General features: G+C 36.2%; 5 protein-coding genes across 7 annotated transcripts in view; 2 read left to right on the top strand and 3 right to left on the bottom strand.

Moving 5' to 3' along the window:
* Positions 1-25,876, bottom strand: part of LOC114752241 (nuclear pore complex protein NUP214) — a 32,383-nt gene extending 6,507 nt beyond the window's left edge. The window contains exons 1-15 of one of the 2 annotated variants that reach the window (XM_028940966.1): positions 25,825-25,876; positions 24,031-24,351; positions 23,741-23,946; positions 21,601-21,769; positions 19,968-20,114; positions 11,816-11,940; positions 9,628-9,740; positions 6,706-6,845; positions 4,476-4,641; positions 4,178-4,310; positions 3,987-4,094; positions 3,656-3,896; positions 3,246-3,556; positions 2,833-2,985; positions 1,981-2,038 (exon numbers count right to left, since the gene is read on the bottom strand). In XM_028940966.1, the coding sequence (XP_028796799.1) occupies positions 1,981-2,038; positions 2,833-2,985; positions 3,246-3,556; positions 3,656-3,896; positions 3,987-4,094; positions 4,178-4,310; positions 4,476-4,641; positions 6,706-6,845; positions 9,628-9,740; positions 11,816-11,940; positions 19,968-20,114; positions 21,601-21,769; positions 23,741-23,946; positions 24,031-24,247 (2,287 nt within the window). In that variant the 5' untranslated portion in view covers positions 24,248-24,351; positions 25,825-25,876. Of the gene's footprint in view, positions 1-1,980; positions 2,039-2,832; positions 2,986-3,245; positions 3,557-3,655; positions 4,095-4,177; positions 4,311-4,475; positions 4,642-6,705; positions 6,846-9,627; positions 9,741-11,815; positions 11,941-19,967; positions 20,115-21,600; positions 21,770-23,740; positions 23,947-24,030; positions 24,352-25,824 lie in introns of both variants that reach the window. The other variant, XM_028940965.1, reaches the window with a different exon arrangement.
* Positions 25,877-30,705: 4,829 nt separating this feature from the next.
* LOC114752238 (proteasome subunit alpha type-5) lies at positions 30,706-44,975 on the bottom strand. The gene is made up of 10 exons (XM_028940962.1): positions 44,672-44,975; positions 43,346-43,383; positions 43,112-43,193; positions 42,479-42,559; positions 41,479-41,592; positions 41,301-41,402; positions 39,261-39,319; positions 35,700-35,802; positions 31,625-31,690; positions 30,706-31,109 (listed from the first exon to the last, which is right to left on the bottom strand). The coding sequence occupies exons 2-10, from the start codon at positions 43,357-43,359 to the stop codon at positions 31,017-31,019; spliced, it is 714 nt and encodes a 237-aa protein (XP_028796795.1). The 5' UTR covers positions 43,360-43,383; positions 44,672-44,975; the 3' UTR covers positions 30,706-31,016.
* Positions 43,811-110,067, top strand: LOC114752237 (transformation/transcription domain-associated protein). 2 transcript variants are annotated; one of them, XM_028940961.1, is made up of 36 exons: positions 43,811-43,816; positions 56,788-56,840; positions 57,127-57,842; positions 58,277-58,402; positions 58,481-58,566; positions 59,246-59,354; positions 60,210-60,305; positions 79,482-79,544; positions 79,640-79,699; positions 80,479-80,547; positions 81,555-81,636; positions 81,807-81,859; positions 81,967-82,032; positions 82,109-83,341; positions 83,683-84,675; positions 84,770-85,105; positions 85,453-85,708; positions 85,845-86,067; positions 86,205-86,595; positions 87,521-87,670; positions 87,759-87,980; positions 88,119-88,340; positions 91,411-92,058; positions 92,439-92,699; positions 92,780-93,127; positions 102,565-102,977; positions 103,053-103,482; positions 103,822-105,120; positions 105,940-106,200; positions 106,315-106,605; positions 106,680-107,165; positions 107,688-108,119; positions 108,264-108,542; positions 108,731-109,282; positions 109,387-109,596; positions 109,737-109,990. In XM_028940961.1, exons 3-36 carry the CDS (start codon positions 57,147-57,149, stop codon positions 109,854-109,856), a joined length of 11,562 nt encoding a protein of 3,853 aa, XP_028796794.1. In that variant the 5' UTR covers positions 43,811-43,816; positions 56,788-56,840; positions 57,127-57,146; the 3' UTR covers positions 109,857-109,990. The 2 variants fall into 2 exon arrangements, with proteins under 2 accessions (XP_028796794.1, XP_028796793.1); XM_028940960.1 differs by lacking the exon at positions 43,811-43,816 and having other exon boundaries at positions 56,515-56,840; positions 109,737-110,067.
* Positions 110,068-113,360: 3,293 nt separating this feature from the next.
* Positions 113,361-115,381, top strand: LOC114752239 (naringenin,2-oxoglutarate 3-dioxygenase-like). The gene is made up of 3 exons (XM_028940964.1): positions 113,361-113,784; positions 113,926-114,345; positions 114,912-115,381. Exons 1-3 carry the CDS (start codon positions 113,422-113,424, stop codon positions 115,209-115,211), a joined length of 1,083 nt encoding a protein of 360 aa, XP_028796797.1. The 5' UTR covers positions 113,361-113,421; the 3' UTR covers positions 115,212-115,381.
* A 2,227-nt stretch (positions 115,382-117,608) lies between these two features.
* Positions 117,609-123,412, bottom strand: LOC114752243 (ranBP2-type zinc finger protein At1g67325). Its single transcript, XM_028940968.1, has 7 exons — positions 123,046-123,412; positions 121,250-121,587; positions 121,081-121,108; positions 120,743-120,816; positions 120,391-120,563; positions 118,534-118,614; positions 117,609-117,878 (listed from the first exon to the last, which is right to left on the bottom strand). Exons 1-7 carry the CDS (start codon positions 123,209-123,211, stop codon positions 117,830-117,832), a joined length of 909 nt encoding a protein of 302 aa, XP_028796801.1. The 5' UTR covers positions 123,212-123,412; the 3' UTR covers positions 117,609-117,829.
* Between the last annotated feature and the right edge of the window lie 20,767 nt (positions 123,413-144,179).

The raw sequence follows: 144,179 nt of genomic DNA, 5'->3' as shown, positions 1-144,179 counted from the left end.
AGCTACATGGCCTTCATAAGCTTCCAAGTCTGTTAGCTAGATGGTGTGGGAGACATTTTGTGGAACCATTTTAGTGCACTAAGAGGCAATACTATTTGAGCTGACTTTCGTACATGCTGGATTTTACTCACATACCATGAGGAAAAACAAGTTGATTTCACTCAGATGAAGTTAAGGAAGTTCATGTTGAGGTTGAGTCATCGAAGGCTCTGAAATCTCAAGTGGACAAAACTGAATCAGATTCTGAGATCATTGCATTGTGGCTAAGGATGCCATAGTGGCCAACTATGCTGCTGCAAATATAAACCAGAGGAACTAATGAAGTTGGCTGACATATATGGACTACCAGAAGCTAAAAGAGAGGGGCACTGACCTCTGTTTTTTCATGTTCTCAACGGTAGACAAGGCTAACAAAAGCTGCAATGGCAACCAACTCATATGGTTGGTGGATTGGATTCGCAAGCATCTTAGCTGTGATGGAGGTGGACAACAGCAAGGGCAAATCGGTCAATGTATTTAGCAATTGGATGGTCAATTGGTCATGGACATTGTCGGCATCTATAGTGTCCTTGGTTTTGGACCATACATACTTATCTCCAAACATCGAAGTCATTGCAGTGGGATTATGTAGTCTTTTCATTTTTCCTTTGGAAAAGAACAAAAAAGATTTTAGGCTCCATATTTTATAAAATTTGAGACAAGTTTTGTTGTTAATGATTCGTATGTAATATGATTTTCATTTTACCTAGCAATTTTCCTAAATTTAATTGGAGAGGTAACTTAACCAGGCCTCCTTATGGTGCGAAGATGGCCCGAATAATCACCCACCCTGCACAACCTATTAACCAACACCCTGCGCAACCTATTAACCAATGAACGGAGATGTTAAGTACCGAAGAAACGAAGCAATTTTCCTTCAACCTTTATTTAGCAATGTCGGCAACACGCATCTTGGAACTAGTTCAAGCTGCAAATACATGAGCAGAGGTCACTTGTCTCCCTCTTAACACAACCCTTGGAGCTCTGTTTGGTACCCTACACTAATATGTTTGATTTCTCTGGTATGGATTTACCCCTATACGGTCCATGTAAATCTAAGATTAGGGATGGGGGAGTGCTTCTGCCTGTTCATAATGAATATATACAAACAAGAAGAGATTAGAGTATTGGCGGGGCATATGAGGGTGAATAAGCCGAGGCTAACTGAACATTCCAATTTTCCTGGAGCAGAAGCAACAAATTGGACGGGCTTGCTCAAGCTTTTTGGTTTTGTTTTGTTGTGGTATTTTGTTGCCCAATTCCTCAAATTTGTATGCTCATTGTGGTGAGTATCTTATAGTGACTCAAGCTGCGAAAGAAGGGAAGCTTTCCATTGATAAGGACTTCATTGGCATGTCTAATCTATACACTGACATAATGGGAAGGGCAAACAAAGATGGCATGCCCAAAGCATCTAGTCTCTCTAGTATTGATTCAATATGGCTGTTTAGGATTTTCATATTTTTAGGAGAATATACAGGACATGATCAGATTTTTGGGATGAAAACTCTGGACTCCATTTTTCTTTTGGGTCAACTTGAGGACAAGGTGGTTCTTCATGGCCGGGGTAACGTTGGGTATAGGGATAATATTGAGATCAGGAGAGTGAACCATGTGAGCGTGAGTATTTGTGGTATTTTCCATTTGACAGTTAGGAAGAGAGAGAGCTATATAACAGGGGGTCTCATTATTGGAAAGGGCATGGTAAATGTGGTGAGTGAATTGGGAGTTCCTGTGCCTCTAAAATGCATAGGGTACTGAGTGTTTTCTCTGTTTAGCTTTGCCTCCATTAGACCTACACTCTATGGAGGAGTATTTTGTGATTGAATAATACATCTTTCAGAGCTGTGATTCCATCAATCACCTTCAGTATATGAGAAACAATAAGTTTCTTAGATAAAAGATAGAATGCAATAAAGAAACTATCCTATTCAGAAATACCTTGTATGGTCTTATCAAGAAGAGAATGGACCTCCCCAAGTTGTTCAATGACTTGGCACTGCAAAGAGACAAGTCATAATTCAAATCAGTTTTTTCTTATAAAAGAGAGAGGAAAAAAACAACAGAAAGAATGCGTAAATAAACTACACAGATACAACTAGGAAACACTAATGCACTTGGGACGTGTTCCTTAATGATTTACAAAGGAATTGTAATGCTCTTTTCAGCTATCATTCGTTCATGCCAAGAGCTTCATTTTTGCCAGCCCTCTGTTCTAGTATTTCTCACTCCTCTGAGTACGAGAAAAAAATCTATTAAATAAAACAGAAGCCCAGGGACTGTTACACTGCCAAAGTCTCCTCAACCCCAAAAAAAGGGGGGCAGGGGATCAGCAAAATAAAATAGACATCGTCCTAATCATATTGTTCAGAGGATTTTTTAAAACATACATATTCTTATTGTTTCATCTAGCAAGCACTTCATCAACTCAAATCACAGCAGCCAATAGCAGCTGGAAACAAGTACTTATCACTCATTTATTCTAGGGACAGAAAACTTACAGAGGTGAAATCTCAAAATAATACGATAACAAAAATTGCTAATCTTCAAATATACTGTCCAGCATCTCAGCTGCTACTCATTACCATTGCTTTAGAACTGGCTTAATAAGTGGCAAGTAATCAATTAATGTGGTCGCAACGACATCATAAAGGTCTTACTAATCACCAGAATGAATGAACTAAGATGGTTTAAATAACAAGACCATCACTAAAGTTCAATCAGAAATGGTAAAGTCATATACACTAAGCCTTGAAAAATGAAAAGGGAATATAGTGAACAAAGAAAAATTACCATCCATATTTTGCTATTCTCTGACAGAGTGCCCATGCCTTGCTCCAATCGCTCAACTGGACTAACAAGTGACCTGGTGCAAGTATCTGTAAAGCCACCAGCCTCTTCTATTGACCTCAATAGCAGATCCAGCTCTATAGTCATCTCATGAATCTGAGCAGTAGATAGACGGATTAGGCAACATGATAAGTAATTAATTACAGGAAAAATAAATGGCCAATGAATATTCATGAAATCAATGTACTGACCAAGGGGAAAAGAAATACTAGAAGACATAACATTCATACAGGTTAACTAGAATGAGGAGGCAGACTAAGGAATTCAGGATGATACAGTTCTATTGAAGGCATACTCCTTCAAGTTCTACCATATAATGTCTACATGAGAATTATGAATATTTTAAGAAGTAATACATTGCCAAACTGCTTTGACAGGTTCAGTTCAGAAGTCGATATCCCAAGCGTAGAAGCTCTGTGATGCTCTTTGCCACGAAATTTATGAATGGAAGGTTTCTCAACTGCACTATTTTCATTCAATGGAAGTTGTGGGGCACAAAAGGAGAGCATTTCCAAATTTCCTGCTCCTTTTGAAGCTTTTTGTCCCTCATTCTGAACCGATCTACTGGTGTAATTGACAGCATGTAACAAGCTATCTGTATCCAGAACATCAAAAGGCTTGGAACCACGTCTTGGATGATCTTTTACAACGTTAATATTTACATCGCCTGTACAATATATATTTGGATTTTAGAAGCACAGATCTGAAGATTACCCAGTGTTAAAAAATGAAGAAACAACAGCATTTCATTATGTGAAATTTTCACCTGCTGATTGGCGAGAAGAAGATATCTGTGAGTGCCTTGAATTATTTTTGTTAAACAATTCATTAGTCATCTGAGTACTTTCTTGTAAGTTGTTATGACTGGGCAAGACAGAAGGAGTAGGACTTGTCACTCTAAAAGAATCACTGCCACATTCAAGTCCTCTAATTTTTTGGGTTTCAATCCTGCTTCGTTGCTCTAGAGAAGCACTTGATGAAAATTGACCTAGCTTAGTGTTATGCTCCTGTGACATGCATGTATTCTGACCATTAGATTCTTGATTCAGATTTACATTTGGAAGCATTTGCCGCTCATCAGGCTTAAGAGACTGTACGTTTGCCAATGATTTCACTTCTTGGCTCTTCGTGATATCTTCATCAAGTGTTTCTTGACAAGGATCTGCAAATTGCCTGAGTTTTAAATTCCCAGACACCTCTGAAGCCTGCATACAATTTTCATACAAGTTTGATCAACCCCTGGTGGAATGATTCATTTCATATCTAGGAAATTAAGACCCAAATGAACCTGCTCTAATTTTTGTTTCTGCAATCCATGAATAAGAGTAGAACATTCCTCCACAGGAAGCTTTGAAGAGGCATCCTTTTCCTCGTCAGGCACCACAGAAACCACCTCAGCAGAAGCTTCACTCTCTGCAATACTAAAGACAAGGCAAACACAACCTATTGAGTAACCAAAACTACATGGACAAAATAAAGAATCTCGGATCACTGGAACTCCTAATATGCAACTTCTGTTCCCATTCAAAGTAATTAATCATGCGTCCAAGAAAATGGAAGTACATGCGAACAACAAAAGCTGATACCTGGCAACATTGAACATGACAAGCCTTCCATCTAAGGTAAGACATATGAGAACACAACATGGTGTGAGCTCAGTCCTTTCTTCCGTACCAAGTTGAATGCCAACTTTCTGATAGATTGAAACATTATCAATGCATAGCCCCAAGACCAAATTATCATCACCGTTTTCTGGAGGGGGGAAATTGACATGTCAATTTACATTAAAAAAGCCCAAGAAAATATTAACCTTAATCCAAGATATAGCCCTGGAAATAGTCTGAAAGGATCAAGATGCTACATAGTTGACATAAAGTAACACTAGTCTCATGATCAAAACCAGAAGATAATTCCATATTTAATTGAAATGTTAACTTACATTAAAAAAGCCAAAGAAAACATTAATCTTAATCCAAGATATAGCCCTGGAAAGAGTCTGAAAGGATCAGGAGCTACATAGTTGACATAGATTAACACTAGTCTCACGATCAAAACCAGAAGATAATTCTATATTTAATTGAATTAATGAAGTATACAGAACCAAATAAGCTTGCAGCAGAATACCCAAGCTGGCAACGCAAAACAAGAGGAGCAAAATAATGAAGAAATCTAGGAATATAGGAGCTTGAACAAACAACTCCTGCAATCTGGATAATAAGATTGAAAAACAGAAAAATAACAACTGTTACGGGATACGGCCCAAAATTCCACATCTCATGGTCCTCCATTCCTCCTCAAGCTCAAGAGTAACGTTCAGAATTCTCAACTTGCTACTTAGTTCCGCAAATTTTGTTCCTGACAAAGCTTTAGTGAGCAGGTCTATATCTTACATGCTGGTAGGCTTGCAAGCCAAATCAATTAAACTTGAGTCGATCCTGTCTTTTATTAAGTAACAATCTATTTTAACATGCTTGGCTCTATCTTGGCGGATGCGATTCTTACCAATGCCTGTAGTTGCACACTATCAACCCACAACTACATTGTTGGCGATGCACCAAGCTTCATTTCTGTTAACAATCCCTTCATCCATGTTCCTTCACAAATTTTCAAAGCCAAGCTTGATATTTAGATTCTACACTACTTCTAGCTACAACTAGCTGTTTCTTGTTCCAAGTAACAAAATTTCCCCAGACAAATGTACAATACCTCGCTGTATGCCTTCTATCTATAACTGAACCAATCCAATCAGCATGAAGGAACACTTCAACACCTCCTGATCTTTCCTTCTCAAAGAACAATCCCTTGGTGTCATTTAGAGGCATCTGAGAATTCTGATTATTGCTTCCATGGGCTCCTCTTGGGGCTTAATCATAAACGGAATTATTATACTCACTGGGAAGCTAATATCAAGATTTATGAGATAAACATATTAGATTCTTTACTAGCATCTCATATCTTCTGGCTTGTGTTTTGGTCGATTGTTGGCATAGATTAACTCATGAATGTACTTGTGACAAATATTAAGTATGTGTTGTGCAATGTGGTACCCGAATCTATACAGCACTTGTTTTTTGAGTGTACCTGTATGGGGGAAGTTTTGAAATGATGTTGAACTGATTGCAAGTGAGGAAATTTTCTCACAGGTTTAATAGATGGACAACTATGATTTTATTCATTTGGAAGCATAGCTGGCTTTAAAAGATTACTGATGTTTGCTTTCTGCTCAGTGGACTGACAGTAATGCTAGGAGCTTTAGATACGTAAAAAAAATTACCTGATAGTATCTTTCAGCAAATTTGAATGGAGATTCAATAGGAGAGTGCAAGGTTGCTGTCATGGAAAGATTTCTCCTGCTAAGAAAAATTGTTCTCGATTTGTGCAGAATTTTTGTAGAGATGAACGAACTTTGTTTGGTTTAAATGTGCATTTGGTTATGGTCTTTATGGGAGTAGATAGGGACATGAAGCCTCAACTGAAAGTGGCATGACTATGATCTAGTTCTCCTTAAAACTCTTATGTATATGGTTTGGCGATTAGCATGTTTCTTAGAGTTTGCTTTATAATAGTAATAATTTGAAAAAAGAAAAAAAAAAATCTGCTCCAACTTAATGGGGAGTGTCAACAATATCTTATACATAACTGTATATTTTGTAATTAATATAGAAGCATATCTCTAAATATGATTGAAGGAAGGCAATATCAACACCACTTCTAAGCATAGTAGCAAAAGAACTCAAGAAAATTGATTGAGCATATTTAATAATGACTTATGCTGAAGAAAATGCATAGTGCCTTCTCAAATAGGCAATAACATACCTTGAAGCTCAATTCTTGGAACCCAATTGTCACGATCAATATCAACAACCACAGCTTCACTCTTATCATCATCTGCAGACCAACCAAGCAACATAATGTGCTGATCCGTATTTTTCCTGTTAGCATTGATTGCAAGCTGGCTGCAGGTATTGATAAAATTAAAAAAAATTCATTAGTCCAAGATTGCAGAAAGCAAAAATACTTAACTGTGAACCCAATGATGACTGATGAGCAGTGAACACACTTTAAAGGAGGAAGTCAACTTTTATTGATGAAATGAATTAAACCATTTTTTAAAATTTGTAACTATTCAAAAGGCAAAAATTCATGACTAAGAAGAATATTAGGAATAAAGTCACTAATACGGAAAACCATTGATTTGATGAAATTTTGTAGCTATGCGACCATTGGGTAGATTAGTGTAGAAATAACTCGTTCAACAATAGATAAAGAGCATAGGCATAACAAAGATTTATACTTTGATGGTGATTCTGCAACCAATTTGTTGAGTTCTAAATTTGCATATGATTTTAGCACAAGTTCCCAAACAAAGGAATATCATGAGGCACATTTTGAAGTTGGTTCTATTTGTTAACTGTTAATGGCTAATAAAGAGGGTAACCCTTGCAAGAAATACTTTTAAAACAACACAAATGCATACGCTCAATTTTTTTAATCTAATTGAGTGTGAAGTTCCTCAAAAGAGGAAAGTAAGCAAGGGAGTCATGCAATTCTAGACGCAGCAAGTATATCTTCAAGCTCTGAAAAGCACCTAACCACATTTTGGGGTAGCCAACTCTTATCCATCAAAACGTTAAAGTTCTCAGGGATAATTTCTCACACTGTAGATTTACTTGTGCATCCTTAGGTCTTCAATACTAGATAACCTGTTGGTGTTGGAAATAAGCCTTGAAAGATTAAAGTCCCACGTCTAAAAGTGATTAAAATGATTAGAGACATCTAAGATTGTGGCAATTCAAATCAAGTAACTTAAGCTATCTTGGCAAAACGGACAAGACAAAGTACCAGCTCATTTGGGTACTGGATATATAGTGGTGATGGACTAAGCTTCACTTCATTAGGATTCAAACAGGGGGGAAAAAAAATTAATATGGTATTGCAGCAAAAGGTGCCAAACTGCAGTAAGATTTGAGACCACAAAAAGAAAATTTTGCTGGACCTAGGGCTGCAAGCCCATATAAAACAACAACCAAACCTTATCCCATTAGGTGGAGTCAGCTGCATGAATCGCACAATGCCATTGAGCTCTATCAAAGACCCAATCTTTGGATATATTGTTAATTAAAAGTTCTCGCTCAATAACTTCAATAAGTGTTCCTTTTGGTCTTCCTCTGCCCCTTTTTAGAAGGCCCTATATTGTTTGATCAACCATTTTCACCGGCACTTCCAAAGGCCTTCTTTGAACGTGACCAAACCATCTGAAATGATTTTCTATCATTTTCTCTCCAATAGTAGCCACTCCAACTTTTCCGCGTACAAGTTCGTTACAAATCCTATCTTTTCTTATATGACCATACATCCATCTCAACATTCTCATCTCAACTACTCCTACTTTATACTCAAGCTGTCTCTTTAAAGCCCAATATTCACTACCATATAACAGTGTGGTAAAACTTTCTCTTAACCTTATTAGAATAATGCCAAAAAAATGGAAGTTGCGACTTGCAGCCTAAGGCTCAAAGAACACAACCCTAGGCAAATTGAATCGGATTGAGCATATGAAAGCTAGACACTAAAGAAATGATGAGCTAGTCAATGACATTTCCAAATTTAAGGAAAGAACGAGCAATGAAGAATAAGACCCAAGGGCTAAGTAAAGTGATAGCTAGACTCCCAAAAAAAAGTGAGCCAAGACCAATCACATCCGAGAAGTGTTAGAGATAAGCCTTGAAAGAGAGAAATTCACATCTAAAAGTAATAAGAAAAACGAAAGGCAAATAACAACGAGGCAATCTTAATTGCATCACTTAAGATATTTTTTTTTTTTTAATTCCCAATGGAAAATAGCTTAGGCAAGTTTGTTGAAATGGACTAAGCCCAGCCACAAGTTCACTTGGATGCTAAATTAGTAGTCATGACAGTTTGAGTTCCCCTACCCAAACAAAAAAAATCAACATTTATTATGATGATCATATATCCATTGATTTTGACTATCATCTTAAATTCTTAGTCTCCTAATTTTATTATTCGATTTATTATCTCATATAAATGAACTTTATCTTCTCTACAAATGCTACGGGATTCTAAAGGCAAATTTGCTCCCACAGTCGCAAGAAATATTCTTCCATTTCATTCAGATAAAGTAAGCCATTCAAATCATTTTTTATTATCAAAATCTAATAATATCAGAGCTTAATCATGCGCATATAGGACAACAGGCATAGTTTCTTGTTCATCCCAAGCACAACCCAATTGAGGTTCGGGATCAGGCACTGCCCTTGCTCCTTTGTTACCAAGATGGATGACAACATGTGGTAGGATCCAGCACAGATAAAGAGAAACAAAGAAGAAAAGTCTATTAAATTATGAGATCAGAATTTAATTCCAGAAATTAATAAAGGCGGAAGAAAAATCTCCATTAGAATATGGATCCTATCAACAACAATGTGGATCCTTATTTGATTCTTAAAATCTCCCATTAAATAATCTAAATAAACTATTTAAAGAAACTAGATCTCACAAATTCTAACTGAGATATTTATAAATATAATATCTCTATTATTTGTAAAAAAAAACAAAAAGAAATAATAATAGTAAACTGATCCATTAACTCCATCCACAATCCCATGATATCTGGTACCCTATCAACATGTTTATAAGAACTATGTCTAAAACAAGATATATGTATTGAATTTACACATTCAAAACTACCAAAACTTTATGACAAGGAAAATGTCTTACCATTGATTTAGGTAGGCCAGTAACAGGTGTGGTCCACATTTAATGGGCACAATGTCGTCAACTAGTCCTTGATAAATATCATAGAAGGATTGCACAATTAATTGAGAATGAGCCTGCAAGAAGAAATCCAAATTTAGAGTTCTATACCACATCAATTCAAACAGATGGAGCCTTCATTAGGTACACTACACTCCCTTCTTGCATTTCCAAACCATACAGAAAAGCAGGCAAAAAGAGGGGGAAAGCAATGCATAAAATTGACAATATAAAATCAAAAACAAAAGTTAAGTGCACAAATCAACCAGATCTCCATGGACTGTGTTCCAAGAATTTCCCATTAAGTTTTGTTTCATCGAACCTGGTTTGTAATCTGTTGATGAAATGGAGAAGGTGAAATAAGGAGGGAAAGAATCAATATTTTTAAGTTGTGGGCATTTCGTCTTTCCAATTTTATTTTTATTGCATTACATATAAAAAGGAATTTCATTCCAATATTTTCAATGTCATACGAAGCAAATTCATGGTAATTAACATTCCATTGGGACCCATTCCATTCCCTTTCTGTATGTCATTACCCATTCTAAGTACCAAAGAGTCCTTAACCTTGACAACTTTGCAAATCCTTTCCTTGACCCAAACCCAAAGATACCTTATACAGGCTCAAACAGCCTTGAACCCAAGAAGCAAAACCAAATCCCTGAAACAGACCCACATGCAACCTGACACATTAAACCAAAGGCATGTCTTACTGCCATACAGTAAAAGAATATACCAGAGCATAAAAAGGAAAATTCAACCGCTAATAGTGACAGAACAGCAGGGCAAAGCAATGTTACTAAACAGCACAAAAGTGATTGCACGAACCAAGCAAAGTCCGTCAACTTCCCTTAATCCAAGTTCTGAAGACTTGGAAGTTTCTGTGCCCCAAAAAAGTTTTAAGGAGCTGGATGGAACACTATTAATAATTTTGTTGCATATGACGACAGATCTCAACATCTGATATTTGTCCAAAGAAAGATTGACTGCAAGTTGAAACCTATGCAGGAAAGTTCACTGGTTGACAGGCAGAGATATCAAAGACTTGTACGATGGAGATGGTAAATAAGAACCATCATGATCATAGAATATTTTTTTTAAAAACAAAAATCATCTTCAAGGGGCTTATTCTTCGACAAGAATGAACATGTGAGCATTGAAGTGTACTCAAATGCTGACAGGGATATGTTAGTGACTGTAAGAGGGAAATTACAAGCAACTCTAAATTTGGTCGGGCAAATTGCATGGAGGAATATGTAGCAGCACACAGCTGCATGGACTAGTGCTAAACCAGATTTTCATGCTTTAGCACTTCAAATTTGTTGATGAAACTTCTCAAGTAACTTAGTGTTGCTGTACCTACGAAAGTATTTCGTGATAACACGGTGAGTATCAAGATTGTTAAAAATCCTATTCATCCTTATAGGATTAAAAATGCGGAAGATGACCACCATTTAATCAAAGGTTGATTCTAGCCTACATGAGTTATGTTCATACTAGTGCTCAAGAAGAGTGAACTAACAAGCTGAGAATGATTAACATCTACTCCTCAGTCCTGAACTCAAGGAGTGTTGAAAGTTGATCCTTTAAGAGACCTGATTGATGTTTTCACCAACTTTATCAATAACAACAGCAACAAGCCTTAGCACACTACATGAGGTTATTTACACAGATCACATTACACCATTGTATTGTATTATATCAACAACAGGCACTTAATTTAATTTAGTTAATATTTTATTTGTTCAGCTTTTATTTCCTTGTCTTTTAAATAAATTGCATAAGGATTACTTCAACTGAAACTTCCCCAGTATCTAGGAATTGATTGAACTCTGAGTAACAGACTTGTAGTTAACCAATTAAATCAGTGCATATTTGGATGCCTAGTAATGATAATACTAAAAGAGAAAAATCAACAAAGGATGAGGCTAAGGCTGAGTTACGTTACCATGATCTACAGCTAAATACAAATCAAATTTATTTAACCAGAAAGCAAACAATATGAGCGTTTAAGATTAATGCATGTGTCTGATGATCTTGCAAACTTCCTAAGGAATAAACAATAAGTAATCATAAATGACAGTAAAATAAACACAATCTTGGGAAACTCATCATGATTATTAAATAGCGGAAGCACAAATCTTGAAATTACATCAATGATTTCACCAGCTCTACTTTGTATGACTTGAAGCAGATAATTTTCCTCCTTTCCATCTCCAGCAAGTTGAAAGGATCCAATAACAATCGAATCAGGTCGAACCCACTTGATAGAATCGACTGGCACAATTATTATAAAGAAAACCAATAAGTCTGATAAGATCACAAAAGGTGAATAAATGAAGACACCAAAATTCAAGCATAAGACAATACTAGAAGCTTCCAATTAAATGTTCCAGATCTACTAACAAGCTCTCAGCACAGTTAAGATTGATTCCAATAACTTCACCCGTTCATCACAGCTAATTTAGCCTAGTCATCCCATCGAAGGACTACTATGATGATGCAATCAGATTTATAATTAAATACTGACAATATGATGCTAAACTCATGGTGATATTACGCATGTATTCTTCATTACATACGTTGTTTTAGGTTAAACAAATAGCAAAGTAATTATGTGAGGATAGAAGACGATATACCAAAAAGGGGGATGAGGTATCTTCTGAAGAATTAAAAAAAAAAAAAGGCCAAAAAAATTGAAGAGCCTATTTGATTTTTTTTGTTTTTTTAAGGGCCATGGAGAGTCCTGTTAACATGAATTCAAAAACGAATTTTGAAACCAAGAAAACAAATATTTGCTTTAAAAACACTTCAGTAAAAATTATAATAATGCCATTGGTGAAAACTGTTCTCCCACAGTGCCATTGTTTTCTTGTATTTTTGAAAAATAAGAACCCAAAAAACAAAAAAAAAAAGGTTGAGCTTTGCGGCCATTAGATGTATTTAAGGTTCTCACTCATTGTAGGTGCAAATTTCAAAATAGAACATCTAATGGTGAAAAAGTTCAACCTCTAGTGTTGGGCTCTCCATAGCATAAACCTATCAAAAATAGGATACCCCACTTTGCGAGAAAGTGGAATCCATTCAACCAGGGAACAGTATTTATAAGGCAAGGCAACAGGCCTGATGTCCATCTTAAAATCATTAGCAGACATCCATCAAGAAAGCTGATATGCAATTGTAAATAAGACCTCACGGTAGTTAAGTCATCTTATTATGATTAAAAGGGCTAGAGTAATCAAAATTAGGATTAGATATTATTAGATAATAGAAAATATTATAAGATATTAGGATTAGATGGGCCATGAGTAGAATAAAACTGCCAGTAAAGTATCACGTTATGGTGCATGTAGCAAGGATCAAAGAAGAACTAGCAGGGATCAAAGAAGAGCTCGCCAGGCAGCTCATAAAGGAAAAAAAGGTCTGCTGATCAAGAAGGCCTAACAGCACTTCAAAGAAGTGGTGGGCCTTGTTAGACCAACACCCAAGGAGCGTATAACAAAATTGCAAGAGATACAGAATCTCAGTAAGACGGGTAACAGAATCTCATGAGTGACAACAAATCTGTTCAAAGTAGCAGGGTGGGTGTGACGGAAAATGAAAAGAAGCCCCTTGATTCTTTTCAATGCAACTTGAATAGGACAACTCAAACAATTTCATTTGCCTCTATTAATGACTCATAAGTGTTGTCTCATACTTCAAACAGGTGGTTAGAAAACACCAAGGCTGTCGCCCACACACAAGAGGATTGCTTTGCATGAAACATACAAAGAGAAGTGACGGAAACAGAGTCTAGAATTCATGGATTGTCCAGTCTCAACTATTTTGAGCGGTTTGAGTGTGTGGCGTAACATGTCTTCAATCTTGGCACTATAGACACCCATATTCTTGAGTTTTTGGCACAGATTTAGTTCAAAGGGCAGATTTAGTTCAAAGGGAGGTCAATTAAAATGCTTCTTGGCTCTAGTTCAGTACTGTTCTCTGTATCTAGGGAGGGGTTACTGATTGATATGTAATTGTAAAGAAGTCGTTAAATAATTAAGATTATGATTAGATGATATTAGATAACATTAGGATTAGATATTAGGATTTGGATCAAATATTTATCTTATTAAATGGATGTTTAATAGAATCCTAACTTATCAAAGGAGAAGAAATAAGGAAGAATCTTGACCAAGTCTTTTTCAGATTTAATTTCCATTAATTTTGAATATTTCAGAGTTGTTAGCTGAATAATAGGGCTCTTTTAAACGATCTTTGAGTCCACTAGGTCCACTTAGCTTGATTGGATTCTGTTTTGATGTTATCCTGATGAAATAGGGATATTTTGTTATTTCCCTTATTTCCTTATTGTATCTTGCTTATGCTAGCCTCTATTCAAGCTAGTCATATGAGTGAATAAACATTATTTCAGCATATCAGGAGATTCTCCGAGTGGCTACTGTGTGTGAGCAAGTGAGCACTTACTTGTGAGGTCTAGTGGAGACTTTGTCTTAGCTTATTAATTTTCTATCCACCTCAGCTCTTACCATTTGATATCAGAGCCATGGTTGAGACACGTGCCTCCCGTAACACTAATCCAAACGAAGAAAACCCATTTGCTGGGGACTCGTTAGCAGCCATAGCTTTAAGACTCGAAACCTTGGATACTTTGGCTAAGAAGGTTGCAGCGTTAGAACACATGTCCGCTCCGGGTACCTATGGCAGAGGCAGGCAACGCTAGAGGATTCAGATACCTATAGTAGGGGGCGAAGACCTACACACACCAAAGTTGAATTTCCAAAATTCAGTAGAGGCAATCCAAGAGGATGGATCCTCAAGTTTTGAACTGTGCCCAACTATAAGCAAGAGTTCGCTAGGAGGGTAATGCAAGTTTTGAACCAGCCAAATCATTGTCTCCTGGCAATCTTCATCAACAACTTAAAGGATGAGTTGAAATCTGATGTCTGCATTATGAAACCAAGAACAGTATATCATGCTGCAAGTTTAGCCCTGGAATATGAGAAAAAGATATCGTTAGCAAATAGGGCCAAGTCCAATTCTTTCAAGGGCTGAGTCGCACCCCGCAATCCACTTACCAGGGCCAAACATCACGTGAAAAAGCCTGATTATTTCTTCCCAGCCAGCACGCAACGTGTATTAGGGGGCATCTTCTTCATCGACGCAAATCAACGGAGCATCATCATCAACTCTTCTGAAGAACAATTCCTGGGACGTCGTGCGACAACAATAGGGAGACAAGGGGTTGTGCTTTCACTGTGGAGAAAACTTCAAACCGGGGCACTGTTGTCCCTCTTCTTTCGCGTTAATGAAGATAGATGAACAGGGAACCCAGTACCTAAGATACTGGAGGTTGTGGAGGAAAAAAATGAACTAGAGGAAGCCGAGGTATCATTTAATGCAATCTTATGCCTATCCACTGCTGGCATGATAAAGCTCTATGGTTCAATTCTTGATCGAAGCATCTTACTCTTAGTAGACAACAGCTCCACCCACAATTTCATCTCAGAGTCATTAGTGACAAAAGTAAACTTGCCTACCAGCATTGTTCCTACCTTCAACGTCCAGATTGGTGATGGCCGAATGGTTTGTTGTAACCTCATATGTAAGGATATTGAAGTAAGGCTTCCAGGTTTGACATAGAAACAAGACTTTTATCCTTTGTCTTTGGCTGGTTCTGATTTAGCTTTGGGCATTAAATGGCTTGCTTCTCTGAATACTATCCAAGCCAACTGGAATCATATGTTTTTAATTTTTTAGCTTGATGGGAAGAGGTATAAGTTGTAGGCAATATCTCATTCAAACTAGAATGCTGAGCTTCAGTCTATGCTGTTCGATTCTAAACTCAAATTGGGTGCCTACAATGCTGGGTCTCTAAATTTGGACGAGCTCATCGTTGAATTTGATGCTATTTTTGACGAACCGAAGGTGTTACCATCATTCAAGGAGCATCACCATAACATTCCCTTACTGCCCGATTCCCGACCACCAAATTTAAGGCCATATCGTTATCCTTGTTTTCAAAAGAACAAAATTGAAAGAGAGGTAGAAGAACTCTTACATAAAGGGTTTGTTTGGCCTAGCTCAAGTCCCTTTGCCAGTCCGGTTCTACTAGCAAAGAAAAAGAATGACATGTGACGCATGTGCATTGATTACTGAGCCCTTAATAAGATCACTGCCCTTAATAAGATCACTATACCTCACAAATGTCCCATTCCCAACATTGATGAGTTATTGGACGAATTACATGAAGCATCTCATTGTTCCAAAATCGACCTACGCTCTGGATATCATCAAATCAGGGTATTGGAGGCTGACATTCACAAAAGGGCCTTTATAACACATAACGGCCATTATGAATTTGTGGCAATGTCTGTTGGCCTTACCAATGCTCTTGCTACTTTCCAATCTGCTATGAATGATCTCTTCAGGCCATACCGTAGAAAATTTGTGCTCATCTTCTTGGATGACATCCTAGCATATAGTCCATCACCTCAGCAACATGAGCAATACCTCATCATGGTTTTTTAAACCCTGCAGCAACATTCATGTTTCGCCAATTTCAAGAAGTGTGAATTGGGGGCAGTCTCAAGTGTCTTTTCTGGGACACTAGGTTTTAGCTCAAGGGGTTGAAACAGATTATGATAAGATTGACACAATTTGAGAATGGCCAATACCTGCCAATGTTAGAGAGCTCCATGGGTTCTTAGCACTCGCCGACTACTACCAAAGGTCTATTAAGAATTATAGTATGATTGCTCGTCCTCTTACTGAGTTAACTAAGAAGAATGCTTTTGTCTAGTCACCTGCTGCTCAAAGAGCTTTTGAAAAACTCAAATTATCCTTAATGTCTGCACCTGTGCTTAAACTTTTAGATTTTAATTTTGAGTTTACTGTTGAGTGTGATGCCTCTATGGAGGGTGTCAGTGCCATTCTTATGCAAGAACACCACCTTATTGCTTTTTACAGCAAAGGATTCTCATTTTCAAATAGATACCAGTCTACTTATGACCAAGAATTGTTAGCATTAGTGCAGGCTTTGCAAAAATGGCAACATTATCTGCTAGGGCATCACTTTATAGTGAAAACAAATCATCACAGCCTCAAACACCTGCCTGACCAGCGTGTTCTCACTAATAATCAGTAGCACCTCATCCTAAAGCTCCTTCCATTTGATCTCTCAATTATTTACAAAGCTGGGAAGGAGAATGTGGGGGCTGATGCACTTTCACGGATGCCTCAACATGCTGACTTCCTTCACTAAGTGGTACCTATTCCAATGGAATTTTTAGAATTAAAAGAAGCTTTATCAATTGACGCTTCCACCGGTCCCATCATTGCTTCCTTGAAGGAAGATCCTAATACCAAACCAGGTCATACACTGGTAGATGGGAAACTGTTTTTAAATGAGCGTCTTGTGGTTCCTAGGAGTTCATCACTTCACACCAAGTTACTAGAAGAGGCGCATATTACTCCTGCTGGCGGTCATGGAGAATTTTTGAAAACCTTGGAGTGCTTGACAGGTACAATCTATTGGCCCCAAATAAAAACTAATGTTAAAACCTTTATTCAACAATGCTTTACCTGTCAACGAAATAAGTATGAGACTTTATCCCTTGCTGGTCTCTTGCAACCCATTCCTGCACTTGAACAAGTTTGGGAGGATATCTCCATGAACTTCATTGTTAGGTTGCCTAAATCGGGTTCCTATGACGCGATCCTGGTCACAGTGGATCGCCTAAGCAAATACTGTCACTTCATTCCTTCACTGCATCCTTGTATTGCAAAATCCGTTGCTGCTTGTTTTTGTGAAGAGGTTATCCGTTTGCATGGTATGCCTCAGTCAATCATTTCAGACCAAGATCCTCTTTTCCTAAGCAGCCTCTAGCAAGAGTTATTCAAACTGAGCCAAACCCGTTTAAGGATGAGCACCTCTTATAATCCTCAACTGAATGGACAAAATGTAATCATCAACCGTTGCTTGGAAGCTTATCTAAGGTGCTTTCCTCATGAACCACCACGCTCCTATAGTAAATTTCTATGTTGGGCAGAATATTCATTTAATACTAGCTTCCATATCTCTACTAATACTACACCTTTCATAGTAGTATATGGTAGGGATCCACCTACCATTCATCCATTCACCAAAGGGGAAACACATATTGCTGAGCTTGCTGATCAACTTGAGACCTGAGATCATATGTTGCGCCTACTTCGTGCTAGTTTGAAGAAAGCTCAGGACCTAATGGAGTCCTATGCTAATTCACACTATCGAGAGCTTGAGTTTAACATTAGGGATGGAGTTTTCCTTCACATACAACCCTTCAAACAGCATTCTCTTGCTCATATAAAGTATTCCAAGCTTTCCCCACAATTCTTCGAGCCCTGTAAGGTTATTAGAAAAGTGGGACCTGTTGCATATGAACTTGAGCTTCCTGTTACAGGTAGAACCCACCCTGTTTTTCATGTCTCCTTGCTACAACCGGCCCATGGCCAACCCCCAACCAATCCTCCTGCTGAATTACCACTTTCCTATGATTTTGAGCTATTATTAGAAGCTCAAAAAGTACTGGCACATCACTGGAAGGGATGCTATTAGAATTAATAATCCGATGGAAGTCAAGACCTTCAGAAGAATCAAGTTGGTTGGGAGGATTACGACCTTCTTGAGCAGCAATTTCCTATTTTCCACCTTGAGGAAAAGTCAGTTTTCAGAGGGGGGAGTAATGATAGAATCCTAGCTTATCAAAGGAGAAGAAATAGGGAAGAATCTTGACCAAGTCTTTTCAGGTTTAATTTCCATTAATTTGAATATTTCAAAGTTGCTAGCTGAATAATAGGGCTCTTTTAAACGATCTCTGAATTCTGTTTTTGATGTTATCCCAGTAAAGTAGGGATATTTTGTTATTTCCTTGATTTCCTCATTGCATCTTGCTTATAAATATGCTAGCTGCTGGTCAAGCTAGTCATACGAGTGAATAAACATTACTTCAGTATATCCGGAGATTCTCCGAGTGGCTACCGTGAGTGAGCGAGTGAAATACTTACTTGTGAGGTCCAGTGGAGAGTTTATCTTAGCTAATAACTTTCTGTCCACCTCAGTTCTTGCCGGTGTTTGGACTAGTTTATAAGTAATTTTGCGCAGCATGAGGTAAGTATGCAAAGGAGTTGTCTTGTAAAGCCCAAAAGACCTTTTTTAATTGATTATGGGGTAAAACAAACACTACCTAAGATAAGTTAGGTAGTTAAGGATTTGAAACATGGGATTGATGACTAGCCTCATTTATAAGTCATGGGTAATCCTAATCCTACTTATCTTGACTTCCTGAGTTATTTAGTGTACTTTTAGTTTCTCTTCACTCCTTATTCTTCTCTCTTTTCGTTTCTCTTCTACAATTCTCTATCAAATGCCATAAAAATAATCCTCTCCCAAAGAAGATGTGACAGGAGAAACTTGTGATAAAAACTTTCCCTTAAACCCATGTGCAAAGCTCCAAATGAAAGCCATGTAAAGAATTCAATCCCATAAAATATGAAGAAGCCAAAAGCGTCCCCAAAGATGCAGGATGTCCTTGCCAAAGCACGCAAATCAACACATCCCATAAATTTTAGATGTGGCAGGATTTATTGTTTTACGATTATTTTCTGGACTATTTCTATTTTGAATTATTTTAGAAGCCAGCTATGGAATAAGTGGACTGTTAGGAAGGTTCACCAACGTTCACTTCTGTTTTGAGTTTGTTTCAGGTACTATAGGGATTTTCAGATTTCATTATCGGTGTAATTCTTCTCTATAAATATCCTAGCGACTTCCTATGCTAGGCAGGCTTTGAGAAATAATAGAATTCTTCTGACTCAATTGGAGATCCTCATTTTGTTGGCTATTGCAACTGTGTAGGGTGAAAAACTTCCTTTACATATTCTTAATAGATATTGATCCCTTAGTTTCTGACAAGAGCGCACTTATCAGGCTGACTATTAGAGAGTTGTGAGTTAGATCCTTACCTCAGCTTCCTAGCAGATTATTTTTAGACTTCTAACTTTCTAGTACTTGGTTCTCAACAACATGGTCATACTGATACTTCGGTTGTATTTACTGGGGGCAAAAAAATACGGATATTTTATAAAAGTCTGTCAATTATTAAATCCCACATAGGGTTGTCGCATGCACGCATGTGCCGCCACCCATGATATGAACAATAGTGAGATTGAAATTTGTTCTTCAAACATGGCAACAAATGTTTAAAACATCCAATCTTGTGACAGCTACACATTTACATATGGCAGACAAATGAAATGCAAACCTTTTACATGGCAGCTTTCGCCAGAATCACCAGTCCATGATCTGAATGATAATGAGATTGAAATCTGTTCTTCAAAATCGGCTGACAAAATGCTAATAACATTCATTCTGGCAACAGCAACAGATTTGCCTTCTGCACTCCATTCAACTTTTGGAAAGGCAAATAAAGAAATAAAACAAACATCAGAGAAAGCTATAATTAATTATTTTTCTTCAAAACAGAGATAGAACAAAGAAAAAACAAGTTGCAGCAAAGATTAATGACGCACACGGTAAGTGCTATAAATATATGGTTAAGTGATTCCTATACTAGATATCCACTATTAACAACAAGGCTATTTAGAATCCAGGAGAATAGGACTGTGAAATCCTCAAGAACTTATCCATTATACCATGGCATCCTACCAACGAGAGAGGTGAGGGGTAAGCTTGGAAATTTGGGACAGAATCAACCTTAGAGTAGTCTTAGTAAGTAATAAATCCAAATCACATGAGCAAAATCATCAATGAAAGACCTAAACCATCAAGATCTGGTAATATCAAGAACATTCAAGGGACCCCAGATATCATTATGAAAGGACCATAGGTTTTTTTTCTTTCTTTCTTTCCTTTTTTTTTTTTTTAATACTATTAACGGGAAATAAAGAGCATCTGTTTTTAGCAAAACCATAGACATCACAATGAAAAGACTCAACGGCTAAATCTTTGGGCAAAGAAGGGAACATTATTTTGATAACATTAAGAGAAAGATGGCCAAGGCAGTGATGATAGTGCCAACTCTAGTCGTTATTTTGAACTTATATCTTTGGAGTAAAAGAAGGAAGATAACAAACGCTAACATATCCACTATATCTATGAAGGTAGTAAAGCCCATCTCTTTCCTAAATGCCTAATCATCCATCTCATGTTATGTTGCTAAAAAGATAAGACAGAACACTGCAGAGCAAAGAAAACAGGTCATCAAAAAAAAAAAAAAAGGCTCTAATCACACGGGATTGGCCAATCAAATATTTTTTTAAACTAGTGGTTGGGTGTTTTGGCAAGCATGAGGATGAGATAATAGGGTCATACTAGCAATGAAAACCACGAACAAGGTGGCAAAAAGGCAAGAAAGGCAAATGGAAAAACTGATCAAACAACTAAAGGATCACAAGGCTCTAATACCATGACATCATGGTGATATGAAAATATTTTCTAACCATTTATAACGAAGAAATTACACAGTACATACAAATATGTGAGGAAGCAATTCTAGGAGCTATTCTATAAAAAATTTTAAGTGAATGTAAATGCAAATATCTACAATTAATGCAAGGATTATAACCCCATGATCCTGAAGAAGAAATAGTTACAAAGAATATTTCACGATTAATTACAATAATTGCAATATATTTTAACACAATACACTAAAAGCATTGTCCTGCCTCCCCATCAAAACAATGCAAACCAAAAAAGGGTAATTATAGATGCCACTATATAAAGCAAACTGAAAAGTAACCTTCCATGACAATAGATCATCAACAATCAATTGACGCTCAAACCCTTGAAATCAATAAATACGAAATATAAATCATTACTAATACAAGGGGAACACTAGAATTACAAGAGGAGTTTTAAAACTAAAATAAGCATACCTGCATCAACATTGCCCATCACCTCTTTAAGGGGCAAACCAACTTCTCCATAATATAGGTTCCCCACATTTGAAAGAACGGTAAAAGAATTTTCTGATGTTTTTTTCCAACGCATATCTTTAACATAGCTCGGGTCATTGAGCGAACAGGAAAATGACTGCTTTACATCCTGAAAATTGACAAGTTGACAAGGGAAGAAAAACCCACAAAAACCGGTGACCATGTCAAACATATATATAATACTAATTTAAACGACTACTAACCCTGATAATATTGATCATATCTGGGAGAAAGAACTGAAATTTTATTATAGAGATGGATACATCACAAAGATGAAGGATGAGATACAAATGATGCACCAACGCCAAGGCATCTTAGTATTGGTTTAATTTTGGCTTCTTGTTTTATTATAATAACCCACAAGGGAAGCTATGCAAGTCACTAATCACCTAATTCTCAGTCCAAAAGATTCAAGAAGGTTGTGAAACAATTGTGGTACACTCAACATCGAAATATACATGCTATTGGTGAACCTTACAAGTAGAAAGACAGTAGTACTTATGGTTTATGTAAATGACATAGCCTGAACTGGAGACAGCGTTGAAGATAAACCACTTATAAAAATCCTTGGCTAGTGAGTTTGATGTGAAAGACATCAAGAGACTTGGAAATTCTCTTGCGATAAAGGTAGGTAGATCACACAAGGGAATCATTGTACCCTAAAGAAAATATGTTAGACGCATTGAAAGAAACTAGGATGCTAAGCAACACTGGCAGAAACTCAATGGCGGTTACTTTGAAAGAAAACCTGAAGCAAGAAGCTCTAGTATACACCAAAAGACATGACACTTGTAGGAAAGTTAATGCTTCTCTCATACCTTAAACAGTATATTTCCCAACAAGTAAAGGTAAGTCAATTCATGTGCAATCCACGAGAACACATAGAGGGACTACACAAAATATTCAAATACTTGAAAATTACTAGGAAAACGGCTATCTTTTGAGAGGGTAAGAACTGGAAGTATTGGAGTATATACTAACTTCCATTATTGATAGAAGATCTACTACTAGGTATTGTACCTTTCTACAAGGTAATCTAGTGGCTTGGCCAAGTAACAAGCACATTATAGTGGGAGTTGGGAAGGAGTAGTGCTGAAGGTGAATAAAGAACTTAAGCAGTGGAAATAAGTGAAATAATGTGGATACTACAGCTACAAACACCTAAATATTGAGGTTCTTGCTCCTATGGAAGTGTGGCGCGACAACATGGCCATGATAGGCATTGCCAAGAACCCTATGGTCCATAAACCATAATAGAACCAAACATGCGAAAATAGATCATCACTTCATCAGAAAGATAGTGGAGTCAAGCATCATTTGACCTCTACTTCTCAAGTGGCAAACCTACTCACTAATGACTAAAGCACTCTCAGTGACCCAATTTGACAAGCTTAATGATAAATTCAGAATGCTGACCATATACTCCCTAGCTTGAGGGGCAGTGTGGGCAGCACATAAGCCCAAGTCCTGTGCCCATTCACCTGATTATCTGACTTTACCTCTTTTATTTGACTATGTTCAGTCCATGTATTTGACAATTGATTTTATTTGTTCTGATCTGGTCCATGATTATCAGGACTGAGTTGTCTTGGCTTGTAACTCCCATTCCCATCTATTTATAATGGCTGAACAGTATATGGTATAAGAAAAACCAATTTCTGATTCTTTAGATTTTCTTCCAAATTATTGTAGAATAGAATATAAGAACTGTACTGAAAAAATGTAATGATTTTGTTAAAACGGATTCTTATACTTATAAATAGCGTATTTCTTTAGTAAGATTGTGATACATGGAGGTGATTGGGTGAAAACCAAACCAAAATTTTAAACTAATTTTACGATATACGAAGTATGTATGTGAAATGAATTTTTGTCTCAACTTACATGAAAGCACTTTTTAAAGATCATCCTTCTTCTCTGCTATTATTCTGTTTTCTTCAACTGTATATAATACTCAAAACTATGCTCCAGGCAAACAGCAAAATTATACTTGCCAGGCCAAAAATATACCATAAAGCAGCTTAAAAGAGACAAGGACTACCTAACAAAATAGAACGTCTAAATACGGGAGAAGCATTACCTTACTTAGAAGTTTATCAACAGAGAAAAATTGTATAACACCAGAAACAGACGCTGCCACCGTCGAGTTGTCTGTACTAAGAGCTAATATGTGAACCTCCCCAATAGAGACATCAACAAGACTCAGCTGCTGTATTGGAGAACCATTACCCTTCTTAAACTCTTTGGCCGAATCCATGACGTCATTGGTCCTTGCAACAAAGAACCCTAAAAACCCAAGTAGATGTCAGGATGGATTTGAATATCATAAATTTACAGCTCCAATAAAAAATCACAAAAAAACATATCAACCTGACGAATGAGCGACAAAAATGAGGCCAAAGCGTTCAGAGACAGCAAGAGGCGTACAAGGCAGGCTTTCAAGATCAAATTTGAAGTCGCTGGACATCAATGGAACGGCCTCTCCTATCTTCACAAAGTAGTAGTCAGTGGAACCAACGTGCTCTCCTTCGCGATCATCATCTAGGTTGATCCTGATTGGACAAACGGACGGGTTTGAAGAAGCCATGATACAACAAGCCTACCTTAGACCCTAAAATATCCCTTCAGGACTAAGATGTCCTCTATAGTCCATGCAGCGCAGAGAAGTGTTTTGAGCTGGACTTTCTAAACCTGCATCAGAGACGCAGAGCAAAGGCAGTATGTTTGAATATCTCTTATTTGTGGAATAAGGTTTTCAGTTTTTGAACGGTTTTGGGCTTTTCCTTGGGACTTCCCCGTCGATTTTTGTTTTTTTTTGGACCAGTTCCCAGTCGAATTATAATTTCATGATTCCCAACAAATAAAACAGAAAACACAAACTGAACAGCCTCAACAGGATCAAAGAAGGGGAGGGGTATTTTTTTTTTAAGAAGACTAAGAGTGTGTTTGGATAGAAACCAAACCATGGTTTCAGAAGTGCTTTTACGGATTACGAAGTAAATATGTGGAGGAGATTATCTCGTTTTGCAGAAAAGTGCTTCTGAAACCACGGTTTTGGGATACCCAAACAGGCCCTAAGTGCCTGTTTGGAATCACTTATTTTAAGTTTATAAGTAGCTTATAAGCTCTATAAGCTCGATTGACACCATTGGGTCTGTTTGGATCAACCTTTCTGCAATCGAGCTTTTGCCTGAAAAGCTACAATAAGTTATAAGCTAAAATTAACAGCTTATGGCTTATAGCTTTTGAAATGTAGAGAGAGAAGAAATTAAGAAATTTATTACCCTTTTTGGTTCTTATTATAAGCCTCAAATAACTAATTTATAGATAATAAAAAATTAGTTAAAATTAGTTAAAAGTAATGAATAAGTTAGAAATATATTTTTATTTTTAAATATACTCCTAAAAATATACTTTTATTTTTTCATGTTTCACGTTATATTTAAAATATTTTTTATGACTTCTTTATATTAAATTATTTTAATTTTATTGTATTATGTAAAATTATTTTTTTAATCATGTTTTATTATTTATTAAAACTCATATCTATTTTGGTCATTTTACAACTAAATTTACTTTTACTCAATCATAATCCAAACAACCTTTTACCAATCTCACTTTGTAACCTAACTTTTCTGAACTCTAATCCAAACACAATTCAGCTTATTCAATTTAACTTTTATCCAATTTTATTTTTTATAAGTTATTTTTTCAATAAGTTACTTTTCCAATCGCTAACCCCATGCCCATGCTATTTTTTCGATAATCCAATTGTACCCATAGCTGCTTCTTTTCTCCCTCCCCGTGTTCATCATCAACGGCAAGACTCGGAAAGCTATGGGATCATCCGAGAGAGGCTCTTTCGAATGCCCATTGCTTTTGTCGGTGTTGATAGCCCCAAGATCACCGGCGCTGATGTTGAGGACGAAGGTTGCGACATTGTCGTCTTAATGTGTCTTCATCATTATGACTATTACCAGCCACTACATATCAGATTCAGTAATCCAACCAAAAACATAAAGAGATGGAGAGATCTAACACAAATCCAATCAAACAAGCCAAGAATCATAAAATCGATATCTGCAAAACAGGAGTGAGAGAGAAAAAAGACGACACCAGTTCAGAGAGAAAGAGAAGACTGTCGTAGAGGTTGCGACTACTTACGAAAGAGGAGAGTGAGGTAAAGGGGAGTATGAGATGATGAGGAGTTCTGGTTTGGCATCCCTGACGAAGAAGAACAAAGGAGACTGGTTCTGCGAAAAAATGATGCGTGAAGTGGCATTTTGTGAGGCCAAAATACTTTCCTAAAACATAAATTTTTTATTGGATTAATTAGACTAATATTGATAATTTATGATTATTACATATCTAAATTTATATTCCAAGTGTATTTATAAAATATAATTTTAGAAATGTACACACACACATTATATTACATACTTATAAGCAAAATAATTTTTAGATACTATAGTATTATATATATTAGCTATTAATTATGTATTACAATTATAATTACTCAATTTTGATATTTATGAAATTATAATTTTATATATTAAATATTATTTATAATTACATTTTATTAAATCTTTTATTAAATTTTAAAAATAATTTAAATATAATAACTGTAAAATTGTCCATATAAAAATATTGTTCCTCCCTTCTCTTTTTAAACCAAACAAGATAACATTAAAACTCTCCCACCTTCCCCTCCCTTTTCCTTGTTTGAACCAAATATATCCTGTGCAAAACACTTATATCCCTCCATGTAACTTGCAGTAGAGCAAGAAAAATAAATAAATAAGAGAAAAGGGAGGTAGGGCTCTATTTTATTGAAGGGAGTGGGAACCACCAACACGCACAAAATTTAGATTTTATATTTCAATAATAATAGGAGCCACCATCTGCCTACAATATAGTATAATCAATGTAGCTTCGGATACCTAATAATAGATATAAAATAAAAAGGTTTCAGTTCCCAAATTCAAATAAATTAAAGTGTATTTAGTTCCAAACCAACAGAGAAAAACTTGAATAAGAGGAATCGATGAGGGGGGAAAGGTGCTGACCACCTGAAGCTTTTGAGGATAGAGAGCATAAGTGGCAGCAACATCAGGTAGACACTAGAGGGTGAGGACGACGACGGCGAGTGCACTGTGCATTATTAGTATTTTTAATTTCTCAATCTTAGCTAGAGGAGATTAGTAACTTGAGCACGAGCTCCCGATGTAATTACAAAATTTAATACAATATAGGAAAAATGACATAAAAAGAAACCTGAAAATCTCGTATGCCAAAATCGAAAACTAAGCAAATGTAATGACAAATTGGGAAGTGTTGCTTGATGGGGGGATTATAGAAATGTTGATCAATTACAAAAAAGCCCTTGTATGACCCAAATAATAAACATTTACGGTGGAGAGAAGAAAAGTGTGGTGGGAACTGGGGGAAAAATTTGGAAGGGAGCATGAACATGGGAAGCAACTGATGAACGAAGCAAGCGAGGGTAGCATTTAGTGACCATATTCTTCTTCTCTTTCTTTTCTCCATCTCCTTTATGCGCTGGTTCATTTTCTTGTTTCCATTAGATGGGAATGTCATCAAAGTGAGGTTGGTTTTGAGGTGGAGAGGGTGGCGAAGCAGGGAAGTGCTGTGGGTATATAGAGCCTATAGGGAAGGACGGTAATCAGAGAGTGAATACATGAGGAAGCAAAAACACTAAGGGAGAGGGATTTGATGGTGTCACAAATGAGTCAGAGTGATCAATGTTAGAAAAAGGGGCAATATTGAAGGGGGATTCGAATAATAGAGTCGATTGATTCTAAGAAAATGAAGCATGAGTGTGGACAGGAAAGAAATGAGTGTTTTGTTGCAAATTATAAGCATGAATGTGTCAAACCCTAATCTGGTTGTGTAAGCTGATAATGATGGTATTATGTTGGTAAAATTGAAGTGATGAGCTAAATGTTAAGTCATATAATCATTTTTGTTCTGTTATGAGTAGAGGTAATGATGCAAAATGAATTTCAAAGCTGGGTCATCTTATGGGAAATTTGTGACAAATGGTGAAGGTGAAGTGAGATATAATGGAGGTAGCGTGAGGTTAAGAAGCATTAAGGATGGGCTGACACTTGAAGAATTGAGGCTAATGATATGTGAGTGGATTGGTAGTGATGGAAGAAATTATGACATTAAGTACACAGTGCCTTTGATGAGAAGACATTGATTGACTGTCATGACAATGATGAAATGTATAACATTTTTCAATACAATAGGAATAACGGTCATATGTATGCGGCCAAAAAGGATAGGGGGATCCCCAACCAAGGAACAATACAAAAACATAAGCGGAAGTTTGTCTTAATTATTTGTTGTCATTTATGAATTTCATCTTGTCATTCGTGTTAACCACTCTTGTCATTGTGAATGCAGAACAGAGAGATTCATGAGTATGTCACAACAAACAGAACTGGATGCGTCTCCTATTAGTTTGTGTTATGATTATGGCTAGCTCAGTGAAGAAAATGCGGATGAATGTGACAATGATAGAGGAAGTGGGCCCCCTAATGTGGATACATACATCGGAGTTGAAGATATTAATGGTAATGAGATGAGTAGTGTGAAATGGAGGGGACGTTTTACAAGGGTGGGTTAACGTTTTCCAAATGCATATGCATTTTAGGTGTCTGCATACAAGTTTGTACTTGCACACAAATTTGTGTCCAAATATGTGAGGAATAACAAGGAATTCAAGTCGGTGAGGTATAAAGTTGAAGGTTGTCTATAGAAGCTATGTGCAAATCATGTAGGGAAAAGTTGTCATGTGCTATGAGTGACGCCATTTATAAATTAGTATGTTCATTCGGCCCAAGATAGCTTGGAAGTGATGCATAGTGAAAGAGCTAGTTTGAACTCATCAATAATAATTGATGAGATGAGGGATCATATAGACAAGCACACTTCTGTGATAAGGAAGAAGTTGGAACAAGAGTATGAGATTGATCTAACATAAAAAGAGGCTTATAGAGCAAAAGAGAAGTCATTAGAAGACATAGATAGTAGGTCTGAACAATTATACATGCTCATACCATGGATATGCCAAAGGCTAAAAGAAATAGATGAAAAAACTGTGGCTGAATGGACTGCTATTAGGAACCAGTTTGAGCGTGTTTTCATAGCCTACAAATCATACATTGAGGGTTTCTTGGGTGGTGCAAGGTATATTCCGTATGTTGATGGAACTCACTTAAACGGACCATACAAGGAGACAGTATTGTCGGCTTCAGCTTATGATACAGATGACAAGCTGCTACTGTTTGCAATTACAATTGTGAAGGGAGAAACACTAGATAATTGGACGTGATTTTTTTATATGATAAAAAAAGTTATGGGTTCTGTGAAAGTGACGATTGTATCAGATCAACACAATTCTATCATTAGAGGAGTGGCATCAATATTTAGGGGTTAAAGGCATGCCTTCTGTTATAGAGACATTAAGGAGAATTTTTAGTTCAGAAGTGATGAAAATAAATAAGGGGCAAATAAGGATAAATGGCCGATCAAAGGAGGATGCACTACAATTATTGGATAAAATTGCATATGCAAAGACGGATGAGAAATTTGAGGCAGCAATGGATGACATGAGAGCCTTTTCTCTAAGACTATTTGATTGGCTTATCAATCATGGGGATTTAGATATAGCCATTACTATAAATATGGTCATTTTCAATTCCTCCATTGTCATTACCAATATAGTCATTATAGACTGACAGTAAGGTCATTACTATGAATATGGTCATTTTTAGCTCCTTTATAGTCATTTACCAGTATGTTATTGTCATTTCCAGTTCGTTCACATAATTTTTCCAGTCAATCAGACAATTCTCAACTTTGTTATAAAAAACACTAGCATGCCATAGAGACTCGGAATAAACCTTTAATTACCATTCCAGTCATTCACAAACTTCATCATATCATTTCTAAATATTGACTAATCATTGCTTCCCCCACTCACCTAGAAACGTCAACCACAGCACAAAACTTAAATCCTTAAACTTACCTTAGTCAAATGTTGCTAATGCTTGCTAACTGCAATGGTGAATCACCAACCGCCAACCTTCGTCGTTCCACTCAATCAACCAGAGCCGAGGATGTTCGCCCTTCAAATAGAACAGCCTTCCACTTCGAACTCCTCTCCTCTCTTACGCATGCACTATTTCGAGCTCATCAACTCTCCAACTTGCCAGCATTTTTAGGGCAGCAATAAGGATGGTGGAAGCAAGAAACCAAGAAGCACGAGTGGTCAATTCACGTCCCTCTTTCTTTGCTTTCAAACTCTACCGGAAGGGCTTTTTTGTAATTGAGCAACATTTCTATAATCCACCATCAGACAATACTTTCTAATTTGTCATTACATTTGCTTAGCTTCCTATTTTGGCATATGAGATTTTCAGGTTTCTTTTTATGTCATTTTCCCTACAATATACATATTATATGGCAAAATAATTGATAACATAATAATACAGTGTCCTTTATTTTTCCATTTAATAATACGCAATGTTGAATGTTCAGACACACTAATTAATGTTTCACCTAAGTGCTTTACTAATTTTCATAAATATGACAATGTTGACTAATGAGCGTGGAAAATTTGTCTCCATTTTCCGACTTTCTCAAATTAATTTTAAATTTTTGAATAATTTACAATGCTTTGAATAATAAATTTTGGAATAAAACACTATCATACTACTGCCATTCCTTCATACAAGAGCTAACTTGATAATTAAATCCTAAATATAAAATCTCAATCTATTTTATATATTTATTTTTTAAAAAAAAGTAATCTTTACAATTAAAAGTTCTAGCTAACACATGATTAACAAAAATATTTTAAAAAAATAATATTTATTTATTATAAATAACTAACTCAACAAACCTTTTAAATTATAAAATAGAACAAATTATTTAAATTTACTTGCGTTATTTTAAGCTAGATAAAATATTGTGTTAGATTAACGTTTCCCAATATCAGTGTGATAGCCCATAAAGTTGGGTCAAATTCTCCTACGAAGAGACATGAAAGAAGGAAAGATCTAAAAGAGTCAAACGGTCCCATGAGTTGCAACTTCTCCCAAACTCTAAATAGTTTTAAGAGTTTAACTTGATAACATTCTACAAATTCACGAGTATATCATTCCGCAAATTCACGAGCAGCATCAAACAAATTATGCAACTTTAAAACCATAACTCCTCCAAGTCGTATTGCCAGATTATGTGCTTTCCACGCAAGACTGATGAAGATGAAGGCACAATGAAGGAGCAACAAAATTAACGACAGCGAATTTTATGCAGAAGGGCAATCATAGGCGACTTATCACAGCTTCCACTTCCGAGGGAGAATATAGATGGTACCTCGGAGCCACCTTAGCAATGTCAACGTTATTGGGAGTCACCTGGGAAAAAAAAAATGGAAACAAGTTAACCCATTTCCTTTCTCTGAAAAAAAAATCTGCGTACCAAAGTCACTCTTCTATAAGCTAATTACAAAATCAATACATAAATATTGATACACATGACAAAACCCTTCGACAAATTCTGGGATTACATGGAATCATTAGACTACAATTAAAATTAACCCCACAGGAGGGCAACGTTGTATTCCACCTTCATCCCAACCTGATGTACCAGTTCATGAAGACTATTAAAGGGAGAAAGCATCTTGAAATTAAACGTCAACAGTATTCAACATTTATATTTTAGTATAAATTCCACAATATTTGGTTACGGCTTTAAAGATTCCATGACAAAGTTGTAACTGAACGTTCTGCAGCAGATAGGGTCTCAGAACATCCCGGAAGACAGAGAAATGATGGGAGCAGAAAATCATTATAATCATGGTACCAGGAGTCAGGAAAAGGACGAGAAATTACACTATAAATAGAGTACTTAACATTAAATTTACCCTTACCTTCTCTTCCATAACTTGCTTGAGAATGGATAGAGCGATAGTCTCAGCTTCTTGAAGAGTTAGGTCCTGCGAAACAAACAAATGTCATGGACACCCAATTTTCATGCGACATGGATGCTTCGGGAAAGAGAATCTGCCAATTCAGCATACGCAAAGTGATATACAAAGAGGAAGGGATTCTTTATTTCGATATAGAAATAACTAATAACAAATAATTAATTAGAATTAATAATTATTACTTATTTATTAATTAATAAAATAAAGCAAATAAAAAATTGAATAATTTAAAGCTCCACTTGATTTAATTTGGAGTCAAAGGAAAGAAAGCATGGAGCTAAAATATATCGAAACAATTATCTGATTTTAACATTGCACAGGCCACAAAATAGCAAGTAGATTAAGGGGACCAAAGACAAATGAAAGTCGCATGTTTCAAGGTACATAATACTAAGTCATACATATAAAGTATACTTGGTTTAAAAGTAAGTATAGATGAAAGGATAATAATTTGCTATTTTAGTATCCTTTGTGCACTACATTGAAAAGGAATATACTTAACTTCTAAAGAATGAGATGAAATAAAGATAGAGATGTGTCAGAATTTAATCTTTTGGGATACCAGACAAAAATATATAGATCGTTTTACCTGTAGGTTCAATCATAGAAACGCCCTTCAAAACATGGTTATTAGTATCGTGCGATTCATATCTCAAATCGCACAATACGTCACAAATTTAGCACTAGGAGATACAAATCTCCCAATGTATCCCTCTAGCCTCTGAATCACGCACTGAATCATGTGATTCACACCGGATTCTGTATCCCGCAATTCTGGGTGCTGTTGGGTTGCGTGGATCTGACCCGAATATGTGCGTGACCCAACACGATAATCCAGTTTTTTTTTTTTTTGGTTATTTAAAGGGGGGAAACTGCTGCAAATTGAATTACAAGTCTGTGAAACCCTATTTTTTATTCCCATCTGCTCTCTTTTTCACGTTCTTTATCTTGTGCCCCACGGTTGCATTTTTTTTTCCTCTTCTATTGGTCCTTTCTGGCAAAAAGTTATAAAAATTGAAGGCACTGGTCCACTCTATACTGTTGCTGACTTGCTGGTTGACTAGCAGTCCATTCTACTCCTATTTGGTAATTTTTTTCCGCTTCTTTTTTGCTTCTATTGGATGTTATATTTGTGAAGGTAGGAAGAATGAGTCAGAATTAGAATAAGAAAAAAAAAGAAGCTGATATTACATGAAATCACTGTGAAAGTGTTCCTCCCCATAGACTTATGGTTAAATGCAAATACTGTTGACATCAATGTTGGGGTGGGATAACTAGGATGAAACATCATTTGGCTGGAACTAGAGAGAATGTGAGTCCTTGTACAAGTGTTCCTGATGAAGTGAAAATGTTGTTTGTTAAAATGCTAGAAAATAGAGAAAAAAGTAAATATGCTAGTTGTGTTGAAATATTTGAAGAGGCAACTGCTCAAGATGCTAAAGCGAAGGAAGGGACATCAAAAACTACCAAACAGAAAACAATGAATGAGATGGTAAAAGATAGAGAGTTAGCGATTCAAGATATTTGTAAATGCATCTATGGTAATGCTTTATCATTTAATTTGGTGAGAAGCCCACTGTTCATTCAAAGGTTAAAATCTGTTGATGAATATGGCAGGAGTTTGAAACCTCCAAATTATCATGAGGTGAGAGTTTCTCACTTGAAAAAAACAGTTGATAAAATTCAAGAAAGTTTAGCAAAGTCTAAGAAGGAATTGGAGAAATGGGGTTATACCTTGATGTGTGATGGTTGGACCGATGGTAAAGAAAGGTCTCTTACTAATTTTTTTAGTTAATAGTTCTAGTGGAACAGTTTTCCTAAAGTCAGTGGATACAAGTAGTGTGATTAAGGATACTAAACAAATGTTTGAATTACTAGACAATATGGTTGAGGAAATTGGGGAGGATAATATGGTGCAAGTTGTAACAGATGGTGCATCAAATCTCGTGGCAATAGGGAAGATGTTAGAAGAGAAGAGAACAAAATTATTTTGGTCCCTTGTGCAGCACACTGTCTTGATTTAATCTTTGAAGACATTGGGCGACTTTCAGTATTTTATAATACCATCACCAATGCAAAGAAAATAACAACCTTCATTTATAGGCATACATAGGTCCCTAACTTGTATCGAAAGTATTCTAAAGGAAGAGAATTAGCTAGACCGGCAGTGACAAAGTTTGCAACAGCTTATCTTACACTAAGTTGCATATTGAAACAAAAAAATGCTCTTCAAACCACGTTTGCTTCAGATGATTGGATTTCTAGTTCTTTTGCTAGTAAAAGTGAGGGCAAGCAAGTGGTGGACATGGTTTTTGGGGATTCTAGATTTTGGAGTTCCATCAAATATTGCTTAAAGTGTGTGAGTCCACTTGTAAAAGTTTCAAGACTTGTAGATGGTGACTTTAAAGCTGCTATGCCATATATTTATGAAGCAGTGGATAAAGCCAAAGAAGAGATTGCTAACAATTTTGAAAAGAAGGAATCAAGATATAAAAAAATATGGAAGATCATAGATACTCGTTGGAATTTGCAATGACATAGACCCCTCCATGTGGCTGCCTACTTTCTTAATCCTAAGTAAGTTTTATACACTTTAAAGTTTAAATTTAAAATTTAAATATTTATTGTTTATTTGTATGTTAGAACTTAGAAAAACATAACTTTTTTATTATTTTCGTAGGTTGATGAAAAATTTAATGCGGACAAGAAAGTTTATTTTGGTTTATATGAAACTATTGAGAGAATGATTCCGAATAGAAATACAAGATTTTTAGTTGATCAACAACTTGAAGCATTCAAGTCTGCTAAGGGCCTTTTTTGGAAGGAGCATGGCAATAGATACTAGAAACAAAAAGCAACCTGGTATCGTTCTCTAGTCTATAGTCTATACTACTTAGAAGAATTTAATTTTTAATCTTAATAATAAATCTGAATTTTTGAAATTATTTCTCATTATTGTATCTTTTTTTAGCTCTTTGGTGGGAAAGTTATGGAAGAGAGGACAAGAAGTTGCAAAAGATAGCAATGAGGATTTTGATCAAGTGCATACTAAGCGAAGAAATCGTTTAGAACAACAAAGGTTAAATGCACTTGTATTTGTCAAGTACAACCTTCAACTTGAGATGAGACAAAAGATTAGAGAGGAAAAAGGAGAGACATATATCCAATCTGTTTATCAGATATTGAATCTGATGATGAGCGGATCACTGAGAAAGAAAATCCATGCTTGCCAGTGGATGGGTCATAGATGAACATACATGAGAGTTTTGCTCTTGATGAAAGAGCTCCAAGTTAAAAAAGAAAGAGAGGTATAATATTTTAAAGCTAAACTTAAGTTAATTTTAGTTTAAATATATATCATCATGCTTATTAAGTTTTTTTTGCCCCTATAGGTCCAAGAAACTTGAATGCCAAAGCCAATAACAAAGGAAAATCTTTAGTAAGACAAGAGAATGAGAATGAAGATGATGCTGAAGACGTGGAAGAGGATGACGAAGAAGTGGCATTGTTAATAGAGGATGATCATGAATTGAGTGACATTGATCTTGGAGGTGATGAATGATGAATTCAATTTTATGTTCAGTGATTTTAGTCTTTTTAAGCTAGGATTTTGATTTTTGAATTGATTTTGAGGACTATTTGTCTTTAGAATTTCATATGTTGGCTTTTTCATTTTTTTTGGGAGGTCTAAAGCACCTAATATTTACAAACTTTTCATATCCTTTTATACAAAAATTACTTATATATCATCCTTAATAATTATTTATGAATCTTACGATTCACTATTCGTATCTCGCTTTGATAACCATGCTTCAAAACGCAAGTACATATGTTAATACATTTTTACTCCCCTATCACCACTAAGCTAGACCTAGACTAATAAGCATCACGTCACCACATGTATTTATTATTATTTGTTCTACTCCTCTTTGCACTTATCATCTCTCCCGATCACATTTTATTGTTACAAACACTAATAGTATATGAAGAAACAGCCCTACCATCAGAACATTTATACCTTGTTGTATTGTTCTTGCAGAGAACTGTCTGCTCCTTCTGAACCTGAACCAATAGCTTTAGCATTGCATTGCCAAAATGTTCCCGACGGATCAGTATAATATCTGCATATCAGAAGCCAGAGTCAGCTAAAGATCCACAAAATGAAAGACTTCAACGAGGAACTAGTATCAATAAGACCAGCAACAACAAAATAAATAATTTCATTTGCAGCACGTAAAGATATTAGAGTTCCTATTAACGTATATAGCATAGAATCAGATATTTTTCTTAGGATATTATCATTACGATATTATGAGCCTTTAATACTAAGGCTCCCCTACGTTGTATAAATGCAGCCCTTCTAATGGTGTATAAATACAACCCTTGTATCAATTAAGACCAGCAACAACAAAATAAATAATTTTCTTTGGAGCATGTAAAGATATTAGAGTTCCTATTAACGTAAATGGCATTGAATCAGATATTATTCTTAGGATACTATCATTATGATATTATAAGCCATTAATACTGAGGAACCTCTACCTTATACAAATGCAACCCTTCTAATGGTGAATAATGCAAGAAATTCATCCCAGTTTTCCTCTAAACTTAATAGAGGATAAAGGAATGGAGCCTAAAAAATGAAAAATTAAAATAAATAACAAGCAGCATTAATTGTGATGTGCATGTCTATAAGACTTATATAGATTGAGCCTTCATAGAGACCAGGATTATCCTAAGCGAAGAAAAGGAACAACTGTGCAAGAAACTGCTAATACCATCAATTATGAGACGAATGCCTTTTAGTATTTTTCTTCCTCTCAATTCCTAATCTATGGCATTCTAGTAAAAAGATTGCATCAGATTCTAAGAACAAAAGCCTTCCATGAAAGGCCAAAAAGCCCACCCCAAATACTCCTGCAGCAGCAGGCTTCCTTTCTTTTAATTCTGTAAGCCCTTGTAATAATTATTCAACATTTTTCATTTTTATTACTTTTATAAAGTGGGGGATGGGGCACACTAATCATTTTCCATTCCCAAAATCACGTTTTTCAATCAATTCCCTTCTAATCGATGTACCAAATGGGCTGTTGAAAACAAATTTCTTCAAGTCTCCAAGGCTTTACAACATTCCACACAAATATCAGGAGGTAATTCCTCATGAACCCACTCAACTAGCAATAAATGATAACTGATAACTAGATTCTTTACCATATGCCACATAAGGGATTCAACTGATAGGATGCCCACCTATTATTACTGTCAGAAATCGTAGCCCAAAATTCCCTCTTGACCATTGCTAGAATATCTTGTATTCAAGGCCCTAACATCTTGGCACAGATCATAAGCGACTTGACTTTTATTCTGCATTAATTACCTATCAACGTAATCGATTCCTGCCTAATTGTAAGGAAAGCCCAGCATCCTATATGAGCATTGGGTTACCTATCAATAATATACACACGAAGTATTCCAGTCTACCCCTCTCTCTCTCCACGTTCAAACCTATACTATCCAATAATTACCTATAGTTGGAGAAAGAAAGACATAGTAGGATGTACCCTATCGCTTTGAATCGAGGTGAAATATTTTTCTCATAGAATCATCAGTAGTAATGACACATGGGAATTAGGAATAGGGTAGTTTGGGGATGTAGGAATTAAGACTATAAATGGGGGCTTTGATGGGTGTAATGGGTGTTTAGTGAATTAGTATTTTCTTGTCTTTTGGTCTCTTCTCCCTTTCCAATGCTAACAAAGGTATCAAAGCCTAGCCTCTGGCCACAGTCGCCGTTGCCAGAAGGTCCCTCAATGATTTTCAACACCATTATGGCAGTGCCAAACTCTATCCATGAAGGCCTTGACGACTTGGCACGTCGCCTTAAGCTTCACCAAGCCACCTTCACTTCTATCAACAACCATTTGGACCAGAATGCTCTCGCTATCACTGACCTCAAGCACTCTTACAGTAATGCACTTACGGCATCTTATCTATGTGATTTAGGCTCCTCAAGCATATATGGACCCAAACACCTTCGGATTGATACGGGGCGTACAGTCATTGAAGTATGTTGAATGGATGTAGGGTGTGCAATTCCTGAAGATTCAGTGTTGGGGGTCACTTGGGCTCAAATAGAGGATGACTTTGGGCTCCTGGACTAAAGGACTACTGGAGGAGGCTTCGGTTTTGATGCTCATTAATTTTACTTCAAATTTCTTTTCACTTTTATGAGTTTGCAACTATGTTTAAAACAATAATAATAATAATAAGGAAGGAGAAAAGAAGACAGAGAGCTAGAGAAGGAGTTTTAGTTTTAAGTGTTTTTTTTCCCCACTGCTTTTGTACTGATGCTTGAGTGCAAGGATCTTTTCCTTGGGGGGGGGGGGGTTACATTGATACATGGAATTAGGGATAGGGTCAGGGGTAGTTTAGGAATATACGTATTAAGACTATAAAAAGGGGGCTTTGATGGGTGTAATGGGTGTTGAGCGAGTTAGTATTTTCTTGTTTTTAGTCTCTTCTCCCTTTCCAATGCTAACAAGTAATCTAAAGTATTGCTGTATGAAGAAGATAGGCAATGAATCTTTTATGAAATTCATGCGATTCTGAAGTCTTTGCGTGTATATGAAGTTAGATTCTGACTTGTTCCCATAAATAATTCACCTACTGTTATTCTCATTACCCTCAGAGTCTGACTTGTTCCCATAAATGACTCACCGTTATTCTCATTACCCTAATTCTATCATTAACCCTGAAGACCTTTGCTTTCATGATGGATCAGCAAAGCTAAAACAATTGCTACAATGAAATAAAGAAAAAACTGAAAGAACCGACAAGGGCATGAACAAGAGGTAGGAGGGAACAGTTTAAAAAGTACTACCTCGGGTCCTAAATATAAAATCTAGTTTCCAGAGGTAGCACATAAAGAGGAAGGCTGAGAAAGAAGGGAGTAGGAAGAATTTTCGTAAGGTTTTGGTGGAAAGCCAACCTCTTCATAGTTGGCAACCCTGTTCTGTTATTGAAGGAACTAGCCTTGCATCTTTTTGTGCTTGTAGTGTGTATTGTGAACAAATGCGTGTCCTTTTTTTTTTTTTTCTTTTGAGTGAGATTCAAGGAGAGTGATCCTCTTATAGTGGTTATCTACTAGCTTTTTCCAGAAAATATTTCTACATTGATATCGGCACTCAACTGGTTCGCCATACATCATGTAATGCATGCATTCTTGTTGACGGGAGGTTCCAAACAGAAATCTTCCTCTAACCTCCAGCAGACAAATAGATAGAATACACCCTATTGTACCTCGTGAGAGATGTGCCAAACCAAGGGAAAAGGAAAAACAAGGAATAGATAATGGTTAAGAGAACAAAAGCATGCGATTGAAAAACCTTATGGGCGTACAGTTTGTTCTAAGGTGATATACTAATAAATATTCTCCACAAATTCACAAGCCCATGCATTAAACATATATAAATTGCATTCTACTGCCATTAAAATGAGACAAACAATCAGTGACAGCCATAATATTGTAGTACACGTCACAAGTAGCCATTGCACAGTAAAATGAAAAAGGCGTACTCACAAACTAGGTCCATTCTCATCATGGCCTGCAATGAGGAGAGACACTCCAAAGGGTCGTGACTGTCAAGACGAAGAAAAAATATAGATCATACGTTAACATGCATCCTTGGCAGATTTGGAAGGGGAAAAAAAACGTTAAAATACTGGAGCAACCAAATAAAAATAAGGATATTTTCCAATAGAAAGGAAGGCATTAATGGCAACCAGTCTATATTTTAGAAAATTCAAATTAATTACAAGAATTAAGATGAAATAGGATCAGAGCAAGCATAAGAAATGAGGATAGGAGATGTCAAAGAAAGTATGAGAGCTAATAGAACCTTTACTAATGAATCTATCGACATTACCAAACCCTAACTAGTAAAGGATGTATAAAACTCCGGATGCATTTCGAAACACAGGATAATAGGAAATTTTAAAATTCAAGAAGGAAGATCCTAAAAAAAGATAACTCATTCAAATTCTGACTTTAAATTTTAGAATCTTATTTTTTATATTTATCCATAACTCCTAATTTACAAATAATGAATATCGTTTTTTAATCTCTTTTCAACATCTATTGTTCTCTCCAAGATGGAGAGAACTTGATCTCATGTCTTAGGGTAGTTTCAAATAAATTTGACGTAACAAACTCGTTTAGATTTGGCAAAAGGTGCAGTTAAATCTGAATGTAGTATTCTAATGACTTAACTTCAAATTACTATTCAGAATTAGAATGACTTCATTCTCTAAAAACGCATGACATGCATACCCATACATCATCAAAACTTAAGTGATGATATGTTCAAAAAGACTTGTCGAAACTTGAGCGAATGAGATGCCCCAATCCCATATTGAGTAGCATAAGATGCTCAATGAGTTAAGACTTATAGGGTAGACTGTCCCGCCTCAATAGTGAGCTTTTGGGGGAGGCTTCCCCATCCAAATTGAATAAGCAATCGGTGGCAAAGCTGGTGGTTACCAGTACCCCACCACCCTTGGCTGGCAAGGAAGTCAAATGCCATGATGTTAGCTCTCCGAAGATGAGGTGCATCAGGCCCAAATTGAATAGTATCAGAAACTCAATAGGAAACTCATTTGCGTTACTTCTCCAATCTCAATAGCTAGCTTTTGGTAGAAGGTTACCCATCCCAATTAAGTGCCACACACCACCAACTAATTTTGTTTTTTTTAGCAAAAGCCACCACCAATTAATATTTATCAATTTACAGTTCATAACTTATGTATAGTATATTTGGAGGAAGAATTAAAGCCAAGGAAACAAAACTCATCTCACAATAATTTATTAATAACAATTGTTACAAGCACTTCAACTCCCCATGAATTCATCCATTCTAATCATTCTTACCCAAAGTTAATATATTCCAATCCTTTGAGGACATTATTTATGTGACTCTAAGGTGTCATTCCTAATTTTCCATTTATCTTAGATAAATCCTTGAACTTCAGCTATCTAACCCTTGCACAGCATGCATTTGCAGCTTCACTTGTTTACAATCTTTTCCAGAGTAACTTGCATCTCTTGAGTGTACATGACTGAAAATTAAGGGTGTTTTCAGAAACTAATTCAAACATCAAATTTGATCCTCAAAAACAATGCAAAGCACACATTTTCTGCAAGAACATGATGAATAAAAGCAGCTCCAATCTTTAAAAAGTACAAATAATTCTTACCTAATTACCTTCATCTTTACCACATTTTTTTTTACATGGAATCACTAAGCAATCGAACATTCTGTCCCAAAGATACAACATCACAGACATCTAAGGCACAACACTTAACTTTAAGGTTATACTTCAATTACACAAGCAAGAGGCGCATTCTCCATCATCCAACCAATTTATATCTACCAGTTAAGCTCATGAAAACGAATACACAGACCACTGACACTGAATAGGCATAAAAGACACTTATTCCGGAGTATATGCAAGTTACAAAGCCACATAGCAACAACTGCTTATAACATGTGCCCATATTATGCATACCATGTAACATCAAATGGAACGCAGCATATATTGAGAAAGCCAAGTTGTTCTTTACCATTGATTCTTCATCGCCTTCACCAAATCGCAAGGCTAGATCACATAGAGCTTGGGTTGTAGACTCTACAGTCATTGGCTCCCCATAGGAGAACCTATGATTCTGTGAACAATAACATGATACATGTAAATCAAATAATCAGCTAACAATAAAAGAAAACAAGGAACAGCCACAGAACCTGAGTTTCCACTCGTGCATGCTCAACAAGTGTTCGAGCATCAGCAATTAGTCCACTCATTGCACAACCTATGTGCTGATCAATTTCCATAATTTTCTCAACACTGCTTGGCTCCTGCAAGAGAAGTTCAGGCAAAAAAATTGAAGTCAGTCGCACAAATATATTTATACCACAGCCCAAAGAATATGTGGCTTGAATTGAGTGGATATCATTAGAAATTGTTAGTAATGGACCTTGGGCCTAAAACCCTAACCTAGCTTTCAAGTTTTCTACCTAATTAACCTACGTTACTAAGGTGCCGTCAAGCTAGATAGTATTAAATCTGTTAGATATTATTTTGATTTTTTGCATCTGATTGTATCCTAGAATCTCGGCCTATCCCTAGAATGTCGTGATCTCAGTCACTCTTGACTACTCCCATGTATCTATTTACACCGCTGGCCATTCTTAATAAGATGCAACATATTTTTATCACAAAATCACACAGAAACATATAGCAACATTTTGAGATCTTCCCCTCATAAGTTAAGCATAGACAATAATCATATTTCTTAGACCAAACAGAACACCATATAACTGTAGATTAAGTTAGAATATAAAATAGATATTATGTCCATTTCTATTAGAACCTAAAGATAATAACATCTTTCACACGATGAAAAAAAGGTGAAAGAAAACCAAGGTTAGAAATATTAAATGTCAAGGTACAAACACAATTTAGCTACCGCCCAGTATTATTATTAATATCACAACAGAGCCAGAAGTAAAATAATCTCAAAAGAATATATTTTCGTGAAATAAATAATGATGCAAACACAACCAACAGAATGACCCACAAAGTACAATTTTCATCAAGTAAATCTACATCAAATTTCAACACGCAATTTTCTTACATATATACTACTCATCACCTGCTTCAATAACAGAGCTAGCGTCGCATTTCATAAAAATGTTTTTAGCCAGTGACACTACAAAAATGCAATTTGGTAAATAAACACACCAACAGGGGTGAAGTGATACGCTTTTCAACTGCAAGGACAACACCTTCTTTTGTCTTCAACCCAATTGCAGTTGATCCCAGCTGCAGCCAACAAAAGCCAATTATAATTTACAATTGATGCATATTATTACGCCAGCACAGGATCAGAAGAAACAAAACACCGGAAAAAGTCATAAACTGCTCACTCCCAATTAGCTGTAACAGCTCAGAAAATAAGCAAATAACAGATATGGGAAGCATGAAATAAGCCTAGCCTCCCCATGCTCCACTATTGTTAGTAGGGGCTTGGGCAAAATTTAGGTCCTAGGACAATCAGAGTTAATATGTTGATTTAATCCTAGATAGCAGCATATTCTCCTTTTTAAAATTTTGAATTGTTGATTTGATTGTGATTCCCAATTATCATGTAATCAAGGCTGAAACCTGGTACAAGCCTATAAATATTTGTTTCAAGTCAATGAATAAACAATCAGTTTTTGCATCAAATACTTTAATTATTAACCAAAAAGTTCCAAAATATAAATATGATTCATATGAAAAAATGAGAGGGATTGATCACATAGAAATAATATGTCTTAACCATGGGGGAAAAAATAGAACGGAAATGAGAGATCACTGTGAAGATCACCGTACCTTGATGGCCTCAATTGCATATTCAACCTGAAAAAGCCGGCCTTCAGGAGAAAACGTATTGACTCCACGGTCATACTCAGTCCTTTCTCACATCCAAACACAACAAACAAAAGATTCAGATGGTTCCAGAAGAAACTCCATATCAACTTGTAAATACAGGGCTGAAGAAAGCGAGAGAGAGAGAGAGAGAGAGAGAGAGCATATCTTGCGTTAAAGAGAAAAACCGGGATTCACCTTGTTAGAAACATCTTCGTTCTGATTGGATGAGATCACTAAATAACACAGAAAGGGAGGAGAGGAGATTAGGACGAAGATAAGGAATTAAAGCAAGGAGAAAGAACACAAGAAGTCAACAAAACATCATTAGAATTCAGAGAACGTGGATAGAACAGAAAAGGAAAAAAAGAATTTTGGAACGGGGAGGACAAGGGTGAGCAAAAAAGGAAGAGTCACGTGGCAGTGCATTAGCCCGGGGGCTGGTCACAGTAGCCCGAGGTTTGGTCTATTTAGGTGAACAGCCCGAAGGCCGGTCCAGCCCATCAAATAACTTGTTCACAGTGGTGCAGTTGATCTAGTCTAGGTCCAGATTCTGAAATTTTCCTAATTTTTTTTTTATTACCAATCAAAGTCTAAACAATACACACACACACACAAAAGAACTCTAAAGCAACGACCAAAGTCCGTAACCTAACATCAAACATCAAAGTTCATTACACAAAAGCAAATATCAAATGATAATCAATCTCAAAGTATTATAATTTACAACAGTACCAGACTCGTCAAAGTGACAATATACCTCTAATAATATGAACATGAAATAAGAATAGAACAAGAATAATGACAGGGAGTCAGGGACAACAGAAAAAAAATAACACTCCCATCACATTCCAACAACAAATAAGATACAAATCTGAAATTGACAGGGACAATATAATACAAAAAGATTACTCATTTTGATATTCACATATATGTACACATCAGCCACATGCATCAATATATATACATATCAACATTGAAACTGTTCAAACTTTTAAAGTTCTAATACACTCGTAAAAGCTAATTTTGGCACCGTTCATGACTCTAATTACACGATTCAATCCTCAAGTTTTCCGTTATATCTGACTGGTTTATTTGGCAAATGAATATCAGCGAATGGTCATAGTCTTCTCATAAATTCGTGGACTAATACCACATTAAAATCCAACAACTAACAATAAACAACTTACTCCTCATTCTAACTTCATTGCGAGGCTTTTCTCAAACTTCAACGCACTTAACTTTCATCACAACAATTTTTTGGCCTATATTTTCTTAGAAGCATTATTTGTGGGTAACTATGCATAAAAAATATGAATACAAGTGTCCCTCAATCGATTCAGATACTGATATTACAATACAGAAATTATTACGGTTCTATATTAATTAATATGCACTTAGGAATTACCACCCAAAGAGTGGAACATACAATAAGGGGAGAAAAAATGTTATCAGCAGGAAATTTCATCATATTTCAGACACTTCTAAGTGAGAGAGAAGGGGGGCAAAAGCCATATTTATCACCTTATCTGGTACAGTAGGGACGGAAGTGCCGAGCAGCGGCGAGCAACAGTGGCGACAGGCCGAGAACTTGAAGATGAAAGAGAAGGGGAAGCCGAGAACTTGAAGACGAAGGAGATGGAGAAGAAACGTCGAACGCTAGACAAATGGAAGCTCCTCGCTCGGCCTTACGCTGTCATGCAGTAGCAGATTCAAGCAAGAGAGGAAGAAGGAGGAGGAGACGCGATCTCGGGTCCGCCGCTCGCAAGTGGAGAAGGTCGGGAGGGAAGGGAAGGAAAATCGCAGATGGGAAAGAAACGAATTCGGGGGTGATCGCATGGAACCGGCACTGTTTGGATGCACTTGCAAACCATGGCTTGGAAGCCTGATTTGCACAAAATGCTATCCAAACACCCTCTCAAAAACCAAAACCATGGTTTTGGGTCAAAACCATAGTTTTAGAAAAAAAAAAAATTTTGTTTTAAAAAAAAAAGAGAGAGTATAAGAACCTATAGGATATGTATCTTGTTATTTTTTTATAAACATATTTTTTTATAAACATATTTAATCTTATATTTATAATATATATACATATTAATTATTCATTAATTATATTATCTTATGTGTTATTAATTATGTTAATAAAAAATATATTATTAACAATTTTATTCCACTAAATTAAAATATATCATAAAATCTATTTTTTCTGTAATTATCATATTAACTTATTTCTTTTTTTAGTAATTTATATATATAAAAAGTGCTTCTGATAACAACTATCCAAACACTCTCACTTCTCAAAATCACTTTTTCATAAAATCTATTCTTTCCAGAATCTATTCTTCCCAGAATCTATTCTCCAGAATCACTTTTCCAAATCACGGTTTGGTTTCATCCAAACACACCCCAACCATGTTTGGAAAATAGCTTTCGCAAATTTTAAAAAAATATATTTTGAGAATAAATTTTGAAAAAAAAAATTTTAAGAATAGATTTTAAAAAAACTGATTTTAGTAAAATGAGAATATTTTAGATAGTTGTTATTAGAATTTTTTTTATATACAAATTATTAAAAATAACATAAATCAATGGGAAAAAGACAGTAAAATACCCTCAAAATTACTAAATAATAAATTAGGGTAGGTAAATTTCAAAATTCCAATTCAGACCCCAAGTACCATTTTGGAATTTTCAAATCTTGTAAAATGACAACATTGTCCTTACTGTCGGTGACTACTTCAATATAGCTATTCACTACTCTATTTTAACTATTAATAACTTTTGTTTTCAAAGTTTCAATGGATATTTTTATATAGCTATTGGCTACACAAGAGTAGTAAATCGCATTACTGGAGTAGTCAATAGTTTAGCAAGAGTAGTCATCAGAATTTAAAAATAAATGTACTCAATAGCTAAAAAAAAGTAGTCAATACATAAGCAAGAGTAGTCATCAAAATTTAAAAATAAATGTAGTCAATAGCTAAAAAAGAGCAGTCAATACATAAGAAAGAGTAGTCATTGGAGCTCCCCTGACCAGTCACTGGAGTTCCGGTAACGTGTCATCAAAGTTCAAAAATAAATGTAGTCAATAACTAAAAAAGAGTAGTCAATATATAAGAAAAATTAGTCATTGGAACTCCGACAACCAATCACCGGAACTCTGGTAACCGGTCGCTGGAGCTCCGGTGGTTGGTCGCAAGCAGGGTCGTCGGTGTCAGAGCTTCGGCGGCCGGAATTGCTGATGTGGCAGTATTTAAAAAAAAGTAAAGGGCATTTGTGTAATTTTACAACATTTAAAAAATCCAATAGTACCTGGGGTCTAAATTGGGATTTTGAAATTTATCTACCCTTTTTTTTCATTTAGTAATTTTGAAGGTATTTTAGTATCTTTTTCCCTAAATTAATATGATAATTAGATAAAAATATATTTTATTTTATATTTTTGTTTAAAATAATAAATGATATATGAAAAAAATTAATTAATATTACCTTTGATCCTTAGTATGAGACCTAATCGGATATTTATATTGATTTTGAATATAAGACACCAATTTATCTTGTCTCACACATTTATCCATTTTTTTAAAGTAGTCCCGTGCAAATTTGCACATGTTAAATGTTCTATCAAATAGTAGTCTCAATACACATCATTAACAAGTATCTAAGAGAATGCAACACCTATTTATTATAAATAAATAATTTAATTAATTTTTTAATACTGATAAATTAGTTGTTTAGCTCTTATATTAAGGATCGAACCCAAAGCAAGGTTTTATATCTTCAAAAGCAAAAAAAAAATTACTTCATGAAAAACCATGGTTTTATACCCACAACCATGGTTTTCAAATCAAAAGTAATTTCGCAAAAAATTAAGATACTTATTACTCTTATTCAAACCATGGTTTTAAATTTAAAATTGATTTTGAGAAAAAATATGGTGTTTAGATAATTTTTTTCCTCAAAATTATGGTTTAAAGAAATATCTAAACACCCCTGAAATAAATTTCACGGCGTTCAGTGGAAATGGTTTTAAAAATCATTTTAGGGCCCGTTTGGTACCTGGAATTGATTTTGAAGGAAATAGAAATGGATATGGATATTGAAATGGAAATGGATATGGATATGGAAATGGGGCTTAAAAATATGTTTGGTATACACATGGAATTTTCAAAGAAAAATACCAAAATGCCCTCCTCTAAAGACTCATTCTCTCCGACCGAAAAGTTAAATCAACCCAGCTTCACACAAAACTTCATCGCAACCCAGAGACCACAGTCTTCTTCTTCATCGCCATTTCAGATACTAGTCACGAATCTGGAAAAATCAATTGAGAAACAAACCCAACAATACGGGTACAGACATCTATTAGCAAATTTTCAAAGGTCATATGAATCAGATAGATCATCTAAGTCTGCAATTTTATTTACAAAAATTGAATAAAACATTAAGAGGAATCAAACCCAGCAATCAATGCAAAAATAAAAGCATAAATCAACATGAAAAATAAATCTGAAAAATCAAAAGGCAAAAGGGATTTTTTTCCCCTTTTGGCAAGAGTCCTTGCTAGCCAAAAACCACACACGATGGAGGTGACATCGGAGACAAGGATGATGGTGTAATGCGCGACCCATCTAGCAACTTCAAGCTGGGGATTGAAGAAATTAGAATCGAACACCAATATGCACCCATAATCAATTGTAACTCATAGAATTGTGAGGAACCCAAATGGAATCGTGACTTAGATCTGAGAAACCCAGAAGAAATAGTGAACTCACAATCAAGGATGAGCAATCAGAGAAGATCTACAGTTCTCCGTCATTAAGGAGAAGGGTGGGAGGTCGTCATTGCTGTCATCCTCACCATTGCCTCCCTGCTGCCCTCGCCGCCACCTCTACCTTCTTCACCCTTTGGCATTTTCAAAGATCTAAAGAAGTCGAAGACAGACAGAGCGGAAGAAGTCAAAGACGAAGTAGAGTGATCTGGATCTATAGAGGAGATGGTGGGGGCTTCGTCAGTGATGGGGTCTGAAGTTTGAGGGGCATAAGCTTGCTAGCGGTAGGGGGAGGAGATCGCCGGCAGCAGGATCAGAAGCTTGAGGGGGTAGTAGTTCGCGTGAAGCGTGGAGGGGCAAAAATGAATAATGTTACATGGAATTGGAAATCTTCGGGTTTTTTGATGGAAGCCAATTCCAGTAGTTTGGCTTCCATGTGGAGCCCAATTCCATGTGCGCTTAGCGTACCAAACATCCAATATGATGGAATTCATTTCCATTTCCATTTCTAACCCCCTCAATTCCAGCATACCAAACGGGGCATTAGGCATTGTTTGCTTGGAAGGTTTTTGAAGAGAGGAAAGGAAATGGGAAAGGAGGAGAAATTGTGTTTAGTTTAAAAAATGGAGCGAAGGAGAAGGAAAAAATTTTGTCATTTAGTGCTCCCTACCCTTCTTTTGCTCCCCTCTAAAATTGGGATTTTTTTGGAGGGGAAAGAGATATTATATTTTATGTTGACTAAATTACCCATGTTAATTTTTTAATATTTCAAGTTTATCCTTTTTAGTAAGAACTTTTTTTAACTCTTTGCTTTTTTTTACTCTTTTTTTCTTTTCAGCCCCTACTATTCTTCTATTGATTTTTTTTACTCCTCAAAGATTCTTTTTTTTTTCCTGCATATTTTCTTACTCTGATTTCATCATTTCTCACGTTCTCTACCATTAATCTCCCATATCTTTTCCTCTTGTCTGATCCTTCATCTCATTAATCTCAATTTTATTTTTTTCCACAAAACTCTATTTATTATCTAATTAAGTATGTGAGGTTACGCACATCATGTAATTAAGGATGGAATAATTCAAAATTTGGAGCATAAATTTATTTATAATTTATATAATATGCTAAAGATTATAATTTTTTATTGACATTTATTTTGACATATGATTATTTATAATCTATTTGTTATGTCTCAAGGTATCTAGTTTTTTTTTTATTCACAAATTAGAAAATAATAATTATGATATAAATATCATAATAAAATAATAAAGAAATCTAAATAAAGAGGTAAAGACATATTTGTCAACTTATAATTAGCTCTCCTTCCTTCTCCTCCTAAACCAAACAAGACATCTCACCTCCCTTCTCTTTCCCTCCAACCAAACAAAACTTGTACCCTCCCCTCCCCTCCCCTGAACCAAACAAAGCCTTAGGTGAGGGCTGGTTTCGTTCAAGGAAAATTTGGGCTCGGGAAAGGAAAATCCAAATTTTTCATTGGTGGCGTTGGTTTGGTTAGAGTGGGAACGAAACAAAAGATGCAGCCTAAAATTGTAAATAAAAAAAACAAGAGTGGAGGTTGACATAGACGATATTGTTGTGTATGGAGAAGGCTCGAGAGGATGAATATTGTTGTGAAAATATTGAGAGCAGGAGCTAGCTTTGTTGATAGGTTTGTAATTATCCTCTACTCGTATTTTGTTTTTCATTTGCGATCTTTTTCTTTTCTTGCTTTGTCTATTACTTTTGTTATGTGGGAGTTAATAGAAGGAATGAAAACACTTTGAATGAATTTAAACTGGGGTTTTTTTGTGTGAATTAATAAACATGTGTTGAAGATGGAAGGTAATGAACATTTTGCAAATCATGGACTAAGAGTACGAAGATATGTGTCTGGAAGTCATGGTTGGCTGCTCAGCAATGGTTATGGGTGTGAGAAAGCTCTTAATTATAATGATCGTTAGTGTAGCAGCAACTATGAGCGGGTTGTTAGGGAAGTTGCCATGCTTATTTGTGAGCAAGTTGTCATGTTCCTGCACATTTTTGGTGATTGCAAAAGGGTTCCACTATTGTAATAAATATATGTGTATATGTATATAAATCATAACCTATTTAGCTGGTTTAGGTTTGTTCCATTTGTGTCCAATTTCAAGTTGTGAATTTACTCTGTTCATATATGAAAAAACAGAGCAAAACAAAGTTAGTGTTGTGCCTATGTGAATTCAAGTTTTGTATGCAAGGTTACAATGTATGGCAATGAAGTCTGAGTTTTTATGAGGAATCTCGAATTTGTGATCATGGTTATGACTTATGGCAGTGAATTCAGACTTAGTAAAGAATCTGCTTAAAATAATAAACTTTTAAAAATGAAATAACTTCCCAGGAAAGGATTTTTTTTTTTTTAACTTTGAGTACACAAGAAGATAGAAACCAAACTATAGTTTCAGAAGTGATTTTACGGTATACGAATTAAATATGTGGAGGAGGTTATCTCAATTTGCAGAAAAATATTTTTCAAAAGCACTTCTCATGCCATCCAAACACCTAAGTTTGGAATTTTGAGTGAATTTATCTTTTAATTTCTTCTATGATTTTTAACTTACATTTTATATACTATTTTCAAAAAATAACTTGACTTCATGCGAATTTATATTTGTGCATATCAATTCCTAAACAAAATTAGAATGTATAATCTTTGTATAACATTTATATTTTTCTCATGCTGGACTTGAATATTTTGATATCTTCAATACATTTTATTTATTTATTTCTATTAATTTTTATCTATAGTGATTGTTACATTTTTATTGTATATTAATATTTATTTATTTAAATTATAACTTATTGAACTTTTTCATAATATTATTATTATTCTGTAAAGTTAAAAAATATTTTTTATTTATATCATTTTTTATTTAAAAAAACCATTTCTTTATTTGACAATGACATATTTTTTTTATTAAGGGTAATATCATAAAATAGTACTACCTCCGGTCCTTAATATAAGACCCTGTTTGACTTTTATTTTGGTCCTAAATATAAGACATCAATCTACTTTATCTATCATATTTACTCAATTTTTTCCAAATAATCCTTCTAATAATTATAGGTCTAGTTAATATAATTGATTAGTAAGGATATTTTAGGAAAGACAACACTTATTTAGGACAAATAACTAACTTAACTTATTTTTTTAATCTCCTCAAATTAGTCAATTGGCTCTTATAATTAGGACCGGAGGTAGTATAATTTTTGAACCTACTTTCATCTAATCAAACATAAACTTTTCATTGAAACCATTTTCAATTTTAATGTCAATCAAACACTTACTTGGCTAGAAATTTTCCACTATCTTTCTTTTAGTTCTTTTCCATTTATTTCTATTCCAATGAATTCTATGAACCAAATCGGCCCCAAAACATGTGAGGATAGTTTTTTCTCGATTTACCTAAAAATACTTTTTAAAACCGATTCGGAGTATCTCATCTTTCCTTCCCATCTTCTTTCCTCTTTTTCTTTTTCAAACCATTAGATTAACATATTTCAACAGTTTAAATTTTAATTTTCTATAAACTATTTATAAAAAGATTTTCAAAACATTTAATACATTTGAAAGGAATTAGAATTAAATTTTAATATAGTTTGTAATTTATTATTTACTTATTATCATAATTTAATATTTTAATAATAGTTTTACATTAAAATATTGATCTTAGGGGTAAAAAAGGAAGAGGATGGGAGAGGTTCCGAAATTTTTTTGAAACACCCCCCAAAAGTGATTAAGGGCTTGTTAGGTCTTGTTAGGTCTGATTAAAAAGCAGGGAAGGAATGGATATTTAATCAACCCTTGTTTGATTTATCCTTACATATTAGTTTATATTTATATTTATATATTACACAAATTAATATATATTAATCAAAACCTTCAGGGCAAAATTAGACTTTAACCCTATGATTGGTATGAGGAAAATAAAAGGGAAGGAAAGAGAGGAAAAATTTAATAAGCTTAATTTTAAAATTGAAGAAATGGGATTAAAATTTTTAATTAATTTTTATTACTCTTTTATCTTAGAACTTTTCTCTTTTAAATTTTTAAAACCCCACTTTTCTGATTTTTTTTAAATCAAGTTCGTTATTATCTCTCCCATTCCCTCCTCACCATTTTCCTAATACCAAACAAACTATAACTCTACATATATTTTGATTTATTTTTTGTTATTCAATTATATTGTTTTGTTTAATTACCATGCATAACAAATTATCATTTATGAGGTTTACAATTTATCTCTTTACTATAACCCTTAATTCTATTTTTGCTGCTGGCTTTGATTTATTCTAATGATAATATAATACTTTTAAATTTTAAATTATTATATCGGGAAGAAGTTATATTTAGTGAATATAATATATTTAACTTAGAAATCATATTAATGTGAAAATTTTTGAACCAAATAATATTGCATAATTGATTGGATGATATTCTTCCCACAATTAATGTAAATATAGAATGAAAAATAATATTAAAATTCAAATGTTATAAAAAGCTATGTTAAAAATTATGTTTAATTTAAGAGAGTATTAAAAATAAATAACTAAAATTGATTGGGAAGTATAAGAAATATGTAAAGAGAGACAGAAAGACGACATAAACATATAGACAAAAATGTCATATGCTGCATGTGCAAAAGCTACCAGTAGGTTCCAAGAGATTTTTGCAAAAATCAGCTTTTGGCCTATAAATTGACCAAAAGCTTATCCAAACATGTGACAAATTAGTAATGGTGATTGTAAAATAAAATTTAAGAGACTATACAATTGATAGTTATCTATGCAAATTTTAAAACTCCTGATTTAAAAGAAATTACCTGTATATGATTCAAAATTTATAGGATAGTTTGGATGCAATTTAGTTTTTAAAACAGGGTTAATTTTGTTACTGGTCTCTAAAATTGTTTCAAGAACCATAACTAAAATAAAGTTAAAGTTCAAGAACCAAAATCATTAATTTTAAATTTTAAGATTTGTACAAATTTTAAAACTCATGATTCTTTTTTAAATAGATTACTTGCCTATGATCCAAATTTTACATGATAGTTTTGGTGCAATTGAGTTTTTAAAAGGGTTAATATAACGACTGGTCCTTATAGTTTGCCTTCATTTTGTATTTGATCCCTGAAGTTTTCAACGGAGCTTTTGGTTCCTCAAATTTGCTTCGTCCAAAACTGTTAGTCCCTCTAATTTAAAAAGGACTCGGTGCCCGTGTTAACGGTGTTAATGATGCTAATGTGTCTTTAAAACTGTTTAATTCGTTGATGCGACATGCTATGTGGACTTATGACCTGGAAATGTTTTTTTTAAAAAAAAAAACACTTGCTACATGGGTGGGTGACCGAGACCTGAAAATTGTTTTTTTTTTTTTTAAAAAAAGAGGTGAATGTAAAACACACACAGGGCACAAAGGAAAAGGGAACGCTAGTGCACAAGGAGAGATCTCGCTTGAGGTTAAAGGGAAAAAGGAAAAGGGAAACTTGGGCATCGGTGCTAGGCAAAGGGGTAGAAAAGGCAAAGAAGATTTGGGAAATGTATTTTGTTTGTTGCTTGTTTATTTGGGATATGTACGAGTTGTTAGAATTTATGTTTTTCTAATGACGAATGCATTTTCTAAATTTATAATTTCTAGCAAAACTATGGCATAAGAATTTTTTTTGATCAGTTTTCTCTACTATGTATTCAAGAATTGGTCTTCTCAAGCACATATTTGAGAAGCTTCCTACGTTTTGCTAAATTATCTTTCTCTAAACTATTTTTCTTTAATATATATTCGAGAACTTGTCTTTTTGAATACATATTCAAGAAGTGGTCTTTCATCTTCTCGAGTACATATTTGGGCTGCTCCTTATGTTTTGTTCAATTACCTTTTTCTAAACTGCTTTTCTTTGATATATATTCGAGAACTAGTTTTCTCGAATATATATTCAAGAACTGGTAATAATATTCAGCAACACACAGTCAAAACACTTGCTCATAGTCAACGTAGCCAAACTGTCCAATAGGTTGAACATTGCCCTACTTGGAAATACAACGTGACAAAAATTGCGCCTTAAAATACATTTAGGTTGAAATTGCGACAAACGAAAAACCTTAGGGGTTGGAATGCACTTTGACACAATATGAATTTATCAGTTATCAATTTACTAGGAAAATAAGTACTCCCTAGCTGTGAAAATTCTAGATTTATTCCTATTGCAACCAGAGAGCATATGACAACATATTAATGATTAAAAAACATATTCATAAAAACAAGTAACATAAGAACCAACGACTGTAGGACTGCACAAAAAATAGTGATCCAACTTATAAAGGTCAGGATAATCAAAAGGTCCATACAATCACTTCTAATCCCTGTCAAGTTTCCTTATATCCAAGTAACAAAAATGTTACTAAAGTATTACGTCCAAAATATTTTCACTAAAGTATTGCATCTAAAATATTTTCACTAAAATATTATGTCTTAGCTCAAGGCTGATTACTTCCTGAAGGAGTAACATGAATAGACTCTTGTGTGCAAGGAGGTTGACACATAGTTGTTGGATTTCGTTTGATTTGCATCTTGGGACAATGTGTCTTCTTTGGAGGTTGCTTCTTACCACCATCGCTTATGGATGGTTCCTTGCACGACCTTCTATTGTATCCATGTTTCCTACAATTAGAATATTTAAGGGTTGTATTTTGGCGCCTCTCCTTCTTAGTACCAGTTGTGTTCTCATCTGCCCCTTTTTTTGTTTTTTCGTTGGTCTCCCAAGACGCTTATGATATATTGGAGGCTCAATTGATTCACCATCTACTTTCGCCTACATGTTCTCACCATTGATAGGCTCAATTACGAGAGAGTAACAAGCAACAAAAGATTGCAAACTCAAGTATTTATCCATATAATCGGTTGGATCTTCTCTCTTGGCATATATGCAAGCAATAGCGTGCCTGTAACACAAGACACGTAACATTCAGCCATATTTATTAGAAAGGAATGATATTTTATTTTGAATAAAAAGTAACACACGTCACATTAATTATATTTACTTGGTGGCAAGATGATTAATATATATAAATTGTACGTGGCTTTTTTGTTTTACATTGAATATATAAGGAATAAGTCATGGTTGTAAATGACATTAGCTTTTATAAATTAAACATATGGAAAAGAAGTTACCTGCATGGAATTCCATTCAACTGCCACCAATAATAAGAGCAGTTTCTAGTAGTAAGATCAACCTGAAACTTATGTCTATTTAGTGAGACTTCATATCTATTGTTGCCTGTAACTCTAGCCACCCACTTTGACTTTCTTCAACTTTCTTATCTAGTCTTTTGTGAGGTCATGGGCAAACCATTCCCTTTTCACAGTACTTCTCAACCTTGACACAATTTTTAGCAAATCGAGTCATAAGGTAGGTTTGGATCCAGTCAAGCATGCTTATAATTAGAAGTTCTCTCGCCTCCAACAATCTTTCATTGAATGAATATGTAATATTATTGATGATCATGTAACATTTACAAGCCTTGCAAAAATGAGCCTTGGACCAACAAGTTGGAGGGATTCCCATCAAATGATCATGAGCTCCATTTGACACTATTTTCAACTCATTTATTCATTCCCTCCATTCGGCCTTAATAGTGACTTTCACAGCACGAATGTCTAAATCACGAACTAGGGTTCCTCCTCTATATTTTATCTTGATATTTGCATACAAATGACGCAAACAAAATCGAAGTTCAGCACTTTCAAGTAACTCTTTAAATGCTTGAACAAGCCCCTGCAAGTTATTTAAACAATCAGTTATATAATCACATATTAATATACTTCAAATAAAAGCCTAAACTATACTAAAATACCTTTTGCTAGTCAGATATGAAGACCCATCTTCTTTCTCTCATGCTGCTGATATCATCAAGTAGATTTTGTAAAAACCATATATATGAATCTCTATTCTCTCCCTCAACTACAACTCTTCCAAACGGATCAACAACACTTTTATATGTATTAACAACAACTAATCAGAAAAATTCATTACAATTTTGTTAGATGCATGGACTAACAATACTTTTATATGCATTGACAACAACTAATTAGGAAACTCTATTACAAGGCAAACCAAGTATGTTGCTAACTTGTTAGGATTACTGATAACTCTTCCAAATATGTTAACGACAATTTTATATATATCGACACTAAGTAATCAATAAAATTCATAACAGGCCAAACCAATTGAGAAACTTTGGCAAATTAGTTATCGTCTCATTGTGAGGTGTGTTAACAATGCTTTCAAATTAACTAACAACACGTTTATATAAATGGACTGCACTAACTTATTTTCTATAGTATTCTTCTTTTTATTAATTTATCAAGGGCAAATTTGTCTTTTATCAATATTTGAAAATGCCAAATCAGTACCCTTTCTTGACGTGAGACTTTGCCATTCGCTAATCTTGATTTGGAATTTTATATATTTGAGGATATTTTTTTGTTTTTTTTCCAAAACTATTCCTCTTGCACTGTCGAGTTTGCCAGGGCGGCGAGGGGAAGAGGAGGGAAAATACTGTTACTTGGTGCCTCTTTAGCCCAGCTAGAACTAGTCGCTGTGAATTATTCTTCTTTGGCTGTATGAATCGTTGCATGCGCTCCAGGAGCCGAGCTTCCATCGTTGAAAGCTCGCGTGTTCAGGAAATGGTTGCCATCCAATGGTCATTTATTTTTTAAACCCTAGAATCATAGGTTATAGGGAAATTGACCATACTCTCTGGACATTTTGTAAGGGTGAAGCTAGGGTTTGAACTTGGTTTGATTTTTGCCTTACTTTCACAACGCCAGCATGAGCCCTATTCAGAATTTCGAGCAGCATTCACGTCATCTCGTGGAGCCTGATCCGCGTATGCACTCTATCCTTCACTTTTGCTGCATCGAGCATCGCTTCTGAGTTTCTTTTACTATTTCATTGATGAAAGATGCGTTTTGAAGAAATTTTACAGATACAATATACGTTCTTCCTGCGGAGATTTTGATACTTCACATTTCGTCCAGCTGTGTCCCCCCCCCCCCCCGGGATTTCTAAGTCGAAATGATCTTAGAAACTAGACGCCTGGCACGTCGAGTTAATTTCATGTCTTTGCTCACCACCTTTTTTTTTTTCTTTTTCAAATTTTTGGTTGAAAATAGCAATTCAGGCGAGGCTGCAGATGGTGATGGAAGTTCGGGATAGTCTTGAGATTGCTCACACTGCTGAGTACTTGAATTTTCTTAAATGTTACTTCCGGGCATTCTCGGTTATACTTCTGCAAATTACAAAGCCGCAATTTGTGGACAATCCTGAGCACAAGCTTCGAAATATTGTGGTGGAGATCTTAAATCGTCTTCCGCACAGTGAAGTACTCCGTCCCTTTGTCCAGGACCTTCTGAAGGTAGCTATGCAAGTACTTACTACAGATAATGAAGAGAATGGCTTAATTTGCATCCGTATTATCTTTGACCTTTTGAGGAATTTTAGACCGACTTTAGAAAATGAGGTTCAGCCGTTTCTGGACTTTGTCTGCAAGATTTACCAGAATTTCAAATTGACCGTTGGTCATTTCTTTGAGACTGGGTCGGTGGCTGGGGAAGATGTCAAGCCCATGGAGACTTCACTCTCAGATCAAGGTATAAGCACCACCTCTGCGACTGGTTTGCAGCTTAACCCAAGTACTCGCTCATTCAAGATAGTTACGGAGAGTCCATTGGTGGTGATGTTTCTATTTCAATTGTATAGCCGTCTTGTCCAAGCAAATATTCCTCAATTATTACCATTAATGGTTGCTGCTATATCAGTCCCGGGCCCCGAAAAGGTTCCTCCACATTTAAAAACTCATTTCATTGAGCTTAAGGGTGCACAGGTCAAGGTAAGTAGTTATTTTGAATGTTTCAGTTGTCACAGTAGTAGATTTTTAACCGAGGATATCATCTGAAGTTTTCAGACAATTATGGTGATAATCACACACGCGCACACAATCGACTGTGCTTCACTTAATGTTTCAGCATTTGTATGGATGCCTAGATTTTGGTTCTCAATTTTTTTTTCTTCAACAACATATTGGAACTAAAGCAGGCATGTTGGTCTAGGTTTTTATTGAATTACAGAGACTAATGTTTTAGATAAAAAAAAACTTGAGGACCAAAACCCATGGTTTGAAACTTGAAGGACGAAAACCAAAATGAAAACAAATTTGAGTGATCAAAGGTTATATTAACTTTTTTTTTTTTTGTAAATTATATGTTTTCTTATCCTGATATTCTCCACTGTTCATGCTAATCAGTTCTATTTTTGTCATTGCAGACAGTTTCTTTTCTAACTTACCTGTTGAAAAGTTATGCTGATTATATAAGGCCACATGAAGACAGTATATGTAAAAGCATTGTGAATTTGCTTGTAACATGTTCAGATTCTGTATCGATTAGAAAGGTGACGCAATTATTTCTTATGCATTTTGATAAATGATTTTTCTTTCTTTAGCATAATACCAAAATTGTTGTGTTGCAGGAATTATTGATATCTCTTAAACATGTCCTTGGAACTGATTTTAGGAGGGGTTTATTTCCTCTGATTGATACCTTATTGGAAGAAAGGTAACATTTTGATCTCTTACAAGATGTTGATGCAGAAAATTTTCTGGTTTAGTGTAATTGTCTGTGTCTCGCATGCGCAGTGATCCTAATCTGGATGGTCATAACTCTCTAACTGAAGTAATTAGATGTGGTCACTGTGATACAGGTTTATAACTTGGAAGAGAGAGAAAGGAGGAAGAGGAAGAGAGATAGGAAACTGAGGATGACTGAGAGGAGAGAATTGAGAGGGAATCGAAACTGAGTTCTATTCACATTACCCATGGAAAACAGGATTACAATGCTGGTCTCAGCTATTTTTAGGCTCTAGTTTATAACTGCCTTCCATGGTCAATCCTGTCACATATGATATTACAGTTATACGAGACATTGTCTTGTCAACCCAAAAAAAAAAAAAAAAAGGACGTGGGTTATCTTTGCAGATGCCCATCTCTCAGTTTTGTGGAATAGAGATATAGATGGTTGTTTAATATGATGTACTTGCTTATTTAGCTTTTAACCCAACCCTATCGTGGCATGAAATTTGATAGACACAATGGTAGGAACAAGATTGTGAGGGAGACGGAGAATTGAGCTAAGGTCACATGGAATCTTTGAGTTGTTTTGCTTCGATCAAGGCAGATAAGACTTAATAGCTGCATAACTGTTTTGAACATTTTCTTATTGTTACCTTATTTCTTAGGGTCCTAGTTGGAACTGGGCGGGCATGCTTTGAGACATTGAGGCCTTTAGCTTATAGTCTTCTGGCAGAGATTGTACATCACGTTCGACAAGACCTCTCCTTAGCACAGGTATGTTATACTTCTATTTATTTTAGATTTTACATGGAGTATATATTGCTGATTGTAATCTCTTGTAGGACATTTAGTTCTAGTTTAGCAATGATTAAATTGGATATTTAATTTTTGATGAAAGATTAAAGTCAATATCTTTTCTCCTCAATGGAGTACTTGTGTGACTACTAGGCTTGAAAAATAAACATCTGAATGATCTATAGATTTTGAATTTAGTGCCATTGACTAGTATATTCAATGACTTTATTTCATTATTAAGACTTCTATTATAGTCTAGAAGCTCTAGGGTGTATGAGGATCTGCTTCTGTTGCGTAAAAAGTGATATGAATTCTTGTTACTGGGTTCGTTATGGTTCAAGAATCATGTTGCAAGAATAAGCCCAGCATAAAGATAAGACTTGTCATTCTTCTTAGATAGAGACTAGGGCGTATTGTCTTGTGACCCAAAATATTGTTTTGCTGTATCTTGCTAGGTCAATTTCTAATATGTTCCCAAAGCATATGTGTTAATTGTGGCTGTATCTTGGACCTACCACTGCAATAGTGAATTTGGTTAACTAGTCTCAACCCATGCAAATGCATGAATATGTGAGAAATTTTTCGAAACAATACAAGAGGTGAAAAAATCAAATAAATTGTTTAAAATAAAAAAATCAACATCACATTGTTAGATGGTAAAATGATGATAGTCCTTATTTTATTGTTATATGATATATTGATTGGATTTAATTTTAATAAGAAGTGTTTGGTTTTAAGTTATTGTAATTTTGTTTTGGTTTGCCCATGCGAGGCATGCCATCCATTCGTAGATTTCACACGATCTTTCTTGACTCAAATTTTATATGGCTACAGTTGTCACGGATCATTTACTTGTTCTCAAGTAATATGCATGATGCTTCGCTATCACTAAGCATTCACACCACATGTGCTCGCTTGATGCTGAATTTGGTGCGTAGCTATAATCTATTCTTTACAATTTATTTGACTTTAGTTTTTGCTTTTCCTTTTTAATTTCCTATTTTCTTTATGAAGAGTTATGTGATGATGAGCTCTTTAGTGAAAAGTTGTAAGGAATCATTTGGTTTTATGTGCAATGAAATGCTATGTCTTATGCTTTATATGGTATATGAAAATCAATGCTTTGGACGTGGAAATGGAACTTGTATCAATAAATTAGTGTGTAGAATCACGCTCACTTGGGATGTGAAATTCCATCAAAGTGCATGGATATGACTTCGTTCTGTATATGCGGATTGTTTTCCCTTTTGGTGAGAAAGGGATAGCAGTGGAACTAGGATTTGTGATGGCTGGCATGAACAATGATGTGATTGCTAGATCAATTTGCCAAACTTGCTAGAGTTCATAATATGTGACCTCTAGGCTATGCTTTTCATTAACAAGTGTAAATAAATAGATACAAGCTTTTATGATTTTTGAGAATATCTGAGAATTTGTATACAGAAAGTTGTGTGTTATTCCATAGAATTGAGTGATACATATAGGGAGAGGAGTGATTCAGCATATCGCATGAAATCCTCCAGAATTAATGAGTAGGAAAGAAAAATATTTTGTAATCCCTAAATTAGCGCCTAAGGATATGTTTTTCTAACGGGTAGAAAAACAAAGTACATAACTGTGATTGAATTGAGTCTAGATTAAAGGATGAATAGGCCTTCCCCTAGGGCCTATTTCCGACACTCCCTCTCCAGCTGGAGAATAGATGTTAATCATTCCTAGCTTGCTAGTCAACTTATCAAACTTGTTCTTGATCAGTGGTTTGGTCATCACATCCGCAATCTGTCTTCTAGAGGGAATGTAGGTTAGGTTAATTACTTTGGCTTCAATTTTTTCCTTGATGAAATGGCGGTCAATTTCAACATGTTTTGTTCGGTCATGCTGGACAGGATTGTTTGCAATCTTGAGTGCAGCCATATTATCACACCACATTTTAATTGATGCATTTATTTCTATGCCGAGTTCTCTTAACATGTGTACTACCCATATCCCTCAACAAATGCCAAGAGCCGAAGCTCTATATTCAGATTCAGCTGAGCTTCTTGATACAATTGGTTGCTTCTTACTCCCCCATGTTACAAGATTTCCCCACACAAATGTACAGTACCCAGTGGTAGAACGTCGGTCAACGTCGGTCATGGATAGCTCCTGACCCTGCCCAATTAGCATCCGTGTAGACTTCTATATCTTTCTCTCCCTCTATGCTTGGGTTTCTTTTGGTGCCATTTGTGTAGATCTCTACATTTTGCTGTCCACTTTTAGCAAAAAATAGACCTTTAGTAGTAGTTTTTAGGTACCTGAGAATTCTATGTACCGCTTCCATGTGTTCTTTTTGGGGGTTGCTTGCAAACTGACTTACCACCCCTACTGCAAATGAAATGTCTGGCCTGGTATGAGACAAATAAATTAGCTTCCCTACTAGTCGCTCGTACTGTTCTTTATTAATTGATTTTCTATCAGGTTTCACTTCCAAGTTACAATTGAGCTCCATTGGGGTTGCAGCAGGTCTGGCTCCCAACATGCCTGTTTCTTTTAGTAGATCCAAGGTGTACTTCCTTTGGGTTATGCAAATGCCTTTTGGAGATCTAGCTATCTCTAACCCGAGGAAGTATCCTAGATTTCCCAAATCTTTTTAGTTCAAATTTTGCTGCCAATTTCTACTTTGTTGCTGCAATCTCTTCAGGGTCGTTTCCTGTCAAAACTATATCTTCTACATTGACAATTAGGACAGTAATCTTATGATTAGAGTGTTTCACAAATAAAGTGTCGTTAGTTTGACATTGCCTATAGCCAAACTCTTTTAACAGTCCTTGTGAATTTTTCAAAGCAAGCCCTTGGTGATTGTTTTAACCCATATAAGGATTTGTGGAGCTTACATACTTTTCCAAGGGTTTCGGGACCTTCTAATCCTAGGGGTATTTCCATGTATACCTCCTCCTCTAAGTCTCTATTTAAAAAGGCGTTTTTGATATCTAATTGATGTAAAGGCCAGTCCAGATTGGCAATCAAAGAAAGAAGAATATTTATAGTATTAAACTCAGCAACCGGAGCAAAAGTCTCTTCGTAGTCTATGCCATACGTTTGAGTAAACCTCTTTGCAACTAATCTTGTCTTGTTGATACTACCATCAGGATTAAACTTCTTTGTAAAAACCCATTTACTCTCAACAGATATTCGGGGGGTCAATTAACTACTTCCCATGTTTGGTTCTTGGCCAGAACCCTCAGTTTATCATTAATGGCTGCTTTATAGTTAGGGTTTGAATTGGCCTCGTTAAAAGACTTCGGGATTTCCTCATTATCAAGATTAACTACAAACACTTTGAATGGAGAGGTAAGTTTATCATAGGAGATATACCTTCCAATAGGATGCCTAGTGCAGCTCTTTTTGCCTTTTCTTAAAGCAATGGGCCACTATAGATCTTCAGGATTAGTCTCAGGGTAAGATTTATGACTCTGCCTTGGAATGTTAATGGGTTCTTCTCTGCTTGTTGGCTGTTCTATCATGTTCACCTTTGTCTCTATGGTATATGATTGCTGGTTTGTCTCTTGGGGAGCTTCAGGTGTAGGTTCAGTGTTATTAGGTAAATCTAGAATGGTTTCAGGTCTATTGGGTGTCATTTCAGGGGTGTTTGGTGGTATTTCTGGTGCTGTGACAGTTGTTGCAGGGTCACTAGAGGCTGTAATAGGGTCAGGTTCAAAAATAGGGGTCTCCACAAGGGCTCCTGGTGATGTTGGGGTACCATTATTAGGGTTACTGCTTTGATTTCTTTGTTGTATAGGTTGTCTGTCACTGCTATAGTTACTACCTTCAGGACAAATTAGCCATTCATTAGCACTCTTCCCCTGGATGGGTAATTTGGGGTAAAAGGGTTGTGACTCCACAAATTGAACATTCATATTGACACAGACACGTCTAGTCGTAGGGGAATAGCACTTGTAACCTTTTTGGGAGGAAGAGTAGCCTAGAAAAATACATTTAAGAGCTCGAGTATCTAATTTTCCACCATCTTCATTAAATACAAAGGCTGTGCAGCCAAAAACTCATTTAGGAAGAGTATTGAGAAGGTAGAATGGGGTAGTTTTCTAAAAATTTATCAATTGAGGTTTGAAACTTTAGTACTTTGGAGGGCAGCCCGTTGATTAAATAGGTGGCAGTGAGCACTGCATTGCCCCAGTAGATATTAGGAACATTACTCCCAATCAAAAGTGAGCAAGCAACTTCTAATAGGTGCCTATTTTTTTCGTTCAGTTGCCCCATTTTGTTGAGGTGTATTTATACAAGAAGTTTGATGATGAATCCCTTTTTCAATAAGAAAATCTTTAAATTCTGTATTCACATACTCCTTTCCATTATCACTTCGAAAAACTTTTATGGAAACATTGAATTGAGTTTGAAAAGGCATGAAAATGCTTAAACAGGGAAAAAACTTGTGATTTGTCTTTCATTAAATAGAGCCATGTGAGACTTGTATGGTCATCTATAAAGGTGACAAACCACTTGGCCTTGAAGTTAGTTTCGACTCTAGAGAGTCCCCAAACATCACTATGAATTAGTGTGAAAGGAGTAGTAGGAGTATAGGGATTCGGTGGACAGGAATTTCATGTCTGTTTAGCAAAATGGCAAGTGTCACACTGAATTTGAGAAGGAGACATTTTATTCATGGAAGTTGGAAACAATATTTTCATATAATCAAAACTAGGATGGCCTAAACCATAATGCTATAACATTATTTCATCATGGGACATAGTAGGAGTCACATGAGCAGCAGGAGTAGTAGTAGTTAAGGAGCTTTTATTTCTCAGGTTTCCTTCAAGGTAGTACAGCCCATTACATTCTTTAGCTTTGCTAATCACCTTGCCCAAGGTTAAATCCTGAAAAACACAGTGAGATTTGTTAAAACCAACTAGGCAGGTTAATTTATCTGTTATTGTTAGGTACCGGTTAGGGGGAAACAGAGGATTTAGAAGGAGAGGAAAAGAAAAGAAGAGGAACTAGAACCAGAATCTGAAGTTCTAGGGGAAGAGATAGGAGAAGAGTGTTTACTAAATTATACTTCATTCATAATCCCAGCTTTTCTTACATACTAGGCTTTTATACTAAGCCTCATAATTGATCAATAACTAACAGATAAGTCCTAATGACTGAATAGTAATAAAAGACATAAAAGAAATAACTGCATATAACTACCACTTAAAACATAGAAAATAACTAGTCATAAAACTACCCCTTCTTCCCAGTTTTCTTCCTAGCATATACTAAGAGTGGACGCTGGTTCCTATCATTACTCCCTCCCTGGAAGACAGCCTTGTCCTCAAGGCTGAAAGTAGGAAATTGTACTGCCACTGCATCATAAGTCTCCCAGCTAGCCTCCTCTATAGGACGATTTTTCCACTTGATGAGGAGCTCAACAATGTCTTCTCCTTCTTTCTTCATGAGCCTACTTTGCAGTACCTGTTCTGGTTCCAATTTGAAGTCCCATTCATCATTCATCAACAAGGGTGGAAGAGACGATGGAGTAGGCTGTCCATGGGCTGGTTTGAGTAAGGAAACATGAAAAACAGGATGCACCTTAGACCCTGGAGGTAAGTCTAATTCATATGCAACAGCTCCAACTTTCCTCACAATAGGATATGGTCCACAATAACAAGGAGAGAGTTTCTGAAATTTGCTTCTGGTCAAAGAAAGTTGTTTGTAAGGCTGTAGTTTCAGATAGACCATATCTCCAGGCTGAAATTCCACTTCTCTGTGCTTAGAATCAGCAAGCATTTTCATCCTTGTTTGAGCCACAACCAAATTATCTTTAAGAGCTGTAACTACAGCATCCCTCTCCTCAAAATACTCTTCAAGCTCAACTAACCGAGTACCACCTTTAAGAAAAGGTAAAAGAGCAGGGGGGTCACGACCATAAATTACCTTAAAAGGTGAATGCCCAGAAGCAGAATGGAACCCCGTGTTGTATGAAAACTCAGCCCAATGCAAGTAGTTGCTCCAAGTCTTAGGATGATCAGTAGAAAAGCATCTCAAGTAGGTTTCCAGACACCTATTCACCACTTCTGTCTGCCCATCACTTTGGGGATGATAGGAAGTACTCATCCTCAGTTTAGTGCCACTCAACCGGAATAATTCTTGCCAAAAGGAACTGAGAAAGATAGGGTCCCTATCTGACACAATTGAGGATGGGAACCCATGTAATTTAACAACATCTTTGCAGAACACCTAGGCTACAAATTTTGCTGTATATGATCTGGGCAAGCCGATGAAATGAGCATACTTGCTAAGGCGATCAACCACCACTAAGATAGCCTCCCAACCATTAGATTTTGGTAACCCAGTGATGAAGTCTAAAGAAATCCCCTCCCAAATTTGTTCAGGAATTTCTAAAGGCTGCAAAAGACCACCAGGAGCTTGTGGGAGGTACTTATTCCGCTGGCAAGATAAACAATTCTGCACAAATTTTTTAACCTCTTCCTTCATGTTTTTCCAAAAGTAGTATTGTTGAAGCCTCTTTAGAGTTTTGACATGACCACCATGACCCCCAGTAGGAGAAGAATGAGCTTCAGAGATTAATTTAGCACTCAATTTAGATGGAGCAGGTATGACCACTCGATTCTTATAAAACAACTTTCCATCCACTAGAGAAAAATGAGGGACAGATTTGGAATCACGCTGCAAAGAGTGAACAATTGTGGCAGTGTACTGGTTCTGTAGCAAATCTGTGGAGAGAGTATCAAAGTCAGTGGCATGTGGAATGGAAATAGCAAAGAAATCTGCAGAGTGGGGACAACGAGAAAGTGCATCTGCCCCCTGATTTGATGAACCTGTCTTGTGCACTATTTTGAAGTCAAAAGGGAGCAACTCCAAAATAAGGCATTGCTGATCAGGTGTAGACAATCGTTGCTCCAATAGATATTTAAGAGAAAAATGGTCTGAATGGACTTCAAACTTCTGCCCCATTAAATAATGCTTCCATTTCTCCAAAGCTGAAACTAACGCAAGTAGTTCCCTGTAGTATGCAGACTTGTGGCGCTTGGTTGGAGAGAGCCCTTTGCTGTAGTAAGCAATTGGGTGGCCATTTTGCTGCAGAACAGCTCCTAACCTAGTTGAAGAAGCATCACATTCCACTATAAACATCTTTGTAAAGTCAGGCAAGGACAGAACAGGAACACTTGTCAAAGCCTGCTTTAAATTCTCAAAGGCTTGTTTGGAGGAATCAGTCTAGCGGAAGGCATCACGCTTAGTCATATCTGTAAGTGGCTTAGCAATCTGTCCATACTGTCGCACAAAGCGCCTATAATACCCTGTGAGGCCCAGAAACCCTCTCAATTCTGAAATATTGTCAGGTAGAGGCCAATTGACTACTGCAGCAATCTTTTCAGCATCAACAGCAACTCCTGCCTGAGAGATGACATGTCCCAAGAATGCAATTTCAGATTGAGCGAAATTACACTTCTTAGGATTAGCAAAGAACTCATGCTGTTGTAGAGTGCAGAAAACAATTCTCAAATGAGCCATGTGTTGCTCAAAACTGCCACTATAAACCAAAATGTCATCAAAAAATATCAGTAAAAATTTTCTAAGAAAAGGCCTGAACAAATCATTCATGATGGCTTGAAATGTAAAGGGGGCATTAGAGAGACCAAAAGGCATCACAATAAACTCGTAATGTCTAGAATGAGTCCTAAATGCAGTTTTAGGAACATCATTGTCAAGAATTCTGATTTGGTGATAACCAGATCGCAAGTCTATCTTGGAAAAATAAGTAGCTCCATGTAATTCATCAATCAACTCATCAATATTAGGTATAGGATACTTATCTGGTACTGTAATTTTGTTCAATTCCCTGTAATCCACACAAAACCGCCAAGTAGAATCCTTTTTAGGCACCAAAAGCATAGGACTAGCAAAAGGACTCACACTAGGTTGAATAAATCCTTTGCTTAACAAATCTGTCACTTGCTTTTCTATTTCATCCTTCTGGCAATGTGGGTACCTATAAGGACGTATGTTAGGTGGTACAGCACCAGGGATAAGAGGAATTGCATGGCAATGATCACGAGTGGGAGGAAGAGATTTAGGTTCCTCAAAAATCCCAGAATATCGCTGCAAAAGCTGCTGTAGATGCTGGTAATTCCATTGATCATAATTTTCATCTGACATACTATTCAAAGATGCCACAGACACTGTATGAGGAAGATTCCCTTGTAACTTGTACTTCTTTCCATCCATCCAGAAAATCATATACATTTTCTGCCAATTAGCTTCTACAGTGTTGAGGGAGGCCAACCATTTTATTCCCAGAACCATGTCAATAGCCTCGAGAGTGAAAGGAAAAAAATCTTCCCTGATTGTAAGGCTTTGGACTTGAACTTCTAGTTGCTTACAAACAGATTTGCACATGATGATGTTTCCATTTCCAATCTGCACGCCAAAAGGTGGAACAGGTTCTATGGGAATCTTTAATTCTGCTACTAGTTGGGAAGAGATGAAGTTGTGGGTAACTAAGATAAGGATAGGCTTAGATAGGACATTACCACAAAGCTTCATGGTAGTGGTGGCTGTTCCACCCAGAATAGCATGAAGAGAAATCTCTGCAACAGTAGCTTCGCTGGAATTACTTGCCTCTTCTTGCTCAACAGTGTTTTCTTCCATATCTTCCATAATTTCCATCAGTTTGAAAGAGGACGTTTTGCATCTGTGACCTGGAGAAAATTTCTCCCCACATTTAAAACAAAGTCCCTTGTCCCTGCGTAACTGCTTCTCCATGTCCGAATGAAGTGGGGTAGTGGTAACTGCCAAGGCAGTTGGCTTTTGCACTCCACTATGTGGAATAACTGTCGTAGAAGTGGAGGAAGTGGTGTTGGAAAAAGGCCTCTGAATAAAATTATTTTTATTTTCAAACCCACGTGTCCAATTTGAACGCTGACTAGGACGGGTAGAGTTCTGCATTAATAATTTTGTCTCAAATTCAAGAGCCAGACTTGAGGCCTTGTAAACCGTTCTTGGTTTCTGGATTTTAACATCAGATTGCAATTCCTCCTTTAAACCATTAATAAACACTGCAAGTAAACAGTGTTCAGGCCAACCTCTTACTCGTGATGCTCTGCGAATAAACTCCTTCCTGTAATCATGAACAGTACCTATCTGTTTAATGCTACAAAGATATACATCAGGATTTTGAAATTCAGCAGGACCAAAATGCTCTTGAAGGACTTGAATTAATTCCTCCCAGTAATTAATTGTTCGTCCAGAAGAGACCCATGTAAACAAATCAAGAGCATCCCCTTCTAAGTTCATGGCTGCCACTTCAACTTTAATATCTTCAGGTGTTTGATAATACCTGAAATATTTTTCTGCCTTAAGTATCCAGCCTCTAGGGTCCCCACCATCATACTTGGGAAACTCTACTTTAGTATGGGGCCTCTTATTAGGATTCTTGCTCCACCAAGGGGTTTCAACCTCAACATCATCATTCTCTGCTTGGAATGTTCTGTCAAGATGTGTGGAATTTGCTGCTATAGCCTCGGGCACCTTCTGTTTCCTTAATTTAGAAATCTCAACATCCATCTGGTTAAGTTTAGCAACAATTAGAGACAATTGTTGAGAAAGTTGATGCTGCGAAGTAGGGTCTTGTGGTTCATGTGAGGGTATTTCAGGTGAATCTGATGTTGGAGTCTGGAGAAGAGGAGGAATGGAAGAATCATTCTTCTTGCGGGTATTGACCATATTGTCACCACAACCCAGATCAAAAGGCTCTGATGCCAAATTGTTAGGTACCGGTTAGGGGGAAACAGAGGATTTAGAAGGAGAGGAAAAGAAAAGAAGAGGAACTAGAACCAGAATCTGAAGTTCTAGGGGAAGAGATAGGAGAAGAGTGTTTACTGAATTATACTTCATTCATAATCCCAGCTTTTCTTACATACTAGGCTTTTATACTAAGCCTCATAACTGATCAATAACTAACAGATAAGTCCTAATGACTGAATAGTAATAAAAGACATAAAAGAAATAACTGCATATAACTACCACTTAAAACATAGAAAATAACTAGTCATAAAACTACCCCTTCTTCCCAGTTTTCTTCCTAGCATATACTAAGAGTGGACGCTGGTTCCTATCAGTTATGTATATCAGGCACATAAAGTACATCATGAAGGATGATATTAGTGGATAGGATTGTGGTGCCAGATCTCATGACCTTTGCATACTCATTGTTTGGTACTTGCACACGGGAATGCTGTGAATGGGAACTAAAAACAAAACATAGTTCTTTAAATCTAGAAACATGATTAGTAGGTCTAGAATCGACCACCCATATATTTTTTGAATAAGTGACTGTGCTAAGTACAGTTAAAAGTTCTGTACCTGTATGAGCCAAGGAAACAATTTGGGCATCCCTACTTAGTTTTTCATGAGAGTATTTGTCAAGGATCTTCCGTAGTATTGTAAGCTCTTCATGCTTTATGGTTTCACTTTCACTAGGGGCATTATTAGTCAGAAGTCCTTTACCTTCTCCCTTAGGCCGTGGCTTCGAATTGGTTGGCTTGCCATGAATCTTCCAGTATGACAAAGGTGTGGCTATTTTTGTTGCAATGGTCACACCTTAGGGACTTCTTACCCCTAGTGTCTCCTCCCTGGTTGCTTCTGGTCAACATGGCTGAGCTTTCAGTCATGTTGAGGGGAAAACCAAGGATGGACTTTGAACAAGTGCTTTCCTGTTTTCTTCGTTCTTAATTGTATTGAAAGCATCTTCTAGTGATGGAAGAGGCTTGAGGCTCATAATCCTTCCCTTGATATCTTCAAAAGAATCATTAAGGCCAAGGAGAAAATCATAACATCAGTCTCGGTTTATTACCTACTTGAAGTAGACTTCATCTGTATGGCAGGACCATTGATGCACTTCATAAAGGTCCATTTGCAGCCGTAGTTGCACCAAGGCACTGTAGTACTAGGTGACAGATTTCGCTTCGCCCCCTGAGTAAGGCTGCGAAGCATGCGTTTGAGTTGAAAAGTTGTTGCAGTATTTTCCTTAATAAAACATGTCCGCTTTGCTGATTCCCATATCTCCCGTGCAGAACTTGCGAGTAGATTGTTTTCGCTAATTTTGGGAAGCATGGAATGAACAAGCCATGTCTTTATGGTGTTGTTTTCTGCACACCATGTTTCATACTGTGGGTCCTCGGCTTTTGGTGGCTGAGGGTTCCAAGTGAGGTATTTTTCCTTGCTTCTTCCACACACGAACATGAGAATATTTCTGAACCATTGGAGGTAGTTGTTACCATTGAGGCGGTGGGATATGATGAGTTGGGACAAAGAATCATTCCTAAACCAATTGACTGAGTCCCTTCTGACTCGGTCATGTTTTGTGGTGTGGCTGTCGTTGAGGTGGACTCACCCTCGGCGACAAAAGCTTTGGAATTTTGTGTTAGAGCCTCTTTGAAAGACATGAGTGGTAACGTTCTGATACTATGAGAATTTGTATACAGAAAGCTGTGTATTATTCCATAGAATTGAGTGATACATATAAGGAGAGGAGTGATTCAGCATATCGCATGAAATCCTCCAGAATTAATGAGGAAGTAAAACAAGAAAGAAAAATATGATGTAATCCCTAAATTAACGCCCAAGGATCTGTTTTTCTAACGGGTAGAAAAACAAAGTACATAACTGTGATTGAATTGATTCTAGACTAAAGGATGAATGGGCCTTCCCCTAGGGCCCATCTTCGACAATATCATATCCCAGATATCTAGGATTTAGACTTGCACTAAATATTAACTTCCTAGATCCTATCTGAATGAAATAAATAATGTCATGAAAGTAATAACGTTAAGAATAATATTAGTGTAATATGTGGTGAAATAATCTGTGGTAACAGCTCTTGATGATTTCATTGATAGAAAAGTGTTATATAGGAAAAAGGGAAGAATAAGATCTGATCTAATCCCTTAAACTCCTATAATCTTGGTGAGAATAATCAGAAATAAATTACAATAAAAGTCAACAAAGTCTAGCATGATTCTAGGAGATAATAATCCTATTTATAAAAAGAAAACTAGGTCTACTCATACTATTAACATTCTTCCTCCAGTTGATGAATATATGTTAATCATTCCCAGCATGCCTATGAAAGCTTCAAATTTTTCCTGAGTGAGAGACTTAGTCATGACATCTGCAATCTGGTGCATGGAGGGAATGTAGGATATATCTGTCACCTTAGCCTCTAGTTTTTCCTTGATAAAGTGATGGTCAATCCCCACATGCTTTGTACGGTCATGATGTACAGGATTGTTTGTTGTTTTAATAGCTGAAATACTATCACACGAGACCTTAATAGGATCATTACTTCCAATATGCAATTCCTTCGACAACTTGACTAGCCACATCCTTTCACAAATCCCTAGAGCTAATGCTCTATATTTAGGTTCAGTAGAACTTTGAGATGCTGCTTGTTGTTTCTTGCTTCCCCAAGTCACTAGATTACCCCATGTATAGGAGCAATATCTTGCAGTGGATCTCTTATCAGTTTTGGAGCCTCCCTAATAGGTGTTGGTAAACAACTTAATGCTTCTAGTACCCCTTTTTGCAGAGAATAGTCCTTGTCCTGGGGTGTTTTTTTAGATATATGAGAATCCTTCTGAGGGCTACTTGAGAATTGACTTACTACACTGACTGGATAGCATATGTCAGGTCTTGTGTGAGACAAATAAATTAGTTTTCCCACTGGTTTCTGATATGTCTACTTATTTACTGATGTGCTATCAGGTCTAATAGTCAATTTTTGATTGAGTTCCATTGGAGTATTTGCAGGTTTGGCTCTTAGCATCTCCGTCTCCTTTAGTAGGTCTAGGGTGTATTTGTGCTGTACGAGCCATTTCCATGCCCAAAAAATATCTTAAGGACCCAAAGTCTTTGATTTCAAATTCAGTTGCCAAGTTTTTCTTCAGCCTTGCAATCTCTTTAGCATCATTCCCTATTAGCACGACATCATCAACGTAAACAATGAGAGTAGTTGTTTTGTCTCCATAATGCTTAATAAACATAGTGTGATCTTCTTGGCTTTGTTTGTATCCCCCCATCTTAATAGCTTTAGTAAAACATTCAAATCACACCCTAGGAGACTGGTTTAGTCTGCACAAAGAAAGTCTCAATGCTAGAGGAATCTCTATGTACATCTCCTGTTCAAGATTGCCATTCAAAAAGGCATTTTTAACATTTAGTTGATGAAGGGGCCAATCTAGGTTAGCTAGCAGGGAAAGAAAGACTTTTTTGGTGTTGAGTTTGGCAATAGGAGCAAAAGTCTCTTGTGAATGCCATAAGTTTGAGTAAATCCCGGAGCTACTAAATGAGCCTTATATTTGTTCACACTACTATCAGAATTGTATTTGATAGCAAAAACCCATTTACTACTCACCATAATTTTACCCTTAGGCAGATCAACAATCTTCCATGTCTTATTTTAGTGTAGAGCTCTTAGCTCCTCCTCTTTAGCCTATTTCCACTTAGTTCAGCTTCCACTTAGTTGAGCAATGGCTTCTTTGAAATTCTTTAGAATCGGCTCTCTTTCAACATTTGCAACAAAGGTCTTTAGGTTTGGAGACAATTTCTTGTAGGAAACATACCTAGCAATTGGATGTTGAGTGCAACTCTTCTCTCCCTTCCTTGTGGCAATTGGCCAATATATATCTTCAAGACTTGCCTTAGATGCAGATTTATGGTTTTGCATTAGGGATAGAGCAGGCTTATCGCTATTGTGCTGCTATCCTAGTGATTTTTCAGGCTCTTCCACCTTAGTCTCTCGGATAATTCAGGATTAGAGAGAGGCTCAAAAGGGTTGGTGTCTTGATAAGCAGATCTAGCTGGTTGCTTGTTAGCACTTTCTGGGCTGATCTCTGCAGTATTTTCATGCTGTTCAGATTGGGGCTGAGGAGAAATAGAGGAAGAGGGAATAGTATTGGGAGATGACAGACTGGGTGCAAGGAAATTGGGTAGGGTTTATGATGTTTGTGGTCCATTTAAATGCTGTCCAGATTGAGAGACACTGCGATGATCATTTTCAGTTCCATAAACAAGCCATTCACTCACAATCTTCCCCCCTCAATTGGTGTTTGGTCAAAATAAGGTTGATGTTCTAAAAATTTTACATTGAGTGGCATACGTCTTATTTGTAGCAGGACAAAAATACATATACCCTTTTTGGCTGGAAGAATAACCCACAAAAATAGTTTTTATGGCTTTATGTTCCAATTTGCCTCCCTCTTCATTGAAGACATAAGCTGTACACCCAAATATTTTTTGAGACAGTGTGTTAAATAAAAGTGATTTGGGATAAGCCTTTTGAAAAATCTGAAGAGGAGTATGGAATTTTAAAACCTTTGATGGCATTCTGTTTATTAGATAAGTTGAGGTTAGAATAGCATCACCCCAAAACTTGTTTGGCATATGACTTTCAAACACTATGGCCCTTGCTATCTCAAGGAGATGCTTTTTTCCTCTCAGAAACACTATCTTGTTGGGTGTTCAAACATAAGAAGTTTGATAGTGGATGCCATGTTCTTCCAAAAACGTTTTAAAAGATGAGTTTAGGTATTCTTTGCTATTGTCACTACGAAGCACCTTTATTGAGATTTGAAACTGATTTTGAACAATTTTATAGAATTTTTTTGAAAGTTTCAAAAACCTCATTTTTGTCTCCTTAGAAAGGCCCAAGTGAACTGAGCATGATTATCAATGAAAGTTATAAACCATCTGACTTTAGAGTTAGTTTTAAACTTTGATGGACCCCAAACATCACTATGTATGAGAGAGAAGAAGGCCAAAAGGGTTGTGTGGGTTTGTAGGAATGAGACGAATAGGAGTTTCTGACTTGTTTGGTAAGAAGACAAGTTTCACAATGAAAATCAGAAGTGATTTTGTTATCAATACTGAGAAACATAAATTGCATGTAACAGAGACCCGGGTGGCCTAACCTAGAGTGCTTCCACTTAATATCTTTGTCAAGACAGAACATACAGCTTGAGATTTATTTGTTAGTGATCCCTAAAGCGTTCCATACCTTAGCAATACCAATCATCTTCCCCAAGGTCAAGTCTTGAAAATTACATCAATGTTTGTCAAATATTACCAAGCAATTTATCAGAGAAGCAGAGAAGCACAGATTGCATTTAATATCGGGTACATATTTAGATATTATGATACTTCAATACCCTATTATTTTTGCATATTGTCTATTTGCCACTTTTCATGTACTGAAATTTTAGAAAATTCAGGAAACAATTCTTTGAAACTTGAAATATGATCAGTTGCTCTAGAATCCACCACCCAAATATTTTTGGGTCTAGTCTTACCACTAAGAGCACGAGTAAGGGCTATACCTGCTTGTGCTAATGTGGTCAGGGGGTAGTTTTCTCGCTTATTTTTGCAGAGGCAGATATGTGCTTGTCTAGCATCTTCCTTAGGACTAAGAGCTCTTTAGTGGTGAAGGTTTCCCTTTTTGATTCTACAATACCAACCATCAATCCTTTTTTCTTCGGTTTCAAATTAGGAGGCTTGCCATGTAATTTCTAGTACTTATCCTTGGTATGTCCACCCTTGTTACAATGGTCACACTATTTCTTTGATTTCTTTCCTTTTGAGTTCTCTCGAACAGCCAAGGCTGACATCTCAATTGTAGAGGTGATGTTCCGAGTCAACAACTTTTTGCTTTCTTCGCACTTTATCAGGTTGGATGTTTCTTCCAGGGATGGAAAAGGTTTCATACTAATAATACGACCCCTCGTATCTTCGTAGCTATCATTTAGACCAAGCAAGAACTCATAGCACCTTTCTTGGTCGACAATTTTCTTATAGTCCATCCTTGCTGTAGGCCTATGAACCTCATAAAGATCTATTTGTTGCCACAATTTCACCATTATAATACTGATTCATAGTTTTATCTTGAATTAATTTTCGAAGAAGATGCTTTACCTGTATCATAGCTGTTGTGTTTTCCCCTACCAAATAAGTCATCTTTGCTGAATCTCGTATCTCTTTAGCTGATGTTGCAAGTAGATAACTTTCACTAATTTTTGCCGTCATGGAGTTCACCAATTAGGTCATTACCATGAGGATGCCTTTCTGCTCGGGTTTCTTCTGATTAAAAAAGGATCCTTGTTTGCGAAACTTAAGAAATTTCTCAAAATCTACTGGTCTTGGACGTGCACGTCAAGTATTGCTCTTTATTCCTTCCTCGAACAAACATTAACATACTCCGAGACCATTGTAGGTAGTTATTTACATTTAGGCGGTGAGTGATTAGTACTGTGGAAAGAAAATCTAATGTTGCATAATTTGCACTGAGACCTTGATATGTAAATATAATAAAAGGAGGGAGTTAGTGTTAGTTAATAAGTGCTTAGGCTTATAAATAAGGGGACCAGTTAAGCTATAATCAGATTTGCGAGTTAAGTGAATGAAATAAGTTCTCTCCCCTCTCTCGTCTCCTTTGTCTCTCCTAACTCTATTATTCTCCTTCTTTCTTCCTCTTTCTCTCTCACACAAAATAATAATTCTATAATAGTGGTATCAGAGCCGAACCATCTTCGGCCCTCCCACTACAATTCCTTAGTTATGGTCATTACTCACATTTAGGCAGTGAGGCGTCTTACAATGGATGAACGACTTCAGCTGTGGCACCTTTGACAACAGGGTTCCATAGCTGACTTCAACAATACTTCAACAATACGTTTGACTCCCTCTCTACTAATCTTGATTTACCAGAAGACTACCTTGTTGATGCATATGTTTGCGCATTAACGGAAGAAATTGCTTCTTCAATTCAGCTGTTTAGACCAAGAACCATGCGTGAACCTCGATCATTGGCCAGAATGCGAGAGATATTCTTGCAGAGGCATGCTAGAAAAGAAAAGGAGGTCTTGAAGAATCAAGGAGACGACCTAGCTGCTCAAGAAAAAGTTGGGTCTTGTTCGATCACTGCTCAAGGTTGCATTAGAGTACGAGAATCGCCTCGAGACAGTAAAAGGATGACGCTGCGAAACGCTTGAGAAGTGCAAGACGGGCACAAGCTAAGGGGGAATTGAAGGCAGCAATAGAGCCAAATCCACAAGTATGGACCTTTTAGGGTCAATACAACAAGATTCGAGTGCTATAGAGAAGAACTTAAATGCAAAGATGAATTCTGATGGTTGGTAAAAATGAGGAAGAAAAAAGGGATGAAGTATATTGTAAAGCAGAGGTTTAGTGTCGGTTTTCAGAAAAGAAAAGAAAAGGGAATAGTATAGCATGGGCTAAAGCACATCAGTGGAAAGGAAGCAGAGTGACAAGACAATACGTGGCACAGAAAGCACTGTTCAACAGAAATTCTCTCTCTCTCTCTAGAATCCAAGAACCTATGTTCTTCTATTTAGTGTTCAATTTTTTTTTCTTGATATATCCAACCCTTGAGGGCAAGGGTGCTTTGGGAAGGCGATATTGATGTGTAAATATAAAAAAAAAGGAGGAAGCTAGTTAGTGTTAGTTAATAAGTGCTTAGGCCTATAAATAAGGGGACCGGTTTAGCTGTAACTAGATTTGTGAGTTATGTGAATGAAATAAGTTCTCTCCTCTCTCTTGTCTCCTTCTCTGTCTCTCCTAACTCTCTTATTCTCCTTCTTTCTCTGTCTCTCTCTCATACAGAATAATAATTTTGTAGCAAACCTCCTCCTTTTGAACCCAAACTGTGTTCTTGTGGGCTCTCCTCATTTGATGGTGGAAACAGTTTCCACTGCTGGTGGTGAAAGCCCTTGGTTTGGCCCGTTAGAGCTGATTTGAACGCCATTGATTGTTAGACCAAAGCTCTGATACCATGAAATAATTTGTGGTAACAGCTCTTGATGATTTCATTGATAGAAAAGTGTTACATGTATAGGAAAAAGGGAAGGATCAAATTTGATCTAATCCCTTAAACTCCTCCTATAATCTTGGTGAGAATAATTTACAATAAAACTCAATAAAGTCTATCATGATTCGAGGAGATAACAATTCTATCTATAAAAGAAAAACTAGGTCAGTCTCTCACACTACCAACATGTAGCAACAAGGGTGATTGTGATTACGCGATGAGGAGCATTTCTTCACTCTAGAATTCGCATTCTCATAGCTCTTTTACCGATGACGCTTCATTTTATCCTTCATGTTTAAGTAGAAATCTCTGAATTCCTTTGTATGCTCTCTTTGCTGCTCTTATTCGTAGTTTAGACATTCAAGGTTGGAAGTTGAGAGGGATGATTTGGTGCTGAGGAGAAAAGTGCCATTGACAACATGAGGGTGGTTGTGAGAGAGCATGGGAGTGACAAAATTGCCAAAAGAGACAATAGTGGAGAATGATAACAAGTCGGGGATGGAGTTGTTGAGAGGGGTGCTTGGAGAAAGGAGTGGGTGACGGTTTTGAATTTGGTGATGAGGGGAAGGTAATTTTGGGGGTGGGTTTTTTAAATGGGCCATCAGTCTCTTCATCTTCTTTAACTTCATTTTCATCAATCTAATATGTATACCAAACTAGAAGTCTACAAGCATTTCTTCATAAATTTTTTGGACACACCAAATATACTTTCGATTTTGAGTTCCATTCCTTGTTCTATTCCCATACTCATTCATTTTCTTACTCTAATTCTAAATCCTTGAAATAGTTTCCATTATACCAAATGGGGCATTAGAATCTTGTTGTCTCATTTGTTGTTTTGAGCGAGCAACTCCTTGGCAATTACATGGTATTTTGCTGCTGGTCTTTTCCAATGGTTTGACTTCTTCAAATTGGGGTTGGAGGGTTTAATTGCATACTTGTATTGCTGACCATTATTGTTAGGTTTCTTTGCTCTATTTCGAGAGGCTTCTTTATGGGACATTGGGACTGCTTGCTCTAGGTGCAGAAGAGTTTAGATGTTTAAATTAAATTAAATTATTTTTAGTACTTTCTTCTATTTTAAATTAACTTTTTTTTACTTTGCTATAAATAAGGTTTATTTTGATTTTATTTAGGTTTAAAGATCTGTTTAGATCTGCTTTTTGTGCTTGGAGAACTCAGTTAGAAAAAGATCCACCCAAGCAACACATACTCTTTTGAAACCCTTTTATTGCCCAGGGCGGTGTTCAACCAGAAGTACCTATGTCCATGCTTCTCCATTCACATCTTCTATTGCATCATTTATTGTTCCATCAGAATTTTGAATCGTCCGAAAATAACCCTTGCATTTCATCTCTTCTATTTGACATGGGACATTTGCAACAATCAAAGAGAATGAGGACTTTTTGGTCGAAGAAGGAGAAATTTTCTGCTGAAGATATCTAATATTTTTATCATTCACCGAAGAAATTAATGCAATGCTGGAACTAAATATATGTTTATTGATTGATTAGATTAGTTTATATGCGAGGCAATTAATCATGTATTAGCATAAAACTCATTTTTAATATTTTTAATATTGGATTGTTTGATAATTTTAATTTCTTTTGGATTATTATGTATGTTTTATTACATGTATCAAGTTCATATGATATTCAGTTTAATTAGTCATGGAGTATTATATTATAAAACTCTCGTCCTTATTAGTAACTACACTCCCAAAAACTTTGTCGATTAAAGCCATCCAAATATTAAGCTGTTTGGATCAGCCTTGAAAAAGCACTTTTGTGTTTTCTGGCTAGAAAACCCACTTATTTTAATTTGATTATGAAAAGCGCTTTAAATTTATAAGTTTACATACGTAAGTTTATTCTTCGGGATGCCAGGAGAGAACTCTTTTTTGTTGCTTATTCTCGAGAAGTCTAAATGTTTTTTTTTGTTTTTTTAACTTCTTTTTTTCTTACCGTCTTTTTAGATGATTCAAATTTTATTAGAAGGTACTAAAGTGACTGTATTGTATTAATTAGTAGTACTGCTTATTTTTATATAATTTATTTTTGTCCTTGCTGTTTTCTTTTTGGTTAACAATGCATTTTGTCTCCCGTAGTCTTGTCCTTCTTCATCAAGAGAGGTTTTCTATTCAACCTCTTATTCTCCCAAATGAAGAGGGTAGGAGTTGTTTGCTGATCCATTAACAGGTTTTCTCATGTTATACTTTTCATTGGATTTAGGTGGAGCCAATTTTTGAGAAAGGCGTTGATCAACAGTCTATGGATGAAGCACGGGTTCTATTGGTCTGTTGAACAATTTTGCTGCATTTGTATGGTTTGGTAGTATTTTTTGGACTCCATAACTTTCTGGGTATGACTTGCATTATGTTCCTCTACAGGGTCGTATTCTAGATGCTTTTGTTGGGAAATTCAGTACTTTCAAGCGTACAATACCCCAGGTAACTACGCTTCTCTACTGTAAATACATCATTTAGAGCAAAAGAAGTTGGATGGTCGATGTTGTTAGATTGAATAAGCAAATTTAGCGGAGAAGAGAGTTATGGTTACTATATGTTGGCTAACAATTGGAAGTTTCTTGTTTATATTTAAAGCAATCTCCTATTGGCACTTTATTGGTTTTTGAAGAAAAACAAAGTAAAGTTTATCGGCTGAGTAATTGAGGGTCAGCTACAATCTTTATTTGCTGTACTTGTTCGATACATATAGAAAACCTAAAGGATAAAACCTAGATCCTGTAATTCAAAATAGGGCAAAATCAGATCCTATCTAATCTGATATATTCTAACTAGCTTAATAATAATACATAAAATAATCAACTTAAACATCAAGTAGTAAACTAACTAATTGAGCCCCTTTCTAAATGGGCTTGGGCTTGGGCTTAGGCTTAGGTCTTCATGTTTCAACAGTTTTTAAGACAACCTTGAATTCATTATTTCTAGGGCAGTGTCCATTTCTTTGCACTCATGGCTTCCATCTCTTATTGGAATTATATGCGGTGTATATGTCTTTTTGTGAATGTCCAAATGCGTCTTCATGGCTTGATCATCGATATGAAGCTGGTTGCTGAGCCTTTCATCTGAATAATCCATTGATATTCCTTTTATTGTTCATGGGCTGTTTTTGATTCATAACTTTAACTAGCCTTGTAATGCCTGCTGTTTCATGCTATGTTTTCACTCAACTTGTTTGGCAATATCATGTTTGCTTCTGCTAATAGCTGTTGGAGGAGGGTGAGGAAGGAAAGGATCGTGCTACTCTGAGGTCAAAACTGGAACTGCCGGTGCAGGTTAGTGGGATACTTTTGTGAGGATATATTGGTTCTGCAATATTAATTTTGCATTTGGATCAATGTCAATTTTACTCTTTTGAAATTTTGGGTTGAAGGAAAACAGAATATTGCTACTGGTTTGAGTGTAAGGACTGCGTTATATAGAGAAAATGTGAGGATCTGGTTGTGCTTGTTAGGTCAGTGTAGTGGCAAGTAAGCAATGACATTGATTTGACTCCATTAACATTTCCTTTGCAATTTTGCACGACCATGTAATGGCTTAAAATTGGGTAAACCCTTAGTTGGATGAAGAATTATACATGTTAACATTGCTGATGTAGAGGAAGGAAAGACAATAAGGGAATATGGGAGGGTAGAGAAAATAGCTTACTGTGAAACTGTGTTGGAAATAAACTCATTTCTTCATGTCAAGAGCTGTTGAGATACATTTCCAGTTTTATTTTTCAATAACAGTTGGATACTTTGCTCCATGATAAATATTTTGTGCCATAATTAGTTTTTTTCCCCCCAATTAACTCTATTTTCTCTTTCTTTAATGATGTCAATAACTGAGGCGGCAATTTTTCCAAATTTCTTATTTCATTTTTCATTGAAATTGTCATATCTTTTGACTTCTATTCTGGTTTAAAGAGAAAGTCATTTTCAGCTTAAATATTTGGTTCTCTTTTGACTGTTGTCCCTGAATTTAATGTGGATCAAATGTTCTCTATTAAAAATATACTTGTTAATACAATTCAGTTTTTGTTTTTTCCGTTGTTGAATTGTCAGGAACGATTTTTCCATTTGGTCTGAAGGAAATCGATCCATTGTTGCTTCTTAATAAAGCTATAAATGCAGCGTGGAGTTTTCATTTGTTTTCTGCACTATATTGCATGTCTTTGAGTACAAGTTGTCATTAATATCATTGCTGATTTAGTATCATAATCTGAGTTGGTAAATCACTACTCATTTTGCTGTAATTTTGAATTTCTATGCCTTGCTCATTCATAAATTTCTTTTGGCAGGCCGTTTTGAATTTGCAGGTTCCTGTGGAACATTCTAAGGAAGTTAATGATTGTAAGCATTTGATTAAGACCTTAGTGATGGGTAATTGATTTCCCTGAACCTTCTGCAGTTCTTCGTTCATATTTGTTCAATTATTTTGTCAAGCTCTCACCTAATTTTGGTGCTTGTTTCCTTTTTGGCTGACAAAGATAACAGTTTCTCTTTTTTGTTAAATTTTAAATATTAAAGTTTATGGGTGATTGCACTTCCAGGAATGAAGACTATAATATGGAGCATCACTCACGCACATTTGCCTAGATCTCAGGTTTCGAATGCCTATGTGCAGTATTTCTTGTCTTTGATTTGGCCTTTATTGCTGTGTTGTAGAGTGTTATTTCTGATGTGTTTTCTCTTACACGTGGAACATCGTAGGTGCTTGTCCCACCATCATCTAATTTACCTTCGACTCAGGCATTCAAGGGCATGAGAGAAGATGAGGTACTTCAGATAAGCTGATTATCTTGAATATGAATTTCTGTGCTTAATAGTTGTATTTGACTTAACTCTTATATAGGTGTGGAAAGCCTCTGGAGTCCTGAAAAGTGGCGTGCACTGCTTAGCACTCTTCAAGGAGAAAGACGAGGAGAAGGAAATGCTTCAACTCTTTTCACAGATTCTGGCTATCATGGAACCTCGAGATCTAATGGATATGTTCTCTTTGTGTATGTCTGAGCTTTTTGACTGCATGATTGCCAACACTCAACTCGTCCATATATTTTCTACCCTCTTAGCAGCCCCAAAAGTGTGTCGGCCATTTGCTGATGTGCTGGTTAATTTTCTTGTGAACAACAAGCTCGATGTATTAAAGAACCCTGATTCACCTGCAGCAAAACTGGCCTTGCATCTTTTCCGGTTTATCTTTGGTGCTGTTGTTAAAACACCTCCAGAATTTGAACGGATTTTGCAGCCTCATGTGCCTGTTATAATGGAGTTTTGCATGAAAAATGCTACTGAAGTTGAAAGGCCTCTTGGTTATGTGCAATTGCTTCGCACAATGTTTAGGGCACTCCAAGGATGTAAATTTGAACTTTTACTGCGGGACTTGGTCCCCATGTTACAGCCCTGCCTTAATATGCTATTGACTATGCTTGAGGGGCCAACTGGGGAGGATATGAGGGATCTGTTGCTGGAGCTTTGCTTGACCTTGCCTGCCCGTCTGAGCTCATTGTTACCTTGTCTTTCTCGTCTTATGAAGCCACTGGTATTATGTCTCAAAGGAAGTGATGACCTAGTTGGTCTTGGGTTACGAACACTTGAGTTTTGGGTTGATAGCTTAAATCCTGATTTTCTTGAGCCCAGCATGGCCAATGTTATGTCTGAAGTGATTCTTGTCTTGTGGTCTCACTTAAGGCCTGCTCCCTATCTCTGGGGTGCGAAAGCACTGCAGCTTCTTGGCAAGTTGGGTGGTCGAAACAGGCGCTTTCTTAAAGAGCCTCTGGCACTTGAGTGCAAAGAGAACCCTGAGCATGGGCTTCGCTTGATTCTGACATTCGAGCCTGCAACCCCATTCTTGGTACCACTTGACCGATGTATAAATCTTGCTGTGGCATCTGTAATGCACAAAAGTGGTGGTACGGATGCTTTCTACAGGAAACAAGCCCTGAAGTTCCTGCGTGTTTGTCTAACATCTCAGCTCAATTTGCCTGGAACTGTTGCTGATGAAGGTTGTACACCGAAGCAGCTGTCTTCCTTGCTGATGTCTACAGCTGATCAATCATTGAGGAGATCTGAGTCACCAGAAGTAAAGGTTAGCTTGGTATTTTGCAGTGAGAAAACCACAATTGTATTTGAGAACCATGTGTTTGTGCAGTTGATTGATCCGCAAGAAGTGCCTTTCCTTGTTTGTTATTTTATTGATTACTCCTATTTGAACATTCTCATAATCAATAATACTGACGCAGTGCACAGGTCATCCATTTGTGTTTCCTTTGCCGTCTCATCTGTATTGTCTTTGCTTGAAGCCTTTGAATTCTTCATTCTTCCTTTTAGATCCCCCTCTTGATTTCTGTGCAAGCTTTGCATTTTAAGAGTGTGTGTATTTTATGGATTATTTATTGTTACTGCAATTCACAAAACATTTCATTTCAGGCTGACTTGGGTGTAAAGACGAAGACCCAACTTATGGCTGAGAAGTCTGTTTTCAAGATTCTATTAATGACTATCATTGCTGCTAATGGTGAGCCGGACCTTGTGGAATCTACTGATGATTTTGTCATTAATTTGTGCCGCCATTTTGCGGTGATATTTCATGTCGATTCTTCATCCAGTAATGCTTCTACTGCTGCACTTGGGGTTTCATCACTTTCAAATAATGTTCATGCCAGTTCTAGGCCAAAAACTAATGCTTCTTCAAATTTGAAGGAACTGGATCCATTAATATTCTTAGATGCTCTAGTTGATGTACTAGCAGATGAGAACAGGCTCCATGCTAAAGCTGCTCTTGGTGCATTAAATGTGTTTGCGGAAACACTTGTGTTTCTGGCTCGTACAAAGCATACTGATGTCATTATGTCTAGAGGACCTGGTACTCCAATGATTGTATCTAGTCCATCAATGAATCCTGTATATTCTCCACCACCAAGTGTTCGTGTTCCTGTATTTGAACAGCTCTTACCCCGTCTTCTGCATTGTTGCTATGGGCTTACATGGCAAGCGCAGATGGGAGGCGTTATGGGACTAGGCGCCTTAGTTGGAAAGGTCACTGGGGAGAAGCTATGCCTTTTTCAAGTAAGGATTGTACGTGGTCTGATATATGTCCTTAAAAAGCTTCCTATATATGCTAGCAAGGAGCAAGATGAGACAAGTCAGGTGCTCACTCAAGTTCTTAGAGTTGTAAATAATGCTGATGAAGCTAATAGTGAATCACGGAAGCAAAGTTTTCAAGGAGTAGTTGAATTTCTTGCTCAAGAGTTGTTTAACCAGAATGCATCTATCATTGTGAGAAAGAATGTACAGTCATGCTTGGCACTGTTAGCTAGCAGAACTGGCAGTGAGGTGTCTGAATTACTTGAGCCATGGTATCAACCTTTACTGCAGCCTCTAATAATGCGGCCTCTCAAATTAAAGACTGTAGACCAACAGGTATATGCTGTTGCTGACAGCTGTTTTGGTTCTACGTATAAACTTTTATATCAAGTTATTTGTATATTTGATTACTCGATTATTTCTTGTATAGGTTGGAACAGTTACGGCATTAAATTTCTGTTTAGCATTGAGGCCGCCTCTTCTGAAGTTGACTCCAGAGCTAGTTAATTTCTTGCAAGAAGCATTGCAAATAGCTGAGTCTGATGATAATGCACTGGCTACAAAGATTTTCAACCCAAAAGTGGTGACATCATTGACAAAACTTAGAACAGCTTGCATTGAGCTACTCTGCACAACAATGGCATGGGCTGATTTTAAGACTCCAAATCATTCTGAACTGCGTGCAAAGATTATATCGATGTTTTTTAAATCTCTGACTTGTAGGACACCAGAAATTGTTGCTGTTGCAAAAGAGGGCCTTCGACAGGTAAAAATGACTTCATAATATTGTAATTCATGCTTCTTTGTTGGACTAGGATGTTTTTGAAGTTTGTATGTCTTTGGTGATGCTTGTTTACAGATGCTGCTTCATCTATCTCAGAACATCTGTCTTGAAAATATCTTTAGTGTCCTTGATCATCTGTGCTTGATTGTCTGGTCTTTCCATCGATTGTTTTCTTGTTTATTTAGCAGTATAATATTGTTGTGGTAGCTTAAATTACCATATGAAACTGTTACAGTTGTAGATTTCTTTATGCTTTTGCTGTACATGCATGCTCTTGAACCTGCTGGGGATTTATTTGGGTCATTTTCTTTGCTGTCGCTTGCATTTAGGTAATCAATCAAAGGATGCCCAAAGAACTTCTGCAAAGTAGCCTTAGGCCAATATTAGTCAATTTGGCGCACACAAAAAATCTGAGCATGCCCCTTCTGCAAGGCCTGGCCCGTCTACTTGAGCTGTTGTCCAATTGGTTTAATGTTACATTGGGTGGTAAGCTTTTGGAGCATCTAAAGAGGTGGCTGGAGCCTGAAAAGCTTGCACAGAGTCAGAAGTCATGGAAGGCGGGTGAAGAACCAAAGATTGCTGCAGGTTTTACTTCAATCATTTAATCTGTTTATCCAAGTGTTGCGGATGCATCATCCTTAGCTGTTGATGCAGTGATGACGTTATTGTCTATTGTCCTTAGCTCTCAATGTACCGATAATGTTATTCTCTATTGTCACAGCTATAATCGAGCTTTTTCACTTGCTTCCTGCTGCGGCTTCAAAGTTTCTTGATGAGCTTGTAACCTTGACTATTGATTTGGAAGGAGCTCTTCCCCCAGGACAAGTTTACAGTGAAATTAATTGTCCATACCGCCTTCCACTCACCAAATTTTTAAATCGCTATGCACCCCTTGCAGTTGATTATTTTCTTGCCCGACTAAATGACCCAAAGTATTTCAGGCGGTAAGTTTCAGTGCTAGATTAGAATTATAAGCACTTCATAAGATTGAGTGCTAACTAGTTTCCATTTTCTTTTCATTTTATTTTTATTTGCTTTTTTTTCCTTCTTTTTTTTTTTGGGGGGGGGGTTTTCAATTCAGGTTTATGTATATAATTCGGTCAGATGCTGGTCAGCCACTAAGGGATGAACTTGCAAAATCACCACAGAAAATACTTGCAAGTGCTTTCTCTGAATTTCTGCCAAAATCTGATGTTACAATGGCTGCTGCATCAACCAGCACACAGTCTGGTTTATTAGCAGAAGAGAGCCTTGTTGCTGCATCCACTGATGCTTCCAATCCACCTGCAACACCTCCCAATGCAACTTCAGATGCTTACTTTCAGGGACTAGCACTGATAAAAACCTTGGTGAAATCCATTCCTGGCTGGTTACAAAGTAATCGTATGGTGTTCGATACGTTAGTACTTGTTTGGAAGTCACCTGCTAGAATATCCCGTCTGCAAAATGAGCAAGAGTTGAGCCTAGTACAAGTAAGTAATATGATAAATAGAGAGCTTAATTTAATATCAGATAAGTTATTGTTGTTGGTTGTTGTGAGCTAACCAGAATCCTTATCGCTGGCCCCAAAAAAAAAAAAAATCCTTATCAATGTTTTGGTTCTTTTCTATCATTGATTTCTGCTCTAAGGCATCCCAAGATAGAGCAAAGGCCTCCGTAAGATCTCATGACCAGCTAACTTCAATGTGCTGGCATTGCTTGCTTAGACTTTTGTATAGATTTGACCAATTTCATCACCCTGGATCATGCTTGGAATATTTTTTTTATGAATGACATTATTTCGTTGCTGGTTCCCATTTTGGTTTGCCTGAAATTTGATCTTATTGATATACAATGTAATGATTAATTGGATGTTAAAATACGCATGAGCTATAGAAATGCATCAATTTATATGTCATTGTACAGCTTTCCCCCCCCCCCCCCACATTTTGTGCCTTCTTGTAATATCGTGTGTCATTGTACCTTTACTGTCTAGAAATTCTGTCAAGCAATTAATCCATGCATAATGTATGGTTGGAAGAATATTGCAACTTTTAATTATAACACCATGCAAAGATGTCTTTGCGTTAAGATGTGTTTTTTTTTTTTTTTATCCACAGACTCCCATGTATAATTTTTATTGCTGTCATTGGGTCCGCATTATGGGTTTTGTATTGCTCTATGACTCTGTATGATATTTTCTATGTTTTGCCTTTTTGTTCAAATGCTGATTCTGCTGTATTTTCCTTTTGAGTTCTCTCCAACTTGTCCCAAATTTTCTCCACTTCATTGACAAATTATACATTTGACATAGCTATTTTCTATGAGCTCATTAAATGGTCCAAATCTTGGATTGACGTGACAAAAGATGCTATCAATTTTAGCCTGCTAACCCGCTTTCATTATCATTTATTGCAGGTTAAAGAAAGCAAGTGGCTTGTCAAATGCTTTCTGAATTACTTGAGGCATGATAAGAATGAAGTGAATGTTCTGTTTGATATACTTACCATATTTTTATTTCATAGCCGTATTGATTATACATTCCTGAAGGAGTTTTATATCATTGAGGTATTTTGTTATGTCTAAATTTCATCTCTTGAGGTGTCAATTCATATTTTTATGTGAATGTTATGAAAATTTTCTTGGTGCCTTTTAGGTTGCCGAAGGTTATCCGCCCAGCATGAAAAAGGCCCTCTTGTTGCATTTTCTGAACCTTTTTCAATCAAAACAACTTGGTCATGACCATTTGGTGGTTGTAATGCAAATGCTTATTCTTCCTATGTTAGCTCATGCCTTTCAAAATGGGCAAAGTTGGGAGGTTGTTGATCCTGCTATTATAAAAACAATCGTTGATAAACTTCTTGATCCTCCTGAAGAGGTATATCCTGATGCTATGCGGAATTTAATATTTGTTCTTGCTTGTTATTGGACCTGTTCATAATTTGTGAAGTCTGCTTGATCCAGTTTCTGGTTCAGTAAGTTTGGTACCTCAATGAATCTTGCTCCCCTTCTTCAGGTTTCTGCTGAGTATGACGAGCCTTTACGAATAGAATTGTTGCAGCTTGCCACTTTGCTCCTTAAATATCTTCAGAATGATCTCGTCCATCACCGGAAGGAATTAATAAAGTTTGGGTGGAATCATTTGAAGCGCGAAGACACTGCAAGCAAACAGTGGGCGTTTGTGAATGTTTGCCATTTCTTGGAGGCTTATCAGGCTCCTGAAAAAATAATACTTCAGGTATGCAAGCCTGGATCTTTGTTTAAATGGTCTGTACTCAGGTTACTGAGGAACTTCCTTTACTTAGCATGCATTTTCTATATTTAATGCTTCTGGGATGTCAGGCCGGATTGGTCAATGTTTTGGTTTACAGGTCGAACTGGTTGGACAGTCAAACCAGTCCTATCTAAATTAATGTAATGTTATATTAATACATTTATCACCTAATCATGTATGGGAAAAATTAGTATGTATGAAAATGTAAATTTTAATAGTTTTCTTAACATGTAATTTCTTTTAAAAAATGGCGTTCCAATCAAATTTTAATTCTCTTCCGATTATTGCATTGTTCTAATATGTGATTTGTAAATAAGTGGTCAAGGGTAGTAAGGTTAGTTTATTTAGAATATTTTATTAGTTTGCTTTATTAAGATTTGGGTAGAATGTTTTATTAAGATTTAGATAGAATATTTTATTATTTGAATTAGATATTTAAGGTTTTGAGTTAGATATTTAATTAGGATGAGGACTTACCATGACTTATAAATATGTGTAGTGATCAGTTTTCCTCATGTTTTGATTTATCGAATTATTCAGTTAATTCCAGTTGCTCTTTTTCTCCTCTGCTCTTTCCTTTCTCTTTCACTCTCTTTTACAATTCTCTATCATATTCATTCATTGATAACTTATGATCTTGATACTGAATGAGCTAATTATATATTTTTTTTCTGGTCCAATGAATGAATCAACAGAAGATTAAATGGATGGCACAAAACATTATTTGAACTAAAGTTTCCTTGAGATGCAACTTTTCAAATTCCCAAATTGCTGAGGCAAATAGGTGTGCGACCAGAAGTTTAAACTTCGAAAGTTTCAATTTTATCTTCTCTGCTTCTCGAGAAGCACAAATGTATGCTTTCCTATTGGACTTCCGCTAATTTAAGATCATTGAGTGGCTCCACCTCAGGTCTTACTGAGCTACGCTGCCTCTTCTTCCAGGCTTATTCGTTTTTGTTTTCCTCTTTCTCCTCACAAGATTCCAACGAAAAGGCTCTGTTATCTCACACACACTTGAATAGATGCAAACTGAAGAGATTTAAGGGAGTAGAGATAGAAACAGAGATGGTGGAAGGGAAAGGGTGACCGAAACAGGGAGAAAAGGAGAGAGAATCAGAACAGAGGGAGAGAGAACGGAGGCTTGAGAGAATCACATAACTCATAATATCATTCATTCATCAGAATCTAATTTCAAAGTACATAAGATCTCCTATTTATAGACTAAGGCTTCTTCCATCAACTTGCAAATAATAAAAAGAAAAGGGCATCCACTTGCATAACAGCTAAACTATCTTGGCACTTGTAATGAAAATGCATCTGCTTGCATAACAACTTGCTAGCAAAATATCTTGGCACTTGCCCAAAAGATAATATAAATAAATTAAAGCTCTCTTTTATGGTAAGCTATTCCCAAAATATTTTAACTCCTATGTTCTATCATTTTTTCCTAAGATATTTGTTCCCATATTTTCTATCACTCTGATTTATAGCTTTTCTCTCTCAACAGAGGTATAAACTTGAGATTTTCAGTTAGCTTTCATTTGGATTTGTCATTACTCAGGTTCAAACTACAGTTAAAATCCGACTCTCCATGATTCCACCTTCTTCTCTCGCTTTTCTTGCAAAACTCCTTTCAAGTTTCAAGATTTCTAGCAAACTTGCATCGCACTACAAGAACAAAAGAAGGTTTAGATCTGTGTACTTTAAAACCACTTTGTGATTGATAGAACCCTCTTCTAAACAAACTCACAAGACGACTAAAAACCAGGAATAGACAACAAAGAATGGGAGTCCTTGAGATTAACAATACTGTTACTGCATATAAGATGATTACAAAACATGACAAACAAAAGATACAATACACACACCCCCATCTCTGACAACTCAAGATACAACACACAGGACAAGAACTCTAGAACATAGACACAACAAGATCATTGAGAGGATTGGCTTTCCTTCCTTCAAAGGCCTAAGCCACACCTCAAAATTCTTCTTTACCTTTCTCTGTCAACCATAAGAAGGATTAAAAACCCAGAAAGTGACTTTCACAACCCCGGACTCATATACTTTGACTACAGTGGTCCTATAGCTACCCTACTCTTTCTTCAAAATAGCAAGTCAATAACAAAAAGGTACGTTTCCCTTAACATGTATTTTCCTAGATTTCCAAAAGTGGTCCTAACATCAATTTGTTTGTTTCCTATTAACATTCTGGGACCTTCTGTTCTCCTTTTCCTCTTATTCCCCCTTCTTCACCGCTTCTCCTTTGTTTGCTGCATTTTAAGAAAAACACTACCAACCAAACTAGTCAAAATGTTAGTTTTGACCCGTTCAAAGCAGGTTTTCCTTTTAGGTGAGTTCTCGTTTTCTTCATTTTCCAGATTGGACACTAGACTGATTCCTGGTTCAACCAGTTGAGCTAACCAAGTCAGTATGGTTCCCAGAATCATGCTTCTGGGCTAGTTATCCTGATGAATTGGTTGCAGTGGTTTCTCTGCATGTGGGAGTGAGAGTTTAACATTTGAACCTCCTAACAAAAATTCTTGAGCACTTTGTGATTATTTATTAACTCATTTTCCTATATTTCTTTTTCGTCTAGAATGATAGTTTACCTTGTTATACCTTGAAATGTTTGGTGTATGTATTTCCTGGTTTTTATTATTTATATTATATCCTTGCAAGAAGGGTGTTGTAACATGTATATATGGGACTGGCTTCTTTTATGTCATTGCTTTATTCTGTACTTTAGGCTGATTGCAGTTAGCAGTGGTAATTCTGATATTTGTTTGCAAGAATACTTGCATGGAAATGGAAAAATCTTAAAAGAATTTGCTGTGTTCTTGTGCTTTTAATGGCTCATCCAAAACTAGGTTGATTAAAATCAACTTATTGCTGAACCAGGCTCACATAAAGACTTTCAAGTTTGATCTATAGTCAGTCTGGGGATGAATTTTTGGAATCGTATGCAAATATGGGATATTTTTATCCATATTTGTACATATTGTCCACCATTAACAAAAATTTGAAACTGCAGGTTTTTGTAGCACTCCTTAGGACTTGTCAGCCAGAAAATAAAATGTTGGTCAAGCAGGCTCTTGACATATTGATGCCAGCATTGCCACGCCGTCTGCCTCTTGGTGATTCCCGGATGCCCATATGGATCCGATATACTAAGAAGATCCTAGTTGAAGAAGGTCATTCAATTCCCAACCTTATTCACATATTCCAGCTTATTGTTCGCCATTCAGATCTCTTCTACAGCTGCAGAGCGCAGTTTGTTCCTCAGATGGTGAATTCTCTGAGTCGTCTTGGATTGCCATACAACACCACAGCTGAAAACAGACGTCTTGCCATTGAGCTTGCTGGATTAGTTGTTAACTGGGAGAGGCAAAGGCAAAATGAAATGAAAGCTGTAACTGATGCTGAAGCCCCCAGTCAGATCAATGATGACTTTACCACTAGCTCAGCTGATGCTAAGCGATCCATAGATGGGTCTACATTTCCTGATGATGCAACCAAGCGAGTAAAAGTGGAACCTGGTTTGCAATCCTTATGTGTTATGTCACCTGGTGGTCCATCATCAATTCCTAACATTGAAACTCCAGGGTCTGCTAGTCAACCTGATGAGGAATTCAAACCAAATGCTGCTATGGAGGAAATGATTATTAATTTTCTTATCAGAGTGAGGCTTTATTCTAATCTTGCTATTTTACCATTACATAGCGTTGATGCTGTCTATTTAAATACTCCATAGGTTCTTCCAATTGTGAGGAATTTATATCCCATATATAATGGATTAAACGGGTGCTAGACCATCTCTCTGATAAACTCATTTTGAGTTGTGCAAATGGTTTTGACATATGCACTGTTATCTTTACCTGCCCCTCCATGTCTTAACCAAGAACAATTGGATCTGCATGCATAAATGTGATAGAAGTGGTAGTACTGGTTGAGGCAAAATTGAAAGTTAAGTGAAAGCATTATGATTGATTGTATCTTTAGCAACCCTCCACTCCTCAATACCCATTGTTTATGATTATTAACTCTTACTGGTAAAATTAGGTTGCACTGGTCATAGAGCCTAAGGATAAAGAGGCGAGTGCTATGTATAAACAAGCTTTGGAGTTACTTTCACAAGCTTTGGAAGTGTGGCCTAATGCCAACGTAAAATTTAATTATTTGGAAAAGCTGCTGAGCAGTATTCAACCATCTCAGGCAAAGGACCCTTCTACAGCTCTGGCACAGGGTTTGGATGTCATGAACAAGGTGTTGGAGAAACAGCCACACTTGTTCATAAGAAACAACATTAACCAGATATCTCAAGTAGGCCTCTATTTGTTTTCTTTATTTGATTTGCTGAACAAATTGTACATTTGTAATAAGTCATTCGTGTCTCCTCCCAGATTCTTGAACCATGTTTCAAGCATAAATTGTTAGATGGTGGGAAGTCTTTTTGCTCCCTGTTGAAGATGATATTTGTTGCTTTTCCTCCGGAAGCAGCTACAACACCAGCAGATGTAAAACTGTTGAGCCAGAAGCTGGATGATTTGATCCAGAAGCATGTATCTACTGTCACCGCCCCTCAAACATCTGGTGATGATAATGTTGCTAGCTCAATTAGTTTCTTATTGCTTGTTATTAGAACCTTGATGGAGGTGCAAAGAAACTTCATTGAACCTTCTATATTAGTTCGCATCCTTCAACGATTACAACGTGATATGGGTTCATCAGCGGGATCTCATTCAAGACAAGTAAGCAGCATTTTTCCTTTTCTATTTTCACTTTCATTCTTTGGATTCAAGGATGTTAAATTTGTTTAATCAGTTGCCCCAAAGGGAATAGATTTGGGCACTGGGGAGTATGAGGGGAATTGAGAATCATTCCTCTCCCTCGCCAATTGAACTACTTGGCAGGTGGACTTATTCCCGTTCCATCCCATCATCCTTCTATTCGTTCCGTTCTCTCCATCCCCTTGAACTCCCATCATCCTTTTTCTGAGCACATTGTATGGAAAGGTGGCATACATATTAGGCTTTGGGACTGGACCTGACCCTGCCAATTAGATGCAAGTCCATTCTGGCTTTGGAGTTTCCTTTTCTGCTGCCTCGGTTTGATTGTATTTTATCTGACATACCAATTTATTAGTCTGTTCTGATAAAAATACTGAATTCGGGTATTATTTCCTTTGAACTTCACTGAAAAACCTTTCCTATGAACTTATTCCATTAGATGGAAGTAATGTTATATTTCTAGATGATAAAATGGAGAAAGACTTGTACGCCAACTAAAACATATAACTCCTGAAAAGAGAAGTTCATCCTGATCACATAACTCTATTCAAATTAAAATAAAGCAATCAACCTTATTTTTTCTAATTTAAGCTAATCTTAAATGCATAGGAATGTTATCCAAGCAGACAAATTAAAAGCAAATAAGCTTTAATTGAACATGTATGTATATAATAGTAATAACCTTTTGAATCAATGTTTATTTCAATACTCTAATTCAAGTTGGATATTTCTGCTTGGAGCTTTTCTTCAAGCATTGTGAGTTGTCTTTTCCAATACCAACTTGAGCAAGATATCTTTTTCTCCTTATATACCCCATCTTTTGATATCGTTATCTTCTTGGTTGGAAGTCAGTTGGATTGTTTGTACCATGAGCCACCATGGTAGATGATTCTGTGTTTTCTTACTTCCCTCATTCCTCACACCTACCAACTATTGGTAGGTTTGTTGGCTCTTTTGGTATTGAGTGTCATTACTTGCCCATACATTGTTATTCATGCCTAGTAGGGTGCAACATGTAGAATGTGACAAATAATACCACTGGGATTGTCGGCCCCCAGTGGTTCAATTTTATTGAATGTGAAATCAGTACATTAAGTAGGGAAAGTTTAGGTTTAGGGATTTAAGAATCTCCCCAACTCATTCTTTAGAATCTAGGAAACATAATAGCAATATAAAAGGATAAAAATAAGTAGAAGATTATAGAATGACTTTATAATGGAATTCAACCACCCTTTCCAGCACTCCTCCCCAAGCTAGAGAATGGATGTTCAGCATTCTCATCTTGCTTCATAGTTCTTCAAACCCACTGTAGTCAGACCCTTGGTCAATATATTAACGACTTGGCAAGCCAAGCATTTCTTATATGGAATTCTGGTCAAGTTCCACATATTTAGTTCTATTGTGTTGTATTGGATTATTTAGGATGCTAATAGTTGTAGCATGGTGACTTGTTAGCAATACTTCTATAGATCTTTTCTCCTCGAGGTCGCTTGCTTTCTCTATGCACAAGTGCTATACCCTGTAGTATATCTTCTAGGAATTATTGACTTAGTCGAATCAGCTTCTATATTGATTACAACATCTCAAGAACATTTATTTTAAATAAGATTCCATTACCTAGATTCATCTCAAGTACCGCATTATTCTTTATACGACTGCTATACGCTCTTTAGTTGGATTTATAATATTGTATTTTGCCTATCTAGGGTGTACTTCCTTTATGAGACAACAATCTTGTCGACAATCCCTTGATCTGGCCATCTCCATGCCTAAGTATTTTAGACAGCCAAGGGTTTTTATTTCAAATTAATGCTTTATGCGCCTTTTGGTACTCTAGAATTGGGGCAAATGGAAATGGAATTGATTTCCATCACAAAGTTTGCTAGTACGCTAAATAGGGGTCGATCCTCCCGTGCTTTCTATTTTAGCAACTTGTCTATTGGTCTCCTTATCAAGAGCTCCCTAGCAATACAATTGGCTTCCATAAAAAAGTTGAGATTTACAATTCCCCCTCCAATAATTCATTTTTGCCACTCATTGGCGCTATCGCCACTGTTGACCTCCCCAGTATTGGCCTCACGAGATATGGCTTATTCTACTTGTTCTACAAATATCTGGAGTCGTCAAAGAGATCCAAGGCTTTTCCATTTGGTTTCCTCTCCTTAAATCCTACATCGATCTCCTCGTCTTCCACTTGTTTCCTTCTCGGACCTTCAACTTTAACCTTTTTCTCTTCAACACCAAGAAGGTCTAAGGCCTCGACATCTAGGAAGTATTAGGTTCCAATGAAGGCAGAGGAAGATCAAAAGCACCAAATCCGTAAAAGTCGCTATCTTCATTGTTAGATTTGGGTTGCTGGTGGACGTCGGTGAATCGGTGTGGTCGTTGCTGACTCAATGGTTGACATTTGTGCTTTGATGTGACCGCTGGTGGCTCCGTGGTGGTTCTTAGTGCTTCTAATATTTATGGCCTTTTTTGCTTCTGATGCTTCTTCAGATTTTTGGACCTCATGTTTTAGATCAAGTTTTTTTTTTTTGGGTTTGATTGCTTTGTTTGGAGGGGTTTTGAGTTTTTGAATTTCAATTATGTGTTTGATTTTTTGCTTCTTCAATTGTGGTATTACCTGTGCTGCATTGGGATGGAGAATATTGAGAATAAAGAGCATCGATGGAGTACAAGAATGATATATTTTGTGGAAACCTATGGAAGGAACCTAATATTCTATTTTGTTTTAATGTTACCTTCATGAGAAGGAAACCTTAACAGTAGCTTCTATAAATAGCTTTCATGCAACTCATGTGATATAGATATGTTGAATGATATTTTTGAGCTATGTGAACTCTCTCCCTGTTGTTTTCCTCTCAGTTCTTATTCTCTCTCCCTTCCTTCCCCTCTGTCTTGTTCGTTCTTTCCTTCTGTTCCTCTCCCTCAATCATCATCGTTCCATGAAACTGAGAGTGTGTGTTGCATCAGGCATTTTGAACTTTTCATACTAAAAACACATTAAATAAAATTATACCAAAATTTCATGCGCATACCAAACACTCTTTTAAACCCCATTTCCATTTTCTTATCCATATCCATCTCTATCTCCATTTCCATTGCGATCAAAATCAATTCCAGCCCTTGTTCAACTTCATTTCAAATCCAGTGACTGGCCGGTTGAAACCCCTAAAGTCCTTTCAAGCGTATGTGACAAGTATACATTAAGCATTAAAGCTCTAAGAGCATCCTCAAATTGGATAGAGGAGAATTTAGGAGATAGTGGACGAGACCATTGACACTAATAGAGAATAGAGGAGAAATATAATACCCGAAAGGAAGGCTCTAATACCATATAGAGAGAGGTGATATGAATTCCTTGTTTCTATTTCATAATCAGAAAAAAGGAGTATATACACGTGAGAGAGGAGCCCTGGTATTAATGGCCCGTTATAACAGGTATCCTGACGGGTAATATCCAATCCTTTAATATTGGTACAGATTATAACAACTTTTTCCTGGTACTAGTGGTGGCATGTGGAATTGAACGCCAATGAAGACAATAGTGTGTCACTAGACCACAAGACTGCTGGCACTGTGTAACAATTTAAAAGGATTAAAATAACTAAAAAACTTCAAGAACCCTAATAGAATGACCACATAATAGAATGCGGCCTTTGTTATGATATTTGAAAAAGAAAGGAAAGAGAGGGAGAAGAGTAGGAGAAACAGAGGGACGAGAGAAAGAGAGGTACTGAGAATACTGAAGAGATTGGATATTCACTGAAAACAAACATCATAACATACAATTGATTTAGGAACCCCTTTATATAGGTTAGCTCCCAACGGCTAGTTCATTAAACTACCTGGAATCAACTAACTAAACTAACTAACTGTAACTAACTACTTCTTATATTTTTAATATAACAATGCCCCCCCCTCAGAAGATCCTTGCCCTCAAGGATCAATAATCTGAAAATCTGGAAATTGGTTCTGTAAACTGAATAATGATACCCAAGTCGCCTCTTCATCAGGAAGTCCCTTCCATTGAACCAGAACCTCTGTAATAATCCTTCTTTTCTTTCTGCCAACCCTCTGGTTTAATATTTTTTCTGGATATAGAGTGGTAGGGACTGCTGGCCAGTCAATAGGTGGATGTCTCTGCTTAACACTTGGGTCTGGACAGAGTTTAAGCATTGAGACATGGAATGTAGGATGAATTCTGGATTCAGAGGGTAATTCCAGACGGTAAGCAACAGCACCAACCTTCTTTAGAATTCTGTAGGGACCAAAGAATCTAGGAGCCAGCTTTTGAGAGCTTCTAGTTGCAGCTGAAATCTGCCTATAAGGTTGCAATTTAAGGAAAACCCATTGGCCTTCTTGAAACTCCCTATCTGAACGCTTTAAATCTGCCCTTTGCTTCATAGTATTAGCAGCCTTGTGTAGATGATGCTTTAGGACAGCTACCATTCTTTCCCTAGCTTCAAAACCTCTGTCAATAGCTTCAACCACAGCAGATCTAGGGATGTAGGGAACATATATTGGAGGTTTCTGCCCATACAACAACTCATGAGGTGTAATTTTAGTAGAAGTGTGAAAATTAGTGTTGTACCACCATTCTGCTAGAGACACCCAAGAACTCCACTCCTTAGGGCTTTCCCAACACATACAACGTAAGTAGGCCTCTAAGCATCGGTTTAAGACCTCTGTTTGACCATCACTTTGAGGATGGTAAGCCGATGCAAGCTTTTGTTCCACCTTTAGGACCTTAAGGAATTCTTTCCAAAAGTTGCTGATGAAGATTGGATCCCTATCACTTATGATTTCAACCGGGGCTCCATGTAACTTATACACTTGGTCTAGGAAACATTGAGCAAGAGTAGATGCTGTATAGGGATGAGAGAGGGGAATAAAATGGGCATATTTAGTCATTCTGTCCACTATAACCCAAATAACTTCCTTATTTCCAGATTTGGGTAGACCCTCAATGAAATCCATTGAAACACTTTCCCAAACCTTGCTAGGGACAGGTAGGGGCTGCAATAAACCTGGAGATGCAGTAGTCTCATATTTACAGCGAGCACAAGTATCACAACCCTTAACAAAGTCCTGCACATCCCTATGCAGATGTTTCCACCAAAACAGTCCCTTAACTCGTTGATAGGTGGCTTGAATTCCTGAATGACCCCCTTGTGGACTAGCATGAAGCCACTCCAATAGTTTCTGCCTTAATGAAGCATCATTTCCCACTGGAAGTTTGTCTTTCCTCCTTAAGTAAGTGCCATCCCACGTGTATTTTCCAAGAGCAGACCCCTTCCTTTCAATTTCAGAAATAATGGCAGCCAAATCAGCATCATTCTTCCAACTTTCCTGAATCTGATTCATTAATTCTGGAGAAGTAGTGTCAAGGGACATCTGTAACAGCTGTGAACTAGGTAGTCTTGACAAGGCATCAGCTACTGAATTATCATTTCCCTTCTTATACTGAATCTCATAATCATACCCCATCAATTTAGCTATCCAATACATTTGAAAAGGGGTCTTTAGCTTCTGTCCAAGCAAATATTTAAGGCTTTGCTGGTCTGTTCTGATTACAAATCTAGTTCTTTCTAGATATTGGTGCCAATGTTCCACTGCTTGCACCACCGCCAGCAATTCCTTCTCATAGATAGAAAGATTCAGATGCTTGGGAGCCAAAGCTTTGCTGAAAAAAGCTATCGGTTGGCCTTGTTGCATAAGAACAGCGCCTATACCCAAGCCACATGCATCGGTTTCCACAATAAATTGCTTAGAAAAATCTGGTAGAGCAAGAACGGGTGCTGTAACTAGGGCATTCTTCAGCTTGCTGAAAGCTGTAGTGGCAGAATCATCCCACTTAAACCCATTTTTCTTGAGAAGTTGAGTTAGGGGCTTAGCCAACCCTCCATACCCTTTAATAAATCGCCTATAATAGCCAGCCAAGCCTAGGAAAGCCCTTAGGTGCTTAAGAGACTGAGGAATAGGCCAATCAGCAACTGCTTGAATTTTTTTAGGGTCAGTAGAAACTCTTCCATTGCTTATAATGTGTCCCAAGTACTCGACATTCTTGGCAGCAAAAGTGCACTTGGATTTCTTCACAAAATAGTGGTGTTCCCTTAGAATTTTGAAAGCTTGAATCAGGTGCTCCACATGATCTGTCAAGGAAGAACTATAAATCAGTATATCATCAAAGAAAACCAAAATAAACTTTCTTAAAAATGGTTTAAAAATACTGTTCATAGCTCCTTGAAAAGTTGCAGGGGCATTAGTCAATCCAAATGGCATTACTAGCCACTCATAATGCCCTGCATGAGTTTTAAATGCAGTTTTATCTACATCTTCAGGTACCATTCTGATTTGGTGGTATCCAGCTCTTAGATCCAGTTTAGTGAACCACTTGGCAGCCTGTAATTCATCAAGTAAATCCTCAATGAGAGGGATTGAGTACTGATTTTTTATAGTTTTCTTGTTCAGCTCCCTATAGTCAATGCACATTCTCCATGTGCCATCCTTTTTCTTAACCAAAACAATGGGTGCTGAAAATGGTGAGGAGCTGTCTTGTATAACCCCATTCTGCAACAATTCCCCAACTAATTTTTCAATGACATCTTTTTGAGCTGAAGGGTATCTATAAGGTTTTAAGCTTATAGGGTCAGCTCCTTTCTGCAAAACAATGGGGTGGTTATGACCCTTTCTCAATGGGGGAAGACCTTTTGGCTCCTCAAATAGGTCAGCAAAATCATTTAGAGCCTCTTGTACTTCCTGTGGGACCCTTTCTTCTACTTCTTGAATTGAAAGACACTGCTGCAATTGCTGCCCTTGTGGTTGCAGCAAGTGAATCAAGAACATTTGCTGCTCTTGATCTCTCTTGTAACCCAGCTTCTTAGGTGGCACTATCATCATTGAATTAGGAGGGGTAGCTTGAAGTTTACACAGCTGCCCCTTGTACCAGAAATGCATAGTGAGGGTCTCATACTCCCAAAAAGCACTCTTAATAGTTTTGAGCCACTTTAGACCCAAAACAATATCATAGGTCTGTAGTTCTATGATTCTCAAATCACATGTAAAGTCCATGCCCTGCATACGCCATCTAAAACCATGCCAAATTCCATGCACCTTCAATCTTCTACCTCCTGCAACCTGAACAAAAGAAAAATCAGTACCACTATCCTTCCATCCTAATTTTTGAGCAAGGTTAAAATCTAGGAAATCATGAGTACTCCCATTATCAATTAGAACTTGAATACTCCTTTTGCCCACAAATCCTTGAATCCTCATGGCATCCGTGCTGTCAATCCCTTTAATTGCATGAAGGGATATGAGTGGCATAGAATCTTCAGCTTCCTCTGGTTCATTTTCCTCACAACCACTGATCTCCATTGGTTCTTCCATTTCAATGAAATGGAGCTGCATTTTCTGTCGCTGAGGACACTTATGGTCCCTTGAGAATTTCTCATGGCAGTAGAAGCATAGGTTCTTGGCCCTATGCTCAGCTTCTTCTTCGGCCGTAAGAATCTTGGAATTCTTGTTAAAGTTCTTGAAGGCACCGTTTGTGTTTTTCTGGACAGTAATGGCAAGCTTATCTTTGTTCTGGGTGCTGCCATTAAGCAATGCATTCTTGTATGGGGTTGATGTTGCAAGAGACATGGACGACACTAATGAACCAGGGGCTACATATCTAGTTCCCCTTTCCCCTGTTTTCTTTTCTCTAATTCTGTCGTTGGTTATCTCCTGCATCCGGGCAAGGCTCTTAGCCTCTCTAATGGTTCTGGGCCTGAACATTCTAACGGGCCCAGATATTTCTTCCCGAATCAAAGAAAGATACGCATCAACCAGCAAGTCTTCGGCCAAGTCAAATTTAGAAGAACAAAGATCGAACTCAGAATTAAAGTCGGCCAGAGTCCCCAGTTGTCGCAGACGGAGAAGGTCGCCCATCGGAGACTCATATGTAGGACCGAAGCAATCCTTTAATTCTGCGACGTAATCTTCCCAAGCTGGCAGAGCCCCTCGCCATCGCCGTTCGCACGCAATATGCCATCGGAACGCGTCTTCATCAAGGTGTAAGCTCGCCATTTTCACTTTCGCATCCTCGGGCGTATTATCCAATTCGAAATACCGTTCACAGCGCAAGACCCAGGCGACGACGTCTTGACGAGAGAATTTCGGAAATTCCATTCGAGTGAACTGCATCTGCCGAGGTCGCGCCGCATCGTGATTTCGCATTTCTTGGTTTCGGTTCAAGATTCTGGGTTGCTCGCGGTTTTCATTCTGGGTCGCCACCAACAGTCGAACGTCCTCCATACTTCGCGCCAGAACCTGAAGTTGATCGGTGACTCAATTAACCGTTTCCTGTAGCGTCGAGACGGAGCCCAGTTGATCTTCGATCACTTGTAAGCGTTCGTCTAATGCTTTGTTGTTTACCATTGTTCTCGTTATTGGCATACGGTGTGGAGTCGCAGTGGGTAGGCCGAGAATCGAAGGCTCTGGATACCAATTGTTATGATATTTGAAAAAGAAAGGAAAGAGAGGGAGAAGAGTAGGAGAAACAGAGGGACGAGAGAAAGAGAGGTACTGAGAATACTGAAGAGATTGGATATTCACTGAAAACAAACATCATAACATACAATTGATTTAGGAACCCCTTTATATAGGTTAGCTCCCAACGGCTAGTTCATTAAACTACCTGGAATCAACTAACTAAACTAACTAACTGTAACTAACTACTTCTTATATTTTTAATATAACAGCCTTCCTCTCAAGCATGATGCCATGTAAAATTTCGAAGTTTTTATTTTTTCTGTTAACATATTTTATTAGATAGAAACTTTACATTTATAATGATAAAAGAGAGAATAGACTTCTACTTAGTAGTACAAGAGACCACAACTTTATTCTAATTAAAATGGAGTAACTTTGTCCTCATTAAAACATAACACAATCTTATCTTGTTTTTATTTAAATAGAACACTTGATCTCAAATTAAATGCCAGAAATGTAATCCAAAAAATAACTGAAAATACAAAAAAGTCTTAGTTAACACGACAAAGTAAGTAACTAGAATAGTTTAATGAAAATCAATGGTAATGTCGAGCAAACACCATATGAAATTATATGGGCTGATGGACAGTTTGAGTTCTCTTGAGCGTGAGTTCTCCACCGTCTTGAGTTTTATGTGATGAATTTGAAACCCAACAAATCATATTTTATAATCATGCATGAATCTTTTAGGGGCTTGAGTTTTCTGCTTTTCCTAATGTGATTTAATGTATCTTGCATTGTTGATTATCTGCTCCATAATTTGTACTTTTACAGTAGGCTTATTATTATGATTATTATTTTAAAAGTTAATTTCCAATCGTTTGATGAATTAAGTTGGGAGACTTTTCCTTCATTATTAGGGTCAGAGGGCAGATACAGATTCAGCTGTCACATCTTCTCGCCAAGGTTCTGATGTTGGAGCGGTAATCTCTAATTTAAAATCTATCTTGAAGCTGATCACTGAAAGAGTGATGATTGTTCCTGACTGCAAACGATCAGTGTCTCAAATCTTGAATGCGTTGCTCTCAGAGAAAGCTACTGATGCTAGTGTGCTTCTTTGCATACTTGATGTAATCAAAGGATGGATTGAAGATGATTTTTGTAAGCAAGGCACATCAGTCACGTCAAGTTCCTTTCTCAATGCAAAGGAGATAGTCTCATTTCTTCAGAAGCTTTCACAAGTTGATAAACAAAACTTCCCTCCTGCTTCTTTGGAAGAGTGGGATAGGAAATATTTAGGACTTCTTTATGGGATTTGTGCTGATTCTAATAAGTAAGTAATGAACTTGTGACTTTCTGCACCGTGCTTGCATTATATGTTGTCTTAGTTATTTTTGTATGTGTTCAGATACCCTTTGTCCCTTCGTCAAGAGGTATTCCAGAAGGTTGAAAGGCAGTTCATGCTTGGTCTACGAGCCAAAGATCCTGAAGTTAGGATGAAATTTTTCTCTCTCTATCATGAATCCCTTGGGAAATCACTATTCACTAGGCTCCAGTTCATTGTCCAAATTCAAGATTGGGAGGCCTTGAGTGATGTCTTCTGGCTGAAGCAGGGCCTTGATCTTCTTCTGGCAATATTAGTTGAGGATAAGCCTATCACACTAGCACCAAATTCTGCCAGGGTTCCACCGCTTCTGGTTTCAAGCACTCTTCCAGAATCATCAGGAATGCAGCACAAGGTCAATGATGTCTCTGAAGGTACTGAGGACTCTCCGCTGACATTTGAGACCCTGGTGCATAAGCACGCCCAGTTTCTTAACAACATGAGCAAACTGCAGGTAAAGTAATTGATGTTTGATCTCTAGCTGCAATTATTGTTCAGCATATCAATGAGCTTATCTCCAACATCCTGAGTTTGCTTTTCATGATAATATTCATAGGTGAAACTCAAGGATGAATAAACTTGTTACCTACTTGCAGTATTAGACTTACTTTGCCAATAAGATGGCTAGGTTTTGAAAGTTTCCACCTATGGTGTTTTGGCTATTTACTTCACTCTGGCTGGTTGAGAAGTTCCTCTGTTTCATTAGTGTTTTCTGCGGCAGTGTCAGCCAACTGAAATAAATTATTAGATTGGAAAATTTCTATCTTCTCTCATTTTTTTTTCCTTTTTTCAGGTGGCTGATCTTTTAATTCCATTGCGAGAATTGGCCCACACAGATGCTAATGTTGCCTATCATTTGTGGGTCTTGGTGTTTCCAATTGTCTGGGTTACATTACATAAAGAGGAGCAGGTGACACTGGCAAAACCAATGATTACTCTTCTGTCTAAAGATTATCATAAGAGGCAGCAAGCCAGCAGACCAAATGTTGTGCAAGCTCTGCTAGAAGGGCTTCAGCTGAGTCATCCTCAACCGCGAATGCCAAGTGAACTCATCAAATATGTTGGGAAAACTTATAATGCATGGCACATTGCTTTAGCATTACTTGAAAGTCATGTTATGCTGTTCATGAATGATACCAAGTGCGCTGAGTCTCTGGCTGAGCTGTATCGCTTGCTTAATGAAGAAGATATGAGGTGTGGCTTGTGGAAGAAACGATCAATCACTGCAGAAACTAGGGCAGGGCTTTCTCTTGTTCAGCATGGTTATTGGCAGCGTGCTCAAAGCCTCTTTTACCAAGCCATGGTGAAGGCAACTCAAGGAACTTATAACAACACTGTGCCGAAGGCTGAGATGTGTCTCTGGGAAGAGCAATGGTTATACTGTGCCAGTCAACTTAGTCAATGGGATGCCTTGGCAGACTTTGGTAAGAGTGTTGAGAATTATGAAATTCTTCTTGACAGTCTCTGGAAATTGCCTGATTGGACATATATGAAGGATCATGTAATTCCTAAAGCTCAAGTGGAAGAAACTCCAAAACTTCGTTTGATTCAAGCATACTTTGCCCTTCATGACAAAAACACAAATGGCATAGTGGATGCTGACAACATGGTGGGTAAAGGTGTTGATCTTGCACTAGAACAGTGGTGGCAGCTGCCGGAAATGTCTGTTCATTCCAAAATTCCCCTTCTGCAGCAATTCCAACAAATAGTTGAAGTTAAGGAGTCATCCAGAATTCTGTTGGATATTTCCAATGGAAACAAAGTCTCTGGAAACTCTGTAGGTGGTGTGCAAGGAAACCTTTATGCAGATCTCAAGGACATTCTTGAGACATGGAGACTGAGAACTCCAAATGAATGGGATCATATGTCTGTTTGGTATGACCTACTGCAGTGGAGGAATGAAATGTATAATGCTGTCATAGATGCTTTCAAAGATTTTAGCTCCACAAATTCACAACTTCATCACCTTGGCTACCGTGACAAAGCATGGAATGTGAACAGGCTTGCTCACATTGCTCGTAAGCAAGGCCTATATGATGTTTGTGTCACAATACTTGAAAAGCTGTACGGGCACTCAACCATGGAAGTGCAGGTAATATGACTAGCATTTCCAATGGCTCAAGATTTGAGTCAACTGCTTACCTTTTGCTACGTCAACATGCATTATTGATTATCTCTAAAGTCACTTGATTATGAGTTAATAATACATGTTCTTCAAAGGAAAGAAGTATAATAATTTATGGATCAATTTAATGTGTATATATTATTAAAATTATTATTTTAGAAGTATGCTGAGGTAAAAGCATGCAAAATATTCTTTTGCCAATTTTGAAACAGTATTTGCGAATGAAAATCTGACATTCCTAACTTCCTTGGCGGAGTTATTGATGCATCTTAGTTTTTGTATATTAGGGGGGTTTCCTCTTTATTAGTTAGCTATTTATTTTTTTCTTGCATTAATAGGAAATTCCCTTTCTATGCATTCATTGTAAATGCCTTTTAATTTCTTTCTCTTCCTTCTTTGCTGTCCGTTATCCATGTTTTGGCAATGTGTCACGGAGATTATCTTGTCTCTTGACTTCAGGCATATAAATGGGCTTGTATTCATTGCTTGAAAATATTATAACCATGGGTCTTAGTTTGTTGCATGGGAGCCTAGTCTTTAATGTTGACTCAACATGCATCACCTCAAGTTTCTTGTGACATTTGCAACTTACATCGACTTAAGCTTTTGATAAGTGATACGTGTAAGACATGGAAATGCCGATAATCATATGTTATGGTTTGAGTGGTTGTGTGCACATCATGCTTTTTTGTTTCCCGATTTGTTTTCTGTTAGGCCATGAACAATTTTGATGTGATGGGGCTACTTTGGATTTCATCTCACTTATTTTTTCTTGTATATTTGCAGGAAGCATTTGTTAAAATAACAGAGCAGGCAAAGGCATATTTAGAAATGAAAGGAGAACTAACAAGTGGTCTCAATCTGATTAACACTACTAATCTAGAGTATTTCCCTCCAAAGCACAAGGCAGAGATTTTCCGCCTGAAAGGAGATTTCCTCTTAAAATTAAATGACTCTGAAAGTGCTAACCTTGCATACTCCAATGCCATCAGTCTTTTCAAAAACTTGCCCAAGGGATGGATAAGCTGGGGAAATTACTGTGATATGGTAATTACTTTTCTGTTTTTCATGCATTCAGTATGACTTTTGACTTTTGGCCAAAAAAAGAAGTATGACTTTTGACTTAGAGATCTGTGCTTACTTCTCAAATGATTCTGATAGGCGTACAGAGAGACCCAGGAAGAGATTTGGTTAGAATATGCTGTCAGCTGCTTCTTACAAGGTGTAAAATTTGGCGTGTCAAATTCGAGAAGCCACCTAGCTCGAGTGCTTTACCTTCTTAGCTTTGATACTCCTAGTGAGCCTGTAGGAAGGGCATTTGATAAATACTTGGACCAGATACCTCATTGGGTTTGGCTCTCTTGGATTCCACAACTCTTGCTCTCCCTACAGAGAACAGAAGCTCCTCGTTGCAAACTTGTTCTACTGAAGATTGCTATTGTGTATCCTCAGGCAAGTCTTATACGGATCCATAACTGTAGCTTATATAGAACTTGAATGATTTTGATTTTCTTCCTGAACTTCAGGCTCTTTATTATTGGCTACGCACATACTTGCTGGAGAGACGTGATGTTGCAAATAAATCAGAAATTGGAAGAATGGCAATGGCTCAGCAGAGAGCACAACAAAGTGTTTCTGGTGCTAGTGCAGGTTCTCTTGGTGGGTTGGCTGATGGAAATGCACGAGTACAAGGACCAGGTGGGGGTGCCTTATCATCTGACAACCAAGTTCACCAAGGTTCCCAGTCCGGTGGTGGAATTGGATCCCATGATGGTGGAAACTCCCATGGGCAAGAACCTGAAAGGTCTACAAGTGCAGAAAGCAGCATGCATAATGGAAACGACCAACCTTTGCAGCAAGGTTCGGCCAATATCAATGAAGGTAGTCAGAACACATTAAGGCGTGCTGGTGCAATTGGTCTTGCAGCATCAGCTGCCAGTGCTTTTGATGCTGCGAAAGATATAATGGAGGCTCTTAGGAGCAAGCATGCTAATTTAGCTAGTGAACTTGAGGTAATGTTCATTTGACAAAATATGTTTTAGATGCACGTTTCTTTTTCCTTCTTTTTTACCTTGGCTAAGAAGCTACAGAGGCACATATGGTTATCTAGATAACCTCCCTCCTGATCATCTCTACTGGTTACACAAATCAAAAAATTAAAAGGTTGACGTGTTCCTCAAAATTATACACTTGATACAATAAACTAAATAATTTCTGCTAGTTCTTGAATAAATTATCTTATTGTACTGTATCCTAGTTATCATAAAGGGCCTGTGGATCACAGTTATGGGTACTTGTTAACAGGGTATAAATATCATGTGAACCTGGATCTGTAGTTAATTTATATTTTTTTAAAATATCTAGCTTTTTTTCCCGTGCTGGTTGTAAGATACCAAGGCGTTAGTATGATTTTCTATATGATCACGTCATATGTTAATTCAATTCTACACGTTATGCTATGCATCATACTGTGTTCATTTGTTGACTAAGATTGACTTGACTTTTATGATATCAATGAGCCTTGTATTTTGCAGGTTCTACTAACAGAAATTGGTTCAAGGTTTGTCACTCTTCCTGAGGAGAGGCTTCTGGCAGTGGTCAATGCTCTGCTCCACCGCTGTTACAAATATCCAACAGCTACTACTGCAGAAGTTCCTCAGTCTCTCAAAAAAGAGCTCTCAGGCGTTTGCAGGGCTTGCTTCTCTGCAGATGCAATAAACAAGCATGTTGATTTTGTGAGGGAATACAAGCAGGATTTTGAGCGTGATCTTGATCCTGAAAGCACTGCCACTTTCCCAGCCACCCTGTCTGAGTTGACTGAGCGATTAAAACACTGGAAAAATGTTCTTCAAAGCAATGTTGAAGACAGGTTTCCGGCAGTCTTGAAATTGGAAGAAGAAAGTAGGGTGTTGCGGGACTTCCATGTTATTGATGTCGAAGTTCCTGGGCAGTACTTCACAGACCAGGTAAACCCTTGAGTGGTTGTCTTTCAAATTGCCAAATATATCGTTATATCTTATTATTGCAGTTCGTTACAGATTTTATTGTCAAGTTGAAGTTTTTGGTGCATCTTATGCTGATTGATATTTAAATATGGAATTTCATTTCAGGAAATTGCACCAGATCATACTGTGAAGTTGGACAGGGTTGCAGCTGATATACCTATTGTGCGAAGACATGGAAGCAGTTTCAGGCGTTTGACTCTAATTGGCTCTGATGGTTCCCAACGCCATTTCATTGTCCAGACATCTCTGACTCCTAATGCCAGAAGTGATGAGCGCATATTGCAGCTTTTCCGTGTGATGAACCAAATGTTTGAGAAACACAAAGAATCAAGACGCCGTCACATATGCATTCACACGCCAATAATTATTCCTGTTTGGTCCCAGGTCAGAATGACTCTTCATTTACATTGTTGTTTTATCTACCTTATCTATTTCGCAGTTGGACCCATAGCATTCCCCTCTTATAAACAGCTGTGGTATTGTTTGTCATAAAATCACACAGACAGCAGGAGAAACCATTATCCTATTTTAAGTTATTTACTGAACCCTTCTGTAAAACGTTGTCCGGACAGGTTCGCATGGTTGAAGATGATTTAATGTACAGCACCTTCCTTGAGGTCTATGAAAATCATTGTGCTAGGAATGACCGAGAAGCAGATCTTCCAATAACCTATTTCAAGGAACAGTTGAACCAGGCTATATCTGGGCAAATATCGCCTGAAGCTGTTGTTGATCTTCGGCTGCAGGCTTACAATGAAATAACGAAAACTCTTGTTACTGACAACATCTTTTCACAGTATATGTACAAGACTCTGCCAAGCGGCAATCACATGTGGGCTTTTAAAAAGCAATTTGCCATCCAGTTGGCACTTTCAAGTTTCATGTCTTTCATGCTACAAATTGGTGGAAGGTCTCCAAATAAAATCTTGTTTGCAAAAAACACTGGAAAAATATTCCAAACTGATTTTCACCCTGCATATGATGCAAATGGACTGATTGAGTTTAATGAGCCTGTACCATTCAGGCTTACAAGGAACATGCAAGCATTTTTCTCCCACTTTGGGGTGGAAGGCCTCATTGTATCTTCAATGTGTGCTGCAGCACAGGCTGTTGTTTCTCCTAAGGTGAGAGTTACAAGCTTGTACGCGCATATGTCATTTCATATTGATGTTTTAATCATAATTCATGTTCAAGAATGTCAATTTAGTTGCAAATTTTAATGTTGCAGCAAAGCCCGCATCTGTGGCATCACCTTGCAATGTTTTTCCGTGATGAGCTGCTGTCTTGGTCTTGGAGAAGGCCACTTGGAATGCCCATGGCCCCTTTAGCTGGAGGGGGTTCTATGAACCCCCATGACTTTAAACAGAAGGTCACCACTAATGTGGAACATGTTATTACACGGGTGAAGAGCATAGCCCCACAAAATTTCTCGGAGGAGGTTAGCCAGCATTACAAATACTCCTGTCACGTTAAATGCCTTGTTTAGATTTTCTCCCTCCCTTTATATCTGAAATATTTTTTTTCACCCCCAAGTGAATCTAATGCTGCTGCTTATATTTCTATTTTACTTGTAATTAGGAGGATAATCCTATGGATCCACCCCAACCAGTGCAGAGGGGTGTTACTGAGTTGGTTGAAGCGGCCTTGAATCCAAGAAACCTGTGCATGATGGATCCAACGTGGCATCCCTGGTTTTAGGATCTAAATGGTGAAAAAGCATATGCTAGACTACATTTGAACTGCTATTGAAGTTTTGTGATAAATATGTAAATGATGAGTAATTGTAAAGAAAACAGGTAGTTCTTTATTTATTAGTATTATTTTGTAACTAATTCGGCTGTACTTATTTTAGTATAAATACATCTAAACCACTTTAGAATTAATGAAGTCTGAATATTGTTTCTCCCAATCGTCTCTTTCCTCATTTCCTTCTTGACTTCACTCTTCCACTCCATTCATTTATTTCCGTCACATGGTATCAAGGATCACAGCGCCTTGTTTGCTCTTTCGCTTGCTCTCCTTTTCTCCGACATGAGTATGACTCGGACACTCAATTCTTACTTCCACCTCTCATCATCGACTTCCCCAGATCCTACTCGAAAGTCTGGCAGCCCCTATTAAAACTCCACGGAGTATGGCACGTATGGGGGACTATGAATATTGAGTTTGGGTGTTTCAAAAGAAAGAGTACTTCTGACAGGCCTCTTCTTGTGAGCAGGCGTCTTTTTTGTGCGTGTTCTTTGCGTAGACATGAAAAGGTACTATTTGAAGAGTAAATAGTTTGGAATAACTTTTTAGAAGTAATTTTATAAAATTCGAAATAAATATTAAAAAAAAAAGTTGTCTTGATTTGTATAAAAATTATTCTAAGTGCTTATAAGGGTTTTTAAACACTTCACGCATTCCTTTCTCCTCTAGAAATTGTTTTCTTTTTGTTGAGTTTTCTACCTATTGTTGTCTATGTTTCTATAGGAAGGATTTATTTAATCTTAAATAGGGTTGTTTTTTTTACACGAAAGATCTATTTAATCCTAAAGAGTGCTGCTTCCTAAATTACTTAAGATATCTCTAGGATTTGAATCATATGTTTATTATTTTTAATTACAGGGGTGACCAACAAGGAATATCTAATTAGGCTAGCCCATTGTAGTTTGGTGATCTTGGTGAAATCAAGCGCACAACTCAACATGCTTTAAGCTAAAATATATATTTGGTTTTCTAAATTTACATATTAAGTTTGAATTTTAATCATTGAAGTTTATAAAGTATGTTTTTAATCTTTTAATATTAATATTGCTAGTCTCTTTTAATGAAAAATGTCGATTTCACGTCGGCTTATTGTATTAAAGTGACACACCGCACAAATGTAAAATGGAGGATAACGTTTCTTTTTGGAAAAATTTCGTTTAAGGACCGAATTAATTTCAAAGAGTTTATGAAACTTCACTGCAGGACCAAAGGGGCAAATTGATTTCACAAAGAAAATGACGCTATTGGCTCTCATAATACTTATTGTAGGATGACATGTAAGTGAACTAATTCTAATTGTAAATAAAAGTATGTAGGTTGCTAATTGACTAGTCCCCTTTACAAATGGGCTCTCCATACTCGTTCACTCATGGACACCTTCTTTAGGTGAAAGAGGTGATATGTAAACAGACTAATTCCAGTTGTAAATAAATAAATATATGTTACAAATTGTCTAGTCCCAATTGCTTTAGGTGAAGGAGGTGATATGTAAATGAACCAATTTCAGTTGTAAATATATGTATGTATGTTATAAATTATCTAGTCTTTCTTGCAATTGGGCTCTCCCACACTTGTTCACATGAGGGGCAATAGTGTCATTTTCTTTGTGGAATTAATATCAGTTTTCCCCCTTGGTCTTGCAGTAAAGTTTCAGAAAGTTTTAGAAGCTCTTTAAAATTAATTCTGTACTACGGTCCTTAAACAAAATTTTCCCTTTCTTTTTTGTTCAGCTTAGGATGACATTAGAATATAAAGATATCTTTAAAAAAATTTAGAGGAGAAAAGCATTGCCTTTAAAGACTGAATACGCAAACGAGGGGTGGGGAAGGATTCCGACCTCCTCCTTTCTCATCCTTCTCCCCTTCTCCTTTTCAAAATCTGAACCGAGATAATCTTCTCTCATAATTTATAACATTAAAAAAAAAAATGGGAGAGGAGGGGAAAGCAGAGTGGGTAGAGAAGAGGAGAGAATAAGCGACTTTTATTCTCCGGACATACACAGTCATAATATTATAAGACTGATCGAATACGTAGATAAGAGACTCATGATCAGTCATTGGATCTCATAATTTACATAAAACTAATACAAGATTGATTACTTAGACAAAGGACAAACGAGGCCCAATTAATAATTCATTGGTAAATTATTATTCTAGAAGAATTACGTCAACTATTTGAATTCATGCATCAACTTTGACAAAAAAGGATTTCAAATAAAATGACGGAGAGAACTGACGTGGTATCAATGACTAATTCAATTGGCTACATCATGCAGTGGAGAATTCGTGCATCAATTTTGAAAGAATTCAAAGAATAGCGATCACCCTCTGATCTGTGAATTCTAATTTTAATAATAAAAACGCAACTTTCTATTTGGACTAAATGTAAGACTTTTGCATCGAGTTATATATATATATATATATATATATATAGTTAAATATTATACTGTGGCTTATTAAATTTTTATATTATATATAAATATGCATGAATTGGAACTGGCTGCTATTTGGTAGCTACCATATGAATGGATGAACAATTTTAGTCTTACAACATCAATTTAATTTTATTAGTAATTATAAATTAAAATCATCAACATATGCATGCATAATATAGTAAAATTTATAAAAGTCATATTATATATAATAAGTTATAAACAGTTCTTATAGTTTCAAGTCGAACAAAATTCAGGTATCCAAGATGTAGGAGAAACAATTTTAATAACAACATTATAAATAATTATAATCTGCGTGTAATTGATTTTTTTTTTTTTGGAAATATTATGCGTCTCTTTGGTTTTCAATTTATCAAAAGTATGTATCTTAAAAGTTCATTTGGCAAAAATCAGATTGGTAATAGTTATTATACGGTATTTATATTCGGATACATTCTTTAAAAATAAACCCGTTTCATAAACTGAAAATTTAAAAAGTAACACACTAGCGTTTGCTGTTAGAAAATAACTGAAAGTTATTTAGAAACTAAAAAGTAACTTGTAAAAGGCAAGTTCCTTTTTTTTTTTTTGGACTCAGTAAAAGGCAAGTTCTGACCACAAAAGAAAAAAAGGCAACGTACGTTAGCTTCCGACTTTTCACCTCAAAAAGACAATTAGTTTCTTAAAAATAGAAGCCAAATTAGATTAAAAAAAGTCTCAAAGAAATATATAAACCATGCGTCAAGGGAACAAATTAACCGATTCACTTTGATTTTAGTAAATCAATATTCTATGAATTTCACTTATATATGTAATATTGACCAGCTTCAATTCGCGTATATAATTTATGGCAGCAGCTGGCAGCCGGAAATTTTCCAGGTCAAGAGCACTGCTAACCCTCAACAAGGGTTAGGTGGAGCTCCTACCCCCCATTTTCCCATTCTATAAATATCGCTAGTTCCTTTGCTTCCCATATCCAGTTCCTTTGCTTCCCATATCCAAATTAAGGTACGCCCTATATATACATATATATATAGTGATTGAACTTGTTCTTTCTTGCTTCTGCTATATAAATATATATATATGGCTTCCATTACCACCCTCACTGAGATAGCCGCCGAGAAGTCCCTGAGGTCTGGCTTCATTCGGGACGAAGATGAGCGTCCGAAAGTTGCTTACGACCAATTCAGCGATGAAGTTCCGGTGATTTCGCTGGCTGGGATAGATGACGTTGGTGGCCGTCGAGCTGCGATATGTACGCAGATTGTGAAGGCTTGCGAAGAATGGGGCATTTTCCAAGTTGTCGATCATGGCGTCGACACCGAACTCGTTTCGGAAATGACTCGCCTCGCCAGAGAGTTCTTTGCCTTGCCGCCAGAAGAGAAGCTTCGCTATGACATGTCTGGGGGCAAAAAAGGCGGCTTCATAGTTTCCAGTCATCTGAAGGTAATGATTTCTGCTATGCAATTATTAATTTTGCTATTTCGTAGTTAATTGAGGTAGGTAGTTACGTTAGGGACGAACGGGGGTTATATAGGTGATGCCATTGTTAGTTAGTTAATGATGAGGGAGCGTGCGTGCATGCAGGGAGAGACGGTGCAGGACTGGAGAGAAGTGTTCATATATTTTACATATCCAAAGGGAAGCAGAGACTATTCGAGGTGGCCGGAAGGATGGCGAAGGGCGACAGAGGAATACAGCGAGAAGCTGATGGGTCTGGCAAGCAAGCTGCTCGAGGTGTTGTCAGAAGCAATGGGATTAGAGAAGGAGGCTCTGACAAAGGCATGCCTGGAAATGGACCAGAAGCTAGTGGTCAATTTCTACCCAAAATGCCCCCAGCCTGATCTCACGCTCGGACTCAAGCGTCACACCGATGCAGGCACCATCACCCTCTTGCTTCAAGACCTCGTCGGCGGCCTTCAGGCGACCAGGGATAATGGCAACACCTGGATCACTGTTAAGCCTGTCCCTGGAGCCTTCGTCGTCAACCTCGGCGATCATGCCCATGTGAGTACCAACATCATCATACACAAACCAATCTCTCTCCTTTGACGTAATTATAACACTTTCTACATCAATTTTAATTATAGACTTAACCGTCTTAGAAAATAAAAATAATCAACTTGCTAGAGTGAACCATAGAAATTTTCTATAAATTTTGTTAAACTATATACTTCATTTATTTCAAATTCAATGCTTAACTTGTTTTATAAAAGATGTCATAAACCTCGTCACTTTTATTTTTAAATCGTCATATACTACTGTCTCTACCCTGTAGATATAAGAAATATATTATACAAGCAACTATTGAATTTAATTTTACTCACATCATCACACGCCTATTTTTTTCAGTGTAGAAAACTGGAGAGACGTGCGTATAAATTTTTTTTATTGTAAGGTAATCTCATGGGTACTTTTTTCTTTGAGGTCGAAAGTTTCAAGTATATTTTAAAATAAAGAGATGCTACATAAAATTTCAAAAATAAAATAAAATCTAGAAGAAGAGAGCTTTGTATACATGCATGCAGTTTGAAAATAAAATCCGACCAATTTTGTCTTTTGATAATGCACAGTACCTGAGTAATGGGAGGTTCAAGAATGCGGATCACCGAGCAGTGGTGAACTCGAAGTGCAGCAGATTGTCGATAGCAACATTCCAAAATCCATCCCCAGAAGCAATCGTATACCCACTGAAGCTCGGAGAGGAACAAGAATCTCTGCTTGAGGAACCAATCACCTTTGCTGAGATGTACCGGAGAAAAATGGCCAAGGACCTCGAGTATGCCCGTCTTAAGAAGCTGTCCAAAGAGTCCAATGCCCAGCGCGAAACCATCGACTTTCAGAACAAATCATTGGATCAGATTCTGGCTTAATTATTCCCCCCCTAGAATTTGAACTTCTCATGTCTTCTTCCTTTTCTCTCAAAATAAATACTTGGGAGGTTCATCAGTGTTCCTCAGTCACTTGGTATGTAATCCCTAAAATCATGTACACATCGAAATCAATATATGAATAAAATTTTGGGACTGTCCTTAATTAATTACAGCCCCTGGCCATCCCCATATCAGAGGAAACATATCATGACTTAATTAGCATTTATTGTTATTTTGTCACAATTTTTTTAGGCATAACGACGCATATAATATGGTTTCGGCGTATATATTACTTCTCCGGTCCTAAATGTAAGACCCTTATACTAAAGTGTATAAGGGTTTTACATTTAGGACAGGAGGAGTATTATAATTATATGAATGTGATGATAACCTTTCATTAATAAATTTATAGGATCTCTTTTCATGGCTCATGTCTCATAACCCCTAAATGAATGTTGTTCTTTAATGATACTATTAATGTCCTTTAAACTCTTAATCTTCATACATGTTTTATACCAATAAAAAAAATTTAAATTTTATTAACTCTCATTTAAAATTTAACAACTTTTTAACTTTATCCTTATTTAATATACATTATACCGTATGAAAACAAAATCATCACAACAATAAATAAAAGGTAAAATTGAACATGTAAGAAATTTTTCTTTCTGTCCTATAAATAGGATCAAAAACTTTCTTTCTCTTTACCTTATAAATAGAATCAGAAGAATATATTATACATTCACTCTTATTTATGCCATTATAATATTCATGATTACAAAGTTCGTTCTCCCTCCCATCTCAATTTTGGAGCCAACTATTTCGAGTGTTCTGAAGGTCTTCGTTCTTGTTTGGGAAACTATTTGAGAAAGAGGAAGAAATTAATGAACAAGTTAAATGAGCAACTTGAAAAGACAGATCACAGATGTGCATGTTATAAGAAAAATATGGTGTTATGATGTGACTACCACGCCTAACTTGAAAATGGTTTTCTTTTTAAATTAGAAATTGTTTTCTATATACCTTATTTAAAAAGTAAATGTACATTATTTTTATTGTTATTATTTATGAATAAAATTAAATTTTTGAGTGGAGCTGTGCTGTTGCAATAAGATTTAAGGTGCTTGCAATAAAATTTTATATTATGACATAACATATAAATTTATATAAAATTTTTCGAAGTCCAAAATTATATGACATTTTTAGCAGCAAGCAAATGACAAATGGATGAGCATGAATGACTACCTAATACTGCACTATTATATTATAAAATTAATATCATTTCCAGTTCTTAAAATTTGACATCATTTAGTTTTAACCCCTAAAATTTGAAACTGGTAATTTTGATCTCTAAAATTTACCATTGGCCGTTTGGCCAAGTGGGGTGTGTGGGTTGCGGGTTCAATCCCGGGCCCTTGTAACAAAAAATAAAAATTTAACTTCATTTTGATTTTAATCCTTATTGAAGACACCAAAAACACTTTTTTAAGGGCCAAAAACCTCTAAGCAGACAATTCAAGGATCAAAATCACTTATTTCAAATTTAACTAACCAAAATCACTGATTTCAAATTTTAAAAATCAAAATAAAAATAAAGTTAAATTTCAGAAATATTAACCATATATTATATTATACATATGACAACATTTATATTCAAAATACATTATTTAAATAAGCATTTGTTACTCATTGCTAGCTTGCAACGGATGACTTAATATCATACAATAGCACAACATAAAAATTTATATTCGATTTGTCAAGGTACAAACAAATCTTTACCAGACATTATTAGCAGCAAAAAATAAGGAAAGTGTATTTACTGACGAGTTGAGGAGTCATCATTGACCAGTGAGGATACGAAAAATGACAATTCTTTGTGTTAGAATAGTACATTACAGTACAATTATAATGCCACATGCTATTTGACAACTAAACCAACCATATTAACCATTATCATGACTTGTATTAACAATTAATATTAATTTGCACCTCACAATTAAATTCTCTCACCATGAGGTCCCTTAAAGATTTTAGTAGTTATTTTTGTTTCGGGGAAAACATATACACTGGCACAATAAAGATTTTGTAAATCCTGAATAAGTAAAACCGTGACAGGTTTCGGAGCCAGCGATCAGATTAGATAATCGGGGCAGAGCGCACACAACCTCTAAGCCAGCTGCTAACGCACAAGCGAATCAATCAGGAAGGATTGGCTGGTCAGATTACGCCACATCCGCAGATTAGTTAGCAGTACAGGCCCATGATGAAGAACGTGATTAAAATCGTTTGGGTAACCCAGCCAGACAAGCTACAACGATTGCATAAAATGGACCAAGAATATAGGTGGCCCAGCATTATCGAGACTTGGCCCAAAAAGAAGAGCAGCATCACCGCTGGTAACACAACACACACCAAAAATCTGATATACCATGAATCTGTATATAATTATACATCTTTCAGATAAACTGAAATGAACTGCCACTAAATCATGCAAGCATAACGAGCCTAGCAAGAAAATCCACTTCTTGGCTGAAAAATACATGCTGGAAAACCAAAACAAAACTCAAGCAGCAACTGTGCATGCAACATTCTAACTAGTAGTATAATCAAATACAACATTACATTACATTGACGGGTTGTATGGGTGCCATTCTGTGAGTTTTACACCTGCAAAAGATAAGCATTTATAGTTTAGTTTGCGCCAGAAGAAGTCGATTTTATTAATCCTGAAAAAAACACAAGTACAAACACCAATAGCCCCAAAAAGCCAATATTCACAAAACAATCAGCACCCTTCCGTCCAAAGTCAAGAAGCATGCATGCAGATTATGAATCTGAATCATTCATAAACTATCGAGGCATTAAGGCAATAAAAATGTAGTTGTTACTCGTTCAAAAATCAGCACGAATATCTGGGCACAATAGCATTGACCTGCATTGTTCCTATGTTCTCAATTTTTGTGTTTTCTAGACAACGATAGCAACATAGGTGCTTCTCCATGTTGAGGAAACAACAGCAAACAGGGAAATCTAAGCCCAGGATAAAAAATAATAATTCCACGTGTAGATTTTTCATTGTTTTGGGAAACGGTTTACTTATTCAAGCACAAGGAAAATCACTGCCAGCCAATGTTGGAATACTTGCTTCTAACAACCAGATTTAAGCAAATCAATAATGTCAGCACATACGATGGCTTGACAAGCAAAATTTTGTCCTCATGTGGAGGATTATATTTTAAATAAAAAGTCCTGAAAATAAATCATGAGCAATTCGCAACCCCCCCCCCCCTTTATACGTAGGAAAACCATGGAGAGAAATGACCTGTTACACTGTAGTCTGGAAGCATAATTGTGATTGTTGCAATTTGTGCACATCCAATCTCCATTACGCCATTGCTTTGCTCTGATAAGTCAAAAAAGTTCAAACATATAAATTAGAACTCCCAAAAGCTTTAGTAATTGGTGGAACCAACTCCACAAATTATATTATTTATGTATAAAAATCCCCCTAGAGTGCAAGTCTCAGAAGAGCAGCAACAATATTGGCAAAGACAGAAGAAGTATATAGAAGCTAAACCAAGGTCCATATGCATTTGAGAGGCATAGGATCTCCACAACAACTCACTCAGTACGCTTACTTCCTTTCCCAACCCACTGGCGAGCGCGCACATATATTATTGCCCATCACTAACCGACCCTCTCTCACACACTCCTCAAGCATTCCTTGTGACTCAGCCTTGGCCCAATATAGGTGGGGGCCCATCATTTCCCAGGCCTCAAGTTTCACCTTGCCCTAAGGGAGGGGATTAGAATCCGGAACTGGTGGGTTCTTTACAAGTTGTATACAGTTGTGATTATTAGTTCCATGACCCATTGCACTAGAGAAAACCAGGCCGTGTCATCCTATGCTTGCAGTCACCGTAACATGCATATCAGAACATAAGCAATGATATTTTCCATCAACCCACATAAGGCAAATCTGAAACATTCAGCTGGTACTTTGAGCTCAACATTTATATCAGGTTCCAATATAAATGACTTAGGAGCAGTATGGTGCAGTCTAAAACCGTAACTAGAAGCTAGCATGAATGAAAGCCCACTAGAGACAACAGCAAAAACAAATGCCATCTTTCAAGACAAACGCCTCAATTTACATGCCCAATTAAAAACTCAGTTTGCAGCTTCTTTCAAAATCTTCTCCACATTCCTTTTCTGGTAAAGGACATAATTACGAACTTTAACTGGACATGACCAATAATTGAGAGCTCCAACCAGAAAGGGAAGAAATCCAATGCATACACAGAAAACAAAACTTAGTGTAAGTGCTCCATGTGAGTGAACTTCAACCAGAAGTTTCAAACATCAGCAAGTTGGAGCCAGTGCAAAAAACTATGACCCTTAGAGAACCATCCCGATTTATGATTCGTATCAGCATGAATTCATCCATAATACCCGCTCTCCAAATGACCCCTTCACTGAATCACCTACTTGTATATTGGAAAAATTAATTAATTTAATAATATAACAAAAATTTGTAAATATATACATAAAAATTATTTTGGGACAAATAAAAGTGTTTAAATGATTAAGAATTATTAATGTTGAGAAGAAATATGTTGGTAAAAATAAAAATATAAGATGTCACAGTTGAATGGCTGGAAGTAAAATCTTAAAATTAAAAGGAAAGTGTGTAACAATGTTTTGATTTCAACGGAGATCCATATAGGTTTCCAAAATCAAAGGGAGGTAACTGCAATTTAAGTTAAATAGAAGGCAGGTGCACGTATTTTACTCAATAAATTTTACAAAACTGTCACATATATATGCTTGACATCCCTCTCTCTCTCTCTGACTCTGTCACTTCACACATTCTGTGAGTCAGCCTTAGCGCATTAGTTACGAGCCTATCAGTAATGAGGAAGTTCTGTGTTACTTCTACTTTTGGATCAACCAAACTTACACTTTTCTAGTTCTACAGGAACACTTACAAAAACCGCTGCTCACTTCTGAGAGCAGCATGTCATGCATAAGGAATCCCATAGTCTAGGAAAATTTGTGCTCATCGCCATAAGAGGAGAGATTTGGTTTGAAAAATATTACAAAATTTACTGAGTTGAGCAATCCACAAAGAAACTAATGTCTTAGAATAAAAGGATCCTCGGCAAGAGCAAGTAATTACCCTTTCCCAAGGAGTGCAGGTGTAGTAATTTGAGGAGGAAACAACATGGGCATTGGCAAACTTGGAGCGGTACTTGAGTTTATAGTGGCAGAAGCGAAGACTCCAGATTTTGAATCTGCACTGGCCCCTACCACTTGCTCCACACTTGTATATGTTTGTTGCTGCTCAATTGTCTGAATATTTTATAACCAGAGTGGCAAAAGTAGAAAGAAGAGTAAATATGCTATTATGTTAAGACAACAAAACTTGATTAGAAGTATAAAAAAGCAAATTCTTACAATATGCTATTCAAAAGAACAAATGTTAAGACAACAAAACTTGATTAGAAGTATAAAGGAAAGCAAATTCTTACATGTCCAACATTCAATCTCTTGTTATCCCAGTCATAAACCAATTCTTCGGAAGCTAATCGTTTTGTTCCAAGTGCTTTATGCCGAGAAAAGAGAAACGAGTGACAAAATTTAACATCAATTGCTAGAAAGAATTCCATTCTAAATAATAAACGCCCAATAATCTCCCAATTATAATGTGATGAGGCCCTAGGAGATCAAGTAGCATAGAACAGAGCAAATATAAATTGGGGGAGGGGGTTATGCTGAGGCCAAGGCATTTGTAGATAATATCCATAAGTAGAAGATGCAGTTATGAATTTTGCACCTACAATGCTAAATCCAGAAAAAGAAATCGTACCAGGTGGAAAGGCATTGCACTTTTTACACTGCAAAAAAAAAAAAAATATATATATATATATAACAACAACAACAACAACAATAAATTAATGAGAAAAATTGCGGATATTTACACAGTTACACCCTTAAACAATTTGAGATCATTTAGAAGTTAAATGCAAAAGGAATACCTGGGAACGTGATGAATAATTATGGAAGCCACAATTACAGATCCAGTCCCCGCTACGCCATCCTTTTGGAATAGGTAAGTTTGGGTTGGCAGAATTATCATATGGAAGTCCAGAACCATAGTTTCCACTTGGTAGCCATAGGGAAACCGGCGGAGCACTATTTCCAATCAATCCGATATTCATTTTCTGATCAGCTCCTCCTGGGGCCCTGGAAAAATGATGTGAGTAAGTTGGGAAAGATGCTCCAGTCATTGCGACTGCTGGCATGGCCGCCACCTCCTTTGGTTGTCCACACTTTTTGCACTTCTCTCTTGATGCATAGTTGTTGTTAGTGCAACCTTGTGTTCCATTGCATACAAACCCATCCCACAATGCATCCAGGGGAAAAGGAAGCCAATCATATGCAGTTACGCACACCAACACGTCCATCCCACACAAAAGACACAAAAAGCACAAACAGCTCAATTATTTGATATCAAGTTCTTCATCTTTATTTGCAACATAAGATTATCAAACGACCGTCAAATTTTTGAGCCTTATTGTGTTGCTAATGGGAAAGACTGCATATGCAAGAAAAATATACATCTTAATGCATAGTGAAATACATTGCAGGCCCCTATTTAATGAGATTTTAAAAAAAATAACATACAGCAAATTATCAATGAAATTATAAGAAACTAACTTACACCAAATTTTAGTTATATACTTACCATTACGACATGCAAATAAGAGTTCTGCCAGCCTAAACTTGTGACTCAAATAAGTATCAAGTGCCTTTTTCCTTTTTTTTTTTTGGGGGGGTGGGGGGGGGGGAGCAGAACAAACAACTTGCTAACTTAAATTCCGCTCTCAAGACCATACCAAACATTCAAATTAGTTGTCTTGTCTCAAAGCGTGCTAATGACAACTATATATCGGATCGGATTCCCATCTACAATGATTCCAGATATTAGCCACAATGAAAGAATATACTATACTCTACAAGACCTCAGAACTGAAAGAACATCCAACTTCATTTCCGCATTTGTTCCATAAGAAAGAAGAGAAATGCACAAACCTGAGAAGAACGATGGATAATCTTAAGACATGAGTCTGCATGCGACACCTCATATATTTATATTAGACACGCCATAGATGTTGCGAACATTAAAACGAAAGTCTCAAAATCATACAAGCTTGAATTAAAATACAAGAGAGCTAAAAAATCATACTAATGAATTTGAATTAACAAGGAAATTTTAAAGAACGAATTGTTTTCTCTTGATTCTTCGAGAATCATTATCGAACTAATCAAACAAAATCATTTTTGTGCCGTTCAGCGATAAGATTAGACTGGAACTTGTTCTCAAAAAGTTTCAATCTCCTATAATCTGATTTTCTAGCTTAAGCTGTGATTTTATTTAGTGGGTTTGAGGAAACCGTTGTTCGAGGATTGACATCAATAGAATTTTTAATTATAAATTGACAGTTTAGATTTTGTTCTAAATCAATGACTATATCTTGTGGCCATGTCCATGCTCCAGCAACAACTTATAAACTTCCAGGAAGCAGATAACTAATTTCAAAAGGACCTAACAATTGAATGTTTTGAAGGCCATTCCCAAGCCACAAGCACGCCAAATGAACCTACGGGTTTGCGAACTTAAGGTAACAAGCTGTATATCATTACCTAAATCCACGGGAGAATCATGAACCACAATCAACCTAAGCAGGTGGGCCACGAAAGAATAAAAGAAGCTCGACCATTAATTAAATCCCGGACAAAGAAAAGAGACGGGCAAGGCCAAGAGGCTAACCAGTGCAGATCCAATCGCCAATACGGGGCAGCCACTTAGAATCAGCAGGGGTTTCGTTGTCGACGAGAAGGCGAGGTTGCTTGCAACGATTACAGAATGACCGGAATGCATAGTTCCTGTTATTGCATCCACTGCACTCCCAATCCCCTTCTCTCCCTTCTCCCATTCTTATTTTATCGCTGATGTCTGTGTCTATATATCTGAGGGCCCAATTAAAAGTACAGAACGCCAAAGATAGAAAGGGTAGAGACAAGGGTTTTTGGTTCTGAGACGACGGAAAGAGAGGGAAGGAGAAGCCGAATTGAGCAGCGGATCCATTCACTGCTGTAAATACAATCGATCATTCATGTTTATACAAAACATTGGATCCTTGTTTTTCGCCTCGGGGGAAAAAAATTAAAAAACACAACGCGGATAACTCGAAAGCCAGCGTTGGGGGGGGGGGGGGGGGGGGGGGGGACACACCAGCGTTTCTCTACATTTCAGATTTATTTGAATTTTGAAATTATGATTGGAGCTTTAGAAATATTCTTTGATCCTATTTATAAAAAAATTTACACAGATAAAAAAAATTTTAAATTTTATTAACTCTCATTTAGAATTTAACAACTTCTTAACCTTATCTTTATTAATATACATTATACCTTATAAAAAATAAAGTCAATACAATAATAAATAAAAAGTAAAATTATACATTCATATAAAAAAATTCCTCTCTACCTTATAAGTAGAAGTAAATACTTTTTTTCTTTATACCTTATAAATAGGATCAGGAGTATTTTTTAACTCTCTGCTTACATGACACCAAACAAGCACTGATTTTGAGGAAAATAGAAATGAATATAGGAATGAATATGAAAATGAGGTTTAAAAGTGTGGTTGTCATATCCAATCATCAATGAAATACATATATTTTTTATTTTACATGTATATTTAAAATACAAAATTAATAATATGCTCTCATCTTAAAAAAAAAAACATTAACACTACTAACCTAGACGTCCGAACCACTGCCAACCACTCGAAGTTACAGCCACCTTTGCCGAAAATATCAAACCAGACTTGGAGAAGCTTTGCTTAAACATCAAAGCAGGAGTATGCAAAAGTTCGGTTTATTTTCATGAGAACCTATAGATGGGATTATCGGTAATGGTGTTGAATTTGTTTATGTGAATTGTTGAGGTGGAAGTTAATTTTCTTGAGTAATGTTTCAAGAGCAAGAATGATCTTTACTTCTTTACCTTCCATGTCCTTGTGTTCTTCGCCGAAATTGAAATTCATGGTGCAAGATTTTTCCTCTCATTTTTCTTAGTTGATTCTTCCGATCCATCTTCGCATTTCCCTTCCACATCTTCATTCTTCCTCTCATCAAGCAGTCTAACTTTTATAAATAATTTATAAAATTGATTTATATTAATGAAAAAAAAAAAAGGCAAAATAGGTTAGGCATGTAGTCTTGTAGGTTAAATTTTATAAAAATAGGCCTAACATGTTTATCTAAAGAGGCCTAACAATAGGCGTAAGCCTAAACCTAGCCTATTTAATGGATATAGAATCTTAATAAGAGACTAACCTATTTTCACTCCTACTAATACCCCTAAATAAATTTGAGTGGAAAAAAAAAAGGAATTGAACCAGTCAGTAGTCTAGTTTGGTTTAAGCATTGAACCGGTATCAACTCGGTCAAACTAGTGTAAACTGGAAAAAACTGGTGTAAACAGGTGATGAACCGGTTTAAATGATTATTTTGCTATTGATTCTATTTTTTTTCATTCAACTCCTAATATTTCAGTCACTATATATTTGAATGAATTTTAATGATGATTTTGGTATTAATGATTATTAATTTTTATTATTGAGTAATCATAGAAATCAAAATTCTCAATGTTATTGTTACAATCTAATTATTGTTATATTTTCTTATATTTTGTTATTAGTAATTATTAATATTGTTATATTTTGTTATTTTCAATTAAATTCTATTATTTTAATGTGACTAGTTTGATTTTGATTTGATCCCGATTTGACCCATTAACCCTTGAGCTACTAACTCAACTACTTTAATATTTGGTCTGGTTTTTTTGTTCCTTGGTTACATTGAACTTTATTAAATTGTATGGGTTAACTAAGTTCTAGAGTACTGGGCCAAAAAAAAAAAGTACTAGAATGACAACACATGAATTGTATATTTAAATTAATTAATATTCCAATTTAATCTGTTTTTATTTAAAATTCAGTTAGTTACAATGTGACTCTCATGATCAGTGAGGTTTGTGATGATCAATTCAAACAATAATAACAATATAAAAAAAATACGACTTCAAACCACAGCTATCAAACCAAAATGCAATCAATGATGAACGGTGATATTAACTCAAAATTATATCACTCCTATTCATATGACAACAATTTGAAATTTTTTCCCTATATCCAAACATAGTTTTCTAGGATGAAAAATTAAATTTATCACATGAGAGATAGCCACAAGTGGTTTCACTTATTTTGACTAATCCTAAGTCCTGAAAATGACAGCCAAACAATTGTAGGCGGGCAAGACTCCACAAAAGCTGAGCTATCTTGTTGGATTTGGTAGTCGCTAATACCCTCAATACGTCCGTCATAGAGGATCTTCTATTCCACTAAATGCTGGCACTGGGTGCAGGGATGGATTTAAGTGGTATGACTCACGTTATCACTATCCAAACGTAGCAGTGGGGGCCCTAGAGGGTGGCCCGTTCTATAACGAGACATATAATTGATCAGAACAACTCAATGCAGGGTGAACCCGCCACTACTTACGATGTCGCACTCATGGTCGCCCTCCTCTCTGAGTCTCTGGTTTGGTTGCAACTTCCTCTGTTGCTACGTCTTTCTCGAATCACTATATCGTCTCATCTTGCAACAGAATATGCAAACACCCCTACTCCAGTATCGCCTTACCTTTTCTGCTGCCTCTCTGGTGAGGTTCGCTTTACAAAGTTTTAGCGCCAGCTGCCTCTTAGAACGACGTTCAATGATCTCTTTGCTTACTATGAAACTTAACTATTAATTGTAAATTAAATTTATATCCTTGGCCGACAAGGCTTCAATGAAAATTTAGACCTCTTGGTTGCACAATGAATTTTTTCATGTATGTTATTTAATTAATTTTTGAATAAGAATAAAAATAAATTTATTGTAATTTTACTTAAATTTTTTTTTTAAGATTTGTATAAAAAGAATTTTTATCCTATTAGGTGGGATTAGTTACATGCATGGTACTACCTCCGGTCCTAATTATAAGACCTAATTTGTAGATTACAAACAAGTTCTTATAATTAGGACCAGAGATAGTATGTTGTTATTGTACTCTATTAACAATTTAATTTTTAGATAAATTGTCAATTAAAATGTCCTACTCAATAATTTTATTGAGTATTTTTTACCTCTTTTTAAGTTTATGCAATCATTTTACGTATGGAAACATTTTATGATAGTTATTGATGCATGTAAAAGGATAAGCAGAAATTTGAATCTCAACATATTAGTTTTTACTTGTATCAATTGTTGGTGCAAACAATAATAAACAAATTGATTGACAAAGCATAACAACCTAAGCAATTTTTTTAATTAATGAAGAAGTTTACTTTTCACCAGGCACAATATTGTGCGTTCTTCTTAAATCATTATTATAAAGATAGGACGTGGCATCCCTACTGAGAAATTAAGGGTAATGTGCCCCTTGAAGAGGAAATTGTAACATCCTAAGTTTTAATCGGGTTTTAATAGCCTCTTTTGGGTTGATTTTGAGGATAGATTAGTAATTTAATCTTGATCTTGGTGTTTGGGTTGGATTTGAGGTTTGTTGGAGGAATAGATGAACATACCCCTCTCAGGGTATGTTCGCCGCGGTGAAGTTTACTTCGCCGCGGCGCACCGGGAGTTTCAGAGGGGAGTGTCTTCTCGGGAAGGTTTGGCCGCGGCGAAGTCTTGGGGACGCCGCGGCGAAGTTGTTCAGGTGAGCGAGGCTTCCCTTTCGGGAAGGTTTCGTCGCGGCGAAGTTAAGGGCATGCCGCGGCGAAGTTCTTTTGGGCGAGCGAGAGTTTCCTCTCGGGAAGCTTTCGCTGCGGCTCGCCGCGGCGAAGTCGGGTTTTCAGGCGAGTAATCCCTCTCGGGATTAGTTCGCCGCGGCGAAAGGTCGCGATTCTATATAGTCGCTGGAGGGTTCAGTTGTGCGAAAATTAGAAAATCTGAAGGAGGAGAGAGGAGCTCTGCTAGGGTTTCGGTTTTAAGGCTTGGGAAGACATTTCTAAGGATCCATTACCTCAAGTAAGTGATTTTAACCTCTAATCTTCTTTCTTTCTTGGAATTTCTAAGGATTTTTGGTGGAACCCTAGGATTTTCTAGGTTGTGATGGAACTGAGGTTTTTGACCGATTGTTTTGAGTTTAATTGATTGCATTGGGTTAGTTTAAGTATTTAATCGGTGTAGTTTCCTTGGATTTAAAGAATCTTGAATTTTTGGAGCTAGGGTTTATGGAATTGGATGATTTGGGATTGAGGATGACAATGTAGAGATTGATTTTGAGTTTTGTGAATTGGGTTATGTTAAGGAGGGTTAAATTGGATGTTTAATCGGTTTAGAATTGTTGTTGGAACCTTAATTGCTCAAATGGGATGTTTGGGTGTAGAATTCCATAGTGGGTCCTTGAGGTTGTGAATCTTAATTGATGTTTGGAAAGGAATTAAGGTGTTAATGGATTGGTATGACCTTGGAGTGTTGCCTTGATAGTTATACCCTTTGAGTTGGGTAGAGTTTTGATGGGAGATAGGAATTTTGTGTCCCCAAGTGTTGTTTTGGCCACATTATTAGTTTGAAAGCTAATATATGATGGTTGTGTGTTTGTGTGCTTGTGTAGACCGGTTGTGAGTCGTGGTGGTGCACGGGGCCACATTGTCGGTTTGTTATTCCTTGCTCAGGCGAGAGGTAACCACTTTCCAATCCTTAGTACTTGCTTCTGTGGTATTGTGAGTAGATTTGTGTTTTGTGCTTTAAGTAGTAATTATGTTCGAACTATATGTTGTATATAAAAAGGGAAAACCGTCTTGTGGGGTTTTTAATTGATGATGAATGAAATCTTGAAATTGTGAAGGATATGCCACTGAATGAGGTTAATTGTGAAATGATTATTACTCTTTGATTATGATTTGAGCATGATGCATGATTTGGGATTTGGTGAGAGTTTGATAGTTACTACCACGTGGTAAGGCCTCCATTAATGCATGATGGTTGGCTTAGTACGTCCCCCATAGTGAGGGATAGGCCTTTTGGCTCCCTACGTCCCCCAGAGTGAGGGATAGGCCTTTTATGGCTCCTTACGTCCCCCATAGTGAGGGATAGGCCGGCTTCGGCTCCTGAAAATCCCCCAAAGTGAGGGATTTGGTTGATGGGATTGCATCATTGCACTTACATGAATTGTTGTGGCTATCGTTTTATATTGTTTGTGAACTGCCCCACTTGACACCTCACGAGCACCTATTTAGTAGTACCTAGTATTGGAAAGGTTGGTTACTGGGACTTTGTCTCACCCCGTGGTTTACAATGTTTTCAGGAGAAGGTTCTAGGCGTGCGCCTTCGGGAAGAGACGCAGAGGCTTGAGCTTGGTTAGCTGTAGGCCTCTTGCTTTTGTCTATGTATGATCTGTTGTATATTGCCACAGTTAGGGTCTTTTGTGATATTTTGATTGTTGATCTATTGTAAATTGGAGAATACGTTATCTCCTTGTTTAGTTGGCCAGAGGCCATTGCTATTGTTTTATGGAATTTGTTTTACTTGGTGGAAAACTATTTAGATGGGCTGATTTTGATGTATGTGTTACCTGGGCCGGAGGCTCGGAGGCCCAGTAGTTGTAAATGAATGATTTCAGTTGCATGCAACGGTTTAAATGTGAATTCAAAATTATGCAAATTTCTTCCTACTATGGTAGTCCATTTAACAGATTTCTTTTTCTACCATAGTAGTGATTTTATGATGAGTTATGATGTTTTGGAGGTTAAGGGTTTTACAGAAATCAAAAGTGTGGTATCTGTGTGTGTATATTGTAAAAGAGAAAGGCTGTTGTACGTTTACAAGTACCCAATTCAAACTTATATACACTACCAAAAAAAAAAGTATTTTGCAGCGATTTTTTCTTTTCCACATTTGCAATAGTTTTAACCTCTACAAATGTGGTCCCTCTGTAACCAGTCATCCATAGTATCAAATAAATCGTGTTGATCTTTAGTAAATTTACCAAGAACTGTAGGCATAATAATCCTCCTATTCCAATGTTTCAACCATTTTTGCGCACATTATAACATTTTCAGGGCTAAGGCCTTCTTCATTTTGTCATTCGTTCTAATTAAAAATACACTGGTAAAGGAAAAAGAATAACTAAAAAAGAAATCAAATAATTATTCATCGAAGTCCGATTTATTCAATGACCACAATTAAACGAAGATATATAGCTCAGAAGCATAAGACAAAAATTTGTTTGTTTATATCAAGTTTTTTAGGGCCTCATTCAAGATTTACTCGAGCTATTACTCAATAGAAAATAAAAGCTTTGGTTTTGACTCCCTAGGACAGAGATAGGAAAAAAAAAGATATTTTTATCAACCGCTACTAAAATGTTACAAAATATCTATCATATGTAATAACTGATCTGAATGAGAATTTTTAAGTCTCTTATTCTATCTGAAAATGTTTCAATTAGTATAAATAGTAGTGAGACATGCTCAAAGCATAAGTGGTTAATCGGTTTTAATATAAATATTTTGGATGAAGAAGAGCATAAAATTTAGAAGCTATATTAAGAAAATATGTACTCTAGAAGAGTGTTAAGACATAATTAATTACTAAAACCCAAAAGAGGTTCAGGTACATAAAAAACAAGAAAAAGATCTCAATAAATTATACCACAATAGAGGATGTCTCAAGTACCAACACCTCTTTTGGGGTTTAGTAATATTTTTTATAATAATATCACGTGATAAAAAGAGAATCTTATATGTAAATTGTTCATGCAAAACAAATAGAAATTTGGCCAAAAGGTAAAGTAAAAGAGAAAAGACGTAATAAAAATATGATTATATTCTTTCAATATATCAAAATTACGGACCTACAGTCCAAACACATGAAATGTAAAGTTTTATGGGATGTACGGACATTTATGTGAAAATAAATATTTTCACAAAGATTTGATAATGATTATGATAAGGCATATATTTTATTGTGGATGTAATTATTTCTACATATATAGTCTAGTAGTATATAAAAACCAAAATATGTGTCTATTCGATATTGTTATGGCCTAAACATAGGGCTTATTGTTAAATAGTGAAATTTACATGATAATTCATGAAGGATCCAAAATATCCAAGAAGCATTTACAATAAATTCATTCAATATATGAAATGTTATGAAGATTAAAATAATTTGAGTATATATGTACCATTGACAAACTCAATTATTTTTATATATTTTGATATATTTTAAATGGGTTTTGTCAACTTAATTAGTCTTTTTGACATTAATTGATTGTTAATTGAGTTAATATGTTTTATTTTGAATTATTATTTTATAGGAGCAAAATTGTCATATTTTGGTTTAATTGTGACTAATTGATTTTTAAGGACAATTAATGCTACCTTATTCTTAAATTTTGATTTCAGGTTTTTGGAAGGCTTAAAAATAATTTAATAAATAAATAAAATAATAAAAAGAGGGAACAAAATGCGACGTTTTGCCCCTATCTCTAATATTCAACTATTCATATTCATCATCTTCATTGAACGCGAGGGTACGAGCTGACAGCAGAGGACGCGAGGGGTGCTTAGCCGCTACATGTGCAGCACTATTCATCATCTTCTTCCTTTCCATGTTGTTTAACAGAACCAGAGGAGTGGCAGCCAACAGAGACAGAACAAAAGATCAGCAAACAGTGAGCTCACGGCGAAATCATACCTCCAGATTCCATCTTCATTGTTCTTCATGACTGTACTGAATTGGAATTTTGTTGGAGCTGTAGTGATGGTTAGGAGCAGCTAAATACTTCCAATTCTCTAGAGCAATGGTTGTGGCTTGAACTTAGAGCTTCAAATGGGAGTTTCAGCTCTTCCAATCTTTACTTCTTTCATTGTAATTGTGATTTCTAGGTCTTAGAATGAATTTTGTAATATTTGAATGTGCTGTGATGATTTATGTTTGCATTGAGATTGGTTGTAGCTGCTAGAATCTTTGATTAGCATTTGACATTATGCTGTGATTAACTTTAATTTCCTTACATTGTACTTGGTTAGACTGTGTTTTGAAATTATGGTGAATATTCAATGGTAATTCAAGGTGGCTTGGTTATTGGACTAAAAATATTAATTGTTTTTCTTTGATTCTCTTTAGCTAATTGTGTTAAAATAGTTTAATTGTGAGTAATGAATATGCTAGGTAGCTTGGTGTTGATTATTTTAATTAAACTGAGTTTAAGGGGTGGCCCTTAGAGTTTTTTGCATTTAGCTAATTCCCAAATTAATTGAAGTAATAATAGCCTTAATCATTGTGCTAGATGATTGCTTTTCCATTTGCTGTCAGTTGTTAATTTTCTTTATTTATTTCATTCATATCCATTTTATAAACTAAAAATCCAAAAATTATTTACTTATTTTGTGTCCTTTTAAATTTTTCCAATTAGTCCAAATCAATTCTTTATTTTTTATACTTAGTTTGCTTAGGATTTCAAATAAATGCTCCTCAAAGTGAAACGACCCGAGTTTTACACTATATTACATTGCTTTGATTTATTTTTGATTGGAAACCCCAAAGTGAATGACAAAAGCTCCCATCAAATGGCGCCGTTACTGGGGAGCCAAGAAATTGGTTTGCTAGTAACTAAGTGTCAAATTTTGGTTGACTTAGTCCTTGAGTCTTTTAGTTTTTGCATTTAGTTAGCTTTTGCATTTTTAAATAGTTTGCATTTGTTTTTGGTTTTTCATAGCATTTCTTTCATTTGCATAGAAAATTTTTCAAAAATACAACTAAATATCTTGATTTTTCATTCATATGTATTGTAGTTAGTATTGCATAGTTTGAGCATTTGGCATCATATAATTGCATTGAAAACCCAAACAAAGAAGCATATAGGTTCTTTCATTCATTGTGTTTTTCATTTTCATTTTCATTTTACCTTTTGCATTTTCTTAGTGATTCTTGGTTATCTTTGAAATTTTGAAAGTGATTTTGCTGCTGGCATTTGTTTGATTTATTCATCCTTGCATGCTTGAGCTTATCATTTTTGTGAATTTATTACTATCACAAGGTTGATTTTGCTTTTAAAAAAAAGAGTTTTATTTTCAAAATTGATGTCAAATTTTCAAATTTTTTGCCTAGAAAATTTTGAGCTTCAGTTTCCTAAAGGCTTTGGCCATTCTAAGCAAAACCAATTTTGGGTAGTTTTTCAATTTTTTTATTTTCTGGAATTTTCCAAATTTTTCTGTTGTTGTGTTTCTGTGTTACTTTTCTGATTTTTCTAGCTTTTTAGGATTTTTTTAATTTTCTTTAGGTTGGTTTTTGTTGGGAATTGATTGTATGACTCATGGCTTGGTTTAATAGTAATCATGATCTACCCTCGCATTCTCACTTTTATGCAGGAAATAGTACATGGAATGAAGCATATTCTAATTCAACATATTCTCAAGAGACAGAAGAGTTGTTACAACAGTTGGACTCCTTCCAAGCTCAGCTAGAGTCTCAAATGCCTAATCACCTCTCTATCCATGACCCTTCTTGGATGAATCATCCTCCACATCAATCACCTAACCCATCACTCCAACCTCACCAACTGTACTTTAATCATATATCTCTACTATATATATACTGTCAAGAACCACCTCCTTTTTCCATATGAATACTACCACCAACCCTCATCCCAATCCAAGTAACATTCTCTTCCCCAATCTCATAAACATCAATTCAATGAACCTGACTCATTTCTTACTATTTCTAAGAAGGACTGGATACAATTTTTAAGAGAAGCTTATGACCGCTTAAATTCATGTTACCATGGATTACTTGAAGAAGCACAATATCTAGAATCTCCAAGGAATCAGAGGAAGAGTTAGGAGAATGTGAGAGTACATTGGAGAAGATCTTGAGTGCTATAGCTCAAATTGAATCTAAGAATGGGAAGGATGAACCAAAGTGCCCAGATTTACTTATACAAGAAGCCGAGATGAAGCAAGAGCATCTACAAACTCATAAGGACTTGTTCCCTATATCAGGTAATATTGATCCTCTTCTTGAGGTGATTGATCCTTATGCTATAACTACTATTCCTGTTGAAGTTATTGATGATGTGAGTGATGATGAGGTGGATGAGAAAATCATAGTTGAATCCCCTCAAATGTTTAAAAATGAAAATTCTCACTTGAACACTTCTAATAGTAGTTGTTTAGTTGATAATGTTACTTGCATTGTCATTGCTTCACTGTGTGAAGAACATGCTTCTCTTTCTAGTGCTAGATTGGATGGTGCAATTGATTCTTATTTGAGCAAACCTCTATCTTGTTTTTACAAGGCCCATACTATATGCATGGATTGCATAGATAACAAGTATGATATACTTGTTGGGTGGCAAAAGCAGAACTTTGATAAAGTGTGTATTGCCTTCTAGTACTAAAAGTGCTGACAATATAAAGTATGATATTGATATGAATCATTTGGATGTTGATTTTGTGGAGAAATGTGAATTTAAACACAACCTTGGAAATTATCTTTCTAAAAATCCCATTGAGTTGCATGCTTCTAATGTGTTAGTAGGGAAAGATTCAAAAATTTTGAAAGACAAAATTGTAAATAAAAATGAATATTTTCATCTACTTCTTTCTTGTGACTTGTCTCCTAATTTAAGTAGCTATGTAAATAATAATATTGCATTGCATAACCATATTCTGTACGAATCTTCTTCTGCTTCCACTCTTTTATCTCTTGCCTCTTGTGAATGTGATAGTGATGTGTTGTACTCTAATAACCATCAGTTGGATTCTTTAGTTTTCACATCACATAAACCTGAATGTTTTAAAATTTTAATTGATTATTTGACTCCTACTGATGGGAATATCATTGACTTTCTTGGATGTGATAGCTACTTGAAGAGCCTAGATCATAAAATGTCTTCACTTTATTTGAAATCTCTCAATGTCTCTATTATTAGATTTGGTACTGCTGCTGGCTTGTTTTTTGTGTAGGCGCATAATTGGAAGGGACCTCCTTGACACCAAACTCCTCCAAAAGCTCTTGGACCTCTTCCAATTGATGCTAAGCCACTGCCAACAAAGTGCAATCATCAAGAACAATCCTTTTTGCTAAGCTTCATGTTTCTCATTATTGATGAAAATTTCTCTTTCAAGAGTCTAAGGCATTTTAAGCACAAGGTTGCTTGTTTCCTCACTTATTTTCTCTTAACTTTGCATTGATTAACTGTGTTTAATTGAATTATTAAAGAGGATAAGTGTGGGGGGGGCTAGTGTAGTAGAAAAGATAGCCTTGTTTTTGTTTACTCCCTTATTGAGCCTCTTTTTTCTCTTGTCATTACCTTGCTCGAGGGTTTTGCATTAAGAACAATACAAAATTTAAGTGAGGGGGAGGGATCGTTGTTGAGTTGAGCTAAAATTAAAAAAAAAAAAAGTTTACCTTTGGATTTGCTCCTGTTTCCTAAGTATTGCTGCTATAATTGCTCTCTTATTTGCCTTATTGGTTGATTTCTAAATTGCATCGCATGATTTGTGTCACACCTTACTTATATAGTACCTTAGCATTCATTTAGACCCATTCCAGACCACTTTGGATGGTCTTAAACTTAAAATTTTCAATTTGGAAGTTAATTTTCGAAAAATTACTGTTCACTGTCTAGTTTTCAGATTACAGGTCCAACTTTGGAAAATCATAACTAATTCTAGAAAAATCGTATGGAGGTGTTCCAAAATTCTACGAAAAGCTCTTTCAATGCTATTTAAGGGAAAAATATTCAACTGAACTCATCCTCACTGAAAATGTACAGTTTATTGGATTAAAATTACTATTTAATTGATAAAATTGGACTTTTCAGATTCTACGCCTTAACTTCGAAAATTCATATCTCATTGTATACACATCCAAATGATGTGATTTACCACTCATTTTAAAGATTGGGATATGTATTATAAGTGTACCAAATTCTGTAGCTTAACTCATTCATATGATAGGTCAAACTGAAGCTTGAAATTAACTGCTTTAGGACCTACGTTTTATCCCTTAACATCTCTTTACTTTAATTCTTTTTATTTCTTTGGCATACCTAACATAGGCTTACTTTTTTCCATTCATGCTCATACATTCCTATACACACCATAAGCTTTATAATTAAATACATGACATTCACAACATAAGTCATAACATAGGAGAATTATACATTGAATAATAATATCAATCATTAGCATCAATAACTCTCCACTTCTTCTCCTTGCTTCTCATGCCATTAGTGCCCACCATTGATTGACCTAAATGGTTAGTTAGGGAGGGGGTGAGATTCGGGGGAATCTCAGTAGCAAACAATACCACATAATCATGCTAGATGGATGCTAATGTACTACACGCAACTTGTTTATTCTCTTGTTAATTAGTGACATACTAGCATGCTTAAAGCTAACTTCTTGATGCATGACCATGGAGACATAATCTACTCATCATGAATAGCAATTACAGCAGCTAAAATATGTCACAACAACATGCAAATAACATGTACACGGCAACACACAAGCATACCATATCAAGCAATGACAATAGATAAGTTCACTACCTTGCACCTCAAGCCTTCCTCTTACTTTTCCTTTGACTCCCTTGACTTTCCAACCATGTTAGCTTTTGGTCAACATCATCAAACATCCTCTTAGATGTTCCAAGATCCTAAACATAATCACATTGGTCACACAACCCATTAGGACTAAGAGATTACATAAAGTTCAAGACTAGCTTTCCTGAACCTCAACCCTTTCTCTTAGTCTTAGGGTTTTCTTTCTAAATTTTCTAATATAAATCTTATCATTTCCCATCCTTAAGATCCATTTCTTGTCAATTAGGACAAGTTTAGATGGCCTTAGATTCAAGAAGATCAAATCTGGAAATTTTGGTTCGCGGGTACTGTTCATGTAGAATCTCCAGAATTTTTGCTCAACTTTCAAAATTCATAATTAAATCTAGAAAAATCCAAATTGAGTGTTTCTAAGTCTCACTGAAAGATAATTAAGTTAAATTTAAAGGAAAAATAGTTTCAGGAACCAATTCTATGCCAAACAGTACCAGAATTGTACGGAAATAGACAATCTTCCAAAAGCTTAATACTGTTTCCAGATTTCAAACCCTAACTTTGAAAAATCACCATAAATCGTACACATATCCAAATGGAGTGTTCTACCCATGGATTTAAAGCTCACAGAGTTTAATTTAAGCATGAAAAATTTCAGAATCAGATACACACAGTAACTAATTCGAAATAGGTATCAAATCAGATGCTACAGCCACCACATACCTTGATCTTGAAGCTTGAACTTTGTTCCTTCTTCTTGGCCTTCACCCCTACGTTTTTCTCTCTAAATTTTGGCAGAGTTTCCCCTCTTAAACTCATGTTGGCTGAAAATATGAAGGGGAAGATGCTCTATTTATAGCCAAAAAAGTTGGCTTAAATGGACCAAAATGCCCTTGGTGGCTAATAGAAAGGGTAAGGGCAAATTTGGAAGTTCAAGTGGACTTTTGCATTATCATTGTATCATCTTATTACATCATGCTTACCTCAACCTTCTAGAAGATGCCAAGTGTCATGAAAGTGGTAGAGGAAAAGGAAGATCAAATCGTAGCCATTGGATCAAACTTGTTTCATAAGCTTCCTCCGAATTTACTTGGCCCACGTTTCTCCGGCTTTCTTTATGGCCTTTCAGAGCTCAGAAAATTGTTTTGTCTGCTTTATAAATTTCTTTTAATTCTAGAGAATATCTATAAATTTTTTAGGCCATAACACTTCCTTTAAACCTTGCATAAAAATTCATTTACCAAAATGCCCTTTTATTGGTAAAACCGGCTCTTTAATTTATTAAAGCCACTCCACTGGCCTTTTGGTTGCGGGACTAATTTTATAAATTAGTATAACCTTTCAACCATTTAACCTCATTTTTGTATACATTTTTTAGGTTTCTTTCTATTTTAAATAATTACCTCACATGGTATACTTTTTACCGGTAATAACCTCATAAATTCCGTTGAAGCTGCCTCAGGGGTATTTTCATCTTTTCTCTTCATAGAAGAGCCTTAGAATATTATTTCCCATTTTTTAGGATTTTCTTGGAATTCTCTGTGTACTCTTCCATTTTTACCCCCGTTGGTCATAACTTTCTGAATTTACAGTTTAGTCCCTTCTTGGACTTAGCTTCATATAATCCTCTCTTTGAGGCTTCTAGCTTAACCTTTGGCCTGTATCTAGTCTCTTTTCTCTCTTTGGACCTTCGAGACTTTACTGGAGCCTCTAACCTTAATTATACTCAAGCCCCTGAAAACTTTTACTTTGCAGTTTAGTCCCTGAAACTGCTTTGACTTCCTTTCTCATCTTTGAAACTTCTGCTCAAAAGGGGTTTGGTAGCCTATCCAATTCAGACTACTTTTGATGCTTCTAGGCCCAAAAGTCTGGATGTTACAATTTGAGAGTGATTCTTGCTTGGAAATTTTGTTGCTGGTTTTTGTGTCCTCCTGTTTTCATTCACCTCAGTGTTATGCATTGCTGTATGGGCGAGTAGCTGTTTTCTCTGTTGCTGACTTAACTTTTGTAATCCTTGGGAATCTCTTTTAAAATCCTTTTATACAATGCTTATGGATGTTGCATGGTAGGGTTTGACTGCATTTGATTTGAGTGATTTTTGTTCTTAGTTGGTTAGCATAGTAGAATACCTTTAGTACAGTATTATTAACCTTATTTTACTACAAAAAAAGTACAATTAGCAGAGGAACATTTCTAGCGGTTAAATCAAACCGCTACAAATGAAAACGTACATTTCTAGCGGTTTTATCTCAAACCGCAAGAAATTTGTAGCACTTTGACCCAAACCGCTTTGGGCCCCACAAGTTTCTATCAGTTATCGGTAAATTGCTAGAAAGTGACCGCCAGACACGTTAGCGCGTTTTGGCGCGAAGTTCATGCTAAACTTCTAGCGTTTATTTTCTAGTGTTTCGGGTGATGAAACCGCTAGAGAATGCAAATCGCCATTCTATTTTCTAGCGGTTGGAAAAACCGCTAGTAATTGAACAGACTTTCTAGCGGTTTTGGCAGAAACTGCTAGAAATTTTTTATTTTTCCCTAGGAGTTATGACACGTGGCTGAATACAGGTGGTGGCGCGGTGTAACAGCTAGAAAGTTCTAGCGGTTATATTAAAACCGTTAGAATTTTCTAGCAGTTCCTTTAAAACCGCTAGAAAATCGCTGCCTTTGTATACCCCCACCACGTCATTTTCACTGTTTGGCCAATTTTGAAGTGGAGCTTTGCCAAATTCTCTCTACAAAGTATATCCAGATCCAGATCCAGATCCAGATCTAGATCCAGTTACAGATTCATATTTTTAGGTAAGAATAATAATTTATTTATAAATAATATTTTTTTTATTTTTTATTTTATTATATTTTTTACATTAATTTTGATAGACTAGCTTAATTTAGTTAGAGTTAATAGAATTTTTTTTTATAGTAGGCTACTTTTTATAGAGTTAATAGAAGTAGTTATATTTTTTTTGATGAGTTAACGAAAAATTTAAATATAGGAATATATGTTTTTCAATTAATATTATTTGATATTATTATTTAGAGTTAATGGAAATAATTATTATTTGATATAATTATTTATTTTGAATAATTGTTAGTTGTAAAATATATTTTTTAATTTCAATTGTTATTTGCTATTATTAGGATGAGTCGTCGACCAGGGAAGGAGTCGATTGATCTTGAGAGTGCAAGACCCAGCGAGGATCATGATGGTGGCAGTCATGATGCTGGTGAGCCATTCTCGAGTATTCATGACTACGATCTAAACGAGGAGGATATCCTGAGCTTTATGGAGCATGATGATATCCAGCAGACTGAGGAGACTCATTTTTCAGGGGATGAACAACCCCATGGTGATGCTGGTGAGCAGGAGGAGGAGGAGCAGTAGGTTCATGGGAATGAGAATCCCCATACTGAGCAGCATCCTGCTCCAACGCCAGACCAGTTTTGAAGTGGAATTTGAGGGTAAGTATTTATTTAACTTCTTTAAATTTGGTAACTATTTAATTTATATAGAAATTGTTTTAATTCATTAATATATAATTAATTTGTTAATTAAATTTTGCAGACTCTAAGGAAAATAGGTCCTATAAGAGGCTGACAGCCAAAGAGCTGTCTATGACGACTAGCGGACGAGTGGTTGTGCCACTGAATGAATTGGGCTAACTGACCAAGAAAGGTGGCCAGCTGTATAACAACTATGTGCGCCTTCTTGATCACTAATGGATCCTGTTCCCCATTTATATGAAGGATTGGAAGAAAATCACTTAGAAGAAAAAGCAACAAGGTTAGGAAATGATGAAGGTAATATAAAATTATTATTTATAATTTTTTAATTTAAGTAAATAAATATATATTTGGTTTTTAAATTATTTAATTGTTTGATTGTAATTTTTTATTTATTTAGTTAACTTGTTATTTATAATATTTTTAAATTAGTTAAACGAATATATATATTTTTTATTTCAATTACTTAATTGTTTGATTATGATTTGTTATTGCTATAATTTATTTTTATTAGTAATATTTTGAAATTAGTTAAATGAATATATATATATATATACTTTTTGGTGTACAAATCAATATATATATTTTATTTAGATTATTTTATTGTTTGATAATAATTTGTTATTTATTTCATTAATTTATTACTTATAATATTTTTAAATTAGTTGAATGAATATATATTTTTATTTAAATTACTTGATTGTTTGATTATGATTTGTTATTAATGTAATTTATTTTTATTTATAATATTTTAAAATTAGTTAAATGAGTATATATATTTTATTTAAATTACTTAATTGTTTGATTATAATTTATTATTTATTTCATTAATTTATTGTTTATAATAATTTTGAATTAGTTGAATGAAAATATATTTTTATTTAAATTACTTAATTATTTGATTATGATTTGTTATTGCTGTAATTTATTTTTATTGATAATATTTTGAAATTAGTTAAAAGAATATATATTGTTTATTTAAATTACTTTATTGTTTGATAATAATTTGTTATTTATTTCATTAATTTATTACTTATAATAATTTTAAATTAGTTGAATCAAAACATATTTTTATTTAAAATACTTAATTATTTGATTATGATTTATTATTGATATAATTTATTTTTTATTTATAATTTTTTTAAATAAGTTAAATGAGTATATATTTTTTATTTAAATTGCTTAATTGTTTTTCTTTATTTTTTTAATTACAGAGTAAATTTATACTAGGAGAGGAGTTGAGGGCGGATATGATCAAGAGAGTAGGGGTGGCATGGAAGAACAGGAGGGCTGACCTGTGGCGGGAGGAGAAAGGTGACGGGACGAGGCCCCTACAGGAGATACTGGCAGATATATCTGGTGGAGTCTCGAAACAAGACTGGTCGAGTTATGTTTATTTTAGGATGTCGGCTGACCAGATGGTATGATAATATTGCATTAATTATAATTTTTTATTTTTTTTGTCCAATTTGACTAATTTAATTTATTTTTTTATATTTTGTTTCAAGCTCTTTTCCAGAGAAATACTAGGAGCGTCAGGCATCAGATAATACGTCATAGGGCTAGATCTAGGAGCTTTGCTATCACCCATGACGAGATTGTAAGTATTTCAAAAGAATTTGTTAAATGTGTATATGTATTTAATTTGTGATTAATAATTTCTTTCATTTCATTTACAGAGGGAAAAGACGTGGCAGGAGCGAGGATACACGCCCACCTATGGTGAGATGCAGACGATTCTATACAGACCTCGAGACGGGCCTGCGTTGGATGAGGTTGAGAAGATAGCAGTAAGTAATTAATTAAATATTAATATCATATCACAGTATAAATATTATTTCATACTAATTAATATCTTTATATTAATTTTGATAGGCGCGGATGACCTGGGTCGATGTCGAGTTGCGTGAGTCTCAGGGGTCTGCCTTGGATCCTACCGCCTCACTTTTAGTCGGTCATGGCTGAGCGCAATACCCTGGTCGAGTTAGCAGGCTCGGTCTTGGACCTACACTGACTAGGTTGCCCTGCTGGGGTGGCGTTGGCCCTTCATACATTGTAGGGAGCTCTCAAGCAAGGGCAAGAGCGAAGCAGTCAGGTTCCTCATCCTCAGATGAGCTGCGAGAGGAGCTCAGGTGAGAGATGGAGGCCAGGATGGAGGAGCGTGATCGTCGGTTCCAGTTGTAGCTTGACCAGTTGAAGGCAGCTGGTATGGCCATGCGTGATGTGGTGATCACTATCGCTCCAAATATCCTAATTCCTGATATTCCTAACGTATGCCTGCCACTAGTCCTGCCCCTGCACGACCAACAGTCAGTCTAGCCCTAGCACAATCAGCTGCATGCCCATCCTCAACAGAACCAGCAGGAGGATCCAGCGGTCAATGATCACGATGATGTTGTTTTTGCCCCTCACTCCTAATTTCCCCTATTTTGCTTGTATAGGATTTTGTTTGGATTTGGATTTTATTATCTTATGTTTTATGTAGATATTATTTAAATTTATGTTTATTTGTTTACTTTTATTATCTATTTCTATAATTTTATTTATATCAAGTATTACTTAGTATATTGTTGCACTATAGAAAACATGCTAAACATATGTTCTTTTAACATTAAAATTCATTCTTAGAATATGTATTTTAATATTTAACATATCATGGAATTTTTTTAATTTTATGCATACATATATTATTAATACCTTTTAATACCTATTTATTATTTTAATATTTTTGTAAAAGTTAATACAATAAATATTAATTTATTCTAACAGATAACAAAACAAAAATGTTAACAATTTCTAGTGTTAGATAACTGCTAGAAAATTCAAATTTACCTCCTCCCTCAACCACTAGAAAATAAAAAATTTCTAGCGGTTAATTGACCGCTACAACATTCACCGAAAAAAATTCAAATTTCATGCTGCCTCGAAATTTCTAGTGGTTATAAACCGCTAGAAAATATGTAACTTTTGTCATGCCTCGAAATTTCTAGTGGTTTTGAACTGCTAGAAAATGTATAACCGCTACAAAATGCTCTTGAATGCAAATTTCTAGCTGTTAAAACCACTACAAAATGTAACTGTTGGCAGCTTCCTTTATAAGCTGAAGAACTCCATCTGAAATTTATTTTAACTTCTCTTTGAGCTTCCTATGTCATATGTTCACGAAATTTAAGCAACATTAGTGATGGATAGGTCGTGGATCAACTTACACCGATCGACTCTGTAATACTTGGTAGTCTAAACTATTTCTTGGATTTTGCTTTCGCCAATTCCACCGTAAATGGTAAGATTCAATGTCCATGTCCTAAATGTAATTTCAAGAAGTGGCATCTCAGAGATGTTGTTAGAGAACATTTTATCTTTAAGCCCTTCCAGCGAGAGTATGTATTTTCGCAACTACATGGGGAACGACCAGATATGGTTGCTGAGTCAGTTCCAGTAGTTTCACAGATAGGAGTTCGAGTAGATGAAGCCGATGCTATGAATGATGCTATGCGTGATGCTTTTGGCGTTCACGAAAGTAAGGATCCCAACGAAGATGAAGTAGAGGGGCCTCAACCAGAGTTTCTTAGAAACAAAATTGCTCGGGAATTTTTTGACCTCATGAGCGAAGCTGACAAGTCTCTTTATTCTGGGTGCACAAAGTATTCTAAGTTGTCATTCTTGGTGAGGTTGTATCATATCAAATGCTTGTGTGGTATGACTAACAAGGCGATGTCCATGCTATTGGAATTACTGGGAGATGCTTTCCCTCAGGCTGAATTCCCTCCATCTTTTTATGAAGCAAAGAAGATTATTAACAAGCTTGGCTTAAACTACAAGAAGATAGATGCATGCCTAAATGACTATATGTTGTACTAGGGAGATGATGCAAACAAGGAGATTTGTACAAGATGTAAAACATCTTGCTATAAGTCGATACGGAAAGGGAAAAAGTAGAAGAAGAAACCAGTCAAAATTCTTAGGTACAATTTATTATAATGTGTTACTTGTTTCGTCTCTAAATATTCGATATTTGAAATTCTCAATATAATTGATTATAATGTGTTACTTTTTTAGTATTTAAATATTCGATATTTGAAATTTTTAATACATTATTTCTTTAGATACTTTTCTTTGAAACCGCGGTTGCAAAAAATATATATGTCATCAAAAATAGCTCAGCACATGAGGTGGCATGTGAATGAGGAAAATCCAGATAGCAGGTTAAGGCACTCATGAGATTCGGAGGCGTGGAAAACATTTGATGTGAAATTTCCAGACTTTGCCAGTGATCCTAGAAATGTATGTCTTGCGTTGGCAACTGATGGTTTCAATCCCTTCGAAAATATGAGCACAAGTTACAGTATCTAGCTGGTGGTATTAATTCCATACAATCTACCACCTTGGATGTACATGAAGCAGAGCTCTTTTTTGCTTTCCATGATCATTCCTAGTAAGAAAGCATCAGGAAATGATATAGACGTATATCTGCAACTGTTGATACACGAATTGATCGACCTGTGGACGAATGGTGTTGAGGCATATGACTCATATGACAAGCGACTATTCAATCTCCGTGTAGCCTTGATGTGGCCAATAAGTGATTTTCTCGGATTGGAAACTTTGTCCTACTGGAATGTGCATATTGGGTTGGCCTGTCCTGAGTGCAATTTTGATTTCGTGCCATGTTGCCTTCCATATAGTCACAAGTAGTGCTTCGTAGGACATCGACGGTTCCTCGATTCCAAGCACAGATTTAGATTGCAATGGATTCGCTTTGATGGGAAACAGGAGAAGTGAG

This window comes from Neltuma alba, unplaced genomic scaffold, assembly GCF_004799145.2.
Source record: "Neltuma alba isolate B1F8T4 unplaced genomic scaffold, ASM479914v2 tig00007294_pilon, whole genome shotgun sequence".
Lineage (NCBI taxonomy): Eukaryota > Viridiplantae > Streptophyta > Magnoliopsida > Fabales > Fabaceae > Neltuma > Neltuma alba.
The sequence above is the reverse complement of the archived record's forward strand: the minus strand, read 5'-3'. Positions and strand labels throughout refer to the sequence as shown.

Coding starts and splice junctions, on each gene's coding strand:
- LOC114752238 (XM_028940962.1), bottom strand. Junction 41,593..42,478: donor GTATCACTTCACCCCTGTTG/GTGTGTTTATTT, acceptor CTTCTCTTGCAG/GAGCCAAGCAGTGTTGAGAA. Junction 39,320..41,300: donor AAGGCGATGAAGAATCAATG/GTAAAGAACAAC, acceptor TCGTCTTGACAG/TCACGACCCTTTGGAGTGTC.
- LOC114752237 (XM_028940960.1), top strand. CDS start 56,783: ATGAGCCCTATTCAGAATTTCGAGCAGCATTCACGTCATCTCGTGGAG. Junction 58,567..59,245: donor GATACCTTATTGGAAGAAAG/GTAACATTTTGA, acceptor CTTATTTCTTAG/GGTCCTAGTTGGAACTGGGC. Junction 79,700..80,478: donor TCAAGCGTACAATACCCCAG/GTAACTACGCTT, acceptor TTCTGCTAATAG/CTGTTGGAGGAGGGTGAGGA.
- LOC114752239 (XM_028940964.1), top strand. CDS start 113,422: ATGGCTTCCATTACCACCCTCACTGAGATAGCCGCCGAGAAGTCCCTG. Junction 113,785..113,925: donor TAGTTTCCAGTCATCTGAAG/GTAATGATTTCT, acceptor GCGTGCATGCAG/GGAGAGACGGTGCAGGACTG. Junction 114,346..114,911: donor ACCTCGGCGATCATGCCCAT/GTGAGTACCAAC, acceptor GATAATGCACAG/TACCTGAGTAATGGGAGGTT.
- LOC114752243 (XM_028940968.1), bottom strand. CDS start 123,211: ATGGGAGAAGGGAGAGAAGGGGATTGGGAGTGCAGTGGATGCAATAAC. Junction 121,588..123,045: donor TGGCGATTGGATCTGCACTG/GTTAGCCTCTTG, acceptor ATGGAACACAAG/GTTGCACTAACAACAACTAT. Junction 120,817..121,080: donor GTGCAATGCCTTTCCACCTG/GTACGATTTCTT, acceptor CTCGGCATAAAG/CACTTGGAACAAAACGATTA.